Raw genomic sequence first — 144,179 nt, 5'->3', positions numbered from 1 at the left:
GGTACACAGTGGAAATTGATGTCTGGATTTCTGGCTTTTCTTCACTAACTTCTAAGAGGTTGGAACCACCTATGTCTTATTCACTACTACATTCCCACAGCGTAGCACAGTGCCTGAAACATAGGAATAGGTGCTCACTAAACATTTGTTGAATGAATGGGTTTTTCCAAAAAGTGAACACTCCAGCTTTTCTTTCATGTCCTGATAGATGCAGAAGAGATGCTCTTTTCCTTCGTCCAAAGATGGCTCCATTTTATGTGCCCTGCCATGTGGATTGTTTTCTAAATATTAATTTGAGTTAGAGTTTGGAAGGCAGTGATTCTATAATAGTAGGGGCCCTGGAAAGGGAGATGAATTTGAACACGCATGTCCTCTCACCTCCTTCTCTCTTGAACACTCCCAGCCATCCCCACAGCCTTCCAGACCTGGCCCCTGCCCAACGCCAAGATGCCTCTCTTCCCAGAGCTGCTGAAACATCTTCCTTTAAACCATAGCATTAACCACCCCTGAAGTGCATCCTCATGACAGAACATACTCTCTGAAGACACCTCTTATACTGTAATCCTCTCTCTTGTCATCTCATCCTTTATGCTGACTTCATTTCTCATGTATTCCTATTTTATCTTCCTAACCTTAGTATAAATCCCTTGAGAACAGAGATTGTGTCTCATATTTCTTTATCATTCTCTCTGTCCTGACCCCATCCCTGGCCCATGGAAAGTTCTTTATAAAGTTATTCACCTCCAAGCCACTAATTCCTGATCACTTCCTCACTTCAAAAAAAAAAAAAAAAAAACTAGCTAAAGGACTTCGGGAGGCCAAGGTGGGTGGATGACATGAGGCCAGGAGTTCAAGACCAGCCTAGCCAACATGGTGAAACCCTGCCTCTACTGCAAATACAAAAATTAGCCAGGTGTGGTGGTGCACGTCTGTAATCCCAGCTATTCAGGAGGCTGAGGCACGAGAATAGCTTGAACCTGGGAGGCAGAGGTTGCAGTGAGCAGAGATTGTGCCACTGCACTCTAGCCTGGGTAACAAAGCAAGATTCTGTCTCAAAAAAAAAGAAAAGTAGCTAAAGGAGGATGAAAAGAGACTGTTAGAGAAAGGAAAGAGAGAAGATGGGACAAGGCAAAGAATGAAAGATCATCAGAAAGAATTGAGCCGAGATAAACCACAACAATACGCTAGGTTACATTGAACTGAAATATTGAGTCGATAAAAAAAAAAAAACCAGTGATACTGAAAGGGAAAGGGCAAAAATTATGAGCCAGTTCAGCAATCCCCTCACTGCCTTCCTCACACACATTTCACCACAAAATAGTAGAATCCACTTGACACAATCTCCAGTGTACTCCAACAGCATCCCCTTGTACTGAAGGGTTTTTTTGATGGGGGAGGGCTTGGTTTTGTTTGTTTTGGGGGGTTTTCTTTAAACAGGGTTTGCTCTGTCACCCAGGCTAGAATGCAGTGGTACGATCATGGCTCACTGCAGCTTGGAACTCCTGGGCTCAAGCAATCCTCCTGCCTCAACATCCCAAGTAGCTGGGACTACAGGCACGCACCACCACACCCAGCTAACTTTTCTTATTTTATATAGAGACAGAGTCTCACCTTGTTGACTGGGCTGGTCTTGAACTCCTGGTCTCAAGCGATCCTCCTGCCTTGACCTCCCAAAGTGTGGAGATTACAGGGGTGAACCACTGTGCTTGGCCCATTTCACAACTAAATAGTAAAATCTCCTTGACACAATCACCAATGTACTCCAACAGAATCTCGTTGTACTGGAGTTTTGTTGAATTAAATAGATATTTTTTAAAATAAACAGACACCTAACTATCTGGAAAGCATCGAACCACAGGTTTTTCAAGCTGGGAGGGATATAAAAAGACCAGTCAAGGCTATAATTCTAAATCTAAGGTCCCATGTCTCCTTTCAAAATATGCATGACCCTCTGGAAATGGTATGAAAAACCAAGTAAAGGCTGTGTAAACTTTTCTGGGGAGAGGATTTATAAACTTTCTCAGAGTCTTAAAGGGGTCATGCTACCAAAAACTTACAGATCACTACTCTGGGTTAAGCCCTTGAAGTTACAGACCAGAAGGCTCTGACCCTGAAAGGTTAGGTAGTTTACTCAGGTAAAGGCAGCCAGGTGGTAAGAGAACCAGAATTACCCCCGATTCTCCTGACTTCCGGCTGCCACTTGTCCCTTGCACTGACACCTCCTCGCCTTCTTTTTTTCACTCTAAAGAGAATTTCTTTGTGACAGTATTTGCTCTTGCTGGATTTGACCTGTGGTGTGCTGGGTGCTTTGCTCTGTTACATTTTAAGTATCTTCTATTTGCCTGCTTTCCTTCACCCTAATGATGCCCACAGAGATGTAATTTTCTCGCTTTGCTTTTTCTATTATCACCTTCTCTGGCCTTTGCCCACTCTCTTTTCTGCTACACATGGCGTGCCTCTGTGTGCCCTTTGTCCTCCCATCTCGATTTTAAGAGAAGTATTTATTCCCATGTTTTCTGTATTTGCCTGGAAGTATTCTTACCGAGCTGATGGTAAGACTCTTCTGTCTCAGCAGGAAGCTGTTGCTCATGGCAATTACGCCTGCTGTCTTCCTTTTCATTTTCCTTCAGCTCTTGATGAAATTGTGTTTCCAGAAACCCTATGAATTCTTTCTCAGACTCTTACATAACTCAGTGTATTCGGCCATTTCTTTTCCATCCATATTTTTTTGTTGTTGTTTGGTCGGGTGCTTGACTCATTTTCTCTCCAAATAATTTGGTGGCGATTTGATCTTCAGTTTCTCTCACGCAGTAGATGCTCTCCTGCATCCAAATGGGTGGCTCGAGACCCAGTCAGTTTGGGTTGGCACTCGTAGCATTAGCTGCAGAATATGTGTGTGAACTTGCCAGTTGTGTTGTTCATGAGTCTGTTTTGTTGATTTTTTTTGTTTGTTTTGGGACAATTGCTTGTTTGTTTACTCTTTGGGGGGAAGCAAATGTTAATTTTAGATCCAATCTTAGGGCTAAAGTTTGAAATGTGTCCTTTTACTCTAAGTTAGGTCCTTTCTACCTTTAAAGAGCGCACCTCTTAGGCAAATTCAGCGTACGTGAGTGTGTGTGTGTGTGTGTGTGTGTGTGTGTGTGTGTGTTGTGTTCTGGGAATGATTCTAGAGAATATTTCATTAGGGCTGAAATGTGGATTTCAACATTCTCTATAAATAAATCAACACTTGAAGATAAGTTCTCAATTCCACTGCCTCCACCCCACCCAGCCCCAGCCCCTTGCCCTGTCCTACCATCCAGGTGATTCAGCCCCAAAGAAACACCAGTGAAATTAAGGCAGAAATCAGGCCCTTACATATCACACTAGCATTCAAAAGAGGCCCACAGAGTCATAGAAAGGGATTGGGGATGAGGTGGATGAGGGGGTGCAACACAGCGACTCACAAATCTGGTGGCGCTTTCTTTGGGTTGTGGTACTGACTGAGAGTCAATGTGCCTTACAAACAAATGATAGACTGATTGAATGTCTCTGAGCCCCTGGATCTTGGGACAGAGAAGGAGCAAAGTCATTCCAAGTCCCAATGAATAGGCAAGGGAGTCGAGGAGGGGTGACACTGAGTCTTTGCTGTATTTCCTTGTTGGCTCCGAAGATAGGGCAGGACAGATTCCACAAGGAGTTCATGGCGACCCCCACTGAGAGTCAATGAGGCAGGGCCTGGCATCCTTGGGCTGTCACTATGGCAACATGCTCACTCGCATCACACTCACTTTCCTCCATGTGCCATGGTACTGTGGTGAACCTTGAACCCTGCCTGGGCTGCCATCAAAGTTTGATCAATGTGTAAACTGTATTTTAGCTGTCATTGAGAACACATACTGGCAATGTTTGCCAGATACAATCTTGAGCTGAATGGGTCACAGTATGCAGCCTGAGGTCTTGTACCAGTTTCTGCCAGAAGAAGGAAACAGCTACATTGTAATGTCTAGCCATCCTGGTTCGGCTACCTCATCCATACAATGAAAAGATTCAACCTGATCACCCAGAGCAGCCTTCCTTAATACGGGCTAATGCAAGAAAAACAAACCTGTCAGGAGGTGAGTGTGTTCATTTGTTCACTCAAAATGCTAATTGCTTTCTTGATCCCCATGGCAAAAAGTGAATATTATAGCAATTACTTTGTGAATAGAAGAATATCAGTGAAAATGTAATCATTGTTTTGTTCTATTAAAATATTAATATCTGGACTTTTTTAGAAGAAGCAATAAGGACACAAGTTTCTAATCTTTTAATCCTTATACTTGTTTAATGTTGCACCTGAGAATTCACAAAATGCATTTGCCATCTTTACTTCACTTCTTTCTCCAAGACACCCTGAGAGAAAAAGCACAATTGCAATCCCTATTTTACACATGGGAAAATTAAGGCTAGAAATAACTTTCTAAGGACATGGAATGAGAAGTGGAGCTGAAGGTAGAATTCCTTCATTATATACAATGCATGTACAGATGTGATTTTTCAATATTGTATACTGAAATGTATCAACATTTAGAAGATTTGCAAAGCTTAACCGATATTTTCCAAATGACCCATGAATGACATCAGAAAATCATGCATGCATAATAGACCCACTCAAAGTACAAGATAGATCAATGCACTTTAATGTAACAGAATAGGAAAAGTTCATTGCTCTGGTTTCAGATTTCACCTTATAACCAGCCTTTAAGGAGTCCCCTGTTGCCGAGTGTTGGTGTAGTATCAAAGATGGATGTCCATGATTATCTGAAAAGGCTCCTCCTCCCTTTTCCAACTACATATCTGTGTGAAGCTAGATTTTTTTTCATGAATTTCAACCAAAACAACACATCCCAACAAATTAGATGCAGAAGCAGCTATAAGAATCCAGTCATCTTCTAATAAACCAGACATTAAAGAAGTTTACAAAAATGTAAAACAACACCACTCTTCTTACTAATTTTTTCAGAAAATAAAATGTTTTTAATTTTCAAAAATGTATTATTCATGTTAACATGTAATGGGTTTATTACTATTATTTCTAAGTGAATTAATATTTTAACGTATTTTCAGTTTTAATTTCTAATATGGTAAATATGGATACATATAACCCATATAAACAAAATTTCTTTGGAGTTCACAATAATTTTTTTTTTTTGAGACAGGGTCTCACTCTGTCACCCAGATCTCAGCTTACTGCAACCACCGCCTCCTGGGTTCAAGCGATTCTCCTGCCTCAGCATCCCGAGTACCTGGGACTGCAGACATGCATTACCACGCCCAGATAATTTTTGTAATTTTTGGTAGAGACAGGGTTTCACTGTGTTGGCCAGGCTGGTCTCAAACTCCCAGCCTCAAGTAATCCACCCGCCTCAAGTAATCCTCCCAAGGTCCTGGGATTACAGGTGTGAGCCCCCACACCAGGCCACAATAATTTTTAAGAATGTAAAAAGGACTTTTTGGTCCTGAGACCAAAATTTGAAAACTGTTATACAATCAGCCAGCTGCTATATTGACAAAACAGACTTTAAGACAAAAATCATTGTGAAGTATAGAGAAGGCCACTATATGATGATAAAAGATTCACTTCACCAGGAAGATATAACAATTCTAAGATTGTATGCACTTAAAAAAATAGCCTTAAAATACATTAAGCAAAAATATATTTGTCCCTTGGCAACCAGGAGGAACTGGCTCCGGGACCCCACCCCACCATGGATACCAAAATCCCCAGATGCTGAAGTCCCTGATAGACACTGGTGTAGTATTTGCACATAACCTGTACATATCCTCCCATATACTTTAAATCATCCCTAGATTATTTATAACACCTTCTACAAGGTAAATGTTATGTAAATAGTTGTAATATTGTGTTACTTAGGAAATGATGACAAGAAAAACAAGTCCATACATATTTAGTACATGATTTAGCACATATATTTTTGATTATTTTCAATCTGCAGTTGGTTGACTCCACAGATGTATAACCCAAGGACATGAAGGCTGCCTCTATATATAAAGCATAGAAATTGGCAAATCCACCACCATAATGGAAGATTTCATTTCGTCTCTCTCAATTATTATTGAGCAGGCACAAGTGAGTCCAGAGATTCTATCTCAGGTTCTGGCAGAAAAGAGATGTTACACTCAGATGGTGAGCAGATAGAGAATAACGAAGAAATATTCACAAGGAATGGGTGAGGTTAAGAGACACCAACCGAGGATGGCTGGAGAAGCACATCCAGAGCTAGCAACAGGAGGACCAAGGGCCCAGGCCAGGGTGTGGTCACCAGTATTAACATAGGGAGAGCAGCAGCTGAAGGAGAGGGTGCACACAAGCTTGGTGGCCTTGGACAGGGCATTGCAGTCTTTGCCAAAATAGCCTGGCAGGAGGGAGCTGGGTGAATGAATACTCTGACCTTTTACTCTATCACTTTCCAGTCTCCCATTGGGTGAGCCCACAGAAGCCAGGGAGCAAGGGTGTCCTTGCTACAGATCACACAGGCAGCCTGCTGATGCACAAGGCAGGGCGAGGAAACGTGGAGAGGGGCTCTGGAGGGCAGAGGGAGAAGTCCAGCACACAAAGAGATGATCTGAACAACACAATGCACTGGTCTCCTTTTCTGCATTAAAAAAAAAAAGAACACTGGATCCCACAACTAAGGAATGCACATTCCTCACAAGCACACAACTGGAACATATACAAAAATCGACCACAGTTCTAGGCCAACAAGCATGTATCAGCAAATGTTAAAAAGTCTGTATCAAACAGAACCTGTTCTCTGATCACAAAACATTGCAATGGTGTGGGATTAAGTCAATAACAGAAAAAAAAATGCAGTGGAACCCCACATGTTTGGAAATTCTTAATACACACTTCTAATTACTCAAAGAAAAAAATGCAAACCCAGATAGACTCAGAAATTAATGATAATGAAAACACCACATATCAAAGGTTGTAGATGTAGCAAAATAGTACATAGAGGGAAATGTATATCCTTAAATGCCCATATTAGAAAATTTTAAAACAGAATTAATAAGCTAAGCATCCAATTTAGAACATTAGGAAAAATAAAGTGATTGGGTGAGTCTGTTTTGCATTGCTATAAAGGAATACCTGAGACAGAATCATTTATAAAGAAAAGAGGTTTACTTTGGCTCATGGTTCTGCAGACTGTACAGGAAGCATGGCGCCAGCATCTGCTTCTGGTGAGGCCTTAGGAAGCTTCCAATCACGGCCGAAGGTAAAGGGGGAGCAGACATGTCACATGGAGAAAGGGGAGCAAGAGAGAGAGGGATGGGGTGCCAGGCTCTTTTAAACAACCAGATCTTGCGTGAACTCACAGAGTGAGAAGGCACTCATTATCACAAGGATGGTACCAAGCATTCATAAGGGATCCACCCCCATGACCCAAACACCTCCCACTGGGCCCACCTCCAATGCTGGAGGTCACATTTCAACATGAGATTTGGAGGGGACAAACATCCAAATTATAATAGTCATAAAAATATGAAAGGAGAAAAGAATAAAATAGAAAACAAAGATCAAATAGAGATGATCAAGCCAAATGTTGTTTCTTCAATTAGACTAATAAAATCTTTGTGAGACTAATTTGAAAAAAAGGAGGGCTGGCACAGTGTCTCACGCCTGTAATCCCTGCACTTTGGGAGGCTGAGATGGGAAGATTGCTTGAGCCCAGAGGTTTGAGAGCAGCCTGAACAACATAGTCAGACTCCATCTCTACAAAAAGTAATTTAAAAATTTAGCTGGGCACGGTGGCGGTCACATGTGGTCCCAGCAAGTCCAGGAGTTATAAACTGTAGTGAGCTCTGATCATGCCACTACACTCCAGCCTGGGCAACAGGAGTGAGACCCCATCTCAAAAGAAAAAGAAGAAAGAAAGAAGGAAGGAAGGTAGGAAGGAAGGAAGGTAGGAAGGAAGGAAGGAGAGAGAGAGAGAAAGAAAGAAAGGAAAAGAAAAGAAAAGAAAGAAAAAGAAAGAAAGAAAGAAAGAAAGAGAAAGAAGGAGAAAGAAGGAAGGAAGGAGAAAGAAAAGAAAGAAGGAAGAGAGAGGGAGGAAGAGGGAGAGAGGAAGGGAGGGAGGGAGGAAGGAAGGGAAGGAAGGAAGAAAGAAAAGAAAAAGAATACAAGGGGAGAAAGTAAGAATACACAAATTAAACATTGCATCTCTGCTTCCCTTTTCACAGCCTCAGTCCCACATTCCTAACCTCCAGCCATCCTTTTTTTTAGCTCTATGTGAGCTGAAAGAGTGTGTTTAAGATTAGAGGCTAAGTGAGCAAAGTATGCATCTGAATTGGGTGACTTTATAGAATCTGTTGAGATTCTGCATGCTCTACCGTATCTTCTGACGAGCCCCTCTGGGCTCTGTGCTCCTGGGTGTGTTTGAGGGTCCGGGCTGTGCAGAGAGCAGGCATTGCTATCTAAACAAGAATAACCGGAGCACAGGATGCTGAGCGCCTGAAGTGGAGGAAGTGCGCCGACTCTCCTGGAAAAACCAGTGCCGACCTGGGAGGCTAACAGAGCAGAAGACAGATCTGAGCCCCGCGCCATCGTTTTATCTATGGCCAGCTCTGTGCTTGCTATTCATAAGCCGTGTGAACACTGCCATTCAGGTGGGATTTGGGGTGCTGAAGGGCTCTCCATGGCTACAGAAAATCTTTTTGTTGTGCTGTTTAGGGAATTTTCTTTTGCTTTTTGTATTTTCCATTTTTCTTGTGCTGCTTTATAATACCTTTTCTACAGGGACCACAAATCCCTTCACAGTGCTCAGTCATCTTTGTAAAATGGAGGCCCATTTACACGTGCTATCTCAAGATGTGTGGACCAGAAATGAAACACTCACCCAAATCATCCAGACCCCAGGGTTTTATATTCATGGAAGACTGTGAAAGGTAAAAAGAACTGTGAACCAGGTGCAAAGAGTCATTTCCAGCTTCATAATTACTGAGAGGAAACGGTATTTCAAAACCATAGGCGTGGAACTGAGGTTGGCGGGGACAGAGGTGCTATAACACACATTAAATCATTGCAAATGGCACCATCCATTATAAATTAGTAATATCAACACTCTATCACTGAATACACTTTTGAAACGGAAATGTAGTCGTTTATTTTCTCCCATCAGAAGCTAGTCAAGTCCTTTTGACTCCTGAAATGACCAGTCATTAATCTGCTGAAATGTTCCATGTAGCTGGAGAGAAATCCCTGCATTCCAATTTATTGAAAACTCAATTCAGAATTTAATTTAAAACATCAATATTCTTCATTCAGAGCAACATTCCCCAAATAACTTTTCGCTTCCAATTTTAATTAAAAGAACAGTCTGAGAATGGCATATACTGTTGCTCTACACGCTCATTAAAAAACAAACGAACTAAAATTGATTGATATTATCCCGGCAGTACTGACTTTAAAATTCTCACTCTGGCCATTTATAATCATCATAAATAAGTAAAATATGTATCTTTACTTATTTAACCACTAAGGAAAGATAACTCATTGTCCCCCAGTCATTTCTTCAACACATTAGAGCTCTGACTTGAAAAAAAAATTTTTTCTGTTTCAATATTTGAGTATGATGAGATCTCCATGGACCATTATTAGTCTTTTCTATTTTTATCTTAAACTTGGGTTATTCTTGTGTATGCATAAAGCCACCTTCCGTGCTTTTTAATTCTATGAACTGGAAATAAGAAACAATATTTATAGATGATCTCTGAAATTACCCAGTAAATACAGCACATAATGATTTGACTGACCTCCCCAAGGTGTGTGTCATATTGGTATTTGTATTTCTACTATCTATCAAACCTAAGATACAGATAAGGCAATAAACCTCTAGTCTAAAGCTTATTACACAGGACCGTAATTCTTTTTATTTCTTTGTAAGAATTACTATAAGCAAAATCTGCATGTGTTCTTATTTCAATCTATTTTTCCTCTTTTGAAACCTGAATGTTATCCTTGTTAAAAATTGTAATGTAATTCCGTGATAATTCGTACTGCAAAGACGTTAGAAATACACACGCAGGCCTGCCTTAGGGTACAAGGGGCTTGTCTTATTTAAATTAGAGCATGGCTCCTATACAAGAACGATACTGAATTTTCAACCAAAATTGCAGAAGTCTAGCATGTAAGTGATGTGTAAATGAAGTGCTCCCTGAACAGGCATTAAATGCGCATTAAGAGGGAAGACCGTAACAGTCCATCATTTCAATGATCTCAGCCCAAAGGTGCTTGAGTCACTTTGACACAACAGAGTGTGACAGCTTCATAGGCACTGTTTCAGGCTGCTGGGTCCAAGCCCAGTGGAGAAGTGCAAATGAAAATCGGCCCAACGAGTCACCGATGGCCGTGGCCCAGGCTCTGAGCGCCAGTTGGCACAGTCCATCACTTTTCCAGACTGGACTCGCCAACTTGATCCACAGGAGGGAGGATTTTACGTGATTTTGCTATAAATAAATGATGAGCAACCGATGTGGAAATAAGCCAATCAGATAACTTTAGGTTTGAATCCAAATCCTGGGCAATGGTTTCCAGGTGCTCACCAAACAGATAGAACAGCCCCTGGAACAGCACAGAGGGGACAGTCTCTCAGGAGTTGATGTTTCAATCTTTGCCTCACATACGAAGGTATGTAGAGTGAATGCCTAAAAATTCATCTTCCCCTACAGGGATTCCGAATAAAAGCATTCTATCTTTTTCCAGTCCAGGGCTAATATCTGCGTATCTTTCACTATAAAATGAGTCCCCATGAAACAGTCCAACTTCAGTTATTACTGAAGTAATATACCCATTCATGTAGGAAAATTGATCCAATGCTATTTTGGCAGGGATGAGATTGCTACACATTCAAGACCTACTACCTAGCCTTGAACATGATAGGAACTCAAAATTGTATTACACAAGTCAACCTTGACTCATTTCTTAACTATCAAAGGTGGATTTGCACCATCTATCCATGTACTTTTATTCAAAACCCTAAGCCTGCATTTGCACCATGTTTAGCTGGAAGCAGGAATGAAATCTATACCGCAGGACACAATGTCATCATCACTTTGTGAGAAAATTACCCATAATATGGCCTCATTAGTATCATTCTCCACGGATATCATCAACCCACTGAAAATTCCACTTTTAGGTTATACTGTTGAAGAAATATATCTTAGACCTAATAATTAAATATCTAAGTGTTGGCATCAAAGAATATATTCCAGGAAATAAATATACACATATATGTACATACACACACGGCACAATCATCAGACCTCAGATATTTTCCAAATAACCTTTTCTTTTCAAGAGAAATGTAAACTTTTGCAATTTTTATAACATTTCTTTTTAAATATGTGAATACCAATAATGTAATTTAACTTTTTCTTATTATTTCGGGTTGACCTTAGAAATATAAATTAATATTATCTCCTATAACATAGTGGTGCTCTTGAGGCCTATTGATGTACACAAAACTCTCCATTTTAGTTACACTGACAGACTTCAGTTCAAGAGGAGGGGGTGTCTGGTTTTGGCCTCCCTGTCTGTGAGCCTCCCTGTCTCCTCCCTGAATAAGAAGTTATCACTCCACCCTGCTGTCATGTAAACTTTTCTTCTCATCTCAATCCCTACCATGTCATTGGGTTTTTCTGCTCTAAAATGCTATTGGAACTATTCGTTCATTCATCTATTTATTCTACAAGCATTTAATGAGCCTCTACTATATGCATGGCACTGTCCTGGGAATAGCATGAAACCAGTTCTTTTTTTTTTTTTTTTTTTCTTGAGACAGAGTCTTGCTCTATTGCCCAGGCTGGAGTGCAGTAGCGAGATCTCGGCTCACTGCAACCTCCACCTCCCAGGTTCAAGCGATTCTCCTGCTTCAGCCTCCCAAGTAGCTGGGACTACAGGCGCCCACCATCATACCCGGCTAATTTTTGTGTTTTTAGTAGAGACGGGGTTTCACAATGTTGGCCAGGCTGGAAACCAGTTCTGATGAAACCCACAGCTGATGGGTGGGCAACCATTAGCCAAAGAATCATGCAAATAAATGTAACATCAACTCGGAGAAACAAGAGGGATATGAGGCAGTAGACAACCGGGAACTGATCAGGAAGGTCAGAGGAGACTTCCTTGTGATGGTTGAGCAGATCTCCTAAGAGTTCACTGGTGAGGAAGGATGTGGAGAGAAACACACGTGCCAAAGCCCTGTGGTGGGAGAGAACACAGAATCTGCCACATAGGAAGAGGAGCCCTATGGCCAAGACTCAGGCCTTTTGGTCTCTAAGAGCAATGGAAGGCTGTCCAGGTGTATAAGTGGGCGGTTGCATTTTGAAAACACCACCTTGGCTGCAGAGTAGAGGATATTTTGGACATGGGCAAGCTTTACATCCAGAAGGAGGCTGTGGCAGTTAAGTCCAGCAAAAACGATGGTGGCTTGGCCTAGAGGCAGTATTCTCAGTCCAGGCTCCACAGAATTCTGTAAATTTAGGTGGGAAAACAAGCATGTCTTGATTTTCATCAACCTCTAATTGAAATTTAGTATTTCCTTCCATTATAAATGTAGGCAGCAAACCACAGGAGTATTAGCAGCATCTGTGACCTTGCTACCAAGAGAAATCACAGGTGTTTTCAGATCACATTACAGTTGCTGCAGATATATCAAGATATCATTTATACTCGGGCAGTCACGGTGGCTCACATCTGTAATCCTAGCACTTTGGGAGGCCAAGGCAGGCGAATCACCTGAGGTCAGAAGTTTGAGACCAGCCTGGCCAACATGGTAAAATCCTGTCTCTACTAAAAATACAAAAATTAGCCGGGCATTCTGGTGTGTGCCTGTAATCCCAGGCTGAAGCAGAAGAATCATTTGAAGCTGGGAGGCGGAGGTTGCAGTGAGCCAAGATTGATTGTGCCACTACACTCTAGCCTGGGTGACAAAGCGAGACTCCATCTCAAAAACAAACAACAACAACAACAACAACAACAACAACAAATATATATATATATATATATATGTCATTTATACTCATCACTACTTGAAAATTACTGCAGTTGTTAGGCCTGCTACTATGTCGTATTACATAATGCATTTATAAAGAAGCACATATATTATTATAACTCAAAATTATTAATACTTTGATAACTGCATTTTAACATAGTTGGTTTTCTTTGTAATCCCGTGTTTTATTTAATGCATTGTAAGGCCTTATTCTTTCTGCATTAGTTTGCTAAAAAAAATTAAAAAGTTAAAAACCTTACTTTAAAAAGGGGCACATAGGCTTCACCAGACTGCCAAAGGGTTTCGTTGCAAAAAGTAGGTCAAGACTCCCTGCTTGTGAAGAGGAGGGGACGATTTGAGAGCTGTGTAGAGGGTCAGTGTGGCGTGACCTAAAGGTGAATGGGTGCACCCGGATGAAGGGAAAGAAGGAGCCTGGGAGAGTTTCTAGGCATCTGGTTTGTGCAAGTGGATGAGCAGTGGCGCCTTCAATCAAGGAAGAAAACACTAGAAGAAGAAGACCACAAGAACATCTATGGGTAAAGCACAAGGGCTTTAGTCACTGGGCTCTGGGCATCTCATTCGGTCATTTTTTTTCCCTCACTTTCTGGTTCTCAGCCAAGTTGCAGACAGTTGAGAAATATTGGTAAGTCGGATGTCACCATGAACGGATACATACACATATAAACAGAAATCATGATCAAGAAAATTACAGGTTTCTAGTCACAACACAATTTCCAGTTACAAGGTATTTTTTAATATTTACAAATGAAACCATTATCCAAAAGCTGCCTTTTCCTCTCTATTACAAGATTGCTTCCCAAGGGACTGCATTTCTTTTCCTGGAGGACACCAGTTTTCATTAAAACCTTGAAGGAAGCAATGGATGTCATCGCCCCAAGTCTTCGTTTACTAGGTCCCGATCTCCATTCTATTTATTCAAGACTACTGCAGCTCCTTCAAAAAATCAGAAACATCAACCCAAATATCCTCATTATTTCTGTTTCTACACAAGAGCAACATATTGACTTTGCCAAAACAATTAAACTTAAGCCATGAGTCACCAGCCAAACAGTTCCCTTGGTGACTTCATCCAAGCCTTCCTCCTGCCAGCTGTCCCTCCTGCATCTGTTGAGTCCTGGGCAGGGGAAGGGCTGCAAACAAGACAGATTAAATTCTGTGATATGTCTTCATTCTTGTTACCTTAGAATTTGTGGAAACCTTCTAAACACAAATTGATTCCAAATCAAGTTTTGAATATCGGAATCAGAGAAATGAACTATTAGATTTGTCCTTGGCTCTGCAGAACTCAGTCAGAATTTTCTCATTTTCTGCTGTTTTTTTCCTTTTACCTGTGGAAGGAAGACTTCGGGCAAGAACCAATTCCAAGGCTGGTAGATGATGTTTGAGAAATAGTGGCTTTCCTCACCCCTGTCATTCTCAGGTGTCGATGCACATGTGTTGGCATTTTAACTTTTACAATGACTTTTTTCTCTTTATTTTCTTTTACCCGCTCACCAGGCCCTAACTCCCTCCTACAGAAAAATCCTAAAGATATTAAAACCATAGGAGATTTTCTTTTTAATACACCCCATCAAGAACTATGATTTACACTATGCTGAGTGATATCCATTAAAGTTGTCCTGCCTTCAAGTTTCTAGAATTTAATACAAACTTAAATATCTTATTGGATTAATGCATCCATTCAGTGTTCTGCTGTTACTTTGATCATGTACGCAGACAAAAAAATTTTCTTCAAAGGAATTACTACTATAAATAGGCTGCTTTGTGAGAGAGCCAGTTCTGCTCCATACTAGAAAACATTTCAACAAAAACATTTGTATAAAACTGGTTGGTTTTTAAAGAACTTTTCCAGATTAAAGTCAGCCTGGCAGACTGGACTGCTTAGGAGTTGGACAAATTTAGCCAGGCTGCTAGACGCATTTCTCAAACTTTTTCTAATTTCCTGTTACATAAGTAATATACAGTAAACATCAAAGTAGGAGAGAGGAAAAATAATACAGCATCCTTATAAATATCTACCTCACATACACAATGAAATCTACATTCTGGGATACAGAAGGCACGTTTGCTCAACTTGTTTAGTTAACAAAGCAAAACAAAATCTTCGTATGTTAAAACTTGATCAATGGTTAGCTGCAAAGCTTCAAAACCCAAACCAGCAAAAAAGAAAAAACAAAAATTACTAGCTGATACCTGATTACAGGAAGAGGAGAGCCTCATGCATAACTGCAACCAGGGCCTCTAACCCTGTCAAGGAGCTCTCTCCCTTTCTCTCATCCTTTCTCCTCTCTGCTTCTCTCTGCGGGCTGGCTTCATTCTTGCAGATCACCTTTATCTACCCAGGACTACAACCAGAGCCACTTCTAAGTCATATTTTCTCAGCATCAAGACAAGAAAGTAAAGAAACTCTTCTCCCCTGCTACCAACTTCTGTTTTTTAAAAATGGCAAGGAACAACTCTAGTGGGTCTAGTTTAGGATATATGCCCCTTCTCAGAGCAATCATTGTTGCCAGAGAATATGGTAGTATAATTGGCTCGCCCATGCCAACCTCACACCCAGCAACAATCACAACACCAGGGAGTCAAGGTCAAATTTTAAAGTGCAACTCCCTTTTGCATCCTGTATTAGACCAGCAGTTTCCCAAAACAGTCTCAGAAGGAAGGGAGAGAGCTTAGCAAACAAGACAATAAATGCTCACCCTAGGTATGTGGCAATCATAACTCTACAGTTTCTACCAGGTAAGATTTTGCCCTGGTTTGACATTTAAGATACCAAGAGCAACTTAAATTACTTTATATCAAAGATGTTGTTTCTCTAACATAAAATTATAATTGTGTGAATTGTTAGCAATGATTCAACATGAAAAGAAAGAATTTTATAGTGACATTAAGTAAATATATTTTCTCCGTTTCTAGTATTCTCTGATATTCAAGTACTAGGTCTTTCTGGACATAAAACATTGAAGTGTCTTTTCTTCTCTCTCTTTCTCTCTCTTCACTTACAATAGGCTACACTAATAATTTTAGAGAGCCATGAATGATCTTTCCACATAATAATAAATGTTCTAGAATTGTTCTAATTCAGCAACATCAGCAGTGTCCAAAAGCTAAGTGAAAATACCATAAATGTTATGAGTGGAGATGGCCATTTCCTTCATCACATATGCATAACTGTGCAATCCTAGGAGCCAATAGAAAGGCGGCTCTTCCACTCGGTGTTGGGTACCACAGGCAGTTGACCAGAGGAGCTGGAGGCTAGCCCTGCGCCACCCCTAACAGTGCAGCTGTCACTACTCAGGACCACTGTTTCCTTGCCTGTAAAAAGGATAGGACTGGCCGGGCCTGGCGGCTCACGCCTGTAATCCCAACACTTTGGGAGGCTGAGGTGGGCGGATCATTTGAGGCCAGGAGTTTGAGACCAACCTGGTCATTATGGTGAAACCCTGTCTCTACTAAAAATACAAAAATTAGCTGGGCATGGTGGCAGGCACCTGTAATCCCAGCTACTCGGGAGACTGAGGCACAAGAATCACTTGAACCTGGGAGGCGGAGGTTGCAGTGAGCCAAGATTGTGCCACTGCATTCCAGCCTGGGTGACAGAGTGAGACTCTGTCTCGAAAAAAAAAAAAAAAAAAAAAGAAAGACTACAGTAGATGAACTTTAAAGTTCTAAACTATTATAATTCAAATAAAGATTATTGCTAATTTTCACTTTAAAAAATTAGAATTCTAGGTTGGGCGCGGTGGCTCACGCCTGTAATCCCAGCACTTTGGGAGGCCGAGGTGGGCAGATCACAAGGTCAGGAGTTTGAGACCATCCTGGCTAACATGGTGAAACCCTGTCTGTACTAAAAATATAAAAACAAAATTAGCCGGGTGTGGTGGTAGGCACCTGTAGTCCCAGCTACTTGGGAGGCTGAGGCGGGAGAATGGCATGAACCCAGGAGGCGGAGCTCGCAGTGAGCCGAGATCGTGCCACTGCACTCCAGCCTGAGCAACAGAGCGAGACTCTATCTAAAAAATAAAAATACAAAAAAAAAAATTAGAATTCTAACAGAAAAGAACAACATAGTTGTGACATAAAAGAGCATTTGTCAAGTGCCAGTGGCTCATGCGTGTAATCTCAACATTTTGGGAGGCCGAGGCGGGTGGATCACTTAAGGCCAGGAGTTAGAGACCAGCCTGGGCAAGATCCCTTCTCAATTTTTAAAAAATAAATAAAAGAAAAAAAAAGAGCCATTTTCTTTTAATCTCTTACAGTACAGCTAGTTGTCAGTCTCTTGCTCATTAAATGCTTACATGGCCCCTTGCCACCTTCGGGGCTGGGTGTCAGGGATACAGATGAGCAAGCAAGTTGCAGTCCAAGAGCTGTGGAGGGGAGACAGCGTGTAAACAGGTCATGAAAGTGCAATGTTAAAAGCATTCTAAGAAGGTAGTAGGCAAAGAACCCAGCTGGGAGGTGGCGAACCCTCCCCCACGATGACCTAACTGAGGAGGGGACGTTCAAGATGAGCCTAGAGCATCTGTATAGTTAGCCAAGTGTGAGGGAAGAAAATCTGGGCAGGGGAGGAAGCATGTGCCAAAGGAGCTCAGCAGGTTCTGAGAAAGGAAGTCTGGTCAGAGTGGGACAGGTGTGGGGCAGAGATGAACGGTGAGGTCAAGGGACTTTCTCCTGTTGACAGAGAGAGACACTGAAGGGCCTCCCACAGGAGCTCGGCACACACAGACCTGCCTCCTAGAAAGTGCCCTGGCAGCAGTGCAGAATGTGGATCAAGGAAAGAGAGGCCAAAGGCAGAGACACTCAGCCATCACAAAGCTCCTATATTCATTGAGTGAGCTGATGAGGATCTGGGTTAAGGCAGTGGCAGGAGCAAGGGAAGAGAGGGCAGGGGCTGCTGAAGGAAGAGAAGGTTTTCTGCGGCCCATTAACTGAATTACATTTGTCACTGTGGGGAGAAAACTTTTCCTCTACCCTCCTAGGTTCAGTACCTGGAGCCTGTGAATTAAACTTTTTTTAAAAAAAAGAGAGAGAGAGATTAACGGGAGAAAAGGCACAGAAATTTTGTTAATCTTTATGTGCATGAGGGTTCACAGAAGTGAAACTTGAGCAATTATACTCAGGGGCTTATATACCATTTTAACAAAAAAAAGGGGATTTGGGGGCTTCAAGGGATGATAAATCTTAGGGAAGTAACTAGGAAATATATGGGAAAACTAATGGAAGATAAAAATGGGCCAGGCGTGGTGGCTCACGCCTGTAATCCCAGTACTTTGGGAGGCCGAGCCAGGTGGATCACTTGAGGTCAGGAGGTCGAGACCAGCCTGGCCAACACAGTGAAACCTCATCTCTACTAAAAATACAAAAATTAGCCGGGCATGGTGGCACACACCTGTGATCCCAGCTATTCAGGAGGTTGAGCCGGGAGAATCACTTGAACCTGGGAAGTTGAGGTTGCAGTGAGCCAAGATCCTGCCACTACACTCCAGCCTGGGGGACACAGTGAGACCCTGTCTCTGTCTCTCTATGGATGGATAGATAGATAGATAGATAGATAGATAGATAGATAGATAGATAGATAGATGATAGATAGATAGATAGATAGATAGATAGATAGATAGATAGATAGATTGATTGATTACAATAAGGTCTCTTTAAGCAAATTCATCTCAGGGTGGACTCCTCATCTCTGGTGATAAGAGTGGCCATTCCTTTCCTATACAGGGGTGGGAAACAGAGGGCACCTTCACAAAGGGAAATTCATGCTTTTGGGCCGATAAGGGAGGGCAGAGACTACTTCCTGCCTCTGTTGATTCTCAATTGCCTTCCCTTCAAAATAATCCTCATGCCAGTGTCAGACGTTGCAGAGGTATATTCTGATCCGCTTCAACCACATGTGTGGTTTTTAGTTTAATCTTCCTGAGCCTTACTTTTCTCACTTCTAAAATGGGATAAAATGTTGCAGGTGTGAAGTTAAAATAAAATGCAACAATCCATTTAAACTACTCAAGACAATAGTAAGTGCTCGACAAACATAAATCATCATCATTTTAAAAATCATGCACCACTATCCAATCACCCCTAGGGGATGGGGCAAGCCAAGCTGGCCAGTCCACCCCACATGCATATGAGGTCCTGCAGGCGAGGGCACCCAGATGACCAGGAGTAAAGAGAGCCAGAAAATGAGGGGGGAAGTGTCCTTTGGGTGCCAAAGGTCAAAGCTAGAAAAGCCAAAATCTGTCCTCAAGCTTAGGGGACTAACATAGAGACAGAAATAAGAAACAAGGAAGCTCAGGCAGATGCAGGAACTGAGTAGGAAGCCAAGAGCAAGGTGCTGAGAGGGAAGGTCTGGAACATGCTCCTGTGGGCGGGGCTGAAGACCCCAGGCTGGGGTGGCCCCAGTGGGTCTACTCGATTCAAAAGACAGGAAGGACCTGAGCAGACACTACTGACCATCACCCACCAGTGAGCTTGGAGACACCTGCCAACAAAAGACTGGAGAACCTTGTTATAAAGACTCTTTCTACTTTCTAGAAAAAGAGAACATTAAACCTTCTCCCAAACCCCCAGGGTAATAGGGGAAACATTCAGTACTTCTCATCGTTCCCCCCATCTGAAACTGAAGATATGAGGGAAGAGATCATTGAACAAAATAAGAGCCTTTAACCGATGGACTGTGTGCCAAGCCTTTTTCTAAATGTTTTTCCTACATTAATCCTCAAATCCCCACAACCCTATGAAGTAGACACTGTCATCGTCCCCACTCTGCAGATCAGTAACGTGAGGCTTAGTGATGGTGAGTAACCTGCCCTAAGGCATCCCGCCCGCAGACCCCAGGCTGCCTGACATCAAACCACCCCAACCCCTCTGCTTGACTGCCTGTGCTGAGGCGGAGCCCTGGAGGGATAAAAACCTGGGCAGGAGGAAGGACCCTTTCCTCTGAGGGCGGAGGGAAAGTGGGCAAGGTCAAGTCTGGCACTGGAAAAGGAAGTCAGTTGAGGTCTGGTTTCTATGAAAGGGTTGAAAGAGGAGTGATCATAGTGAACACTAAGGCTGAGGATTTCCTGGAAGGGGCTGGGAGAAGGAGCAGGGAGGGGTGCTGCCCTAATCAAGAAAGGGCTGCCCAGGATGGGTGCTGCTTATGAAGTCATGGGGCCCCGGAGGAGGGGTGGGGGGGCATTGACAAGGTCCAGTCCCAGAGCTCTGGCCTTTTTTTTAAGTTTTATTTTTAATTGACAAATAATAATTAAACACATTTACAGGGTACAAGGTGATTTTTGTTTTGTTTTGTTTTTTGTTTTTTGTTTTGTTTTGAGATGGAGTCTCGCTCTGTCTCCCAGGCTGGAGTGCAGTGGTGCAATCTCAGCTCACTGCAAGCTCCGCCTCCCGGATTCACGCCGTTCTCCTGCCTCAGCCTCTCCAGTAGCTGGGACTACAGGCGCCCGCCACCACACCCGACTAATTTTTTGTATTTTTAGTAGAGACGGAGTTTCACCGTGTTAGCCAGGATGGTCTCAATCTCTTGACCTCGTGATCCACCTGCCTCAGCCTCCCAAAGTGCTGGGATTACAGGCGTGAGCCACCGCAACGGGCCAAAGTGATGTTTCTATAGACGTATACATTGTGGAATGATCAAATCAGGCTAGTTAGCATATCCAGTACCTCAAATACTTACCATTTATTTGTGTTGAGAACATTTAAAATCCTCTTTTAGCTATTTTTAAATATACAATACATTATTATTAACTATAGTCACCATGCTGTGCAGTTGAACAATGAACTCCAGATCCTATTCGTCACATCTAACTGAAACTTTGTATCCATTGACTAACCTCTCCCCTTCCCCGCACCCTCCCCCTGCCTGCAGCACCTGGTAGCCACTGTTATCCTCTCTACTTCTGTGATTTTGACTTTTTTAGATTCCACATATGAGGGAGATCATGTGGTATTTGTCTCTCTGTGCTCCGGCCTTTTTAATTGCTCACTTTGGGGGTCTGATACAGTATTTGGGGGCTCCATTCTAATGTCTGTCTGTAGAGAAGGTGTGTGCTGGAAGCTTGCTGTTTATAATGTGGCCCCCGTTCAGCAGCATCAGCACCACCTGGGAGCTCACTGGAAGTGCAGAACCTCAGCCCCACTGGATCTTCTGAATCAGAATCTGCATTTTAACAAGGCCCCCAGGTGATCCGTGTGCACATCAGAGGGGGAGAAGCATGCACTAGAAGGCAAGGTACCCACCCCCAAAGCTGCTGCCCAGCCCTCAAAGTCTAAAAAGGCTAGAGCTCTACAGTCTCATTGCCAGGATTCTCATCAAGATGTGAATCTCTGGAGAAAGAGATAAGTGTCCAAGCCTGGCTCAAAATCCAGCTATAGTCTATATATCAAATTCCAAATGAGAGACGACATGGGACAATTCCTTAACATTCTCTGAAAGGGACAGGAAGCTGATCTGAGGGTGTAGCTTTTGCAGGAGGTGTTCCTGCTGCATATTCTGCAGGCTCTGGGTAGTGTTCCCACCAACACTCGGTCATCACTGAGCACCTACTACGCGTCAGGTGCTCTCCTAGCTGCCAGGGATACCGCAGCAAACAAATCAGGCAAAATCCCTGCCTCCAAGAAGCTTATACTCTAATGGGGAAAGAAAACAAATAAAGTAAAAATATACGGGATGTTAGTTGGTGTCAGTACTATGGAGGAATGTAAAGCAGGAAGGGATATAGACACTATCAGTGGCAGTTTGCACTTTTAATAGTGGAGCCCAGGTAGGCTTCCTTGAGAAGGTGACAATGAGTCAAGACCCAAAGGAAGTGAGGGAGCAAGCTAGACAGCGGGGAGTGTTGCAGGCAGAGTAAACAGCCAGTGCAAGGGCCCTGGGGCAGAAGTGTGCCTGGTTTGCATGAGGTTCAAGGAGCCCTGTGTGGCTGGAGAGGAATAAACAAGAGGAGTAGGAGAGGAGCTCAGAGACAGCACAGGGCCAGATCTGCTGGGCCTCATAGACCATCATAGGAATTTTTGCTTTTACTGTGAGTGAGATGCCAGGAGGAGTTGGATTCTGGACATCGTGTAGATAGAGCCAAAAGGATTTCCTGGCCAGTTGAATGTGGGATGACTCCAGGGTTCTTGGCCCGAGTAACTGAAAAGCTGGAGTTGCCACCATCTGAAATAGGGAAGACCCGGGGCAGAGCAGGCCAAACAAAATCCAGAGCAATAGAGAATGTTGCAAAGCATTCAAGGAAAAACATTTGTCATACTGTTATTTCATATGTTCTAGGAGCAACTGGGTTTTAGTTATAGTTGGAAAAGATAGTTAGGTGTTCCCTCCTCCCCTACTCAAAAGGATAAACTAACCTATCAGATTACGAAGTCCAAGCCAAATGGCAACAGTGAGCTGGCACCAAGTACATCTGAGCTCTTACGTGGCCCTGAACACTGCCCAACAGATACAATCCAGCCAACCGTGATGGAGGCTACAGGCCAGGTCTCACCATGAAGTCGGTTAGCACTCACTAGCAGTCATGTTCTCTGCACACTCCCCACGTCTTGACTCTCTGAGAATTAACTTTTTTTAAATTTTTTGAGACAGAGCCTCACCCTGTCACCCAGGCTAGAGTGCAGTGGTACAATCCCGGCTCACTGCAAGCTCCGCCTCCCAGGTTCAAACAATCCTCCCACCTAAGCCTCCCAAGTAGCTGGGATTACAGGCAAGTGCCACCACTACTAGCTAATTTTTGTATTTTTAGTAGAGACGGGGTTTCACCATGTTGGCCAGGATGATCTCAAACTCCTGACCTCAAGTGATCCACTCACCTCAGCTTCCCAAAGTGCTAGGATTACAGGCTTGAACCAACATGCCCAGCCTCTCAGAATGAACTTTTTATACCCTCCGGTGCTTGGCTTCTTCTGTCCTAGCGGAGAAGAGCCTTTCTCTGCTTATAGGGTCACCAGCATGGCCAGGGGACCTGCCCGGGGCACAACGCAGCCAGGCTCAAAGAGCTGTTGGAGACCTTGCTGGGTCAACTTCTCAGACCCCTGTAACTAACCTTTGTGAAAATCGACAAAAATATGACAGGACCACCCGAATGCAAAAGCTGGTCATCTTCTTTTTAAAAATGCATGAATGTATACTCAGTTGTCTGAAGAGTCGTTGGCTGTATCCTATACTTGCAGTGCTGGGATCCTCAAGAAGCGTCGGTTTCATGATTTTACAGGTCATGAAAAAGAGTCTATAGATTAGCTGGAGGTACACAGCTGGTTAGTGGCAGAGCCTAGACAAAGACCCTGCCCTCCGATCCCATCACAGTGGTGCCTCCAATACATGAAGTGCAGCTCTCTGTGGTGCAGAAGTGTGCCAAGAAGTGGCCATGCCGAACTGTTCTTATAAAGACAGCTCTGAAACCTCTTAAAAACAGGGAGAGTTGAAATTGTATGCGAACAGGATTTGTATGGCTCTCTCTGGAAACATCCGAAGATCCTAATTCTTTTGATCCATGAGACTTTGGGATAGCATCTTCCTCAGAACCTGATCTCAAGCAGCCACATGTCACAGCACTTCCCCCAATTGCTGCTGAAATGTTTGTGCCATGATGCAGGAAGGGTCAGGAAACTTCCCATTATTATATTTGCTATTATTTTTTGTAATAACCTTAGAATATATCAATGTTGGTGACCACTACTTTCCAGCACTTCAACCCCCTGGCAATCTTTCTTGTTTCTTGGAGAGCTTGGCAGAGTCATCTTGGAACAGAGAATGTGCACTTCAGTGCCAAAGGAAAGATGCTCTATGTGGCAGGCAAAGAGCCCAGAGGACATTCTCTGTTGGAAGAAGGAGAACATCCTCTCACTCAGCATCCACCTTACGGTGACTGGACCCCGTCAGGAGTACTCAGGTTTAGGAAGGAAGGTGGCAACTTTACCCTGTTAGACTGTGGCTGGTTTCCTTGTAGCAAGGTTTTAACGTTGTTCTGAAGCTCTGAAATATTTGTGTTGTCTCTCAAAAATCTTTCCTTCCTCACTTCTAGCTCCATTTTTTAAGTCTTCTAGATCTAAATTTTAAAATCATCTTAAGAATTAGATGTGTATGAACTTGGCATGAAGGACGTGCTCAATAAGTGTGCATTGGATGAATTACTGTAGTTAAAGTTTTAAAAGCCGTATGACACTGAATGCTACGGAGGAATTTTTTAAGTAGTAAGAACAATAGTAATGGGTTCATTCAGCAAAACAAACCAGGACATATTTGTTAAGCAGTTATCTTTTTCAAAAAATAGACTCATTGAGACTAAATTCAGCAGGTACTATCAATGTATTAACATCAGAATGACGTCATGTGATATGTAGATTATTTGCTTAATAATCCACAGGACAACCCAAAACAAATAAAATGGTAAAGTGTTCTAATCACTGCTTTATTTATTTATATTTATTTATTTATTTATTTATTTATTTATTTATTTATTTATATATTTTGAGTCGAAATCTCGCTTTGTCACCCACGCTGGAGTGCAGTGGCGCCGTCTCAGCTCACCACAACCTCCGTCTCCCGGGTTAAAGCGATTCTCCTGCCTCAGCCTCCTATGTAGCTGGGATTACAGGTGCACACAACTGCGCCCAGCTAATTTTTTGTATTTTTTAGCTGAGATGGGGTTTCACCATGTTGGCCAGGCTGGTCTTGAACTCCTAACCTCAGGTGATCCACCGGCCTCAGCCTCCCAAAATGCTGGGATTACAGGTGTGAGCCACCACGCCTGGCCCACTGCTTTATTTCTTAATCCAAGGATGATATAAATACACTGAAATGACAAAAGCATTTGGAAGACTGAAAAAGCCTTCTATCTAGAAATATGCAGCCATAAATTCGATGAGTTTAATACTTTGTGCCACTGTGCACTCTTGTGGGATTTTGATTGTATGCAGAGTACTTAATTTCTTTGGAAGAGATGCTTAAATGAAAGTTTCATCTCCACTCTTATATTTCAGCTCTCCTCTACCTGTTTTTGTGTGTGGTTGGTAGGGGGTTACAGAAAGTATTATGTCTGACTTCATATGGATACGCAATCAATATTAACCCTGAATAGCTTAAACAATATGTTCTTCATAAAAAACAGGCCTTCATTACTCTTCATACTGTGAGTAAGCAGTCACACACACACAAAAGACAAATACTCTGACACCCTACAAATTAACTCTGTCAGTTTCCAGGAGTATTCACCAAAACAATACTGTAGGAATTACGCTGGCCTGGATTCCAGCCCCTTTAACACACAACTGATTTGTCCCACCTGGCAAAGGGCCAGTTTCATGCCAGACAATGAACTTCTAGGAAGACTGTGCTGTACTTATAAGTACACACATTTCTGGTGCTTCTCTACCCCTCCATCTCTTCTGTATTGTCAGGGGTCGTGCTAAACTGTTCTTTAATAAGTTACCCCTTCAGCACTGCCCAGTGGCCAGTGCTGCATGGCCTGTGAAGCCTCACCAGTGCTTGACTGGGGCACATGGCAAACTCCCCATCTCAGCCCTCTTGCAGTTGGGCAGGGCATGGGGCTAGTCCTACCCAATGAGCTTCAAGGAAAAGGGAGTGCCACTGATGGGATAAAGCTCAGAAAAGTCCATGTGGGCTCCTCCGGGGCGATGGGGAGGCAGCACACCCCAGACAGTGCAGCTACAAGATAGTGGGGCCCCAGTTATTATGGGGGTCTCTGTCCAGGACTGTGTGGAGCACAGCCCCCTGCCAGCTTCAGTGGAACAGGCAGCAGAGCTAGGAGTGAAGGCAGCTGTAGGGCTGTTTGTTTCTACAGTATTCTGACGAACGCAATGAGTTGGCGTTGCTCCTGAGACACCTGGACCAGGTATTTCCCCTGTGAAGGTTCTGCCCACTCTCCAGCAAGCCTACTTTCCCGCCCTGGAGCAGGTCACACAAATTTAGTTGCACACATCCAGGAATCCCCAGGAGGTGCCTTCAACCTCCAGAAACTCCACCTTCCTCTAGCCCCGCCTCAGCGCTCCTCTCCTCTTTCCAAACACATTGGTGGGCATTCTTGGAAGACAATTGCTGGTAATCCCTGTGCGGCCAGGATTCACTTCCAGGACCCGCCTCCCAGGAAGCCCAGGCCCAGACACCAGCTCCCACAGGAAGTTCTCCTGCCCTCAGCTGGCCCCCTGGCTCCTTTCCAGCCCCTCACTGAATTCGGTTCACTGCCAGCTTTTCTGAAAAGCACACTAAGACTTGCCTCCCTACCTATCAGAGATGCCACCTTCTCCCTCTGTTCGTAAGACTCATGTTTCTGCATTTTTCTCTTCCCCCTCTGGTAGAAAGAATCAGCCACTTTCCACTGGGATCCAGAAGCTGAAATCTGAAATTCAGCCCTGAGGTTACAAAGGACAATCTCACAGATTGTCTCGTCTGTTCCAACTCAGGCAATTTCTGCACAGATGCTTTCAGCTAAAATGCTTCCACGCTCCACTTCTGATTTTCCAGAATTTCCTTGTCTGTTAGTTTAAGCCTACCCCCTCCTGTTATTTTTAGATTTGATTTTACTTCTTGTAAAAGGCCAGGGGTGGGGAGTTTTTGTGGGGATGGAAGAAAAGAATTGTTTTTGTCTTTTTAATTACAAGCAGCTGACAAAGACAACCCAGTCGTGGAAAATGGTTGAGTCGAACGGCCTCTAGCTCCCACTGCTGCGTCTCCTCCATCAGCCGCAACTGAGCAGAGCAGCAACAAAGCTAATCAAGTGTCCTCTGCCTTTTCCAGAAGATACACGTTATCTGAGATATCTACAGGGATTCCAACAGAATTGGAATCCTTCCCTTTCCATTCACCCTCACAGGTCAGTTGTTTTGTAAAGCCAGAAGGGAACGTCCATGACTATCTTCATATTAGCAGGGGCGGGTGCAGCACCAAGGGAGGTTAAGGGAGTGACTGAGATGGTCCAGCCTATTGAAGTCTCTAGTGCGCCCTTCCAAATACTGAGTCTGTCTTTTGAATCCACACTTTTCGGCTGACCTAATATTTAAAACAGACAAAAGTTCCTTCAAGCGAGGAACCTCTTCCTTGTATGGTCTATTTCTCAAGTCCTAAGGAACCAGACCAGCGTTGCATGTGCAGAAAAACCGAGGACCACTAGGCTTTCATTCATCCTCCCACACCATCTTGCTGTTGTTCACCTTCTTTCCAAACACTTTCTGCTTGTTTTTCTCTCTCTCAACCACGTGTAGCCCTGTGCACACTTTATGAGCTTGGACAGTTTATTTACATGCCTTTTTGTTAACTCGAAGACAGTATAATTCCAGATTTTCTTACTTCATTTAGTTTCAGTCTTCAAAGTCATATTATTAAACATACTTACAATTAGAGTGTTCCACAATTACATATAATAATTCAAAAGTCCCGTCTCTGCTCTCAGGTAATTCACACTCTGAATGGAACACAGCATTTGTTGTGGCACTAGCATGGAATACAGTTTTATATTGTCAAACTCTTGCCCTTCTTCCCTGTTCCCCCCCAAATGTAAGAAGGTCATGGGGTGGAAGTGACCAAATGAATTGATTACAAGTTATCAATGGAACTAAGCCAGGAAAGTCCTGATGATGATAAACTCAATGCACGTCATATGGCAGACAGAAAAAAACATGTGATCTGGAAACTCTGTCCTGCTCACCAGCAAAATTAGGACACTTGATTGTAAAAGACAGAAACTCAACCTAAGCTAGTTGCTTGAGCAAAAAGGGAAACTTATTAGAAGGCTCACATACCCATCTGGAAGGAGGAGGTGCCACTGGACATCAGAGACGGGATCAGAAACTCACAAGCCCCAGCACGCATCATGCTCACATGCTCACATGCACTCTCTCTCTCTCTCTCTCTGTCTGTCTCTCTGTCCCCCTCTCTCTCCCCTCTGCATTTCTCTGTGATTTAGCTTTATTTCCACCAGACTGGCTTTGCCTATGTAGTGAAACTATGAGCCAGTCTTCATTCCCCAGCTTAACCATCAGAGTAGGATTAGCCCTTTTTCTGCAATTCCAGTTGCAATTCCCCTGAGAAATGATTCGGTTGGACTGACAAGAGTCAGGTGCCTATGCCCACTCCTGGGTATTGAGGGCCTTACTCAGATGAGGGGAGATCATTGAGCCCCACAGTCACTTCAGTTTACATCCACCCCAGTATGTGGCAATGGGCAAGTTCCTTCACTCCTCTGAGCCTTGGTTTCTCCACTGTAAAATGAAAAAGTGACTGAGTGGGGACAAAAATAATACCTTCTTCAAAGAGCTGTTGATCATTTTACATAGATAACTAATGTCAAAGCCTTGGGCTGGATTGGTATATGAAGTATCAATAAATGTTCATTTTTCTTCCAAGGTGAATCTTAAAGTCAAGGAAGAAGTCAGCACGTTAAAATGGAGAGGAAAATTATTTGAAGCACAGGGAACGGAATGGGAAATGCAATACAATTCCGAGTAAGAGGCACTACAGGAGTTGTTAAATGGAGGGTAATTGAGCCTTAAGTCATTCCCACCCATAAATCATCCACAAGATCTGTGTTCTAGGAAAAGGGGCACTAGCATTAGCTATTGGGAACATGGAATGTCAAGTTGACCAATTAATCTGTAGCTTATAAGACATTCTTTGCTATCGAGGGGAAGATTATTTCAGTCAAGTAGCATTTTAGGGCCAACATAAAAAGAACTGTAAAAGATATGGATTTTGATGAACTCTGAGGAGCAAAAGCTGCATTTGCTCATATTCCCTTTATAACTTTTTGGAGTCAGTCCAATGAGCATACCCAGCTGCGCAGTCAGAAAACTTGAATTTACTACTAGTTCTACAAAAATATTCCCTATGTTGTCTTCCCTCATACATTTCACCCTTAAGTTTTATGAAAGGAAAAATAGACTTCATATTATGCATTTCTTAGGTAAGCATACTACACTGATGGAGTATTAAAATCAGTGGATTATAAAATTTCCAGTTTCCCCAAAAGTTTGCAAGTTTAGTGCATCTACGTTTTAGCCTTTCTGCATTTGAATCAATCTGACTCACACCAACATCTGTTCTTGATAAAATAACATGAAATGTAATATCTTAATGGCGGCACAGATTCAAACTCCACTCCCCTCTTGTTTCAAATCCCTTTCTTTGGTCTTCCCCACATCATCTTCTCCTCCAGTTTGTAACTGAGCGTGACATCTAACAACTCACTAGAATTCACCTGCCCCAGCCTTTCATTTCCCTGGGCACTCGTGGGCTACTGAGGGCAACGGCCAATGCTTCATCAGTGTGGGGGGTAGAGTCTTATCCAGTTGTCTCACCACTTTGTCAACTTCATTCCCCTCCTTGAGCTTTGGCTTGACCCAGACCTACTGTTTCAAACAAGTCTTCTCTTACTATTCCAGTGCACAGTCACATTCTTATCTAACACTTACTTAGAGCATCGGTACTTTGATCTTAATCAAAGGCTGCCTGGTATTGCAATTTAATTTTTGCATGCCTATGTCTGGGACCTTTCTGTGGTCAGCAGTACCCAACACAATGCCTAGCACAAGGCCAAGGCACAGCAGAGGCTCCATAAATACATGATGCATGAATGCATACATGAACAGAATGCTTTCTACATGGGCTGGCATTTCTAGTCTTTAGGAATTGAGGTGTATGTCAGACCTGAGTCTAAAGACAGCAGATTTTGGCTCAACTGTGTCGGTTCTTCCTATAACAAATTGTCTCTTGGATCTGGAGAAGCTAAGATCAGCATATGGAGATAGAAAGAAACCCCATGTAGAGACGGCACGGAGTTATGGCCAAGCATAGGGTGGGGACAGAGAAAGAAGATGAGCCAGCATCCCAAATCCTGCTCCAGGAAGCCAGTGACCTGCATTCTGTCCCTGGTCAATCACTAAAAAGCAGGTTCTGTAATACAGCAAAAGTCATCTAAATTCCCAAGCCCAAGAAAATTCATAGACATCTACCAATGTGTGTACAGATTCCCACCTCTCCATCAGCAGAACATTTCCTGCAGGGCTTAGAAAGCATCTATTTGAAGGTCTAAGAAACAGACCTATTGTCAGCCTAGCATAAGACTTTCCAACCCAGGAGAGAAATCACCTGCAGGCCTGAGGGCTGCTGGAATAATCAGAGCAGTGTGGCCAGGGCCATCAAGACCACTGGCAGGTGACCCTCAGAATTAGGGACCAGCTATCCCCTCTCCCCTTGGCACATTGGACACCTAAGCATTCCGTATTCCAGAAACCGGCTTGACTAGAAGAAGGTGGAAGAGAGAGAAACTCCCAAAGATTGAACATTGACCAATAAGTGCCTGAGCTAACTGCTTTAAACCAGAAAATATTGAGGTATACGTCCTTAGCTTTCAAATATAAATTCTTCCCCAGCCTCCAAACCATTTGTTAAATAGGATTCAAAAATAAGTTGAGATCAATTACATTCTATTTTTTAAAAGGCCTACAATACTGGCCAATATTCAGCAAGAGATTTATTGCTTTGCCTAACTCATTTCATGCCATCCACTGGAAGACCCAATAGTAATGTCTAGAGCTTGAGTTTGGGATGAAAAGACGGGAAAGTCCTATGATATGAGGAAAGAACATTTTCAGCATTGTTCTACTAATATATTCACTTTAGCCTTTTGTTTTTCTCTGCTTTGTCAATATGTTTATTGCCTTATCTGAAAAATCCTCATAGAAAATTGTTAAGTTTAGCACTCAGCAGACCTCAGAGCTCCTGAGCTCTAAGGAAGCCTGCCTGCTTTTGAGCTACCTGATCATTCTTCTGGGCAGGGGACAGTTTGGGAGACAGGTCCCACCTCTTCTTTTTAGCCTCTTTCTTGGGCTTCTCATAGAGTGAATTCTCTCCTACAGCAGCATGAGCTCCTCCACCGAGTCTGGAGTTATGCGGTTCTTTATGTATTGTGAGAACCGTTTCCTGTAAGCATCTTCATCTTCTATTAGGTGATGCCTATAATCTGCAACATTCTGGCCTGTGATGTGCTTCCAATGCACTTGTGCATTAAATTCCTTGCTTTCAGAATCATATCCAGGGAATTGTCTGGTACTTTGTGGGATAGACAAGCCTCCATCCATAGCTTCCAGGGCCCCAAAAACTTTATTGTCAGTGGTGGTTCTGGCAAGGCCTGCATCCAAATAGTAGGTGAAGGCATCAGGCTGACCATCAATGCTCTCCACATCATATTTATCTCCAGTCACCTCCTCTTGGCCTTCCTAGATGGCGTACATGCCAAACGTGTTGAGAAGCCTGCAGGACAGGACGACGTGCTGAAGCATAATTTGTCAGGCCAGGCTTCACACCATATTTTGGTACTTTGTGTGCATAAGGTGCATGGACATTCATATCCCCTTGCATATAGGCATAAGCAATCTGACAAATGATATCTCTGTTAGGAGTTACGTGAACTATCATCCTGGATTTGGACGTGTACTTATTTTTATCCTGTATCACCAAGCGTTTCCAAGCATAGTAATCAGTTTTACCCCCTCATCTACTAAATTTCACTTGGTATCGCTTAAAGTAGGCCTATTCCTGACAACTGTACCAAATGCCATCCTGAGGAACAGAGACCTATGTCTGAAGCTCGACACAGACCTGCAGGCCCAGTATCACTAGGGGTGTTGCGGGGAGCTTTTTTTCCTTTGAATTACCATCTAAGCCACTGTCAACTCTAAATACGAACATTTGTTTTTCTAACCTAGGCTTGTGTGTCTGGTTCCTCACTTGGTATTGTTTTAAGGTTTTGGTTCCAGGCCCCCTGACAATAAGAACCAAAAGATGCCTGGTGACCAAATAGTCCAGGCACCTTCCCTGGAGAAGCCAATTCAGCAGGTTAGAGCGGGACCCAGGAATCTTGGGTTATTAACAAGTGCCCAGGGAGGGTTGAGAAACACCGCTTTAAGGTGGTGGTTCTCAAAGCGTGGTCCTTGGGCCCACAGCAACAACATTTCCAGGGAAGTGGTTACAAACGCACAACCTCAAACCTGTTAAACCAGAAAATCTGGGTGTGGGACTCAGTAACCTGGGTTTACACAAGCCTTTCAGGGAATTCTCTTGTGCTTTAAAGTTTGAGAACCACTGCCTTCAGGAAATGATAAACAGGCAGTTTATCATTTATTATTTATTTACTTAAGTTAATAAATTGTAAATTTATTCATCAGTCCATTCATTCATCCGTCCACAGCCCACCCACACCAAAAGACTCAGCAAGAATCTCTCCAGTGTCCTGGTGCCCCTCTGGCGTGAGGTGGCTGTGACCATGGTTCTAGACTCAGCCACACATTTAGAATCACCTGGGGAGCTTTTAATGCTCCTGCTGCCCCGACAGCACCCCACGCCCATCAAATCAGAACCTCTGAGCGTGGGAACCAGGCATCTGCACTTGCTTAAGCTACCCAGGTGATTCCGATGTGCAGACCACTTTGGGAACCACTGTCAGAGCACCTAACAAAGCCTCTGAAATCAGACTTGCAAGAAAAGATAACAATTACAAGACACAGACAAGTAAGGGGGTAGGAGAGCATAGAGAAGGCCCAGCAGGGAGCTTCCTTCATTTATTCACTACTGTGCTTCAAAAGAAGTGTTTAGAAGCAAGGGAAGGCGTGTAGGAAGCTATCTTTTACAAGATAAAAAGACTAGAAAGGTTTCCCGGAAGTCACTGGGGAATTTGGAACACGCCTTCATTCTCCTGAACATGCCCCAAGACTCAAGAAGTGGATAGGTTGGAGCAGGAAGGATAAAAGTTCTCACCTTCCCCTCTGGACCCTTCCTGAACACACTTGAGCACTACTAGCCCTTTAATTCACTTCTCCCGCCCTAACAGAGCTTGGCAAACAGTGGCTGAGAGCACGACTGGGTCCCAGGTTGCAGGACTGGGTCCCAGGTTGCAGGATGATCGTGAAGATGATAGTGAGAAAGACAGTGGGGGAAGGGGAAGGAAGAGGAGGGAGCTCACCTTACCGGGAGGTTCCCATATGCTAAGCCCAGGACCTCAGTCATTTTCTTCTTTAACTTCACACAGCATCTCCATTTGGCAGTGGATGATCTGAGGCCAGAGGACTTGCCCCAGGTCATTTCTGTGAGTGGCAAAAGCACTCTCCAGTAGAGACAATGAAGCCCCAGAGGAATCAAGGATTTGGGGGGCAAGCAGGAAAGAGACTCTGAGAGGGGTGACACGTGAGGCCCCTGGGCCAGGCCCACAGCAAGGGAGGCCGTGCAAAAGTCAGCCTTACCATCTACTTTAATCCAGGGGTGAGGCTCTGGATCGTGGGGAAGGAATAGAGGCTTCCTGTGGCATCCAGAGCAGCTGGGGTGAGGGAGAGCGCATGGGAAGCGGGCCTTGGGCAGTGGCCACATACTGGCGCACGTGGATGGATTTCCACTTCCAGACAACCAATGCAGCTACATCAGTGAGTGTCAGCGAAAGGTGAGCCCTGGTTTCACCTGGTGCGGATATAGAGCAGAAGGTTTTTTGTGGTTTCAGAGATTCATATCTTTTAAAAGCCCTTTGGCATCTTCCTTAAGCCTCATTCTTAATGAGGTCCCAGGTGTCTCAACTGGGCCACAAGCACAAGCACGTGTAACTGCATCTGTGAAAATGGGGCCCCCTCCCCTCCACCAGAGGGCCTATCCTGGGGGCTCTTTTCGAAAGCCAGTGTATATAATTGTTGCATAGGAAGAACCTGATGGGTACCGTGGTAGGGAGAGCAGGGGAGAAATTCCTAAAACATTACACAGATGTATCTCAAATTTCCCATCTGAGCTGGAAGAAATGCCCCAAAATATAACCCACAGGAGCAGCTCTTTGCTTCAATGTTGCAAGTTTTCAGTTAGGCAGGAAAGTCTCAGCTTAGGCAACCTTAGAGAAAACCTCATTCAGTGAAGAGGCCCACAAGGTCAGAAGATTGGGACCCGGCTGGGAGTCTCAGGAGAATACAGTGAAAACAAATCACAAGGTTTCTGCTTCAACGATGTAAATCAAATTGTGGAATAAACATTCATAAAGAAAAATATGGACTGATATATATTGTCAGGCAATACTATGACAAGCATTGTGCACAGATTTAAGGAAATCAGAGCACAAGAAAGGGGAAGCACCCAAGCCAATGCCTATGCCAGGCAAAGGATGAAAAATGATCAGCCAAGCATCCAACCACCAGTTGATAGTTACAGGGTAAAGTGAAAACTAAGCTGTTTGGTTGTGGAATGGACCTAGCACTACATAGATCCCAATCACTGACACAGCATTTACAGTAATAACAGCCAACAATTACAGAACGCTCGAAAGTCCTTTGAGAAGCAGTCAAATGAAACTCACAGCATCTGCTGTGGGAAAAACGTTGAGGATATTGTCCACTGTATCACCCAGCTCCCCACAGGAAAGACCCCATTAAAAAATGTCTTCTTTTTCTTTTTATTGAAAGCTGAGACGAGCTTAACTTCCCTTGAGGAAACAGTCTGGTCTGTTTTGTCATTCCTGAGCACAAAAATTATGTCCTAACTGTTCATTTCTTTTTTTTTTTTTTTTTTTGAAACGGAGTCTCACTCTGTCACCCAGGCTGGAGTGCAGTGGTGCGATCTTGGCTCACTGCAACCTCTGCCTCCCGGGTTCAAGCGATTCTTCTGCCTCAGCCTCCCGAGTAGCAGGGACTACAGACTTGCACCACCATGCCCAGCTAATTTTTGTGTTTTTAGTAGAGATGGGGTTTCACCATATTGGCCAGGCTGGTCTCGAACTCATGACTTCATGATCCGTCCACCTCGGCCTCCTAAAGGGCTGGGATTACAGGCATGAGCCACCACGCCCTGCCTCTCTTTCTCTCTCTCATTTTTAGGTAGCTCACAAACTCAAAATTCAAATATAGTAGAGGTCTCGGTCGCCTATACCATTCATCTCAAAACCACTTTTTAATCTCACCATCCCCATAGGGAAAAATTTAAGGACAACTCCCTACTACATGTATATTTATTTATTTATGTATTTATAAATCACATACATGGCCAGGCATGGTGGCTCATGCCTGCAATGGCGGCACTTTGGGAGGCCGAAGCAGGCGGATCCCTCGCATCCAGGAGTTTGACACCAGCCTGGGTAACATAACAAGATCCCAACTCTACAAAAAAAATTAAAAATTAGCTGGGCATGTGGCACATGCCTGTAGTCTCAGCTACTTGAGAGGCTGAGGAGGGAGCATCACTTGAGCCTGAGAGGTTGAGACTGCAATGAGCTATGATTGTGCCACTGCAGAATGAGACCTTGTCCCTAAATAAATAAATTAAAAAAATACATGTATGTCTATTATTACCCGATATTTTAAAGTATAATATACACAGAGGCCAAGGCTTGTTGTTGATGACTGAGGATATAAATCCATATTTCAAAGGGTCTTCCAGGGGCCAGGCGTGGTGGCTCACACCTGTAATCCCAGCACTTTGGGAGGCCAAGGTGGGTGGATCACCTGAGGTCAGGAGTTCGAGACTAGCCTGGCCAACATGGCGAAACCCTGTCTCTACTAAAAATACAAAAATTAGCCGGGCGTGGTGGCAGATGCCTGTAGTCCCAGCTACTCAGGAGGCTGAAGCAGGAGAATCGTTTGAACCCGGGAGGCGGGGGTTGCAGTGAGCTGAGATCGTGCCATTGCACTCCAGCCTTGGCAACAAGAGTGAAACTATCTCAAAAAAAAAAAAAAAGCGTCTTCTAATAATTTCAAGTTGTTTTAATTTCTTCTTTCACACCCAGCTAGATTGGACTGTCATTACATTTACTTCTAATGAGGCTAACAAAGAACTTGTCTGAGTAGTAGGAGAAGCACCAGCTTTGCTATTATTTGCTTGAATGTAATGCTAGCATGTGAAGTGAAAGAAGCAGTTTCTGTGCAGAGGTTTCAGCCGCTATCCTCCTTCTGTGAGGATTCACATAAACCTGAGGAGTATAAGCTGCAAACCCACGGAACTGGACACAGGTGACATTAAATCAAGACCCAAAAGAAGTGACAGAGCCAGCTAGACAGTTATCTAGGGGAAAAGCACCGCAGGCAGAGTCAACACCCAGTGGAAAAGCCCTGGGGCAGGAGTGTGCCTGGCTTGTGCAAGGAACAAGGAGCCCCGAGTGGCTGGAGAGAAATGAACAAGAGGAGTCGGACAGGAGCCAGAGACTTCATGCAAGGCCAGATCCCGCTGGGCCTCACAAACCATCGCGAAGATTTTTGCTGTGGCTATGAGTGAGATGACAGGCATGAGTGTACTGCAGGATACCACAGCCTGCCGAGAGCAGCCAAACCAGGGACGTGGCCCTGCCTGCCTCCCTGTGGTGTGGAGCTCCTGCCCCGCGTTCCTCAGGGCCCTGTGGCTTCCCTTGGTGTCGTGGGCTGGTAGAGTGAAGCATATGCCAGTCTCCATGTTAAATATGACTAAATCTTCATGCTTCTCCTTTTAGGATGAAGAGTGGCTCAGGCTAAACATACCTAAACATTCTAGTATAAGCATATGTTTTTTCCCATACCACAGTTGATTCTGTGGATACACACTACTTTGGAACTCACCTATCTATCCCTCCATCCATTTTTACCTTTTCCTGGTCCTGACTCATGTTTTTTTCCTTGCCCTCACTCTTGAATTTTATTTATAGTAACCATTATTTTTGCCTGAGTTCTCATTAAACCCTTTATGGGATAGAAGTACATATTTCTACATGTTGTGAACAGAATGGATGCAAGAAACTGAATGAGGCCTCCCACTCTCAATGTCCATCTTGTTATCTTGCCTAATCACACATTTGGGAATCTGTAAATTTGGGATTCTTCCATGCACCTTTATCTGCAAACCTGTCAAGGTCATGTTCAGAAGAATAAATGAAACATGATTATCCACTGCAACATGATTATCAACTGAGGAATAAATGTAACATGATTATCAACCAGCATTGATTATCAACTGAAACTGAAATACCTAGACTTTAACAAGATGTTAAGTATGTATCAAAACAAAGATTAAGGCCAGGTGCAGTGGCTCCCACTTGTAACCCCAGCACTTTGAGAGGCCCAGGCAGGCACATAGCTTGAGCTTAGGAGTTTGAGACTAGCCTGGGCAATATAGGGAGACCTCCGTCTCTACAAAAATTACAAAAATTAGCCGGGCATGGTGGCATGCGCCTGTAGTCCCGGCTACTCAGGAGGCTGAGGTGGGAAGATGGCTTGAGCCCAGGAGATGGGGATGGCAGTGAGCCGAGATCGTGCCACTGCACTCCAGCCTGGGCAACAGAGTGAGACCCCATCTCAAAAAAAAAAAGTGCAAAAAACAAAATAAGGATTAAGACCAGGGACAAAATTAGAATTAGGATTAGATTTGGGTGACGAAAACCCTTAGAAAACAGTGACTTTAACGTACTGGGTTTTATTCGTACTTGTACAAAAATGTCCAGAGGAAGGGTCTCTAGGGTTAGTCTGGACGCTCCATGAAATTATGTGGGGTGCAGGCACCTTCCAGTTGTTCCTAGGATGTGATCCTCATCCCTGGGATTTAAGATGGCAGCTAGAGCTCCAACCACCATGACCACTTTCCAGCTGACAGGGAAGGGGAGCAGGGGATGTGATGGTGTTCTGTAAGGATGCCATCTAGGAATGCCCCACGCCACTTCCCCCTACATCTCATTGGCCAGAATACAGTTATCTAGCCATACTGGTGGGTGGGAAATGCAGGCACTAAAAATCAGGGAGAATGGTTACTGGGAGAACAACAAGCAGTCTCTGCCACGTCTGCCTTAAAACTTGAGATTTTCATTAGCAAAGAATAGGATCCCATATTAGAATTGCATCCAGTAGATTCTGACTCTAGACCATCAAGTTAAAACTGATTCCGATTTTGTATGTGTGTATCCATTCAAAGATTCATTATGTATTACCACCCAGGGGTATTTAAAATAAGAAATATCTTGGGAATACATTACACATGATAGAGGCCCTGAACATTCTCTCTCTGTGAATGTACAGTTAGTATTAGCCATGGTGTTTGGACATGACTGAAAGCACTTTTTCTGTCTAATAGAACCCTGCCATTGCTTTAGACAATCAGAAGCCTTCTCAATAAGTACATCGGGTTTTGCAAACCTGATCCTCCTTCAGTGGCATGAGGGAAGCCTACTGAGTGAAACCCACAGTGAATTTTGGAGGTAAGACTTCCATCTTATAATGTGAACAATCACACTCTAGCACATCTGGATCAGAATTGGAAATGTTCACTTATTCAATTTTCCTAAGGCAGTACAATTTCACTAGTGATTTTAGCAGACTAAAAGAAAATCTCTAAAACAAACCCAAATGCAAACCTAATAATAGCTCATGATTTCCCTTTTGAAGTCTCATCTCAGCCACTGCTATGTGTCCCCAAGAGATCTCACCGGAGAGTTGGTCACTGGGTTTTTGCAACTTTCCCGTAGACCTCACTTCAACAGCTAGAGATGTGGGCAGATGCTGAGTAACATCTTCCTTCCGTTACAGAACGTGAGTCAGGGAGGGAATTCACTGTGCAATGACACATAGTTCGCATCTTTCAGGTGCCAAATGTTCAAAGGATAAAAATACCTCCACTGGCCACTCCCCAGAATAAGATAGGCAGTGGCCCAATCGTGAGCTCACACTGCACCCATGACTTCGCACTCCAGTCGGGAGGGCTGTGCCGTTTAGAACTAATCAAAGAGGGAGCCTAAAAGAGACAGGTTCTCCTTTCCTGGGCCTCGTCCCCCCTCACCATACCTGCTCGCTCAGGTTTACAGGAATAGTTCAGGAATCGGAATTGTTCCACTGAGCTGAAGAGTAAAACATGTTGAAGATGGGGATTGAATTATCTGTGTACTTCATGAGTGATGGAATTGCCATAGCAAGAGGTGTGGTTTCCAGAAAGCTGACAGCATCTGAGCACACTTGCCCATCCCACGACCATTACCTCCAATCCACAGGGAAGGGAGGAAACCTCCCCCTCTGTTTTATATTTGTTCCCCTCTGAATTCCCCTCTGAAGGGAAAGAAGAAAATGATAAAATCAGGAGGCTGCACACTGCCTGAGACATTTACATTTAAGCTGGACCAAGCACTACCCGTGTATCACAGGCAACAATTTCGCCCTAACAGGGAAATGGACTAAGTGACTTAATAGGTATTTTCCATCTCTAATTTCCATGATTAAAAGAAAGAGGTTGAGAGGGGTACATGTGGAGCCTATTGTGAGTTTGCCAATGAATCCTAATTTAGATCAAAGAGAGTCTATGTGACACTGAACCATAAACACCCTAGTGTGCGTTACTTCAAGGAAGTTGTTAGTATGTCCCCCGATGGCTATTATGTGATATAGTTGCACTCGATAGCCTGCACCCTTTAATTACTAATATAGAAGAAAATCCCATATAAGAGGGAGGAATGTAAATGAGACCTCTGCTCTTTTGAACATTTTATGCATTTGCCAAATTAAAATTTGCTGTGGACTTTGGTTTTCCCTGATTGCTGTTGGTAGTGATCATTTGGCTCATGGGATTAAATCCAACTTCCCAAAAACTATTTCCGATCAGTGTGCAGATTTCAGATATTTATATGTGCTTTGCACTGAGACATGAATCATCAGAACCAGACTGGGGACAACTTCTTTGAAGTTTCGAAAGGTATGGAAGAAATTCTCTTTCTTCTCTATCATTCTTATCTTTCTGCCGATCATTGTTCGAGGGCAGGTTGAAAGGGCTGCAACTGAGAGAGGGGCCCCAGGAGTCCAGAGGCACGATGTCATACCACACTCATGCACTGCCTGCAGTATGTGCATGTAGCTTTCGTGTACAGAGGACACCATTTGAAGGACTCAGGTCTGGATCAGTAAGCATGACCATACTCACTTCAGTGGGGATTGCTCACATTGAGTTTTAAAACACAATTGCAAGATGAGGGCAACCACAAACATCAACTGGATCAGCACGATTTTAATGATACTTCCATCTTTAGGATTTTTCTGTCCTCAGCCCACCTGGAGAAAAAAATAATTGACTACTCGGGAGGCTGAGGCAGAGAATCGTTTGAGCCCAGGAGTTAGAAGCTGTAGTATGCTGTGATCACACCTGTGAATAGCCCCACTGTGCTCCAGCCTGGGGCAATATAGTGAGATGCTGTCCCTGGGAAAAAAAAAAAGACTTGATAACAGCTTTGCACTTAAATTAACAGCTGAGTGTAGAATCAGACCCTGTACAAAAGCAAAGATGCTTATTAGACTGAGTGACTGTGGAAGATGTTAACCATTCAGGGAGATCTGCCATGCCCAATACTGCATCTTGTTCAATAAAGCAAACTCCTTCTTTGCCATCTGTCTCATACTACAAAGAGATAATAATAATAAAATCATTGCTTAATGAGTAAACTAAGTAGATAATAATTCCCTAGTAGATCATATTGGTGTTCTTCTCCAAAGGCTGCCATATTCTCAATGAGGCAGAGAACACAGGGGAGAGCGCGTGATTGTGCTCAGACGGGGATGCCTAAAATCAAAAACCAAGGCAGCATATGTCAGTATTTAAAGCCCCATCAAAGAAACATCCAACTTTTCAGCTGTAACCCAAATATAAATTTTCCTTACCCTGTCAATTAGCAGATTACAAAACTTCTGTAGCAGGAAGACCATTCTGCCAGCAAAGCCATAGTGTTTGGAATGGGTCCAGGTCAGACAGATGGTGTGGAAAGAGGGTGCAATGAGACGTTCCCTATCAGCAAAGTCAACTGTTCTTCCATGCAGCAAATGCAACCTTTGAAAGGAGGAGCCACAAGGTGAAATGTGTCTCCCACGCAGCTGGAGAAGCGTACAGATGTCTAGAGGCACCCAAGTGACACGACAAGCACAACAGTGGGCTGCCTTGGGAGAAGCATTTAGAAAAGAAAAATATGCAAAACATCAAATAACTGGAAACCTTGTTCCTTGGTGCCTAAAAAGTGCCCCCCACCCTAAGCTGATGAGCAGAAAAAGCAGAGTCATATCTTCTCCAAGCATGATATTAGGATAACAGAGTTCTTGACTTCTTTGGAATGCTGACTATGCTACGTACAGTCAAATGATATAACCATGGGAAGAACACAAAGGGTATTTGCTATACTATTATTAAATGTCACCTGTGCATGTCACAGTCTATTTGCAAAACTCGTTCACTTATAAATAGCACCTACTCGGTTGCCCAGAAAAGCTTGATTCAGGAGTGAATGATTCATAAAGTTAGTATGCATAGGAACAATAACAGTCCACTGAATCTTAAGTTTTAAAATGAAAATATTGGTGACTATTTTAACAATTTTTAACTTAAATTTCCTTTCATTATGATCAAAGAAGCAAAGCTACTTCATTAACGTAAATATTTTTAGGCCAATAAAAATGTCTTTGGGCTGGGCTTGGTGCTCACGCCTGTAATCCCAGCACTTTGGGAGGTGGAGGCGGGTGGATTGCTTGAGCCCAGGAATTTGAGACCAGCCTGGGCAACATGACGAAACCCCATCTCTACTAAAAATACAAAAATTTGCTAGGCGTGGTAACACATGCCTGTAATCCCAGCTACTTGGGAGACTGGGGCGCGAGAATCACTTGAACCCAGGAGGCAGAGGTTGCAGTGAGCTGAGATTGTGCCACTGCACTCCTGCCTGGGTGACAGAGCAAGACTCTATCTCAAAGAAAAAAAGAGTCTTTGTTGCTATCTCTCTAAATTAATCATGACCAGCCACTTGTAAACACCAACAACGCCCGAGGCACTTTACCTGTGTCAGCTGACTTAATCCTCTGAACAATACTGCAAGATGGATTTATTGTCATCATTTTAGAGGCAAGAAATTAAAGACCCAAGAAAGGAGCCTGGCCATGCTCTGACAGTAACTCACAGCACCACTATTCTAATTCCAGGGATCTAGTTCAAAAGCCTATTTTTTCTCCATTCCATCACCATGCCCCCCAAAGTGGGAGGTGGCTATTTGCTGCAAGTTCCAAGTCAAACTGTCTTCAGATGGAGAAGTACCACCTGATGATGCAGATTGATTGGCTTAACGCAAAAGGGCTGGTTGTAGTTCAGTCATAATTCCTATTTCAGCTAGCTCCAGGTGTTGGCTTGTGGTGCATGATTTTGCACCTTGAAGTGTTGTGTGCCCAAGCACAAGCTGGAGTCCTACCTTGAGGTAGTTCCTCCTGAAGGTGTTCCTGCATGACCAGGAACCTGGGTCCACCTGGCCACCTGTCTTCTACCAAGTGTGAGAGATAGAAACACAGAAGGTGGTTGTGGCAATTTTGACTTTCACAGTGCCCTCCTCCACCAAGTCCTGAGTCTTTTTCTGCTGCACGTTTTGCTCACTCACCCACAGAGGCTTGGGGTGCAGGGTCTCTCAGCTGAAATCGTGTAGACAGGAGACATTGAGGCCGTTATCCTGACAATACTGGATTAAATTCTTTTCAGCTGCTCTAGCAAAAGTGGACTCTGCCTTCACACAGAGGCTGTGTTTTCTTTGACATGATCTTGATCGAACAGAATAGGAGAGAATTCACATGTCATGCTCTGTCTACAGCAGGCCCTGATTAAAGGGAATAGAGACCTGGCATTACATTTGATGCTACAGAGATTTCAAAACCAAGGCCAGGTTGACCTGCCAAGCCTGGAGTGGAATTTTATGACTAGTACCACTATTTTCACTTCAGAATAACCTATAAGGAAGAGGATCCAGTGATTAAAACAACAAGTAACTTGGTCATCAGTTTAAACTTTTCAACCCAGGCCCCTGCCCTATATCCACACCCTGCAGAGGGGGAGGAAAAAAAAAGCACAAAAGCCTCATAGAAGTAACAGTTGCTTATTTTAATGTTGGCAACTTATAACTGACAATTATGTTGTTAATTGATAGTTATTTCAATGAGTTGTCATCCATGTAGATTGTTCAGATTAGCAGTGTTGTTTTTGCATTGTGATTAAACCACTGGGTAGCTGCATAAAAACTGTTGTCATCTATTACAGATACATTCTAACATCTCAGAAGAAAAAAAGGGCCAAGCCCCTTTAAAGATACAGACGATTTTTAAAAGAGGCTGGGAGTCACAAAGTCTTGTTAAAATATAACTTTCAGCAGAATTCTAGATTAATGAAATGTAACATTTAATTAGAGAAATTCCTTTCTATGTAAATGAAGCATTAATTACACAAATGGCAGTAAAAGAGGGAGCAATCGTCAGCAGCGAGGTTACCAGGCACACCAAGGAAAACATTCCTGCTGCCTAGAATGAGGCTGACAGAGACCCCAGGCTTGTCCTTGGAACCGACTCTCTCAAATTCAGGACAGGTGGCCAACTAGAGGATACGGCTGGTTTCTTTTTAGGACTAGAGACCAGAGCAAGTAAAATCCCACAAGTTTAGCCTGAAGGAAAGGTTTAGAATAAGTTCGCAGTCCAAGACTAAATAGCATTTATTAACTCTACATATAAAAACAAAACAAAACCCTCCACTATATCTTACTTAAAAGTTTTCTATGGCTTTCAAATCTTGAAAAAAACAGATTGGATTTCTAAGTTGTTCCACTGTACAGAAGCTTTAAGCTGTAGTCATTTTATTAGCAATAGAAAAGTGATCTTGGACATCTGCTGGCAACAAAGCCAGAAGCCCAAGCTGGCCCCTCCTAATCCACAGGGCAGTCCTGGCCACAAGGTGGCAGTTGCCCAAATCTTAGGCAAAGTGACCTGTTGGAACTAAACAGTCTAGAAGACATGTCATGCGGTTTTAACACAAATTTGGATGAAAAACATTCCAGTTATCAAGTTATTCAAGCAGCTATTTCCTCTTAACAACCCTGGCAGTAATTCTTGTTAAATTGGAGCAAGATTCCTTTTCATATCAACTGAACATATTTTTTTTTTCTTTTTGAGGTGGAGTCTCACTCTGTCACCCAGGCTGGAGTGCAGTGGCGTGATTTCTGCTCACTGTAACCTCCACCTCCTGGGTTCAAGCGATTCTTCTGCCTCAGCCTCCCAAGTAGCTGGGACTACAGGTGCGTGCCACCATGTCTGGCTAATTTTCGTATTTTTTTTTTTTTAGTAGAGATGGGGTTTTACCATATTGGCCAGGCTGGTCTTGAACTCCTGACCTCATGATCTGCTCGCCTCAGCCTCCCAAAGTGCTGGGATTACAGGCATGAGCCACCGCGCCTGGCCCATACATCTTTTTAAACCGCTGTTTTGTGGGAGTTGCATCTATGCGGTATTACCTACACTTCTCCGACTCTCTGCTCCTGATGCCCCCACAATATTGCTACCCCCTCAATTGGCATTGCTGTGCTACTGTCCCGTTTGAGGATGCAGTGGATCTGTGTGGGTTTACACTGCACAGAATTTTTTCCTTTCTTCTGATAAAAGGATTCTTATTTTCTTTAGATAACCACTCCTCACCTACACTCTTCTCTATGGGTTGGGTGGGCCAATCACCACCTCTGAGGCTCAGAGCTGGGCATGTATCTCAGGTCCAACCAGTCAGGTTATTCCATTCCTCAGGCCACCATCAATATATTAGAGATAAGCATAGAACCCAGTCAGTCCAATAAGAACCCACCTTACAGCTTTTTCTGAAATTCCTGGGAAAGAGAAAGGAAGCACTCTTTCTTTAAGGTGGGGAGAATGTAAGCTTGGAGATGCTAGGCCAGCACATGGGTAAAACCTGATGAGAGACAGGCTTTCACAGGACAAAGCAGAGTCAAGGTAGAGGAGTTCCTCATAGGTGCATAGATTAACAATTGGAAAAGTGCTTTATATATTTGTACTAGGGTTGAGGAAATAGGTAAACATATTGTAGATAAAGAAAGCCAGGTTTCTCACTGTCAAAGAAAGAAATTAAAATCAGGAAAGAGGAAAAGTCTAGAATGAATCTTGAGATTTTGGGATTAGAATTGGATGTACTACTGTGAACTCATGGTTTTTTCCTCAATATATATCCAGATAGATAATACAGAAATAAATACAGATATATGTATGTGTGCATGTATGCATGGGAAAATACATATATTTGCTAGCCATATCTGCTAAGCAGGCATAGATGCAATGATATCCCAGTAATGATGAGCACACCTACCACCCAGATCTTGGGTTCTAAATACCATTCTGCAATAAAAGGAACTGGGACTCCTTGGAGAAGTGAATGCATCCATGGCTGGGGTAGAGAAAATACAAAATGAGCCTGTAATATCTGTTGGTGCTGGAAAGTAGGCAAGAGCTCAAAAAAATGATGAAGGCATATCAGAGAGCATAAAAGAGTTCCCCAAAGCAAAACCTGGAACCATTTGAGCAACAAAATAAGTATTGGATTATAATACTTGAATAAAATAAATATTTATGATATCAATACATTTTTTTCAACAAATAAGTGAACAAATCAACAGAAAAGATACAGAAAAAATCCAACTAATAAATGTAGAAGAAATGAGGGAAATAGAAAATTACTATTAGAAAAATATAGTAAGAAATTTTGCAGGCAAGGTCCACCAATGGTCTCTAAAATTAGTGGGGAAAATTTTGAGGAGAAATAAGATAGTTGCATAGTCTCACAGTATCTCATTCAAGGTATTTAGTAATGACAAAGGGTATAATAACTTTCCATTGGAGGAACCCAGCAGACATCACTTAAAGTTAACTTTCTCCATAATATGATATGTTGACATCGTGTACAACTAATTTGATGGCCTCAGACGCCTGTAATAATTCCTAAGATATTCTTACCACAAATACATAACCTCAGGCTCATCATAAGAGTAGACAAACCCAACTTGAAGGACATCCTACAAAATAACTGGCCACTGCTCTTTAGAAATGTCAAGGTCATGAAAGGTGGCAAGGATTGAGGAAATGTCATAAAATGGAGGCCACTAAGGAGGCATGACCACTAGCGGTGACATGAGACCCTCAACTAAATGCTGGAACAAACTTTAATGGAAAAACTGGTGAAATTTAGTCTCTGGTTTTATTGTATTGTATCAGTGTTAAGTTCTTGGTTTTGGTCACTGTTTTATTGTCATGCATGACGTTAGTGTGAGAGGAGACTGGGTGCAGGGTAAGCAGAAACTTTCTTTACTATTTTGCAGCTTCACTATAAGTTTTAAATTACTCCAAAAGAGTTTTTTTTTTTAAATATAGCAGGTGAAAGTAGAGGGTCACTGAATATTAAAGGGCAAGGAAAAGGAGGAAAGGGACCTGAGGACCTGATGACATCATATGAGCTTCTGAGTCACACTATGATGGAAGCTAATTTACTCCAGGGCTTTCTGGTAGTTCCTGGACAAGCGTGCAAATAAATTCACTACACTTAACACAATACTAAATTTAGGTAAGTATAGTAAATTCACAGGCCATTGAAAAGAAAGAAAGGGAAAAGTGTTCAGCCAGGAAAGCAAATAAGAGCTGCAATTTACAAAATGTTAGAATAGTGCCATTAGTATTTTTTAAAATGAAAGTTTGAAATGTTTGTCAATATGCCCTTCAATTTGCCCAATACTTTTGAATGCCACTTTGGGTTATCAACTGAATTCACTTTTTTTTCCATAAGTAGACCACCTATCTAAATAGTGTTCCTGAGAAATGTAAGAAAACTCAGCCCTAAAACATCATTCTATTGGCCATGCCACAGAACATGAAATTCACCTTATTCATTTAATTTTGGGTTAAGGCCTCAAAGGTCTCTCTTAAAATGTAAATGCTATGGCCCAATCTATAAATATTCATCTCAGTGCTCTCTGAAGGAGTAATATACTATTAATATATTATTAATCATTAGCAACTTAGCCCCAATTTATTAATCAGATTAATTTATGTCCCATGGTAGGGTCTTGGAGGAATGGAACATAGAGTGAGTAATTTTTAATGAATGACTAGAAGAAAGGAAGGATTTGAAGTCTGAGAGACATGTGCTGACTCTGGGGATCCCATTTAAAGGTACTAGGGGAGAAAAGAAAGAGGAGCAGAGAGAAAAGGAAGAGAGAAAAAACAGCACAGTGTCAACAGCAACCCTGCCAACAATTCCTGTCCATAGCCACCATTTTTGGGAATAATATAAACATTCTTTAAGGGACACACAGATCAGGGCCATCACTCAGTTATTCAGGTTGTTACTGGACAACCTGTTTCAAGTAATGGCCAAATCCAGCCCAAGCTCCCTTTGCCAAGCTGCAAGTCCTGCAGGGGCCCACAGCTGGCCAGAGCAATGCCTTTCTCTAATTCATGCAAAAGTTCTGCAAGGACAGCCCTGCACAAAAATCATTTTTAAGGCTTTTTCACCCAAGGAGGAAAAGGACATGTTGACATTTTCTGGTTGCACAATCCTCTTCCACTTTGGAGACTGTGACAAGAAACCTCATTGCCTTCCTCCTTGATATGGTTTGGCTGTGTCCCCACCCAAATCTGAGCTTGAATTATAGCTATAATCCCCATGTGTCATGGGAGGAACCCCATGGAAGGTAACCGAATCATGTTGAGGGGTTTTTCCCATGCTGTTCTTATGAGATCTGATGGTTTTATAAAGGGCAGTTCTCCTGCACATGCTCTCTTGCCTGCCACTATGTAAGACATGCCTTGGCTCCTCTTTGCCTTTTGCCATGATTGTGAGGCCTCCCCAGCCATGTGGGACTGAGTCCATTAAACGTCTTTTTCTTTATAAATTACCCAGTCTTGGATATGTCTTCATTAACAGCATGAGAGCAGACTAATACAGTAAATTGGTACCAGGTAGTGGGGCACTGCTAGAAAGATACCCAAAAATGTGGAAACAACTTTGGAACTGGGTAACAGCCAGAGATTGGAACAGACTGAGGGGCTCAGAAGAAGACAGGAAAATTTAGGAAAGTTTAGAACTTCCTAGAGACTTGGAGAGCTCAGAAGATAGAAAGATGTGGGAAAGTCTGAAGCTTCCTAGAGACTTGTTGAATGGTTTTGACCAAAATGCTGATAGTGATATGGACAATAAAGTCCAGGCTGAAGTGGTCTCAGATGGAGTTGAGGAACTTATTGGGAACTGGAGCAAGGTGATTCTTGCTATCCTAATTTAGCAAAGAGACTGGCAGCATTTTGCCCCTGCCCTAGAGATCCATTAAACTTTGAACTTGAGGGAGATGATTTAGGGTATCTGGCAGAAGAAATTTCTAAGCAGCAAAGCATTCAAGAGGTGACTTGGGTGCTCTTAAAAGCAATCAGTTTTATTCATTCACAAAGATATGGTTTGGAATTGGAACTTATTTTTAAAAGGGAAACAGAGCATAAAAGTTTGGAAAATGTGCAGCCTGATGATGCAATAGCAAAGAAAAGCCCATTTTCTGAGGAGAAATTTAAGCCTGATGCAGAAGTGTTCATAAGTAATGAGGGGCCAACTGTTAATCAACAGGACAATGGGGAAAATGTCTCTAGGGCATGTCAGCAGCCCCTCCCATCACAAACCCAGAGGCCTAGGAGGAAAAAATGGTTTTGAGGGTCAGGCGAAGGGCCTTGCTGCTTTGTGCAGTTTCAGGACTTGGTTTTGTATCCTAGCTGTGGATAAAAGGGGCCAACGTACAGCTTGGGATATTGCTTCAGAGGGTGCAAGCCCCAAGCTTTGCAGTTTCCACATGGTGTTCAGCCTGCAGGTTCACAGAAGTCAAGAATTGAGGTTTGAGAACCTCCACCTGGATTTTAGAGGGTGTATGGAAATGCCTGGATGTCCAGGCAGAGGTGTTGTTCTGCAGGGGTGAAGCCCTCTTGGAGAACTTCTGCTAGGGCAGTGCTGAAGGGAAATGTGGGGTGGGAGCCCCCACACAGAGTCCCCCTGGGGCACTGCCTAGTGGAGCTATGAGAAGAGGGCCACCATCTTCCAGACCCCAGAATGGTAGATCTACCAACAGCTTGCTCCATGTGCCTGGAAAAGCCAGAGACACTCAATGGCCAGCCCATGAAAGCAGCTAGGTGTGGGGCTGTACCCTGCAAAGCCACAGTGGCAGAGCTGTCCAAGACCACAGGAACCCACCTCTTACATCTGTGTGACCTGGATATGAGACATGCAGTCAAAGGAGATCATTTCAGAGCTTTAAGATTTGACTGCCCCACTGGGTTTAGGACTGGCATGGGGTCTATAGCCCCTTTATTTTGGCCAATTTCTCCCATTTGGAATGGGAATATTTACCCAATGCCTGTACCCTCATTGTATGTAGGAAATAACTAATTTGCTTTTGATTTTACAGGCTTATAGGTGGAAGGGGTTTGCCTAGTCTCAGATGAGACTTTGGACTATGGACCTTTGAGTTAATGCTGAAATGAGTTAGGATTTTGGGGGACTTTGGGGAAGGCTTAATTGGTTTTGAAATGTGAGAACATGAGATTTGGGAGGTGCCAGGGGTGGAATGATATGGTTTGGCTGTGTCCCCACCCAAATCTCAGCTTGAATTGCAGCTGCCATAATCCCCACATGTCATGGGAGGGATTCAGTGGGAGGTAATTGAATCATGGTGGTGGGTTTTTCTCCTTCTGTTCTCATGATAGTGAAGAAGTCTCATGAGAGACTATAAAGGGTAGTTCTCCTGCACATGCTGTCTTGCCTGCCACCATGTAAGAAGTGCCTTTACTCCTCCTTCACCTTCCACAAAGATTTTGTGAGGCCTCCCCAGCCATGTGGAACTGTGAGTCCATTAAACATCTTTTTCTTTATAAATTACCCAGTCTCGGGTATTTCTTCATAGCAGTATGAAAATGGACTAATACACACCTTAACTGTATATCCAGGCTACCATCACCCCATCACCCTCTTGGTACTCAGGACTGTTTTGAAGGTGGCAGAATGCAGAGGACAGGAGGCTCTCTAGCTCAGGAAAGACCTTTAAAGCAGTCATCAAATTATCTCCAATGATGGAGCTACTGGTGCAAACTCTGCTGATAATTTTTGTGCATATTGATACATTGTTTAGGGTGGTTAAAAGTAAAGGACAATGGAAGAAAGAATCTGGCTGGAATACTACTCAATAAAAAAATCAAAACTAAAATATCGTTGTCACCTCCCTTTTCTGCTAAGTTACTTATTGCAAGAAAGGCTAGAGTCAAAGCTAGGGAAATTAAAATAAGGTATTTCTTCCTACTGCTTTCAGGACAGTGTTAACTGCTTCTGGCATATTTTGACCAGGAGAAAGTAGTAAATTAGCACATTTTTCTCTTTAGAGCAGCGTGGATATATTAGTTCCTCCTATCATTTCACTAACACAGAGGCTCAAAGAAAATCCCACCGGGTCTTAGAGAACATTACCTGGGGATGATAACCAGCAAATGCTTGTTTTGGTTTTTCCCAACCTCTTTTCTGCAGCTTTTCTCTGGCTAATAGTAGAAGCTGAGCCTTAGTTTAGGTCAGTGGTTATCTGGTGTCCTTCCAAGATTACTGCCACCCCCAAAGAGCACCATGCACTTGTAGTGAGCCCAGATGAGAGCCCAATTTCCTCTCAGCTAAGCTTCAGAGGAAGATTAGCAACCTTAACAAGCACTTACCTCCTTGGTTTTTTCTTCCAGTTTTCCCAAAGACATAACACAGGTGTTAAATATAGATAAGGCAGCCACAGAGGGGACTTTAACTTGAGGCACCATCTGCTCTTAGCTCTGCCTCGCAAAGTCTGCTGCTGCCCAAAATGTTTGATTTGGATGAAGGTATCACATCTCCAGAGGGTCTGATGCAAGCATGTTACTTTAGAGGAACAGCACACCGTTAGCCCTTCCCTCAATCATGCAACAAATACTTATGGACTACCCACTCTACCGAAACAGGTTCTCTCTGCCCAGCCTGAGGAATTAGTGCTAGGCAAAATAGAGACATGGAGTTTCCTGTCTAGTCTGCCATTCTTGCCTAACCAACTCTTCATCTTTGGCTTTTATCACCCCCCTGGGAAGTCTTCCATGAGCCCTACCTCTGGCTTGAGGAACTCCTCTTCTATTCTCCTGTAACATTCGGTACATAAGCCATGGCATTTAGCACTCAAAAGGAACTCCGAGTTCCCAGGATTTCAAAGGAGGACAAAGATTAGTTTACCCATCTCAAAATCTCCTGTCATTTTCATTTCAGTTGTAAAAGATCACATAAAATAACTCTCAAAACATCATTCTTAAGCACAGATCAAAGGAGAGAAAAATTGATATGCAGTGCACAAAATCTGGAAAAATAAAGTCTATACTGCTCATAATGGTAAATGCGGTTGTGGGTCATGAATCTGATCTAAATCACCAAAATCCATAAAGACAGTGATAACTTGCTCATAAAACACCTCTTGCGAGACTTTCCATAGGAAACCTTAGAAGGTAATGAAATGGCAGCTAATTAACTCTGGTAAAGCCTTGATAGGTTCTGCTTTATTATCTTAATTAGGAATATCATGAACACTGTTCTCACAGCACAGACACAGTTGTCTTCTTCACCCAGCTTTCCGCTCCTGACGGGCAAAGAACTAGAGCTCTTCTTGCCACCAGACTTAGCCCAGATTTTGTCTTTGAGTTTTACAATGTACCTTCTTACAACTTCCTGCCTGTTCCTGGGCCACCAATAGAATGATTTTGGTAAGCAGGTCCTATCATTGAGAATTAAGACTGTGAAGGGGCCAAGTCCCATGTTCAAAATTTTAAATTAAAACCAGACCTAAAAATCATAGTGAAAAATGTAAAACCAAAGTGAAACTAAAGTAGAGGTGGGAAAAATTATCAAACAGACTAAGAAAACCTTTTCAGGTTTAGTTTCTCTCATAAAATATAGAGTTTTAGGCCAGGCTCAGTGGCTCACGCCTGTAATCCCAACACTTTGGGAGGCCAAGGCAGGCGGATCATGAGGTCAGGAGATCGAGACTATCCTGGCTAACATGGTGAAACCCTGTCTCTACTAAAAATACGAAAAAATTAGCCAGGCGTGGTGGCGGGCACTTGTAGTCCCAGCTACTTGGGAGGCTGAGGCAGGATAATGGCATGAACCCAGGAGGCGGAGCTTGCAGTGAGCTGAGATTGTGCCACTGCACTCCAGCCTGGGTGACAGAGCGAGACTGTCTCAAAAAAAAAAAAAAAAATATATATATATATATATATATAGAGAGAGAGAGAGAGAGAGAGAGAGAGAGAGTTTTGGGGAAAATCACAGTATCTTGGGTTCAGAAAGCCCCCACCTTTTTTTTTTTTTTGAGTCACGGTCTTGCTGTATCACCCAGGCTGGAATGCAGTCGTGTGATCTTGGCTCACTGCAACCTCCACCTTCTGGGCTCAAGCCACATCCTCCCACCTTAGCCTGCCAAGTAGCTGGGACTACAGGCATGCAACACCATGCCTGGCTAATTTGTTTTGTTTTGTTTTGTTTTGTTTTGACAGTCTCGCTCCGTTGGCCAGGCTGGAGTGCAGTGGCATGATCTTGGCTCACTGCAACCTCCGACTCCCAGACTCAAGCAATTCTCCTGCCTCAGCCTCCCAAGTAGCTGGGATTACAGGCATATGCCACCACACCCAGCTAATTTTTGAATTTTTAGTAGAGATGGGGTTGCACCATGTTGGCCAAGCTGGTCTCGAACTCCTGACCTCAGGTAATCCACCCGCCTCAGCCTCCCAAAGTGCTGGGATTTCAGGAGTCAGCCATCGCACCCGGCCATGCCCAGCTAATTTTTAAAAATTTTTTTGTAGAGATAGGGCTTCTCCATGTTGCCCAGGCTGGTCTCGAACTCCTGAGCTCAAGTGATCCTCCTGCCTTGGCCTCCCAAAATGCTGGGATTACAGGCCTGAGCTACCATGCCTGGCCCAGAAAGCCTTTTATACTGTTTCTGTTCTTCGCATTAAAAAAAAAAAAAACCAAAACCAAAAACCTGATGGACTTGGCCCATGTTCCCAGGTTTCCCAGACCCATTAGCCATTCTGTATTATCTTGGCATTTATTATCATCTTGAGCTCATGACAAAAGTAGAGAGGCAAATATTCAACATGGCAAAACACCTGCTAAGTAATGACAAATACCATTTGCACATCTCCAAATGGAGCTAATTTTGACAAGATAAAATAACTGAGTATGTAGGCTTCATAATGACCCACTTGATTTCACAAAATATTTCAAAGGAAGGTAGATAAATTCACCAATTACTAACAAAAACATATTATACTCAACTCATGGAGAGAATTTTTTAAAAAAAGATTAAAGAAACAAACAAACAAAAACATATTAAGAGGCATTATAGCCAGTGTAAAGTTAGCAGGTGAATCTATGGAAACTTTGCTTTCTCTGGATTTTCCCCGGTCTTCTTTTCAATAATTATTCTGTTGACAGTATCTTTTAATGCCTAAGAACTGCTTTAATAATCTTGAAACAGGAAAAATAACTAGCATATACTTGTAACAAAAGGTGTGTAGACATTGATGCTATAATTATACATCATAATAAAGAATATAATTCAATGTCCTAGAAGACAGCTTGCCTAAAAACATGTAGGAGGTGATTTGGGACATCTTCAGGGACATAGCAATTTGGTAGTTGGAAAATAATTTAGGCAGCAAGCAATGTGGTCTGCTTACCCAAACCACAGAGCAAATGTAATTAAAAGGGGGAATGGAAAATATTGTGGGTTTGACTAAAAAAATTTGGTTAGGAACTAGGAACCTTTTCTGACTATAATCTTCTCTTGTCACAAATGTAAGCATAGGGAAGCATTGATGCAAAGAACACGATCCGTCCAAACCCTTTCTTTTAACCACCTGGTATGCAGACAAATAAGAAAGACAGAGGTTAAGTCTAGAACATAAGGCTGGTACATTTAGGTTCCTTTTTAATAAAACCTCACATACTAGATTCTGTGATTTAACATGCAAGAAAAAGAAGAAAAGATTTTTGAGGTCAACATTAAAAAAGAAAGAATAGTGTCAAACAAAACAAAATACTCCTCTTCCTTTTCTGCTACCATTGGGTTGCTGGAAAAATACCAGAGGAGATATATGGTAGAGTGCTAGAGAAAGCCTCATACCCTCTAGTTTAGTTTTTTTTTTCTTCTTTGAGACAAGGTCTCACTCCTGTTGCCCTGGCTTGAGTGCAGTGGCCCAGGCTGGAGTGCAGTGGTGTGATCATGGCTCACTGCAGCCTCCACCTCCTGTGCTCAGGTGATCCTCCCACCTCATCCTCCAAAGAGAGTGGGACTACAGGCACTCGCCACCATGCCCAGCTAATTTCTTGGGGTTTTTTTTTTTTTTTTTTTTTTAGTAGAGATGTTGTTTCACTATATTGCCCAAGCTGGTCTTGAACTTCTGGGCTCAAGCAATCCTCCCACCTCGGCCTCCCAAAATGTTAGGATTATGGGCATGAGCCACTGCACCCAGCCCCTGTACTACAATTTGTTCTACTTGGAATTTCTTTCCTCCTAAAGTTCAAAATTTACCTGACACTTACTAGTTAAGACAAGAATATAATCCCAAGGTCTTGAAAAAAATAATAATTAGGTCAGCATAACAAGTAATACTTGTTTGTATTTTACTGTCTACCACCAGCAGTGCTGTACTCAAAACTGGGGGAATCAGTTATCTTTCTTTTTTTAAGGTCAGGCTTCCCAAGAGGAGGTAAGTGAGGTGGAAAGTATATAAGAACCAAGGGGGCCCTGGCTACCCAGGTGCAGTGGTGTGCACCTACAGTCCCAGCTTGAGCTCAGGAGTTCGAGGCTGCAGTGAGCTTCGATCACACTCCAGCCTGGCCAACAGAGCGAAGGCCCATCTCAAAAAGGCCCTGGTTGCCTACATCAAGTCAGGAGCAAGAGGGATACTGAGCTGATTGTGCATATGTGCAGAACGGTTCTTTGCTTTGAGCTCAGGTTGACTATTGCAACCAATTCATGTTTCTCTCATGTTTCTGCTGGGATGGGAACTGAGAATAGATCCACTGTCTATCCTCCTGGGGGCCCTTTCTGCTCTACGAGGCATAGTTTGTCTTCCCAATGGACATTTTGCTAGGTAGGTGCACCAAAGGTGCACTAGAAGCAGTTGAGGCAGAAGGAATAGGATGAAGCGTCAACGTAGCCATCAGGCATAGTAGGTGCAGTGCCTAGGCTCACAACACATTTAGGGGTCCATGAACATGTTTTTAATTTCTTTTAAGACCAGAAGAGTAATGAATCCAGCAATCCCATTCCTAGGTATATACCCGAAAGAATTGAAAACAGGCATTCAAACAAGTATTTGTATACAAATGTTCACAGCAGTACTATATTAGTCCGTTCTCATGCTGCTGATAAAGACATACCCGAGACTGGGTAATTTATAAAGGACAGAGGTTTAATTGACTCACAGTTCCACGTGGCTGGGGAGGCCTCACGATCAAAGTGGAAGATGAAGGAAAAACAAAGGGACGTCTTACATGGTGGTTGGCCAAAAAAAAAAAGAGAGAGCTTTTTCAGGGGAGCTTGTGAGATGTATTCACTACCGTGAGAATAGCACAGGAAAGACCCACCCCCATGATTCAGTTTCCTCCCACAGAGTCCCACCCACAACATGTGGGAATTATGGGAGTTACAATTCAAGATGAGATTTGGGTGGGGACATAGCCAAACCATATCAGCACTATTCATAATAGCAAAAAGGTGGGAAAAAAAACACAAATGTCCATCATTGATGAGTGGATAAACAAAGTGTGGTAAATACATACAATGGAATATTATTCAACCATAAGAAGGAATGAATTACTAGTACATGTTACAACGTGGATGAACCTTGAAAACATTACACTAAGATTCCAGACACAAAAGGCTACATATTGTATGATTCCATTTATATGAAACATCTAGAACAAGTAAATCCATAGAGACAGAAGACAGATTAATGATTCTGAGGGGCTGGGAGGAGGGGCTTATGGGGATATGTCTGCTAAATGGGCACAGGGTTTTCTTTGAGGTAATGTTTTGGAAGTAGGTAGGGATAGTGATTGCACAATATTGTCAGTGTATGAAATGCCACTCAACTGTACGCTTTAAGATGGTTAGTGTACAGCATGGTGACTATGGTTAATAACAATGTATTCTACACTTGAAAATTTCTAAGAGAGTAGATTTTAAGTGTTCTTGACACATAATAAATAAGCATGTGAAGTAATGCATATGTTCATTGTCATGATTTAGCCATTACACAATGTATAAGTATATATTTCAAAATATGCTGTATATCATAGGTATGTAAAATTTTTGTCAATTAAAGTTTTTTAATGCTAGTGGTTCATTTATTTATGTAAATTTATCTCAATAAAAAATGAATCCAACCTAGATTATATTCATCTTTGTACCAATATAGTCATAATTTAAAAAATATATTTTTGAAGGGGTCTATAAGGCAAAAGTGCCTAGGACCTATGAAAGTCATAATGCAGCCCTAACCAAGTGCACAGGATGCAAAGACAAGCGGAAGGAACTCGAGCCATCTGAGTGAGAAAGGGTAGTTGGTCAGAGCACAGCAAGTAAGGGACAGGATCACGTGTGCGGAGGCTGGGGAAGCCGGCAGAGGCCCAGCCAGGCATGGCAAAGCCTCGGGATGCTAGGTGAAGTGCCAATTAAGAGTTTTAAGGAGACTGACATTTTCAAAGATCACTCTGGGCTGCTGATTGGAGCGTGGAGTAGTCGGAGTCAGGAAGAGTGGTTACGAGGAGCCCAGATTCCAGGATACTGCTGTAATCCAAGCAAAAAATGATGGCTCTTGCTCGGATGCTGGTAGAGGAGATGTAGAGAGATGCATGGCTTTGAGACACTTGGACAATCAACAAGATCAATATGGGGAATGGGAAGGAGAGGGCATCAACGTTAACCTTCCCCTTTCTGGCATGAGCATCGAGAAGCATATGATGTTATTCATTGAGATAAATACTGAAGGTCCAGGTTTAGGGGTAGACATTCAGAAACTGAATCCTGAACACATAAAGTTTGAGGTACCTGTGAAAGTTCCAAAACAGGGGCCAAATAGGTAATTCAATATTTTACCTGCAACTCAATTGAGGAGTGGAGTGAAGATGGAGAACTTGGGAGTTGCCCACATCTGGAGTAAAAGGAAATCCCCAGAACAAATGAGATTATCCAGTAAAAGGATGCAGATTGAGAAATCAGCTCAGGATCAAGCCTGGGAAAAATTCGACATTTAAGTGCCAGGTACAAGAAGAAAAGCTAGCAAAGGAGAGAGAGAAGTGGAAAAAGGAAGAAGGAAACAGCTGGGCCATAGGTAGATATCAGGAAAGAATCCACTTCAAGAAATGGAGAACAGCCAACTGATGTGAACACTGAGGTCAGGCAGTATGTGAATGTTTCAATGTTACATGCGTTAGTGACAGGGAGGTCACTGTTGACCTTTTCAAGACCATCTTTAGTGAAGTGAAGGAACAGAAACCAGATGGGAGTTATTTGAGAAGAGAGTAGGGGAAAAGGAAGTGAAAAGGGTGTGGGCAACTCTTTCAAGAACCTGATTGTGAGTGAGGAGTAGGTGACAATGAGACAAGCCGAACCCCGACTTCACTCACCTAGCTGCCTGCCCATGGCACAATAGGGAAACTAAGGCAGAAGTAACTGCCAAAAGCAAAGGAGTTAGCAACCTGGTGCTGCTAATTCTTAGAGGTCAATGACGAGCAAGGCCTAGGTCCTTCTGCAGCTGGTTGCCTGACAGTCTAGAAGTTGATAGAACCCATGCCGTGACCCTGTTAATTTTATGACTGTTTGCAAAGGGACATTTTCTCTGCCCTTGTAGAGCAAAACCAGGGAGGAATTTAAGTTTGCAGCTTGCTCCCCACCAGATCTCACAGTTGTGGTGGGATAAAGTCCTCAAGAACAAAGAAGGTGCGATCACACTGGGTCAGAGTCCAAAAAGCCAGCTTCAAATAATGTTAAGACTGTATACCACCTTCAGTGGTTCTTTAAGTACAGGGTGTTAAAAGAGGTCGCTCAGCACTGGCGCTGCGGGCTGAGTCCGGCCCCGTGATGCTCCCGCACATTCTAGGACACCTTCTTTCTCCACAGCCATAGCTGTTAATGGCTCACTTCTTTCCTCCAAGCCTTTGCCCTCTGTGTCCTAAGTTTAAATTCTAGGACATGAGAAATATCTCAAAAAACTGTCCCTTTATCCTTTGCCAACTGAAAAAGAAACCAGCCCAGCAGAGAGGAGACTAGGTAACACAAGACCTTGGTTCTGGGTGGTGTTCACACCTACTGTCACTTTTGCTGTGCGTCATCAGTCAAATAATGATTTATAGAGCAGAATATTGCTTTAAAAAGTTGGTTTTGGCCAGGCACGTTGGCTCACGCCTGTAATCCCAGCACTTTGGGAGGCCGAGGTGGGTGGATCATGAGGTCAGGAGATCGAAACACGGTGAAATCCCGTCTCTACTAAAAATACAAAAAATTACCTGGGTGTGGTCCCAGCTACTGGGGAGGCTGAGGCAAAAGAATTGCTTGAATCCGGGAGGTGGAGGTTGCAGTGAGTCGAGATTGCACCACTGCGCTTCAGCCTGGGTGACAGAATGAGACTCCATCTCAAAAAAAAAAAAAAAAAAAGTTGGTTTTGTGCATATGTTGCTGCCTTATATTTTCTAGTCTCCATTTCAGGGTTGACTCACTGTCTCCAATGTTGGAGTAGATTTGAGGAACACTTTGGTTAGAAAGATACATTCCCATCATCAACTTTTCTTAGTTTTTTTCTGCCCTGAATTTGGCTTATCAAGTGAGCCTCAAGCTTAACACTACAGCCTGAGCAAGTAAGGCCCTATGTTCTTTCTTTGAAAGTCATAAAAGGTTTATTAGGTCCCCTCATGAATCTAACCATGCCAAGTAGACAAGGCCTACACGCAGGCTCTCCCAGGCTTGGGGCACAGTGCTCCAGATGTCACATCTGTGGATATTTAGCAGAGTTATACTGTAGCTCTTAGAGGATCATGTTTAAGAAAAAACAAAAAACAAAAAAGTAGCCCTTCCCTAACATTGAAATAAAGGGAATATGTTGTTATAATGAAAAAAGCACAGGAAACTAGAGAAACCAGATAGATTTTTTTTTTTTAAGTCAGGAAGGTGATTATAGTAGAATGTTATCAGCTTCTCTTACTATAACCTTCAGGGTAGAAATTATGAAATGATGATTTCATCCTGAATATCGGGTATATAACATGCACTCAAATGATTGTTGAAGAAATAAATGCCATCAATCCTGTTTTAGGTTATATGAAGACAGCTGTGATACTTGAGATAATCACACAGGATTTGAAGTCAGAAAATCTGGAGTCCATATTCTGACATCTACTAGCTGTGTGTTTTTGAGTGATACTCTGGCCCACTAAGCCTTAAGTAGAAATGGAGATAATGCCTATTCCACCTATCTTACCATGTTGTAAGAACTGAATAATGTTATAGTTACATGTGAGAAAGAAAAGTAAACAGTAGTCAGAATCAGGACAGAGATGTCTTGCACCACCACTTCTGTTTAACATTAAGCTGTTGATTAAAAGTAGAGGCACAAGACTTGGAAATGAAGAGACAAACATTTCCTTCTTTGAGGACAATATGACTGTCTCCATAGAAAATCGTATAGGATCTACAGGCAAACTATTAGAATAGCAAAAGAATTATGTAAGATTATCAGACAAAATCATTTTACAAATATCAATAGCATTTATATACTCCAGCATTGATCAATTTAAACATCTAATTTTAAGAAGCCTATTCTCCAAAGCAACAACAAAAACATAAACTACATAGGAATCAGTGCAATAAAGGATGTGTAAGGATTTTCAGAGACAATAATTTATTTTTAAAAACCGTTAAAGAATTGAATTAATGGAGAGATACAGAATGATCATGGATAGATAACATTCTTTCCCCAAATTAATCTATAGATTCAATGTAATTCTAATAAAAAATCTTAACCTGATTGTTAAATTCTACGTAATCATTTAATCCTAAAGTTCACAGAAAGAGCAAGGGGTCAAGAACAGTCAAAACCATTTTGAAATACAGAGAAGGGTGGGCAGAGGAGACTTCCTTACCGGATATCAAGAATTTAGAATAAATGACAGAGAGGGCATTACAATCAGCAGGGGAACATTGGACCATTCAATCAACTGCTAAGACAACTGATTATCCATATGGAAAATAATGGACACCATAAACAAAAGTAATTTCAAAGTTAATTAACAAGATAAATGGAAAGGCAAAATCATAAAATGTTTAGAGAAAAATTTTTATGACAGTAGGTAAAGAATTTCTTCAGAAAGACAGAAAAGCCACAATTCAGATTCAATAAAACTTCTGCAAAACAACACACACAAAACACCATAAACAAAATTAAAAGATAAGCCTTAGACTGAGAAAAGATACTATCAGCCTATATATCTCTAAAATATATATTAAATATATATAAAATAGTATGTACCTGGGATTTATTAAGAATGTTTGAAGATCAATGCAAAAATTGCAAATAACCCCAAAAAGCAAGTGGGCAAAGGATTCAAACAGGTGACTCCCATCAGAGGAAAATGGATTATGAACTTGTAAAAATATGCTCAACCTCACCAGAATATAGAAAAATTAGAATTAAAGTCATGAGTTATCATTTCACATCCATCAACCCATCATGTGCAGTAGCCTATATCCGCAGCTCTTGGATAAAATGAACAGCAGGGAAACAGTTAGTTGGACTTAAGCCTTCTTTTCTTTCCTTTTTTTTTTTTTTTTCTGAGATGAAATCTTGCTCTGTTGCCCAGGCTGGAGTGCAGTGGTGCAATCTCGGCTCACTGCAACCTATGCCTCCTGTGTTCAAGCGATTCTCGTGCCTCAGCCTCCCAAGTAGCTGGGATTACAGGCATGTGCCGCAACCCCCAGCTAATTTTGTACTTTTCATACAGACGGGGTTTCACCATGTTAGTCAGGCTGGTCTCGAACTGCTGACCTCAAGCAATCCACCCGACTCAGCTTCCCAAAGTGCTGGGACCACAGGCATGAGCCACTGCCCCTGGCCAAGCCTTCTTTTCAATATTCAACTCAAGAGAGCGGTCTACTATGTGAGAAGACCCCTACAGTGAGAGACTATGAGGAGTACCACACCTGGGCAGGGCTTGACTGAGAGATAGACGGTGGAACCAGTGAGAAAAACATGCATTTTTTCTGCTACAGCTAACAAATATTTCGTTATGCCTACTGGTACCAATTTTTAAATATATGCATTGCTTAGTTTTTCAGGTCCCTTTTAAATTTCTTACTTATACTTGCTTGTTTTTCTTCCAGATGAATCTAGAATCATTCTGTCAAATCCCAAAACAAAATTTCATTGTTATTCATTGGAAAAAACATATCAGCCAAGGCAGGATTGGGAGGGTATGGAAAAAATGTGAACTCCTATAAACTGCTGGTAGGAGTATAATTTGGTATGCATGTTATGGAGATCAATTTGGAAGTATCTGGTGAAACTGAAGATTAAGAATATCCTGTTGGCCACTGATTCAAGTTCTAGATACATATCTCAAGAAAGGCTCACATATACACAAGGAAATATGTCAAGTATTTCATTGCAGAATTGTTTATAAGTCAAAAATTGGAAATAACTGAGATGCTCAATCCTAAGCCAAAAGAACAAAGCTGGAGGCATCACGCTACCTGACTTCAAACTATACTACAAGGCTACAGTAACCAAAATAGCATGGTACTGGTACCACAACAGAGACATAGATCAATGGAACAGAACAGAGCCCTCAGAAATGATGCCGCATATCTACAACTATCTGATCTTTGACAAACCTGACAAAAACAAGAAATGGGGAAAGGATTCCCTAGTTAATAAATGGTGCTGGGAAAACTGGCTAGCCATATGTAGAAAGCTGAAACTGGATCCCTTCCTTACACCTTATACAAAAATTAATTCAAGATGGATTAAAAACTTATATGTTAGACCTAAAACCATTAAAATCCTACAAGAAAACCTAGGCAATACCATTCAGGACATAGGCGTGGGCAAGGACTTCATGTCTAAAACACCAAAAGCAATGGCAACAAAAGCCAAAATTGACAAATGGGATCTAATTAAACTAAAGAGCTTCTGCACAGCAAAAGAAACTACCATCAGAGTGAACAGGCAACCTACAGAATGGGAGAAAATTTTTGCAACCTACTCATCTGACAAAGGGCTAATATCCAGAATCTACAATGAACTCAAACAAATTTACAAGAAAAAAACAAACAACCCCATCAAAAAGTGGGCAAAGGACATGAACAGACACTTCTCAAAAGAAGACATTTATGCAGCCAAAAAACACATGAGGAAATGCTCATCATCACTGGCCATCAGAGAAATGCAAATCAAAACCACAGTGAGATACCATCTCACACCAGTTAGAATGGCCATCATTCAAAAGTCAGGAAACAACAGGTGCTGGAGAGGATGTGGAGAAATAGGAACACTTTTACACTGTTGGTGGGACTGTAAACTAGTTCAACCATTGTGGAAGTCAGTGTGGTGATTCCTCAGGGATCTAGAACTAGAAATACCATTTGACCCAGCCATCCCATTACTGGGTATATACCCAAAGGACTATAAATCTTGCTGCTATAAAGACACATGCACACGTATGTTTATTGCGGCACTATTCACAATAGCAAAGAGTTGGAACCGACCCAAATGTCCAACAACGATAGACTGGATTAAGAAAATGTGGCACATACACACCATGGAATACTATGCAGCCATAAAAAATGATGAGTTCATGTCCTTTGTAGGGACATGGATGAAACTGGAAACCATCATTCTCAGTAAACTATCGCAAGGACAAAAAACCAAACACCGCATGTTCTCACTCATAGGCGGGAATTGAACAATGAGAACTCATGGACACAGGAAGGGGAACATCACACTCCGGGGACTGTTGTGGGGTTGGGGGAGCGGGGAGGGACAGCATTAGGAGATATACCTAATGATAAATGACGAGTTAATGGGTGCAGGAAATCAACATGGCACATGGATACATATGTAACAAACCTGCACATTGTGCACATGTACCCTAAAACCTAAAGTATAATAATAATAAAAAAAGAAGAAAATGGATACACTGTGATAAACTTATTCAATGAACTACAGCATTTAAATGAATGATTTAGAGAAACATGTTAGTGTGGATACATCTCAAAAACATGAGTGGTAAAACAAGTCCCAGAAGGTTTTGTACAGCATGATACCATGTATATAAAATTTCAAAATCAGAAAAACAATCCTAGGTATGCATACATATAATAAGGATATAAAACCATTCATGGTATCATTCTGATAAACATCAAATTCAGAGCTGCAATTACTTATGTGGGTAAAGGGAGATAAACGAAATGAGACAGGGCTATACAGATTTCAAGTACAACTATAATCATTCCTTTTTAAAAGAAAAAAATATATAGGTAAAAATACGATTATAAAAGTTGGGTGATAGATACTTAGGTATTTGTTACATTGTTTTCTGCATTTTTCTGTATTCTTGAAATGTTTCATAATAAAAAAGGCACAATACAAATACTAGCAGTTTTGTTAATAAATGTTGGCTGACAACTAGGTGGATCAAGGTGACAAGGTGAATTAACTCATTAATACAAAAATAGTTGAAGACAACTATTTTCAAGTGTAGGAAGAATACTAGTTCTTTCAGTGCATTTACTAATACATAATATAATATGTGCCAGGCATTATGGAAAGTGGTTTACATGCATTAACTTATTTATCTCCATAATCACTCTATGAAGATGATGCTAGCTAGCATCATTCTCATTTTACACTTAGAGAACAGGCTAAGAGTGGAAAGGTAAAGAGTGAAAGGTCACATAGGTGTTAAGCAGCAGAACTGGGAGACAAGCAAGCCCATGTGTGTCTAAGTCCCAAACCTATGCACGTAATCACTATATTATGCTATGAAAGGTTTCAACTTTACTAAATGAATAAAGATGAAAAAACCACACAGAGTTACTAGGAGTAGAATTGAGAAAAATGCAATTAACGCAACTTAAGAATTTTTAAAGGATCAGGGTGTGAGGAGGACTAAGTAATTGGGTATACATAATTAAAAGTAAGGCCCAAACCTAGTCTGAGTCCAAATACACAATGAAAATATACGTGATGTGATGCAAGATAGAAACATAGGCTAATGCTGGCAAAGAGTCAATATTCCACAAGACCAACCACAGACAAAGATACAGCCATCTGTTAAGAGGGTGTCCTGAAACTGTAGAGGGACTTCTAAGCCTTTTAATCAGTTTTCTTGGACACGTTCTACCAGTCTTTCAAGGCCCACCCTTTCTGATTCATCCAAGCTATATACTAAGTTCTACCCTGTCTAAACCTGACTCACTTGGCAGGCAATAAACGTGACTTTTTGCTGGTATTTCCTAGGACGGCGGTCCCCAACCTTTTTGGCACCAGGGACTAGTTTTGAGGAAGACAATTTTTTTCATGGATGGGCGACAGGGGGGTGGGGATAGTTGTAGGATGAAACTGCTCTACCTCAAATCATCAGACATTAGATTCTCTTGAGGGCACTACCTAGATCCCTCGCATGCGGGGTTCACAACGGGGTTCGCGCTCCTACGAGAATCTGATGTTGCGGCTGATCTGACAGGAGGCAGAGCTCAGGCAGGAATGCTCGCTTACCTCCTGCTGTATGGCCTGGTTCCTCACAGACCAGGGACCAGTACCGTCTGTGGCCCAGAGGTTGGGGACCTTTTTCTATAGGATCAAGTCATCAACTCTATGGTGTTTTATGAGAATATACTGTATCTCAGTTGTCTTAGTTGGCATTATTTGGTAGCAAGTAACAGCCTTCTGACTTAAGAAAAAACTAAGTTGGGAAGTCTCTCTATACGGTTTTAAGGCTGTCTTGTGGAACCCCAGGAGGATGAAATGCAGACAGTGAAATGCAAGACACTGCAACAAACACTGCCAAGTTATCAGGAATCAAGAAAGCCATTTTCTTTTTCTTCTGGGGTTGAATGTCATCTTTGCTTTCTCTGCCTCCCATATATGTTCCAGATGTGACCTCTCAAGACATCAGTTTTCCAATTCCAAATTCTCAGGAGAAATCATCTAATTGGCTCAACTTTGACCAGATGTCCACTCCTTGTCTGATTTCTGAACAGCTCCTCACAGAAGGTGGCAGAAAGTATTGTTCAGAAAAGGGATGTAAGTTGGGCAGGTATCCTAGAAGGTCACTAAGTCAATACTTACTGTATTTCCCTGTTGTCTATTAATCGGAGGCTTAGACTTTTTTTTGTGGGAGGATGGAGGGGAGAAATAACTGCATTTCTCTGATGGCCTTTCTCAACCTTAAAAACCACTTCAATGCTAGATTTTATCTTTCAGTCGAAATGAACCTGAAGATTCTTCAGCTAGTTTTTAGAAATGTTCAAATTGGATAGAATCTTACATAGGGGTGTAAGTTCCTCAAGAAAATACATTTACGTGCTTCAGTCTTCTTATTCCATCCTTTTCTAATATGGCAGTCACTTCAGACACTTCATCCACTATCAATTTAGGTTCCAACTGTTCTTTTCACATTTTTGCATTAGAAACAAGACTTCCTCTCATTTTGGAGAAATCAATGTATGAACCATAGTCAAACAATGAAAATTCTAAAACATTTCACTACAGAAAAATGGAATCTCTAGAGTTAAGGGGGGAGGAAGGCATTGGAAGGAGGTTACCATTTGAATCTCTACAAGTCAGGCACTATGCTAAATGCTTATATTTTAATACAACAATCCTATGAAGAGGGAGTACTATTGTTAGCCTCTTCATGGATGATGAAAATGAGGTTTTAAGAAGGTAAGAAAACTATCAATATCACACATGTAGTATGTAGCTTAGCATAGATTTAGAAGCAAGAGTTAAAAGGTGAAAAATGGTGAGAAGGGCTGAAGGAGATAGGCCTTCTCAGGATTATCATTCTTAACATCAAAAACTATTATCTTAAACGTATTTAACACAATGAAGTGGCATGAATCATGTTACATGACAATACACATGACAGCTTTCACAGAAGTTTTTAAAAACATATTCATATCATGAAGACTTTATAACATCAAATAAAAGCAACAGGGGAAAAAAAAAAAAAAAAAAAAAAAACCTTGTATACCCTTTAGACTCCGGATTTGGCCGGGCGTGGTGGCTCATGCCTGTAATCCCAACACTTTGGGAGGCAGAGGTGGAAGGATCACTTGAGCCCAGGAATTCAAGACCAGCCTAGGCAATATAGTGGGACCCTATCTCTACAAAATTAAAATTAACTGAGCATGGTGGTGTGCACCTGTGGTCCAAGCTACTTAAGAGGCCCAAGTGGGGAGGATTGCTTGAGACCAGCAAGTGGAGTCTGCAGTAAGCCACGACTGCACCACTGCACTCCCGCCTGCGTGATACAGACCCTGTCAAATACAGGAAAAAAACAAACAGTAAACCCTGGACTAGAATGAATTTTTCTGGGGAGAAGGTGTAGGATCCCAAAAAGACTAGGAATCACTGACAAAAAAATTCTTCTGTTTTGCAATTTGGCAGCCCCTTAAAAATTTTTCCACTCTGTCCCTCACAAAGCCCCCATCACCCAACATACCACACTGTACCTTTGCAAACGCCATTTCTGCTGCTGAGTTTCCCAGACTTCATGCAGAATTCTCTTCTAGGTTTCTACAGTACTTTGTTTCTGCCACTAATACATATATTTACATTATATGCAAATCTGTCTGAACAAGGCAAGGGGTCAATGTTGTTTCTTCAACACTAAATAAAATTATGAGGTGACTTCACAAAAATATCAAATTTTGTACCGAAGATATTAATTTGTTTTGTGCTTATTGTCAGACAACAAAAGACTTAGTACTCATTCATGACAGTAAGTTTTAAACATACTGTTTAGTGAAAATTAATTCTTTTACAACGAAAACGATTGTTACCAGCTTCATATAATTAAAACTGAAAACCAAATTGTGTAACAGGTAGCATAACATGTCAGTTTATATATTTTAAAACCAAATGTTATTCCATAATCACTTATGCAACTCCAAATTTCAAACAATATTGAACACAATATAAATTTTTCATAAAACAAAACTTTTGGATCTCGAGTAGGCAGTACTGGAATTTAAACTACAATTAAGAGCCTAAGGGGATGCTTGCTCTATTTGAGGTGATTGTTAACGCAGGAGTGTTTAAAAGAACCGCTTGAGCAGCTGTTTCAAAACACATACACACTCCATCCTCAGACATGTTGATTTAGTAAGCTGAGGCGGCTACCAGGCCTATGGAATCTCTAAAATGCTCCCCAGCAATTTCTGATGAACAATACTGTTTAAGAACTATTTTCTATGAAATACGCTTGACATGCTTTCAGCTTATATGTACGTGTATTTTTAAGTATCTTAAGCATTGCCACTATTTTGAAAGACCAAAGTTATTTACAGGGCATCTTTCCGCGGTAGGTGTAGCTCCTTTAAAAGGTTATGTGCTTATTGGTTGAGTCACTTTTCAGTAATTAAGCCTCAATCTATAGAAAATGAGATGCTCTTTAAGTGATATTTTCTTAAATTAAAATTTGAGGTATACAGATAATCGAGTCCACTAAATGTTACAACAGGAATTATTTGTACATAAATATATTCAATATGCACTAACTCTAGCCTTTACAAAAATAAAGCAATTGACAAAACACCTATTAGAGTATACCTACCCTGAGAAATATTATGATCATACACAACACTAATAGATTTTATAACCAGAAAAAGTTGACATCAAAGCAAATCTTCAAATGTTGTTTCCAGAGTATATTCAACATTTTAAAATATAAAAATAGAAATATTTAAAATTATCTACACTGAGGTTACATAACTTTGGTAAAAGTTCCAAAGTTCACTCATATATCCCTAGGGGGCACTAAAAAAATCTAAAACTTTATTTAAATAATTTTCAAGACTACTTATTTTCTTCATTGCATTCATTCTCTATGAATTCATAAAATATGCATGGACACCTATCAATTCAAAGTACACCATAAACTTATTGTAAAAATTCAGTATTACTTAAAACATCTCTACTATCACTCAAATGGTTTAATCTGACTTAATGGGCAGTTTGCTCAAGTGAACCAACCACCTGCTGCTCACTTAATTCTCTTCACATTAATCTTAATTTAAAAATTCTAAAAATTACCTAAAGGAGTTTAAAGATTCAAAATCTAATCCCTGTAATTTCAAAATAATTGTAAATTCTAGTGGTTCATTTATATTATTCCAAATAGAACTTCCTATTTTACATCACAAGCTTAAGTCTCACATTTAGAAAAACTGTCCATGTTTATGCATGTCTAGACTTCTCCAATGCAATCAGGTATTACAGACAGAGTTAGACTGGGCCTGGAAAACAGAAAATGGACATCTTTACCCCCACTGTATACATGTGTTAACAAATTTGATTTTTACTTTAAAATATCTATAATACACAATCACATTAATACTCTTTCTTCCTACTCTGCCTTTATGATGATGGAACACATGCAAATTCAAAAGGCAACTTTTTCAATTAACTCCTGCCATGGTTACCAACGCTTGTCTTATTTTCAGGAGCCTTAATGTAAATTCAGGTTTTTGATAAATCAAAATATTCTGCATTGCTTTAAAACGGAAAACAAAAATTTTATCAGCAAAATGGTACTGATAAAACTGATATGAATCAATGTGGGCTAAGGGCTAAGACTTTTTTTCAAAAATTGTATTTATTAAGCTCATTCTTATTTACTCTAGGTAAAAAATTAGTAAATGACCAGTGACTCCATGTATCTCTTCTTCAAATAAATATGCCTGTTTACAATTCAGTGTCTAAAATCAAGAATCTAAAAATAAAAAGCCAAGTTGAAGAAAAATAAACCACCAATTCTTACCCCATACCACTGCAATATTTTTAAAGCATAGGAATACAACAAACTCAAAAGAAAAAAAAAAATAGTGTTTTATTAACTACCACACTGTTATAATACACTTGAAACGTACAATAAGGTAGCCTTTAAATTTGAGGTGGTCTTAAGAATAACAAATGAACAGAATTCCAAATTTTTGAAATAGGTGAACTGCTGCAGTTACAGGTATACATTTAGGAAAACTGTATAGCTCTTACAAGACCAGCAATGTAACTTTATTTTGTACATTTTTAAATTGAAAATATAAACAATAATTAAAAAATAAAAAGAAAATACAGCATAATAAAAAACATACGTTTCTCAATTAAATGTACTGGATACATATAAATTTTAAGGGAAGAAGCAAAAAAGGAAAATGATTGATATTTAAGTGCAGACTGACTACCTAGACAAAAAAAAAAAGACTTAAAAAAATATCATAAAACCTCTAGTTCTTCTATGACTAATATCCATATGGTTGGAGTATCGTCACTATGGAAGTGATTTTGTTATGTTTGCATATGTTATACTTTACTGGTAATTTACATGATGGCTTTTAAGGCCCTGGGAGACATGGTTTTTGGAAACAAGATTGGATAAAAATCACTGCTAAGACGCAATACACCTTATTTTTTTGGTCCTCCAATAGTCAAGAAAAGGGATAATTCACTATAACATCCTCTTACCACCCAAATGCCTCAACTTATACATTTTAAACTCTTTTAAACATTGGTTATATTGCCCAACTTTGTTATTGAAAGAATATTAACAAGACATTATTTTGGCAAATTAAATCTTAAACATGGCTTTTCAACAGGATTTAAAAGGTGACTATCCCTAGAGTTCCATGTTAAAATGTAGTTTTCAAAATCTTACAAGAGTAATGCTTAAAATATTGTACATAGTTAACCTAATTAAAATAATTAGCTTCAAAATGACAAATTGATAAGCTAAGTAAAGCCTACACTATGTAACATTTGCTTGGAAACTTGATTTGTCAGTTATGCATAATAAAAATTCCAGTCATCAAGAAAATTACAAAATTTTTTATCATAACATGATTTCTTTCACCCACCAGCTTTTTTATCTTACAATAGATAAATACCAACATGTTCTCATTTTTACACTAAACCACACAGGATTGATGCATTTGGTTAGACTACCATTCGCATTGTTAAATTCAATTTTCTCTTTATATAACTTGGTAAAATTTCATTTCTTCTAGATTCCAAAAGTACCTACAAAACCCATGCAATTTTACCATTTTTAATATACTATGGAATATCATACAAAGTAAGGCATTTCAGTGTCATGTATAACCAAGTTACTGTCAATCCAAAAATTTTTGCACATCAATAAAAAGATATCTAAGAACTTAGGAACAATATTCTTCTCACTACTGTATAAAAATAACCACAATGAATAAGTATTTGTGTAATATTTACTCCATTGTCTCATTTCCAGAAACTGTGACAAGCTGTAAAGGTATTTCAGTGTTGGTAAGGATATCTTGATTGCTGGTGGCGGAAGTATTAACAGTTCCTATCCCTGAAACAGAACCTTGTTGAATATTTGCAAGGATAAGCGTTGTTCCTCCTGCAGTAATCAAAGTATCATCTCGCGCAGCTTCCACAGATGCCAGCACTGTACTGCTAGAGTGAATACCTTTTTTATTCTGGTGTGTTTTAATATGTTTGGCAAGGTGGTCACTTCTCATAAAGCGTTTTGAACATTCTGGACAAACAAATTTCTTCTCACCTGTTAAGAAAAAAAATTAAGTTACTTGGTTTTAAAAATTCAACTTTAATAGCTCAATCATCTCCCCCAAAACAGAAAGTCAACGCTGACAGATGAGGATGGGAGCAGGGGTCTATTAAAATTGTATTCATTTTACGAGCTACCCCTGCCAGATTTCTCTTACAGAATATTTCTCCTTAAAATAAATCTTTCATCTTTACTTTCTGATGAACAGCAATCTTCAAACATGTATTATATAAGAGATGGATATTCAAATAAGACTTTAATATCTCAACTACGCTAAGAGTTTGTTTGAAATACCTGTGTTAAGATGCCAGCTAAAAAATTAGCATCTATAACACATTTTAAAGTCTAAATAAAAGTATATTCTTTCACACTATAATTAAAATACTAACATGCCGTGTTCATGATACTAAACCTTCAACTCTTAAATATGAATTAAAGCAACAGAGTACTTCTAGATTAAAGAAATGACACCACAAGCTTGAGATCCAAAAAGAATGAGCAATCCTTAGAAAAATGAATCTGGCTAGCTGACTTGATTTCAGCTATAACAATCAAGAACAAGCCTAATATGTCAAGATGTTAAAGTTGTTAAAACCCTGATGCCTAAATTTATTTCCCAGCATGAATAAAGTAAGTTTAAATACAAAAGACAGACTGAACTTCTATTATGTTGAAGACCGACTCTGCAAGAGGATTACCAAAAGACAAAAAGCCAATCTAAAAGGAATTCAGAGAGAAATCAATAAAAATCAATCAATAAATCTAGTAAATATTTTCTTAATTCCTTTCTTCAAAAATGTCTTAGCCTGTCTGTATCCTTTGTTCTAGCACCTCTACTCTACATAGGTCTTTATCAGACCTCACGCTTGAACTATACTGCAGTCACATCCTAGTCTCTCTCCAGACATATCTTCCTTAAAGACCAAATTTCTTTACATCAGAAAACTTCAAGATTATATTAAGTGATATGGAAATGCAAGGGTAACTTGCAGATGATGTAACAGTTTAGATGCTCCACTGCCTAATTTACAAGGACCTTTAAAATGTGCCTCAATCCTACTTAACAGAAATATTATGTAAAATCTCATCCTCATTCACCGCTACAAAAAAAAAAAAGGTCTCTCACTTCTTCTATTAACATACCACCATTTTTCTACTAAAGTATTTCCCAGTTTCTCTTGTAACATTAGTCCTGAGAGGTACTCCATGGCAAACAGCACAATGATCAACAAGGTTAGGAAATGCTACACACATTACATCACTAACTTATAGATGCAAGCTGTCCATCTAGCATTTAAAGGTCCTACGAGGTACTGCCTTGAAGGTACTTGTACCCTCTTTAGCCCACTATTTCCTACACTTACTTGATCTTGACCTTTCTCTCCCTTTTACATTATTCCTTTTTACAACCTGCTGATAAAATCGTACTGAGGAAAATTCTCTTACAGGGCCATCGTAAGGTATATTATCCCATACTTTACTATCCCAAGCAATAATTATCTGTTTCTGAGCCTTTTCAACGGCAGACTGCAACGCAAAATCTTTTATCTACCTTTTTTTTTTTTTTGAGACAGGATCTCACTTTGTCACCCAGGCTGCAGTACAGTGGCATGACCTTGGCTCACTGCAACTGCCAGCCGCCCCCTGGGCTCAAGCAATCCTCCCACCTCAGCCTCCTGAGCAGCTGGGACTACAGGCACACACCATCACGCCCGGCTATTTTTTGTCTTTTTAGGAGAGTCACGGTTTCACCATGTTGCCCAGGCTGGTCTCAAACTCCTGAGGCTCAAGCAATCTGCCTTCCTTGGCCTCCCGAACTGCCGGGATTACAGGCATGGGCCAGCATGACCAGCAGCCTTATCTACTTTCTTAATTGTCTGTTGCAGTTTCATGTAGGTTAATCTCATCTGTCTACCTACCCAATGAGAGACAGGAACTAAAACAATTAGAGCATCTGTGTACTACTACAGACCTCGTAGGTAATTTTATACAATACTGAAGGCCAAAGTAGGAGATGTGAAGCAATGTCAGAGATAGTTTATTCGCTTAACCTAATAGGGAACTTGGACTGGAATCCAGATGACTTCAAAATCCATGTTGTTCTCCATTTCACCATGCTTCTTCCAGGCTCTCTAGGGACTGTAAATACGTATTTTTCAATTCTCCAGTGTTGAGCATAGACTGATGAACACTTTAATCATTTACATGGTAGTAGGAAAAAACTATCTCTAAGTTAATACTGTTAGGTTTCAGTGTAGATCAGTCACAGGTCCATTTCATTTAACAACCACACAACACTATGTAAAAATAATATAATGAGAGAAAGTCTTCACATCAACATTGCCTTGGTTATTCCTCAGTGAAATACCTTTCCCTTACCTCAGAGATACTAAAAACAAAAGAAAAGGTGAAATGGCCAAATATGTCAGAAGAAACAGGAGTATTTTTTGTTACAGTGTTAAGGGGAAAGAAAAAAAATAGGATAGATCAAGAGTAAAAGCTGACAACTAATTAAAAATGTTAACAGAATAAAAATAGCATAAATGTGGTTTAAAGCATTCGATAATGTCAATAAAAGCTACCCAAAGTCTACTTAAATATAACTTTATTTTAGAAGATAAACCATACTGACTTGTTCTTTGGAATTTGTGTTATTAAGATGGTGTTACTAAAGGTAAAAATTGGATGTAATTCATTGTATTTTAAAGATACAGTTCAGTAAGGAATGCTAATAAAAAAGAAGTCAAGGCAGTTACGTAGCCCTATAATTCATTTTTGTCTGTTAAAAGTAAATATTAGTAACCTGTATGTGTTCTTCTGTGCCTCTGTAATTCATCACTTCGAGTAAATCTTTTACCACAGTACATCCAGTTACAAACAAAAGGGCGTTCTCCAGAATGCCAACGCAGATGAGCTCTCAGATGTGAGGTCTTCCCATAGACTTTACCACATCCTGGTATATGACAAATGTGTTGCTTCTTTTTCCCAAGATTGGTACCTCTAAAAAACACACACAGAATAATATATACTTACATGAAAATATTCAAATGGACATTACCATTTATATCATATATCCCCATGTTGAATTTTAAATAGAAGACATTATCATTACAAAGTCAATCAGAAACCAAAACCATTTAAAATCAGTTTAAATGAAAATTTCAAGCATATACATTTTATATATTAACCTTAATCCAGAATTAATGTGATTGTTGTCCAAATGTAAATATGCTCAAGAATTGTGTAATTAAAAGGACATTTCATATGTAAAGAATGTACAATAAAGCTATTCTTCTATCAGAACCATTCACAAATTCTACGAATAAGCCTGATCCAATTAATTATATAGGAAACTAAATGTGGTCTGTATTCAAAAGTCATGGTGTCAGATAATCAAAAATATATTTAAACCAAAGAATGAATGTGTAACTGATCACAGGCACAATTAAAAGATATAGGCAGCTTTAGCAGACTTTAATATGATTTAAGAATATTTATTCATATTTGTGTGGCCACACTCTGAATATACACTGACTTGCAGAAAGCTTTTTTTTTTAAATCTAAAGCAATGGTCTGAACTCCCTTAGCATTAGATGAGATAAATACAAATCAAAATTATTTTTACATTTAAAATTCCCTTCATATTAACCATGTAAAAGATATCCAAAATTAGACACAAGAGATATAATAAAATACAGTTTTCTCCACATCACAAAATTTGACATTTATTACATTTCAGTATTTGATAACCAAGAGCAGGGTTTAGAAGATATGAGATTAGATGAGTGAACACAGGTATCTTAGCCTAAGCAAGAAGAAAACTTTTTTGATCCCAGAATTGATCATTTGAATAGTATTAAACACTACAGAAAATGTTATTTCTCAACCTTTTAAAATAAAAAAAAAATTAGGCTAGTTACTGAATAAAAATAAATTAGTTTTTAAAAAACATGACACTTTGGACAAAACAATTTGTATAAACTTTACAATGTTTCTGAGTTTTTTTAAAAAAGTACATTTAGCCCCCTCCCCAACTCCCCTCCTCCCCCAATCTCACAGTTTAGGCATATCCTGTAAAACTTTCTATAGCCTGTAAATCCTCCTGTATACAATACACCTATCGTTTTTCAAATTTACTGGAAAAATGCATATTTCCCCACATTTATATTTTAATGTACTCACACTCAGTAGCATGTGAAATTGCCATAGGACAAACAGTGCTAAACGGTGCAGTGCTGGCTGTTAGATGCCATAGGTGTTCTGAACAGGGAGACATCAATGTGGGCTCCAGTAGTTAGAGAAGGCTTCGTGGAGGAGGTGGGTAGGATTTAGATAGAAAGGAGGGAAGGCATTCCAGGCAGAGGAATAGCATAAGTAAAGACAAGGAGGAGTCATGCTGTTGTCTCAAGGGCAAGGATGTCATAATCTAACACAATTCTAGTTTCTGCTCCAGTCCACCCCCAATTTCTACAACTCTCTTCAAAGAGCTGAGTTGAGTGAAACAGGTTTTTCTGGCTCCCTTGCAATGCCAAAGTCTTATTAACCAAAGCCAATATTGATTCCATTTAATTTAGATTTTAAAATTTATTTTATTATTTAAAAATCCCTAAGAAAAACAGCAATGTTTGTGGCTATTGGTGTACAAACCAATTTTACATATCGTGTTCACCATAGCAATTTCACAGAGAACCCAATTCAGTTCACTCGTGTACTCATTATTTCATGCCTCTCCTCTAAGCCTACCACTCAGGTCAATCAACGCGCTTTTACAAACTCAAGAGTGCATTTCACAAACTTAGCAAAATTTAGCATGGGAACACTAACAAAGCACAAGACTAACAAATTAACAGCAACAAATCTGGGTTCTCAAAGAAGCAAGAAGCTAGGGAAGGTATTTTTAACTGAATTATTAGGAAATAAGAAATATTATTTGAAAATGGGATAGGCATCTAAGAAAGAAAAAACACAGGGGTGGGGTTGCACACATATTTAAGGAAAAAGCTCAACATCCAGGCCCCAAATTCTATTTAAAAAGAAAATTTCATTCAAGGTAAGATATAGATATGGTAGATGTGGATTTACAGCATGTCATATGAAGGCTTGAAGGGAGAGAACTGAAGTGAATTTCTCAACAAAGTTCAGGTAAGAAAAGATTTAAAGTTTTCTTCTTGATTAATATCCACACCACTAATGCCTATAATATAGGAAAAAATAATTTTACATTTTTATTCTTGAGTGTCTAAACTTGTTCCCAGTAATTTAATAATGCTAAGATAGAGTGGAAGCTAAACTGTGGGTAGAGGGGTTAAGAAAACTTAAGTAAATACTCTCTTCTGCTCAGGGTGGGAAAAACAGGACATAAACTGAAATGCTGACAAAGAAAACAGATTGTGCACAATTTTAAAAATATGGACTGATGTTTAATCCATACAAAACCTATATAACAATCACGCCTCTAGAATGTATTTTACTTACAATTATTTGTCTCTCACTAGGTTCTCTCTCACTAGTTTAAACAGTCTCTGAAAGCTGGTTCTGCTCAATCAATATTTGCTACATAATTACAATTTTTAAATATTTTATATTTTACACCTTACTTTAAAAGGTAAACAAATAAAATTTACTTCTCTAAAGATGAATAAAATTAGTTCTCTAAAAATGCCATCTTGCCCATATTCTTTAAAAAAATAATGGTTGCAAAAAAAGACAAATATTCTAAAAAAATTTTTTTAACTACTATCTGTATCACCTTGCAGAATACTTTAGAATAGTTTGGATTTACTACCGATGTTATGCTTCTACCAATTAAGTACAATTGTCATCTACACAAGTGTGTCTATCACACATATACTGCTTAAATGTTCAAACAAGCTCTAAGAAACAATATAGTTTCTTTTCTTAGGAATCTCAATTTTTATTGCTTAGAATAAGTGAGCTATTGAAGAATGAAGTCACAAAAGTTCTAGAAAAAATGTAAATGAACATTTTTATAATTCTCAGAATATGGAAAACTTGTAATAGCATGGTAACAAGGCATCTAATAAAGGAAAGGCTGATCAACTTTAAATTTTTCTACTTAAAATGTTTGCAAGCTGTAAGTGATGGAACTGTTTCTTTACTTGTGTAATAACAATGCCTTCTGTAAACCACTGACAAAGGCAATGTAAAACTGGGAAAAAACATTTGCACATGACACAGTTACATAAATTAACAGATTTACAAAAAAAAAAAGAAACAATTCAAAAAATAAATTTTAAAATGGCAAAATAACATCCCCCAAAATGCTCAACCTCACCAAGTAATTTAAAAATATACTAAATAAGACAATATTAAGGTATTTTTCATCTGTCAGACTTTCAAAGGTTAAAAATAATTGTAAAATTCATTGTTGGCAAGGGTGTGGGAAACGAGATACTCTCACACACTGGTGGTTAGAGTATAAACTAGCCTTTCTAGCAGACAATTTCCTTTAACCCAGCAATTTCACTTCTGCCAACTTATACAAATAAAATTATCAGACAAATGTGCAAAGACATACGTGTAAGATTATGACAATAAATTTCCAACGAAAGATGTTAAATCACTCTACATCCATACAATAGAATACAACAGAATACTATACAGCCATAAAAATGATTCAGACTATATAGACTTGAAAATATGGTCACAAAAACTCTCAAAACAAGAAAAGACATATAAAACAGTGAGAATAAGATGATTCTACTTTAAAATACATGTAACATCTTGAAGGACATACACAAACATGTTACTAGCTTATCCTGAAGTGGGGTGGGATTTTGGTATTTTTAAATGTCCTATATTTCTACATTTTTATGAGCATGTCTTAGTTTAATAAACATAAATTAATTAAAACATTTTCATTTTAAAATAAAGAATAAGTGAAACAAAGGCCAGGCCTCCATTAGATTTGACTTTTGTGAATAATTTATCTTAAAAGCCTCTCTAAAATGAGTTTCAGAAAAGTTACTGCCTAGCTAGAATTCACAATTTTAATTGACCAAAATATGTCAAAAAACCAAATTTTAAACTAATTACAATGAACATGAATACCTAAGGATCAGATGTAGAAGGAGAGTTACTTGGGAGGCAGTACAGTTTAACGGTTAAGGCTCTGGAGTAAAACTAGGTCCAAATCCCTGTTGTGTGTGCTCTTAGGAGTCATTCAACCTCTCTATGTCTCACTTCTAACACCACTGGGAATACGATAAGCTCTCAATGTTACCAGTTGTTAGTGATTATTATTACTGGAAAGGGCTGGCCAATGTGCAACTCAAAGGCAGATAGAAAAGCTCTATTAGATCAAGTTTGTTAACTGTATTAAAAGTACATTTTATCTACTTAAACAGTGCATTTCTAAGAAAGGTATGTTAACTTTCACCATGACAAGGGATTTGGTTAAGTATGCCTTTAGAGTTCTATCCGTTTTTGCTCTATATATTTCAAAGCTGTACAAAAAAGGGACCGTGACTATTAAATCTTCTTCGTTGAAATTTAATATTATTAACAAGAAATACATCTCAGTCTTATTTGGGGCTTTCACCTCAATCCCATCTCGTGTGATATATTAACACTGCTATCCAAGTTTTCTTTTTGTTAATACTTGCCTGATAAATCTTTTTCCATCCCTCATCTTCAATATTCCTGTGCCAATTATTTGAGGTGCTCTTTATAATCAACATCAGTCTGGATCGTGTTTTTTTTTTTTTTTTTAAATATGATCTGAGTCTCAATCTCTTCATTATTAAGCTTAGTACATCCACATTTAACATAATTTCTGATCATTTTGAGTTTACTCCAGTCATGTTATTCTGTCTTAAAATTTACCTTTAAAAAGACTGAACTGAAATACAATCCCATTTTTAAAAAATTCAATCTATTAAGGCTTATTTTTCACTTCTATTGAAAATGGAAATACTTATGCTTATCAGCCATTCTGAACTTAATTTTTACGTAACTGCTATTCTCAACCTAAAAAATCAACTTTTTATCTATATTTAGGCAAATTCCATTGCTGGTTTGCAAACAGGCTAATTTCTGATCAGTGTGGGCCTGTTAAATGGCATCTGCTACACCATTTTTTATAGTAATTTTAGTTTAAAAAACACTGAGAACTGAAAATCCAATTCTATATATTTTGTTCTCTAACTTCTGCCACACGCATACACACACACCGAAAATGATCATGTAATAATTTCTCATAATTAAATGACATAGCATGCAGTATTTCAAAAATCAGAATGATATTAGCACTCTTAAAAATATATACGTGTTTCATGTATGCATACCTTCCACCACCTTCTTTACAGTTGGGACAGGTGCAAGCTACCCTCCGAAGTCTTTTTCCTTCTTGATGTTGTTGGTCCCCTTCTTCATCTACCACCTGTACTCTTAAGTGTGTTAGGTCATTGGTATTCAAGGTAGAATCACCACTGAGCTGCCACTCTTCAGGATCAGGTTCTTCTTCCTTGATCCTAATATCTAAAGGCAAAAAAAAAAAAAAAAAAAATACAGATGAGAAGCAATCAAATGGCCCAAAAAGACAGCATGAAATTACATGTCCTCTCCCAATGTTACAACCTTGCATGCACTACTTCTCTTGCCTAGACTGTTTTCTAGTTATTTTGTTCCTCATCTAACTAACCTCTATCTATCCTTCAAGACTAGTTGGAGAGTAATCTCCTGTATAAATGCTTATAGTAGAATTAATTACATTAATTAGTTCATATGTCCCTTTAGATAATAAATGCTTCACTCAAAGCTCTCAGAAAATACAATCTCCCTAAATGAACAAGTCTTCCGTAAGAAATAACTTCTAGTATAGGTAATAATCTACCTGGAAGAACTTTCTCCTCTACTTTTCTATGCCTTTTATGTGCAAGTAATACATAAAGAGATGTTACAAGATTAAGTCAGTTCACACAGATGAGACCACAAAGTGCTCACTAAAGACAATAAATTAATTGCCCAAAAAGTGTTATACTCAATTTCTAATCACTGCACTCATTCACACACATCTGGGTATACTTTCAAATTCTCACCATAAAATCAATTAATGTAGTTAAGCCCTAAATAATTCTCCTTTGCATACCAACTTAATACAGATACCTTAAAAATAAGTCTCCAGTACCAGGCACTTAAGTTTACATCTTCTTTGGTATCTCAGTATAGATGACAGGAAAACACTTTGTTTTACTGTGCTGTATTAGTGTCCTACATGGTGGCTAATTATTCTTAGAAATCCACTATTTATAAGGCTCAGGAGAAACGAAAGTAATAATCCATCAAAATGACCCATAAAAGAAAAGGTATTCAACATTGTTAAGTATCAGGGAAATAAAAAGTTAATTCACAATGAGGTATCATTACACACCCACGGAAATGACTAGAAATTTTAAAACAGACCGTACAGACTGTTGGCAAAGAAGTGGAACAACTGAAACTCCCACAGTGATGGTAGATGTGTAGATCAGTACAACCACTTTGGAAACTCTTTCATCTGTATCTTCTAAAAGTGAACATATGTATACCCTATAGCTCAATTTCCCCTAGGTACACACCCTACAGAAATGCATACACTTAACACCAAAATACATGTACAAAATTTACAGCAATGTTATTTGTAATCACCCTAAACTAGAAAAACTCACATATCCTCTAGTATTGGAATGGAAAAATAAATCGTATTTGTTCATACAATGGAACATGTTAAAACAATGAACATTAACAACAGCCTACATGCAACAGAAATGAATCTCTCAAAACATTTCGAACAAAAGAAGCCCCCCTGCACCCCCTATGTATTCCCTTTATATACAGGGAATGGGATCATGTATGATATTTGTATAAAGAAATTTTCATTTATATAAGATTCATAACAATTGGCAATGATTCCAACCATATGACACGTTGCAAAAGGCAAAACTATGGAGACAGTAAAAAAGATCAGTGGTTGCCAGGAATTAAAGGGGAGGGAGGGATGAATAGGCACAGCACAGAGGTATTTTCATTTTAGAGTACTGAAAATACTATGTATGATGCAATATAGGTGGATGCATGGCATGCATTTGTTCAAACTTACAGAATGTATAAACACGAAGAGGGAACCCTAATGTAGAGTATGGACTTTGGGTGATAATACATCAAGCAAATTCATCAACTGTAACAAATTCATCAACTGTAACTGAACCACTCTGAATGATGGGGGATGTTGACATAGGGAAGGGTATGCATGTGCAGGGGCAGGGGATAAGGTGTATCTCTATACCTTCCTTTCAATTTTACTAAGCATCTCAACTGCTCTTTAAAAAATTATTTATTATTTTTTTTTGAGGCGGAGTCTTGCTCTGTGGTGGCGTGACCTCAGCTCACTGCAACCTCTGCCTCCTGGATTCAAGTGATTCTCCTGACTCAGCCTCCCGAGTAGCTGGGATTACAGGTGCCCGCCACCATGCCCGGCTAATTTTTGTATTTTTAGTAGAGACAGGGTTTCACCATGTTGGCCAGGCTGGTCTCAAACTCCTGACCTCAAGTGATCCACCCACCTCAACCTCCCAAAGTGCTGGGATTACAGGCATGAGCCACTGAGCCCAGTCTAAAAATAATTATTTACATGTGAAGGGAGTGGGTGCTCCATGAGGATAGAAAAGTGGTGACTGCCTACTTTTGAGGGACATATATGACTGAGTACAGGGAGATTTCTGGGTTGCTGGTAATATCCTATTTCTTGATCTGGGTGGTAGTTTTCCTACGTGTTCATTTTGTAAAATTTCATCAAGTTATATACATATGATCTGTACATTTTCTGAATGCATATTATACTTCAATACAAAGATTATTCTAAATTAAATATTTTGACGTAATTTATAGGTGATTACTTAGGAATTGTTGAAGACAATTTTTTTGCTTTACCTCTAGTTCCCACATAGTTGACTAAACCTTCCCCCATTTTTACACAAATAATAAACTTAAAATGAGTGTGTCCCACAAATTAAATTCATAATATGAAATTTAGAATATAATTTTATTCACTCAACAACTATGTGTATGGCTACAATGTGCCAGTCACTGTTCTAGGTTCTAAGGATAAGGCAGTTAGCAAGTTAAAAATTCATGCTGACTGGGCATGGTGGCTCATGCCTGTAATACCAGCACTTTGGGAGACCTAAGCAGTAGAAACGATTGAACCTAGGAGTTCAAGACCAGCCTGGGCCAACAGAGAGAGGTCCCGTCACTATCCCAAAACAAACAAACAAAGAAATAAACAGGCCAGGCAGGCATGGTGGCACATGCCTTGTGGTCCCAGCTACTCAGGAGACTGAAGTGGGAGAATCACTTGAGCCCAGGAGGTTCAGGCTGCAGTCAGCCATGATCACATCACTGCCCTCCAGCCTGGGCAACAAAGCAAGACCCTGACACAGTTTAGATATTTGTCCCCATCCAAATCTTATGTTGAAATGTAATCCCCAATAGTGGAGGTGGAGCCTGGTAGGAGGTGATTGGATCATGGGGGCAGATTTCTCATAAATGGTTTAGCACCACTGTCTTGGCACTGTCCTTGCAATAGTTAAGAGATCTGGTTTAAGTGTGTGGCACCTTCCCTCCTACTCTCTCTTTCTCTGTCTCTCACCTCCCTCTACTTCTACCATGTGACATGCCCATTCCCCCTTTGCCTTCTGCCATGAGTAAAAGCTTCTTGAGGCCTTCCCAGACCCAGATGCCAACACTATGCTTCCTGTACAGCCTGCAGAACTGAGTCAATTAAACCTCTTATAAATTACCCAGTCCCAGATATTTCTATATAGTAATACAGGAATGGCCTGACACAGTCTTAAAAAGAGATGATGGTGGCCTGAAGCTAAGGTATTGATGAGGAAGGGTAGAATTGGTCAGTCAGAAAATATGTTTAAAGTAGAGTCAAAGACATCTGCTAACAGACTGATAACAGGTTATCATGTGAGGAGCAAGAACAGAAAGAAGTTAAAAACACTCCCAAGGTTTTTGTTTGTTTGTTTTGTTTTGTTTTTTAATCCTGAGCAACTAGAAAGATGGAGTTGCCATTAACTGAGATACGGTAAACTGAAGGTAGAAAAGATTGCAGGAGAGGGGTGCCAGTCAGGGGCCTATTTTGAAATATGAAAGTTCTGAATGCCTACTGAATATCCAAATGAAGGTGTTGATCAGGCAGTCAACGGGTTTGGAGTTCAGGTAGAAATCTGGCCTGCCAATAACAGCATATACGTTAGGTATTGACAGTCATCTGGAATATAATGTAGACAGGAGGAAACCTTGCGGCATTCCAAAATTAACAAGCAGAGATTAAAAAGAACCAGCAAAGGGGACTGAGAGTGGCCAGTGAAATATGAGGAAACTGGTGTCCAGAAGTCAAACTGAAGAAATCATTTCGGGAAGAACTTAACTGTGTCAAATACTTAAAAAGTCAAGTAAAATAAAGACTAAAAAATGATCCTTGGATATAACATTGTGGTAATCACTGGTGATCTTGACAAGAACTGTGAGCACAAAACCCTGCCTAGTATAGACTCCAGAGAGTGGAAGGAGATGAACTATAAACAAGTACAGGTTAACTCTTTCCAAGGGTTTTGCTGTAAAAGCAAGCATTATAAAATTGGCAACAGAGTTCCTAGGTTAGCCCACAAAGGTAGATTTGACACATAAGAGTACCTGAAATATTTGTAAATCAGCCTTTATATTCTGTAGCAATAGTGCACGCTAGCAGTGTAAAGAAATGAATGTGATTTAAATTTGATTAATATTTGAGAAGTATGCAAAAAATTTAAGCAATTAAAACAGAAATTCAAGGAAATGTGCATGACACATTTAAAAACTTTATAAACAGCACTGTTTTTTTTATTATGTCTATTCTCCACCTCAAAATGTTTAAGTTTCCTTTTCATTTGGCGAGGTATTGCACTGACAGTATCTCTGTCCTGTGATTATGGCTGTTTTCAAGGCCTACCAATAAAACAAGCTTGCGAAAGGCGTATGTACAAAAGAAAAAAAAAATTCTGCATACCTGGGCAAGAATTGAAGAGAACAGAAAATTTAAATAATGAAATATACACATACACCCACACACACAATATGGTTACAAAGATAAGGCTAATTTTCAATATTAGTTAAGTATCAATAACTCAGGGCATGCCTAGATTTCTATTAAAAATATTACCAGAAGAAAATCCTAAATACCTCTTCCTAAAATTAACTGCTAATTATTTATCAATAGAGCTAATAGAACATTTAAGATAAATTCTTAACCAACTTATCAAGTCTGGAACACGCATACTTAATTTAAATAGCTAACATTAGATAAATATGAATTACAGTATGGTTGATAAAATGAGACATTATCTTTTATCAATAGTGTGCCATTAAGATTTTGTTGTTCTTATCAAAGTCTTTCATATTCTCTGCCTTCAACTTTTTTAAGCACTGAAGTAATCTGATTTAGAATTTGATTTAGAATCAAATTACTTCATTTGATTCTAAACGTTTATTTTATTTACATTTTCCCTTTAATCAGCTTCACCTGCCATAAAAATCAGCTAATAGAACCACCGGATAATCCTACAATATCTCATGTATTATAAAGTTTCATTATTCCTCAGATTCCTATGGATATTTCAGAGGTACCAAGTTTTTTTTCAACTTCTCTTCTAAGGGAATAGTTCTAAATTATAGATATGAGTTCCTAAAAATATAACTTCACTAATGCTAAAAGAAGTTAACACTTTAGGGGTAGGTTTTTAAAACTAAATGTTATCCCCTTACCAAATATAATAATAATTTTAAAAATATAGGTGGATGGTTAATCACCATCTCTGCTTTAACATCAAGCAATCTCTTTCCCCAAATGCCACCTCCTTAGATTTGGATCATTACTCTTCTATAAACTGCTCCTTTCCTCCCATTTGAAATTAATCTTTTATTAACCTTTCATTTTTACAGCAGTTTTCCAAATTATCTTATATACACATACATATGAACATAACCAGAAATGACTGATTTTCTAATATGTATTACAGAAGATATTTTATAGTCTTACCACAAATATGTGAGAAAAAGATGATGTGACCTGTAATTAGTACACTGACTATGAGATATTCACTTCACCCTATTAAATCTGAATAGTTAAGCCCCTGTTAAGGGGACAGTGTCCTACTCTCTCCAATGATGAATATGATGGCTAAACACATAAGATAAGGATTTACTACTTGTTGAGCACTATTCTAAGTGCTTACATATATTAACTCATGTCATGCTCCCAACTACACTGAGGTTAATATTATTTTCCCCCCCTCCTTTCTAGATGAGAAAACAAAGAGGTTATGTAGTTTGCCTGAAGTCATACAGTTGAAAATGGATGGAGCCTGGATGTAAGATGGAAAACTGTGCAAAACCATATTGCAGATATTGCAAAAGATCAACTCCCTACCAGGGCCAGTTCATTCATAGGAACAGCAGCTTTAAGTTAGCTTCCCTGTATATAAATATATGCAATTTTAATTAGTTTTAGTTTAATTAAATCAAATCAAAGTGAGTTTAAAAATCTAGGAAGGATAAACTTTAGTATATACATAGACTATGTTTTCTTTTTGTTTGAGACAGAGTCTTGTGTCGCCCAGGCTGGAGTGCAGTGGCGTGATCTCAGCTCACTGCAACCTCCACCTCCCAGGTTCAAACTATTCTCCTGCCTCAGCCACCTGAGTAGCTGGGATTACAGGCATGCAACACCACACCCGGCTAATTACTGTATTTTTAGTAGAGACCTAGCTTCGCCATGTTGGTCAGGCTGGTCTCGAACTCCTGACCTCAGGTGATCCGCCCACCTTGGCGTGATCCACCCACCCAAAGTGTTGGGATTACAGGCGTGAGCCACCATGCCCAGCCACATACGCTATTATATGTGAAATATTCTATTGTATGTATATAGTATGTGTATGTATCGTGAAATCCTGTCATACACTACAACACTGATGAACCTCAAGGACATTAAGTGAAATAAACGAGTCACAAAAGGACAGCTATGATTCCACGAATATGAAGTACCTAAAGTAGTCAAAATCATAGAAACAGCAACAAAAAAGGTAGTTGCCAAACGGGGGAGAGAGGAAAAGAGAAGTTGGTATTTAAAAGGTAAAGAGTTTCAATTTTGCAAGATGAAAAATTCTAGAGATGTGTTACACAACAATGTGAATACACTTAACGTTACTGAACTGTACACTTAAAAATTGTTAAGATGGTAAATTTAATGTTATGTGTTTTTTACAATTTTTTTAATCTGGCAAATCTTCCCTGTTGTCCCATTCCCATAGAGGACTTATTTTAGGAACCTAATGGATAAAATCCTCAACGTCACAGGTAAGAAGGTCAGAGAAACTATGAAGGATATACAGTAATATTACAAGTTATTATAACACACAATAGTCTTTCCTAAGGCTCTGCCTTGTCCCCATAAACTTTAGGGACTAGTTTTCCTCTCCCCTTCAGATTAAAAAAAAGACTAAATTTACTATAAAGGTTTTTTTTTTAAAGCCGTTCTACCAGGTTAAAATAGTACACACACAAAAAGACAAAGTTCTCAGTAATTCCTAACTGCTATCCAAGAAACAGCAGGAAAGTGATCTGCTATAAGCAGCTGTAACTCACAACTCTCAAACTAAATGTACTAAAATGTACTAAATGTTCATCTTAAAGGTAGACTGAATTTTTAGGGACAACTAAAGATCTGAAGCTGCCTATTATGAATAAGGTTAAGTATTCAAACTGCTCTTGATTCAAAACAAACTATGACTACAACAGAAATTGGATCTTAATGTAGTTTACCTCCTTTCCCACCTCCCAATCACCTATTCTAAACATTGTATCACAATGTCTAGTCTAACTTAGTCTAACTACTTGAGGACAAAATACACTGTTTTTCAAGCCTCCTTCTTTAGTAAGACCAATGAAGGAAACATACAAAATAGCAATAATACATATTATTTTTTAACCTCATCTCTTGGTATTTAATAGATATACCTATTATAATCTTATTCTCGGTTTTCATGCCTTCTACCAAATAGATATATATTTTCTTCCAGGTTCTATATATGTATTTATGCTACTCACCAAGAATGCAAAAATGAGGCAGGTGGTCCCCAGAAAAGCCCTGTCTTCCAACAGGACAAGTGCCAAGCATCCTATAGAACGCACCAGAGGCCGGGCATGGTGGCTCATGCCTGTAATCTCAGCACTTTGGGAGGCCACGGAGGGAGGGTCACTTGAGTTCAGGTGTTTGAGACCAGCCTGGGCAACACAGCAAGACCTGTCTCTACCGAAAATAAATTGGGCCACAATGCCCAGATAATTTTAAAATTATTTTTAAGTAATTTAAAAAAATGTTTTTAAGAATGTAAAAATGGCTTCCACATTAATTCTATTAACTAAGTCATTCTAACTGCATATTGCAATAAAACTTTTAAATTGAATGGCTTGAAGTCATTTCTTAAAATATTCTTAAAAAAATAGCCACGACAGAACAGAGTTGGTTATGCTTTTTAGATACTATTGTATTAGTCCGTTCTCCCACTGCTGTGAAGAGACACCTGAGACTAGGTAATTTATTTTTAAAAAACGTTTAATTGGCTCAAGGTTCTGCAGGCTGTAGAGGAAGCATGATTCTGGCATCTGCTCTGCTTCTGGGGAGGCCTCAGGAAACTTAAATCATGGCAGAAGGCAAAGGGAGAGCTGGCAAGTCACATGACCAGGGCAGCAAGAGGGTGGCAAGAGGTGCCACAAACTCTTAACTAGATCTCACAAGAACTCACTATCACCAAGACAACACCAAGGAGGATGGTGGTAAGCCATGGGAAACCACCCCCATGATCAAATCACCTCCCACCAAGTCCTTCCTCCCACATTGGGGATTACAATTGAACATGAGATTTGGGTGGGGACTCCAAACCATATCAACTATGTATCTTTTTTTTTTTTAAAGACAGGGTTTCACTCTGTCGCCCAGGGTGGGGTACAGTGGCGTGATCTCCGCTCACTGCAACTTCCACTCCCCAGGGTTCAAGCAATTCTCCTATCTCAGCCTCCTGAGTAGCTGGGACTACAGGCGTCTGCCACCACGCCTGGCTAATTTTTGTATTTTTTAGTAGAGACTGGGTTTCACCACGTTGGCCAGGCTGGTCTCGAACTCCTGACCTCCGGTGATCCGCCCACCTCGGTCTCCCAAAGTGCTGGGATTACAGGAATGAGCCACCCCGCCCAGCCTACATCATTCTTATAACTTGTTGAAATGCAGTGGTAATGGCATATATCACAATACAAATTCATTTTCTCAAATTTAAGTAACTTAAGATCCTTTTAAGCTTTAATTATAAAATATTTTAATTAAACTTTGGAAAACAGTATTATTTACTATTTCAACTTTTAATTATTTGTGTATCGCTTTAAAAATACATCAAAAACTTCTAAAATTCAAAACCTTCAGAGCATAAGATAGTTATGATATCTTGAACAAAAATTTCTCCAGAATCAATTACACATTTACCTACTTTCCTTGGCAGGAAGCTCAGAATGTTATTTAATCTTTGTCTAATTATTCCAATTCATTATTAAAAGTAATTTATGGTATCAAATAGGCCCTAGGACACTGAACTAAAAACATTCATAATTAGTTTTTGATTTCTTCTGCTTGTTTTTCCTGCCTTCTTCCCAACTCAGGTGATAGCAACTCTCCATCCTCCACCTGCCAGGTTACCGTACTCATCATCCCTCCTACTGTACATCTTCTAAGCCAGTTTTAAATTTGGAAATCAGTCGGAATTGTTAAAAATGTATATAAATATTAAATAAATTAGGACTAAAGAAAGGATCTAAGGCTACTCTTACACAAACCCTTCAAAATGAAGATGGCCACGGCAGGTGTATCTGCTTCAGTATAGGGAATTTCAAACTGTTAAGTGTCAGCAGAGAAGAGGGCCCCAGGCCCTCATGTAAGTCAGAGCAGCCCCATTAATACTAGTTTTATACGCTGGAGTTCTGCCTAAGATGTCATTTGAGGAAAAGGCTCTGCTCTAGCACTGAACTAAAACTGATGTTTCTGCCACTGCTGCAATGGCTAGGGGGAAAACAACCAACCAACAACAACAAAAACACATGGTTTGGGGTTTTCTTCCTTCGTTAAAAAAAACAAAAAACAAAAAAAACTGCCTTTAAACAAAATGATTCCGTTCCAACACTTTCTGCAGACTGTAAACAATCCTGAGTTGGTATCAATACAAATAGAAGAAACGATGCTTTAAATGATCCACTAAACAACACCTATGTATTGCTTTGAACTCCTAGTTATTTACAAGCTTCACTGTTTTCTATTTTCCCGTGTCTGCTACCTAAATCATCTCTGCCGTATCACCTATATAATTAAAGGACCCTTAGGCACCATGTGGGTTGGCTATCACAAAGAATAAAAGCCAAAGACCTGGATCTTGGCAGTTTTAGAATTTGTACATTTTTCTTTTGCTCTCAAATTTTTACATATTTGATTCAAACATTTATTGAACAACTATATCAGGCAAACATTTGTTGACCAAAATTATAATCTAACACATTAATCAGAAATCAGTGAAGCTGTGCTACAGTATCATCAATCACAAAAGCTCAATGGCTTTGATACAACAAAAGTTTATTTTTCACTAATTTCAAATGTCCAATTCAGGTTGGTAAGGGAGATCTGATCACGATAGTGCCTCAGGAGTCCAGGCTCCACTTGATACATGCTTCCAGGCTCCACTTGATACATGCTTCCAAAGTTGCCTTGCCAAAGGTGAAAGAAAACGTGGCAAATCACATTCTGCTGTTTAACTTCCACTCACATTTTACTGGTTACAAAAAGGCACATGGCCATGCCCGACATTAAGAATTAAAGAAAAGGGCAATTCTATGATTATTTTATGAAGAATCATGACTCCCTAGTCCCCTGCTGTCAAATATTGATTCTTCCCACATGAAAAAATACACATGTCCCTCCATTCAGAAGGTAACCCAAATATCCCATCCAGTCTCAGCATCAAGCTCAAAGGACAGGATCTGCATTGATGGGGAAATCACCTCTATATCAAGTCCAGATGTAGCCCCTCTTCACAGACACCTACTCATTAAAACAAGTTATCTACTTCCCTTCACACACACAATACACACTGACAGAATATAAAAAATGCTCCAGTTCAAAAGAAGAAAAGAAGACAACAGTCAGTCGTTCATAGCAATTCATAAGCCAGGCTGAACAGATTGTGCAAGGGCTCTCTGTCCTGGAAGGTGGGGAATGCTCTGACTGACCCTTGGGAGGAGTTTCTAAGTCTGCTGTTCTCTGTGCCTCTAGGTTCTGCCTTCTGGAAGGTTTTTCCTGGTCCATTATCTTCTACTGCTACAAGTGAAGTGAGCATCAGAGAGTGACTCCTTAGCAGAGGAGAATTCTCAGCAGGCAGATAGGTTAGGGAGGCATGGGGCAGAGAGCAAGATCATTATGTATCAAGCAGTTATACTTTATTCAGACTTTTGTCTATGCCTCTCCCTGAAAAAATTAGAAGGCTTATCTATTTGATTCTATCCAATTCCAAGCACCAATGTCCAAAACCAAATCTTTTTTCTAAGATATGCCTCTTAGATTTACTACTTTTCTTCACTTTCTTGCCCCATGAGACAGTGTGTCTATTTCTCTCTACCTAACTATGGGTACCTTGCGTTTACCTGGCTTTAGCAGGGAATCCATACCTTTAGTCTCCTTTCCCTAACTCAATTGAAAAGCAATTCCCTCTCAAGTTGGCCTTTACTCTGAATTACCTTAATCCTTTCAGACATTTTAACAATGGAAGGCCGGGCGCGGTGGCTCACGCTTGTAATCCCAGCACTTTGGGAGGCCGAGGCGGGCGGATCACGAGGTCAGGAGATCGAGACCACGGTGAAACCCCGTCTCTACTAAAAGTACAAAAAAATTAGTCGGGCGTGGTGGCGGGCGCCTGTAGTCCCAGCTACTCGGAGAGGCTGAGGCAGGAGAATGGTGTGAACCCGGGAGGCGGAGCTTGCAGCGAGCCGAGATCACGCCACTGCACTCCAGCCTGGGTGAGACAGCGAGACTCCGTTTCAAAAAAAAAAAAAAAAAAAAAAACAATGGAAGCGATGGTCATAACCCTGACTGGATCCTGCCAAAAGGATGAATTTTAATTATCTACTCAAAAGCCTTTTCAGTTGTGTCTCCTACTGATTGGAGGTAAGAAGCAATTACTGGTCAGGCACAGTCACTCATCCCAGCACTTTGGGAGGCCAAGGTGGGAGGATTGCTTGAGCCCAGGAATTTGAGACTAGCCTGGGTAACACAGGGAGACTGTGTTCTAATTTAATTAAAAAGAAAAAAAAGGAGCAGCAGTAATTGCTTCTTCTAATCCCACAAATTCCCAATTTCTGGACTCTGTATTGCTTTTCATTCATACTTGCAAACTAACCAATTATTTTCTAGCGCATCTCTTTCTTATAACACCTTGCCGAATGAAACCAGTACCAGTTAAAATACAATTTGTTTTCCAACCTTGTCCCAAAAGCTACAAATGCATTAAGTATATTACTTGCCTTCCAAGTTATTACACGTAAGTTTTATATAATAATACTGTTCTCTGCATCGTCATGTTCCTAGCATCTAATATCAGTTTCCTTGCTGCCTGATCCTCAGGCCAATGCCACAGTTGAAGTTTTTTGTTAGAGCATACTATTCCTTGTATAAATTTTGACTTAAGTGATGATAGGCTGTAATAATAGAGGTGCCGTCCAATAGAAATACAATGCAAGTCACATACGTAACTTCAAATTTTCTAACAGCCACATTAAAAAAGTAAAACTCAAAGGTAAAATTAACTTTAATATATTTCATTTAACCTAATATAGACATACCTCAGAAACACTACAGATTTGATTCCAGACAAGTACAATAAAGCTAATATTGCAATTAACCAAGCCACATATTTTTTTGGTTTCCCAGTATATATAATGTTTATACTATACTGCAGTCTATTAAGTGTGCAACAGCATTATGTCTAAAAAAAAACAGAAAGTACGTTAATTTAAAAAAACTTTACTGCTTAAAAATGCTAACAATCACCTGAGCCTTCAATAAATCATAATCTTTTTGCTGGTGGAGGGTCTTGCCTCAAAGTCGATTGCTGCTGACTGATCAAGATGGTGGTTGCTGGCTGGGCGCGGTGGTTCACATCTGTAATCCCAGCACTTTGGGATGCCAAGGCGAGCGGATCACTTGAGGTCAGGAGTTTGAGACCAGCCTGGTGTTTTTTTTGTTTGTTTTTTTGAGATGGAGTCTCTCTCTGTTTCCCAGGCTGGAGTGCAGTGGTGCAATCTCGGCTCACTGCAACCTCCGCCTCTCTGGTTCAAGCGATTCTTCTGCCTCAGCCTCCGGAGTAGCTGGGACTACAGGTGTGCCACCATGCCCGGCTAATTTTTGTATTTTTAGTAGAGATGGGTTTTCACCATATTGGCCAGGCTGGTCTCCAACTCCTGACCTCGTGATCCTCCCGCCTCGGCCTCCCAAAGTGTTGGTGTTACAGGCGTGAGCCACCACGCCCAGCCTGAAAATTTGTTGTTTAGTATGGCCATTTTCATCAATGATCTTAGCTTCCAGGTAACTTCTTGCAGCTTCTACATCAGCACTTGCAGCCTTGTCTTTATGTTATGGAAACAGTTTCTTTCCTTAAACCTCATGGACCAGTATTCTGCTAGCTTCCAACTCTTTCTGCAGCTTCCTCACCTCTATCAGCATTCACAGAATTGAAGAGAGGGGCCTTGCTCTGGATTAGGCTTTGGTTTTAAAGGAATGTTGTGACTGGTATGATCTGGCCAGACCACTAAAATTTTCTCCATATCAGCAATGAGACTGTTTTGCTTTCTTATCACGTGTTCACTGGAATAGGACTCAACTTCCTTCAAGAACTTTTCCTTTGCATTCACAACTTGGCTGTTTGGCACAAAAGGCCCAGCTTCTGGTCTGTCTGGGCTTTCAATATGCTTTCCTCACTAAACTTAATTATTTCTAGCTTTTGACTTAAAGTGAGATATGTGCAATTCTTCCTTTCACTTGAACCCTTAGAGGCTACTGTAGAGTTATTATCAATTTGCCTAGTTTTTTCTTTTTCTTGAGACAGAATTTTGCTCTTTTGCCCAGGCTGGAGTGCAATGGCATGATCTCAGCTCACTGCAACGTCTGCCTCCTGGGTTCAAGCAATTCTTCTGCCTCAGCCTCCCAAGTGGCTGGGATTACAGGCGCCTGCCACCACGCCCGGCTAATTTTTGTATTTTCAGTAGAGACGGGTTTCACCGTGTTGGCCAGGCTGCACTTGAACTCCTGACCTCAAGTGATCCGCCAATCTCGGCCTCCCAAAGTGCTGGGATTACAGGATTGAGCCACCCTGACCGGCATTGGCCTAGTTTCAACACTGTTGTGTCTCAGGGAGGAGGGAGGCCCGAGGAGAGATGAGGAAATGGCTGGTTGTTGGAACAGTCAGAACATACAACCTTTACATCAAATAAGCTCACCTTCTATGGGTGCATGGTCTGTTGTGCCCCAAGACAATTACAACAGTAACATCAAACACCACTGATTACGGATCCCTGTTAAGAAGTATAATAATAATGAAGGCTGGGCGCAGTGGCTCACGCCTCTAATCCCAACACTTTGGGAGGCCAAGGCAGGCGGATCACGAGGTCAGGAGATTAAGACCAACCTGGCTGACACGGTGAAACCCTGTCTCTACTAAAAATACAAAAAATTAGCCAGGCGTGGTGGTGGGGTCCTGTAGTCCCAGCTACTCGGGAGGCTGGGGCAGGAGAATGGCCTGAATCCCGGAGGCAGAGCTTGCAGTGAGCCAAGAAGCACCACTGCACTCCAGGCCTGGGTGACAGTGCGAGACTCTGTCTCAAAAACAAAAATAAAAAATAAAAAAACAATAATGAAAAGGTTTGAAATATTCCAAGAATTTCCAAAATGTGACACACGGACACAAAGTGATCACATGCTGATGGAAAAATGGGGTCAACAGACTTGCTCAAATGTGAGGTTGCCACATCCTTCATTTTTTTTTTAAGTAGTATCTGTGAAGCACAGTAAGATAAAGCATGCCTATATATCCAAAGAATTAAATTTCAATCTTTTATCAATAATAAAAATCATTCATGAAATGTTTTACATTCTATTTTTTATACTAAAACTTCAAAATTCAATTTGTATTTTATTACACTTACAGCACATCTCAATTCAGTCTAGCCACATTTCGGGTGCTTAAGAGCATCACAGGGCTAGTGGCTCCCCTATATAACAGGGCAGGGCAAAATTAAGTCACAGTTACAACCCCCCAAATCACAGTGGCTTAAAACAAAGGTCTATTTTTTATTCACATCCATCATAAGTCAGCTGATGCTGCTTTCCTGACTTATGGATCAATGTTAATGGATCAATCACCATGACATATTTCACTGGCCAAAGCAAGCTCCATGGCTACACTCAACTTCGGTGTGCCCATGAAGAGAACCAGAAATATTAGGAAGACAGTACAAATGACTAACATTTATAAAACTTTATATATATATAACATATATATAACATATATATAACATTTATAAAGTAACATTTATAAAATCACAATTTAAAACTTTCAAACTTTTCAATAAATTCTACCTTTATTTTCCTTTTGCTCTGATGTAAGCCTGCTTCAAAAAGCAAATGAAATGATAAAGTGTAGAGCCATACTACTTGAATAAACTACTTCTATTAACTAGATAAAACAGTAACTCTAAGACAAACAAAATTTCTTTACCATGGAACATCATTTGCCCTTCAACGAAATTCCTGAAGATTTAATAAAAGCAAATGAAAAATGGAAATAAGAGTTGGATGTGGTGGTGTACATCTGTAGTCCCAGCTACTTGGGAGGCAGAGGTGGGCACCTATAGTCCCACCTACTCAGGTGGCTAATGCAGTAGGATCACTTGAGCCCAGCAGTTTGCGGCTGCAGTGAGCTATAATCGTACCCCTGTACTCCAGTCTGGGTGAGAGAGAACTTGTCTCTAAAAAAAAAAAAAGAGCAAAAACTTAATTGATTAGAATGGGAAAAAAAGCAAAAATGGGAACAGACATCAAATACCATTTTTTTAAATTCATTTTGGCCATCAAGTACTTCAAATCCTCTTTAAAACTTTCTTACCAAGTCTTTTTGAGTGGTTACTGCTGTTGAAACAAGTATAGGCTGAAAGAAAATTAAATAGGAGTGAAAAAACAATTTATTTATAAAAAGTAGGGAGAAAGCAGGAAATAAATGACATAATGTTAATCAAAACTAAAGATATTTTCACCAATTTTCAAAAAGATTCCTTACACCCTTTAAAGTTAACTTTCTGCCATTTATTAACACTGTTAACAAAAAAGTCAACTGCCAGGCCTGTAATCCCGGCACTTCAGGAGGCAGACAGGATTACTCAAGGCCAGGGGTTCAAGACCAGCTTGAGCAACAGAGCAAGACCCCATCACTATAAAAATGAAAAGTTAAAAAAAAAAAAAAAAAATTAAATCAGCTCTCTACTTATTTATCAACAAATATAAGGTATTACCTTCAAGGTAAAAAGCTTTGCTTTTACAGTTCTAAGGCTGAAACTCCTTTCTTCTAAAAATAAATACATTCTATTCCATTTTCACTTAAACATTCAAGAAAGAATTTTGGCATATAAGAGGATCCAAGGTAATGAATGGCTGAATTACATGAAATAATGGGAATTAAATACTTTAAGTGGTAGAAAATAAAAAAGCATCACAAAGAAGGGCTTATGTAAATATAGCAGCAAATTTTGCTTAGGGAATAAGTGTACTGATACGTCGACTGCTATCAGATACCAGCAATTAATTCTTTCTTCCAAAACCTGCTTTAAAGTCGATGTTCTAGGCCAGGTGCAGTGACTCATGCCTGTAATTGGAGGCCGAGGCGGGAGAATTGATTGAGCCCAGGAGTTCGGGGCTGCAGTAAGCTATGATCATGCCACTGTACTCCAGCCTGGGTGACAGAGTGAGACCCTGTTTCCAAAAAACATAAAGCTGGGTGTTCTAACTTATTAATCATCAGTCCAGGTTAAAAGAAGCTAACTTTTAAATAAAGCAGAGGTGATAATATCTAGAATTGACAGACAATCCATGTAGATGCTTTCCTGATGGAAAATAGTAAGACAAAACCAAAACCCAACCAACAAAACAATCAAAACCAAACTATCTGAGTGCAAACTAAACTTTCCAATGTCAAATGTCAGGGGAAAGAGAAATCCTGTTTTCCTGTTATCCAAAGAAATATATTACCCACTAAAACTTTATTATCCTAAAAGAGTATCTCAGAAATGGTAGAAAATGTACACACTTCCTGCATGTTTTACTGATGCTAACTAATGTAACAGTTTTATGGTCCCCACTCCACCATCCCCAAAATTTCCCAAAACATCTTCCTTTTTATAATTCCCCTGCTCAGTTTTATCAATTCTCCTGACTTCAATTGTGTCTATCACCCCTCTCCTACAGAATTCCATTCCTTTGTCCTAGGCTCAGCCCTCCATCTCTACTAGCAACAATTATTTCAACCACAAATTCAATCCATTCAAACTAGTGTCATCTTGGAGTCCTCAGATCAGTTTTCCCCTCACAAATGTGCCAATGATATAACTTTAAAACAATGGATTCATCTCTTATATTCCTGATAGCTAATCACCAATCCTATAAATTCATATTTTGAAATGTCTGGCATTCTTCCTTCCTTCCTTACTTTCTCCCTAACTAAAGTAGCCCCCCCCCCTTTTGTTTTTTGGTTTTGAGATGGAGTCCCGCTCTGTCACCCAGGCTGGAGAGCAGTGGCGCAATGTCAGCTCACTGCAACCTCTGCCTCCCGGGTTCAAGCAATTCTGTCTCAGCCTGAGTTGCTGGGACTACAAGCACACACCACCTCACCTGGCTAATTTTTTTCTATTTTTAGTAGAGACAGGGTTTCACCATATTGGTCAGGCTGTTCTTGACCTCAGGTGAGCCACCTGCCTTGGCCTCCTAAAGTGCTGGGATTACAGGTGTGAACCACCACGCCTGGCCCCACTCCTACCTTTAGTGCTAGTTTCTTCCCATTCCACTCTGTTCTGGAGGTATGTCTTCCAAGCATTGATTTACTCACGTTATTCTTCTGTTCAAAAACTTTCAAGGGCTCCTTAAGTAAGGTTAAAAATAGTGCAACCCTCACCAATAGTATTCAGTGCTTTTCATTCTCTCACCATACTTATTCAAATGTGTCCTATCAGCCACTAGTAACCAAACTGCCCAGATTTCTATTCATGCTATTAACAGCATTTCCCAAAGCAGTTCCTCACAAGTAACCCAATGAAATACTAATCAATACAGATGTATAATGTAAAAAAGAAATAAATGCTGCCTCCTTTCCTTAAATAGGTTTATTTCCCACAGGATTTCTCAGAAACTTTAACATGCTAATGAGCATTTTTATAATATTTAATAATACCTATTAATATCTTACGAACCATTTTTGGAGAAATGTTTTGCCTTGCCTCTATTCTTACCTTTTTTTTTTTAAACCTTGTTAGTAAACATCTTCCTCTCATCTCTCTACCTATACAAATCTAGATTCCCCATTAAACTTCTCTCTTCTCTATTAGGTCTCCTGGAGCCTTCTTTAATTTTCTATTCCTCTGAACTTCTACACAGTTATATGTATCATGCAATTTAGTGACTTATATTGATTTATATTGCAGATCACACACTGATTTACATTGTTGATTACTACTCCACGTATCTATCTTAAATACTCCAATAAATCTGTAAGCTTCTTGAGAAAATAACAGGTACATACTTTTACAGACAATACAAAAAAAGTACACAGTTGACTAAATACATTTTCACTGTAAGAAACTTGTTCACCCACTCTCTCAAGTTCTTGAGCCTTTATTATCCCTGTGCCCAAACAAGGCTGCCAAATGAAAGCAGCAAAGACATTTATTAAAAATGTATCTGACTTTCCCCTTCATATGCAAGAAAAACCAAGAACACTTCCACTGCAGTTTAGTGTGACTGGTTATCCCCTGAAATTTATCAACTACCTTCTTAATTAACACAAGAGATAATGCAGGGAAATAGCCTAAACAGTCAAAACTTCATCTTCAAGGCTTTCACAACAGAACCATAAAATCCTCTTCCACTTGTGACTCAAGTAAGTATTCAAACCCTGCCCAAGCTGTTACTATGAACAAAGCTTACTAACTCAAACATCACAGGAGATTTTGGAACCAAAATTAAAGTCCAATCTTACTTTATGTTAAATGTCTTGAAAAAAAAAATTCTAAATAATTCTGATGCTCACTAAAGTCTGAGAAAAAAATGTTTAAAACGAAGTTTTAAAATATTTTTTAATCCAAATTTTATACTCATTAAAAACATGAGGCTAAAACTCACATTCTCAAAAGCTTTTTATTCTAGAAAATCTCCAATATATACCAAAGTAGGAAAGTATAACAAACTCCCATGTACCCATCACCCAAATTCCACAAACTCTGGGACAATTCTATTTCATGTATAACCCAAACTGCCTCATTTTGAAACAAATCCTAGATACAACATTTCATCTGCAAATATTTCATTATGTACTGCTCAAAGATAAAGAACTTACATTTTAAAAATCTCTCATCATGTTATTCTTAGAATAAAAATACACTAATCTACAGTGTTAAAAAATGACTTTGGGGCAAGTCATTTAATTCTCCTAAATTCTCTCATATGCAGGTAAGACTAAACCTAACGCTCCTCTTGCTTCTCTTAGTTTCTTCCCCCACCGCTTTATATGTTGGCTTCTGAAACATAATTCTGAACGTCAAGAGTTTTTAAAAAGCTACAAATTTAACACAATTACAGAACTGGTAGAGGTATGAAACAAATAGAATGCAATTATCACATCTGAACAAAGTTATAATCCCAGCACTCTGGGAGGCCAAGGAGAGCAGATCACCTGAGGTCAGAAGTTCAAGACCAGCCTGGTCAACATGGTGAAACCTGTCTCTACTAAATATACAAAAATTAGCCAGGTGTGGTGGTGGGTGCCTGTCATCCCAGCTACTCGGGAGAGGCCAAGGCAGGAGAATCGCTTGAATCCAAGGGGCAGAGGTTGCAGTGAGCCAAAATAGTGCCACTGTGCTTCCGTCTGGACAACAAGAGCGAAACTTTGTCTCAAAAACAAAAACCAAAAAAAAGCAACCAAATAGGTAAAACTTACATTACACATTTCCACACAAATCTATGTTTATTCTGTATCTATTATTGGCATCTCTTCATTTTATCCATCAAAAAAAAAAAAAAATGCAGAAAAAGATGAGTAAGCAATGACTGCCCAATCCCAAAACAAGAAATACATGTTAGCTATAATACAAGACAAAGGCCAAGTGCTATTAAACAAGCAGTAATTCAAAGGTGGCAAGAAGAAGGGAAGGCTGCGGGATAAGGTAGTATCTGGGCTAAGTCTTGAAAGATGTCAACCTGAAGGTTACTCCACTATTCCTGTTTCTAAAGTGCTGTGGGGTTCAATGTTCATATACCATTTATCACATTATACTAGAATCATGTGCATGTCTGTCTAACCCAATGATTCTTAAGGAGGAGATGAAGAACTGTCCTCCAGGGGACATCTGGCAATGTGTGAAGCCATTTTTTTAACTGTCACAACTGCAGGGGTACAGAGTGCTACCAGCGTCTAGTGGGTAAGTCAGGAATGCTCCTCAACATCCTACAATGCAGAGGACAGGCCCACAACAAAGAATCATCAGGCCCAAAATATCAACAGTGCAGAGGTTGAGAAATCATAGTCTAACTTGTTAGATTATGAGCACCTTTAGTCCAAGAATTATCATATTCATCTTTGTAACTCCAGTATCTGGCATGCACAGCAAGAGTGCTATAAGTTATCTGTAGACTCGACAGACCTCAATTTAAAGGTAATGGAAGAGCCAGTAAAGACTTTATAGAAGGCAACATGATCTGTGTTTAGGGAAAATGACCGACACAAAAATGATGTATTGGAACAGTTTCTAGTATCTTACAAAATTTAAAACGCACATATTCTCCAACCTTGGGATTTTGCTTTCAGATGTACATGCTTCAGATACGCACACTTTAACAAAAGAAATGAACATCTGTATAAGGATATCCACTGCAGCATTTTTGAAATAAGATTAAAAATTTTTGTGACATCTGGCCAGGCACGGTGGCTTATGCCTGTAATCCCAGCACTTTGGGAGGCCGAGGCAGGTAGATCACCTGAGGTCAGGGAGTTTGAGACCAGCCTGGCCAACATGGTGAAACACTGTCTCTACTAAAAATACAAAAAATTAGCCAGGTGTGGTGGCATGGGCCTGTAGTCCCAGCTACTCAGGAGGCTGACGCAGGAGGATCACTTGACTCAGAGAGGTGGAAGTTGTAGTGAGCCAAGATCGCACCACTGCACTCCAGCCTGGGTGACAGAGCAAGATACGGTCACAAAAATAATAATACATTGAATAAATAACGCAGTAAAAATAAAACTTTAAATGGTAGAAATAAAGGAAACAAGAATAGCAGGGTGTTCATAATTGCTAAAGCTGGGAAAGGGGTACATGGAAGGTTCATTATATATTGTTTTTGTGTACTTTTGAAATGTTTTATATTTCTAAGTTACCAATATTACTGGTTTTTTTTTTTTAAGAGATGGGGGTCTATCTTGCCCAAGCTGGTCTTAAACTCCTGGCCTCAAGCAATTCTCCCACCTCAGCCTCCTGAGTAGCTGGAACTAAAGGCATGTACCACCACAATAGGATTCAAATCATCAATTTTTTAAATCCACTTCTGTAATTACTGTTATTTCCTCATTTCCAACTCACTTCCTCAGGATCCATTTTTCCTACTTAATTCTACAGGAGTCAGTTCAATAAAGGTCTTTGAATAATAGTATTTTAAATATCTTCACTGAACTCTGAATCTTGAATAGTAGTTTAATTGCCCACTGAATTCTGGGCTGCTGGTTATTTTCTCTCAGCACTCTGAATATTACTCCACGATCTTCTGACATCTGTGTGGCTAAAAAGAAAGATCTGCCTTTTTTTTTTTTTTTTTTTTAAAGACAGGGCCTCGCTCTGTCACCAGTGTGGGGTGCAGTGGCACAATCACAGCTTACTGCAGCTTCAACCTGTCAGGCTCAAGCAATCCCCCCAACTTAGCCTCCCCAGTAGCTGCGACTACAGGTGCGTACCACCACGCCTGGCTTTTGTTTTTTTTTTTTTTTAAAGGTAGACGGAGGGTCTTACTATGTTACCCTGGCTGGTCTCAAACTAACTCCTGGGTTCAAATGATCCTCCTGCACTGGCTTCCTAAGGTGGTGGGATTATAGGCACGAGCCACCATGCCTGGCTGGGCTATCATTCGTTTTAAGTAATCCGTCTTCTCTCTGTTAACATTTAAGATGTTAATGTAACATCTCTGTAATGTCTGTGATTTTAGTTTAAGTCAGAGATGAACTTATGTCTACTTATCTACATACCTGAAATAAAACTTGATCTGTAGATTGTATTTCTTCAACACAAGAAAATTCTTAGCCATTATTTCATCAAACATTGCTTCTCTTGCCATTCACTTTATTCTTTTTTTCTGAAATTCCTATACTGGTGGCTCTCAATCTATCCCCCATGTCTTAACTGCTCGTTCATTACCTCTGTGTGGTATTCTGGGTAAATTCCTAAGCATATTACTATTTGCTCAATCCATTCTAAAGGTTGTCTTTTTTCTCCCCAAAAAACTTTTATGTTTCATCTAAGAGAAAGCACTACCAGCTTAAAAAAAGAGAGAGAGAAAAACACTGACATGCCTTGAATTGCAAGATGCACCCTGATTTCAAAAATTTGTCTTAGAATCAATGAAATGTGTTTCTCATGTACAGGATTTGATTGTTTTTCCATATTTATTGTTTTTGTTTCACTTCTTTTCTACAGATGCTATTGTTTCTTTTATCTCACTGACAACTGCAAGCATACTGATTTTTAAAGTCTTTAACAGAATGTTTTATTTTCTTTAATCTGACATGAATTCATCTCCTAATTGTTGATTTTATAAGCTATCTTTAATAGATTTTGCCTTCATGTATTTTGGAATTTAGGTTTTCAGGATCATCTTGAATACAATTTTTTTCTTTCTTTCTCAGTATTACAATTTTGGGTCTGGCATTTCTGCAAGCCCCAGAACTCATATATAACTCTTGTAAGTAGTAATACTGGCTGTATCACAAATCCAAACACTCAGCTAACGGTTCAATGGTTCAGATTGGTTCAGATGTGGTGGTCGTAAGACTGTGCTGATGTCCTCCTATTTTCCTGCATCATCGTCTCATCTCTCTAAATCTTCATTTAAGTCATACCTCAGGATAACAAACAGCAACAACTTTTTGTAGCTCCCCTTTAAAAAAGAGCCCTACTCCAGGCTCTTGTTTTCAGCAATGAATCTAACTCTGGGCTTTTCTGCATGTGGGGTACTTTTATCTATATTAATAGCTAATTAAATAGGATGTAATTCTTGACCTAAATACTTAGCAAGTATATACCCTTATCCAAGGTTTTGCCTTCCACAATGGTTTGTTACCCATAGTCAATCACAGTCTGAAAACATGAAATTAAAAATTCCAGAAATAAAGACTTCATAAGTTTTAAATTACATGCTATTCTTTGCACTAAGAAATCTCATGCTGTCTCATTCCATCCCACATGGGACGTGAATCATTCCTTTGTCCAGCCTATCCACTGTACATGCTACCCACTCATTACTATATAGTAAAAATCATAGTAGTGTATATAGGGTTTGGTACTCCCTGGAGTTTCAGGCATCCAATGGGGGTCTTTGAACCATCCCTCACTGATAAGGGGGGGACTATTCTATTTTCATCCTCCTAAAACTAAAAATTAAGCAATATTGTAACAAGTGTATATGCAGTATAATTATGACAATATTTTAAAATATGACACTGTCTTATTCCTAAGAGATTAGAGAAAATTTCACTTTCTACATTAAATATTTCCAAGTTTTTGTTTTCCATATCAAGCATGTATTACTTTTGTAAGCAGATCAACTTTAAGTACAGAAAATACATAATTAAAAGACTCAAAATTAATAAACCAAAAAAATTGTTGGAAAATCAGAATATGAATAGGTTTTCCCCAAGCATTAAAAATCTTAATTTCTAAAATTTAAAGACCATAGCATGCAATACATATGTGATTCACAAATGAAGAGGAACTCAGACATAACCAAGCTAAGTGGTATGATACCTAAATAAACCATCCTCAGGTTATTTTTGATAAGACAACTTTAAAGTCTACAGAAAGCAACAGTGTAAAAGTCTTACACAACAACCTTTTATGTTGTGTAAGGGGGCAAAAGGAGGTCTACCAATTACTTAAAATCAGCACAGATCATAGTCATCACATTTTGTCTATTCTTTCTGTAACTAAAAAGACCACATTTCCATCATACACTCCACTTTTCAAGCAATAGGGTTGGCCTTTTAGCAGTATTTGTGCATTTCTATAATCAACCAGTTCTGACAGTGATCCCTTAGGTAAAATCAGTAAGGATTTATCTTTTACCTTGTTAGAATCACAAATAAAAATGTTTCAGAAGACATTTCCTCCACTTACCATGTAGAAAATACTTTATTCAAGGCTAGTATCTTTACCCCCAAAAAGGAAAAAAAAAAAATCTGAAATAAAAATAACCAGAAAAAGGGAAGAAAAATACAATACTGATATAAATTAAAGAGCACACTGCCAAGACACTATAGGATAGTGAAAAGAACAAAACCTAGTTGTGAAGCCTTGGCCAGTTACTTTCCTATCCAACCGTGAGAATAGTAAATAGATTAATGTGAGAAAGAATTATATGAGATAATACACCTAAAAACACCTAAAGAGTACCCGATACAGTAGGAGCCCATAAAAGATCAATCCCTCTCTTTTGCCTGTCAATCTTTAAATACTTAAATATTAAGTTAAAAAATCCTGCCTTTTGTAAGGCTTCTATTTTCTCTAATAAAAAAAGATAGCTACCAGTTAACTTGCAACTATCCAGTTTTTCATGAATAATGGGGAATTCTAAACATTAAGTTGTTTGCTTTTAAGAAGAAATGACTTCTATAAACTCTTCTTCCAACTTCAAACACCTGACTCCACTTTAAATGTGCCCAGTCTTGAAAGATTAACCTTATTTTAGTTAAAACAAAATCTGATACAGGACTAAAGTTTGAGAGACTGAATTAAGTCTTGGCTTAAATTTGGGGGAAATTTTGACATTGGAAAGATACATAAATTCATACTTTGCCTCCTCTTACCCAGTTTCAAATACACAGCAACAATAAAGTAAAAATGAGACAACAATGAAGTTTCCTAAAACAGCATGCATTTCTCAGTGGGCCACAAATGGACAGAAATATGTAAGATTAGTAAGGTTTCAGCTTGGTGCCTGACATTTCCAGGAAGATGGAGATTTGGCTTCTAAAGGATAAGGAGTAGGAAAAGTACCCCAAAAAAGAAGGGAACAAAGTCAGACTTACTGCTTAAAACAGGCTGGAGTAGAGGTTACTTTTGTTAAAAGGGTCCTTTAAACTTAACAGAAACAAACAAAAAGGCAAGTTTCAGAGCCCTGGTTAAAAAAAAAAAAAAAAAAAAGTACTTTCTCCTTTATTTTGGGAAATTGTTACATTAATGTCATGCTTATCAAAAGTAAAGTGCAGGCTAGGCACAGTGGCTCATGCCTATAATTCCAACACTTTGGGAGGCCAAGGCAAGAGGACTGCTTGTGCCTAGCAGTTCAAAACCAACCTGGGCAACATAGCGAGATGCCATCTCTACAAAAAAATTTAAAACTTAGCTGGGCATGGTGGCGCTAGCCTGTAGTTCTCTACACATTCAGGAGGCTCAGGCCAGGAGTTTGAGATCACAGTAAGTTATAATCATGCCACTGCACTCCAGCCTAGAAGACAGAGACCCTGTCTCTTAAAAAAAAAAAAAAAAAAAAAGAAAAGAAAAGACAAGACAAACCAAGGATGTCAAAGTTTTCAGCATTTTCATCTGGGCATACTACATGTAACACTGAAACAAATGTTTTGCTCTGATTTTCTGGAGAGAAAAAGCATCTTAACATTATATATCTCCCTTCTTGCCAATTAGATAGTATACCAAGAGAAAGTTTATATCCTCAAAATGAATTTATTACTAAATATGCTATGTCTTATCCAGCATTTTTATTCTCACTTGCTTTAACTTTTACTTTCTCAAATAATTTCCCCGTTCCTGTAAAATCAGGACAAAATTCAAATTTAATGGCTTTCTGGAGTATTTATTTTACCCTTCCTGGGCACCATTCAATAAACTAAAATTCCATTTTGTATTCAATATACACGTTTCTATTCTGATAACATTTGAAAAGAAATTACGTTACTGAAGAACTTAGTGCTTTCTACCAAGTTCATTTCATGACCAACAGAAATCCACAAAAATCAAAGTTTCTAGATTATTTTCTAACACCTATAGAACTCTGTAACATTAATTTTGTACACACATTAAAAACTGGTTTCTAAAAACTATCTTTTATGTCTTTAGTAGTCTGTCATCTAACTCTCAAACCTTTTAGTCTCAGAACTCCTTTCCAAACTTACGTATTATTGACGTTCACAAAAAACTTCTGTTCATGTAGTACATGTGTATATTGATATTTACTGTATCATAAAAAGAAATTTAAATTTAGTTCATTTAAAAATAAATCCATTACACGTTAACATAAATTAACATTTTATGAGAAACATTTTTCAAAACAAAAAAGTTTAATGAGAAAACCATGTTTTACATTTTCACAAATCTCTGTAATGTCTAGAGTGAATAAAAGAAGACATTTAAAGTCTCATATCTGCTCCTGCACTCAATCTCTTGCAATACATGGTTCGGGCTGAAGCATATGAAGAGTATCTACTCACAGATAATGTACCTGAAAACGGCAAGAATAACTTAATATCCTTTCAGCCAATTGTGGGTTTTCTTTGAATACTACACCAAACTTAACAGGTGGCAGTTTCTTAAAGTTCAGTCCAAATGTGGAATCTGACACTACCTGTAAACTTTCTACACTGTTACTGGTCTATCTCGCACTTTGAATGGATCTTTTACTCATGCATAATTTTATAATATAATGAGTTGAGTCATTTGAAAACTGCCGGTTCACTGAACTATCATACAGATCTTCCAAGTGTTAGTACATTTCATTAAAATACAGTATCAAAAAAGCTTTGTTAGTATCACTACCCATCTCATCGGAAAAATATTAAGTATTAAGAAAGTATCAAGCTCATAATAGATTTGAATTTTCTAAAATTCTAATTTTCACTGGAAAGCACAAATTTTGTCAGCAGCAGCAGCAAATGCTTTCCAGTTTTTTTCCTTCACGTGACAGGCTCACTTCATTTTTATTTTTTTGAGGAAATATCTGTCACTTAACTACATTAATCTCAACACCACAGTTTATCCGTCATTCTTTCAAGTAAAAACAGCATTTGATGAAAATAGCATCTAGTAGGGCTTGCAACTCACAGAACTGCATAACTGAGGAAAAAAAGTGGTTTTTTAAAGACAATTCTCATTTTGATATGTAGCAAAAATGCTTTATTAAAGCATACTTCCCATTTCATCACAAAGAATACTACAAAGATATGCAGTAGGAACTACAAACCAAAACCATAAAAAGATACCACTTCATACCCACTAGGATGGCTGTAATCAGAAAGATGGGCAATAATAAGGTTGGTGGTGCTACAGAGAAATTGGGACCCTCAACACATTGCTGATGAGAATGTAAAACGGTATGGTCTCTTTGGAAAACCGGTTAAACCCAATTGCCATATAACCCAGCAATCCAGTCCCAGGTACATACCCAAAAGAAAACATTTCCACACAAAATACTACCTATACAAATGTTCACAGCAGCATTATTCATAATAGCCAAAAAGTGGAAACAACCTAAATGTCCATCAGCAGATAAATAAAATGTGGTATATCCATACAGTGGAACAGTATTCAGCTGTATATAAAAAAATGAGGTACTGACACATACTATGACACAGATGAACCTTGAAAACATCATGCTAAATGCAAGAAACCAAACACCAAAGGCCACATATTGTACAATTACACTGATACAAAATAACTGGCAAATCCGAAGGGACAGAAACTAGCATAGTGGTTGTCAGGGTCTGAGGGGAAGGGAATGAAGAGTGACTGCTAAAGAGTACGAGTTTCCTTTTGAGGTAATAAAAATGCTCTGAAATTACATAGTGATGATGGCTGTACAACTCTATGACCACAGTTAAAACCAGTGAATTGTATAAAGAGTGAGTTTTATGGTATGTGAGTTATATCCCAATAAAGCTATTATTTTTTAAAATACACGCAGCCCTCAAGGGTCAAGATTCAGTAAGTATCTTTTCTTACTGGTTCATCAAGGTCATTCTTGAGTGAAACTCGGATTTTTAACTGCAAGTGCATGGTCACGAAGAATACAGCAATAACTATTAGAGTTTGCTGTCACTGCCTTGATTTATGCTAAGACACAAGTAGTTTTATCCACCACCACTGAAAGTGTCAACACAGAGAACAAGGCAAACAACTTCTTAGTGTGGCTTGATGTGAAGGCCCTCTGAGAGCATCTCAGGGATATCCAATGGTCCACAGATCACATTTTAAGAACTACTGCTCTAGGCCAGGAGCAGAATGGTGGCTCACGCCTGTAATCCCAGCACTTTGGGAGGCCCACGCCTGTAATCCCAGCACTTTGGGAGGCCGAGGCTGGCGGATCACTTGAGGTCGGGAGTTTGCGACCAGCCTGGCCAACATGGTGAAACCTCACCTCTATTAAAAATACAAAAATTAGCCGGATGTGGTGGCGTGCACCTGTAATCCCAGTTATTCAGGAGCTAATCCCAGTTACTCGAGGGGCTGAGGCACGAGAATTGCTTGAACCCAGAAGGCAGAGGTTGCGGTGAGCCAAGATCACACCACTGCACTCCAGCCTGTGTGACAGAGTGAGACTCCATCTCAAAAAAAAAAAAAAAAAAAAAAAAAAACTACCGCTCTAAACCAGTTACAGAAATCCTAATCCCAACCCCTAAAAAAAAAAAAAATCACAGCTTCAGAAGGCTCAAATGCAATTAAAGGATTTCCAAATACAGATCTGAGGTTCTAAGACCATTCCAATTTTCTAAGCATGTATCACAAATTTATCAAAAGAAAAAAGGTAATCTTTAAATGGTGATGGGAGTTATGTCAATCAGTTCAGTTAAAGTGTCCCAATTTAAGAGTTTAGAATCACTGACCTGGTGAATGAATGTTAGTAATACAATCTCCACAGAAATCCAAATACAAAACAGAATTAAAGTAATAAAGTTCAGGATTTACTGCACAACAAAACATTCAACCAAATGTTATCTAGACAGACAACATTAATAGGATAAAAATGACACTATCTCTTTTTAAACTTTATTATTTAATTCTTATACAACATTCAAAGAGTAGACTTCTGAAATGTCTACTCATACCATTGACAACTATTTCTAGCACAGCTAAGTTTAATGCCCACTATCACAGAATCAAAGAATTCTTGGTCTGGAAGGTCACCTAGACAGTTACTTAGTGCAACACCTCCATTTTACACAACAAGGAAACTGACTTTGCAAAAGAAAAATAACTTGGTCAAAATCACACACCTAGCAAGTGGCTGAGGCATATTTACTCCCTGTACCATGTTTTCACTATACCAACCTGACTCCTCAACCAAATATAATGCATAAAAATTTTAATTCACATCACGCTAAGGCCAACCAAGACACCCTACCTGCCAAATAAAAATTTTATAATGCCTGACAATACCAATCAGATGTCAAAACAAATATAAAGAAAAAACTATAAATGCAATTGGCATAATAGAAAAATGAATCACTAACTTCAAAACCTACAAATTTTCAAAGAATAATTTGGAAGATACTTTGATGTCTACTTTCATACAAACATATTTTCATACAAACATTGATCGTTACTTCTAATGTGAGCCTGATGCTGATAAATACCTAAAGCAAAAAATTTCCCTCTATGTATTATCACTGAACTTACTGATGGCATGACATAACTTAAGACTCACCTGCAGGACTGTCAGCATTCTCTCCTGGATGTAGCTGTATACCAGTAGAATCTATAGAGTTTACTGTAACTGTTTGTAGATTTGGCAACTGACCAGTGCTTAGACTAACTGGAGTTGAAGTGAAGGCTCCACCTGCCGCAACTTGACCAAGTGTGAGGGTTTGAACAGGCGTCAAAGTTATTTGCTGGGCAGCAGTATTCTGTATTTGCAAATTCTGCAAGTTCTGGACCCCTTGTACTTGAAACGTTTGCCAAGTTACCTGTCCAGAAGGGGTCACTGTCTGTGCCTGAATTAAAAAGGTTCCAGGATTCAGCTGCAACTGAAGATTTTGCAAAGCCTGTGGTGATATATTTTGACCACTGGCTTGCACACCATGGATTGTCTGTGGTGTAATACCTTGCACAATTTGGGCTTGACTGGTTGGCTGCTGAGACTCTTGAAGTTGTAGATGCTGTACAACAGGCTGTGCTGTAGAAACCTGAATATTCTGTGCCTGTGTCTCTTCAGAAACAGGCGACTGGATATAATTTCCCTGAAGATCTGAAGAATGAACTTGCCCACTAGATGTAGTCAAGCTATTTGTGTTTTGCTGTAATATACCTGTACTATCTATCGTAACAGGCAACTGTGATGAAGAGGATGTTGGCACAAATAAATCTGTATCAGTATTAGTTTCATTAATATCAGGAGAAACCCGCTCACCAGTCCTTTCTGAATTGTCTGAACTATCCATAGCTTGTCCTGTGTTTATCAAATGTCCATCGGCATTAATGCCTGCAGTCATTGTCTGAGAACTGCCCGAGAGTCCCAAAGAATCTAGATCGACACTATTGATTGGTACAAACGTAATATTTCCTGGCAGACCAAGAGGCACATTAGCAACTACTTGGGTTTGACCAGGAAAAGATGAACCACCAATTGCAACTCCCTGAACCTGGACTTGACCAGTCTGTGGTAGGAGATTCTGGATGTTAGCAGGAGGTGTTCCAGAGGCAAGTAAGGTTTGATTAGAGCCAGGAATGATCTGAATTTGACTGCTTTCTTGATTTATACCCCCATTATCTGAAGAGCCTGCGAAACCAATTTGAACCTGCTGACCATCTGTTGACTGGATCTGTGGTATCACTTGATATTGAACATTGGACACTGTACCATTTGATGAATCTGATCCTGGTGCAACGGAAAATATTTGTTGATTCTGCAAATTCTGAAGGGGAAGAACATACTGCCCACTTGAAGTAGCAGCACTTGGAATCTGTACTAGATTACCAGCTTCATCTTTTATAGTTGTAGGTGTGGCTGACAAAACCTCCCATCGGTTTGGTGCTCCTCCTAATTGTGCAGAAGCCAAATCACCTGTCTGGATGAAGAATACAAAAAGGTGATATATTTGTGGTATATTTAAACCAACCCTCAAAAAATTCTAAAAACTGGTATAAATCCTACTACCTGAAAATTCAACTTATCTTAAAATACAATAGAGTTCAAATACAGTAGCAGTACTACATGAACTACAATAATTATCACTTCCTGTTTTGTTACTGCAAAGACAATTCATCCTATTTGAATGGGATAAAAAAAATTCTCAGAATGTTCATCACAACCACAGACCAATCTTCTAGTCCTGCATCTATGATCTCTAACACTATAGAGTTAAAATACAAAACAGTGGAGATGGCTATGACTAAATCAGGTGCATTATATTTGTGTGTAAAAAGGAAACAGCATAGTGTATGAAGTCATCCGAGTTAGAAAAGATTTATTATTGCTATAAACCTAAAATCAAATAATGAAATCTACTCTTTTGTGGCATCTATTAACATACTCTAAAGTAAACTCATGGCTAGGGCTATTCCATTAAGCTATCAAACTCTTTACTTTTTCCATGAACTAACGAAAAATAAAGACCTTAAAAAAACAATGAGAAAAAGTCATTGCCCTGTGACCACATGACAACATAGCCCCATTTGAAAGGTTTTTCTAGGATCAGAAGCTGGAGCATACACACTGTGACTTTACTTACTATTCTAAGTTTTCAGGAGAATGCCTGGCATATACCTTTTGTATTCTGGTGTATGGCATTCTTCTGCAAACTTAGAATAGTAAGTAAGGCCACAGTCTGTATACTTCTGGACCTGCTAGAAGCTCAGTTATCATCCCCATAGTTTATGGATTAGGCAAGATTGGAAAAAACCCAATGTAGAAAAGCAGAAAGCAATAAAACCCTACATGTCAACGTCCAAGAGTAGATTTTTTTAAGGGAATAATAGCAATAATGTCTAACATTTAAGGTTTTCTTTTATATGCCAAGTACTATCAGAAGGGTTTTCAGGATTATGTAATTTACTCCTTAAAATAATCCTATGAGATAGGTATTATCCCTATTTCACAGCTGAGAAAATTGAGGGACAAAATCACATAGCTATCAAACAGACAAGACAGGATTTAAAACTAGGCTAAGCTTAACTCCAAAACACAGGCCCTTAAACACTGGATCATGTTTGTGTCATTCCTACCCCCAAGACCGATGGCAAAGACACAGGGAATAAGACCTATGTAATTTATCATCAAAATAAAGCCATCCTTCTCCTACTTCCTTCTAGATCTACCTGTGAGTTCAGTAACTCCATGTATCATTAGACAATGGGAACATAAGCCTATCTAGCCCAGAACTGTCAACCTAAGATCCATGATTAGGCTTCAAGGAAGCCCTTTAAAACAGCATGCCAACTTTCTGACAAAGTATTAATACAATTTGAGGGAGAGAAAGATAATCTAGGGTTTCATTATATTCTCAATGGGAATTTCAATGGGACCATAAAAATCAGTTGAGACATACACAGTTCTCTCAACATAAACCATTCCATAAAACTTAATGCAAATATGATAAACAAAAAAACCTTAAGTTTCTTAAAGAAACTCACTACCTAATTTTCATGAAGACATAGTTGAGAAATATATACAGTTATTTCGGTGGATGAACCACAGTTAAATGACTCAATTCAAACATTTGAACGTAATTTACCAAGATGAAATACACACGAGTAAACCCATGACATACAAATCCCAATCGTCAAACGGTTCACTGCCAATCCAAGCAGACATACACACATCCATGCTAATACAATGTGAAAAGTAGCATAGACTAGTCATATGATCAAAACTCTCTGTGGAAGATACAAGAGTAAAAAAAAGATTTCATATAGAGATATTTCAAAGTAATATTAGAATATAAGATTTTCCTGTAGTCAGTTAAAAAAGAGGCACTAATAAAAGCACAGAAACAATAAAATCACAGACAAAAAGAAACCCTAAATAATAATATGCAGTTTGGAGTTGAAGAAAAGATCCCAAAAAAGGCTCATATTCATAGAGGAAAGTAATGGGGACTAGATATTTTTATCAAGGCTTGTAAATGGCTTCACAGATCACTAAATGTTTGGACTTTATCCTACAGATAGTGAGTGAAAGCTATAAAAGGTTTATAAGCAAGTGAGTGGTGCAATCACATCTGTTTTATAAAGATAAACTGAGGCTCAATGAAGGAGACCAAAAGAAAGAGAGAAGAGACTAAAGGCTGAGAAATTGTGGAACCCAATACAAATCTCTAGGCCTGAACTAAAATAGTGATCTGTCTTAAATACACTTAAATTATATTTACTAAATAATTTTAAAATGAAGGATCAGACATTAAAGTCACGTGTCACTCTGCAACTTCAATCAGGTATGGAAATTACAATGTTAAGTCACCTTTCCTCACATTACAGTGACAAATGTTTCATTTCGGTCTCCTGGCATTTTAAGTAAACTACAAATATTTAAATCTATATACTAAAATCTACACTAAAGTGTGTCTAAAATCCAATCTTTATCTTCTTAAGATTATTGCTCACCGGGAGGATCCACCGAAATTTTTTCTGACCAGCATAAAATTTACAAGTATTGAACTTTTATCAAAGAATATAGTAACTCAGACACAAATTAATATTATAATACTGGCATTTTGTCCCTTTTCCTTTCTTTAAAAAAAAAGTCAAATTTATAGCATCTGAAGTTTTTTTTTTTTTTTTACAAAATAGTAATAAAGGCAGATATTCAACCATCATTGAACAGCTTTCTAGTCAAGAAATTCCTTAAAAATAAATACAGCTAACTCAAATGACAAATCTGAGTAAATATTGCCCAAGTCATCCCCTCTCCAGAAGCTAGATAAAAATAAACTGTAGTGCCATTTTTCCCAGCAATTCAGGCCATTAATTGAAGGAAAATCTCTAAACCTAGAGCAAAGTGATGTATTCCAAACTTTTCTGAATAAGCCTGAAATGAAAAGCATTATTAAAATAGCTGTGAAGCACAACGATGGGAAAAAAGAAGAAAAGGGACTTTTTTAATTTAATAAATTTGCAGTTTTAAAAAAATTTGCTAAATACCCTATTTTCTAAATGGAATGGAAAAAACACATTGAATCAGAAAACTAGATGATTTATGTTAAAACTACACTCACACATTGAATCAGAAAACTAGATGATTTATGCTAAAACTACACTCGACAAAGAATATATTACACAAGAAAAAAAAGCTCAGAACTGAGTTCTAGTTCTGGCTACACTGTGGAATTGTGTGAGTTAGAGCAACTCAATTTCCTCATGTCAACAACTGGAAAAACAATACCTTGCAGGGTCATAAGAACCAGAAGAAAAATATTAGATTTTATCAACTATTGAGCACTGTGTAATCCCAAGATCATTGTGATTGCTAAGATTATGAGAATAGATTTGAAAAAGATCCATTAAAATTAGCCTAGCACAATTCCCGGCACTCAGTAGATCAATATATATTTACTGAATGAATAGTTATTTTACTTTAAAATCACTGCAAACACAATGACAGAACGGATCAAAACAAATTTTGAGGTATTAAGAGCCTTCTATGAAAAAGTCTAAACCAATTTTAAGCCTATTTATTTCCACAATTCCACAATGAATCAGCTCCAAATTATTTCAAAACTACAAAGCCTTGTAAAGCGCAATCATTTGTAAAACAAATTTCATCAGCAATATACCACTAAAAGAGATAAAGTACACTAAATATCAAATGGGAGAGGAATAAATCAGAAAATCATCTGGGACCAAAAAAAAAAAAAAAAAAGTTTGAAAAATGTTTGATGTTAGACTACTGGAAACACTACAGAAACAAAAGAATAAAAGGAGATTTAAAAACATACAACCATGGCAGGGCCGGTGGCTCACGCCTGTAATCCCAGCACTGTGGGAGGCTGAGGCGGGCAGATCACTTGAGGTCAGGAGTTCGAGACCAGCCTGACCAACATGATGAAACACCGCCTCTCCTAAAAAGACAAAAATTAGCCAGGCATGGTGTATATCTGTAGTCCCAGCTACTCGGGGGCTGAGGCAGAAGAATGGCTTGGGCCTGGAAGGCGGAGACTGCAGTGAGCCGAGATTCCGCAACCGCACTCCAGCCTGGGTGACAGGGCGAGACTCAGTATCAAAAAAATAAAAATTAAAAAAATTAAAACAGGTAATCTAGATGAGAACTAGAATTTGGTTTAGAAGCAAGATAATCCTCTACATAACTTACGTCTACATAAGTTTACAAACCAAATTAAAAATCCACCAGTGTTTCTCTCAGTACCTAATATTCTTACCGGACAATTAACAAACAAAACCTAGACGGGTGGATCCTTTGAGTCTAAGAGTTCAAGACCAGCCTAGGCAACATGGCGAAACCCCATCTCTACAAAAAATACAAAAATTAGCCAGGCATGGTGGCATATGCCTGTAGTCTCAGCTACTAGGGAGGCTGAGGTGGGAGGATCAATTGAGCCCCAGTGGTTGAGGTTGCAGTGAGTTGTAATCACACACCTGCACTCCAGCCTGGGAGACAAAGCAAGCCTTTCTCAAAAAACAAACAAAAACACCATCTAACATGAATGTTGGCGTTAGTACGGTAAAAAGTTGTAACTAAGGCACTCTAAGTCTCTCTACATACAAATATACCTGTGGAAACGGAAAAAGAAAAAATTCACACCACCTATTACATAGCATTTGGAAATGATTATTAACTTAGTTCCCACGAATGCCTTTACGAAAGCCAGAAATAGGAAAGGAAGGAGTGTAACTGGAAACAAGAACAAGTTTTTGGGAAGCTGAGGTGGAAACAAACTAAGAACTTAGGCAAATATTCAAGTTTCTTAAAATCTTCAAAGAGCACTAGAAGAACTGAAACAGACTTCAAATAGAATTACCCTACCCAATGAATTAGTTACAATGACAGCACAGGTCTTATTTTAAATAATGGCAAAATAACTTTTTTGAAGTAAGCTATTACTTATTTTTTAGCTCAACGTTTATGTGCCAAATTAAGGAACACTAAATTTACAACCTAAACCAAAGATCAGGCAATCACTTTCACAATAGTCACTTATTTTAGGCCAGGCGCAGTGGCTTACGCCTGTAATCCCAGCACGTTGGGAGGCCAAGGTGGGCGGATCACGAGGTCAGGAGATCGAGACCATCCTGGCTAACACAGTGAAACCCCGTCTCTACTAAAAATACAAAAAAAAAATTAGCTGGGCATGGTGGCACACGCCTGTAGTCCCAGTTATTCGGGAGGCTGAGGCAGGAGAATGGCGTGAACCCGGGAAGCAGAGCTTGCAGTGAGCCGAGATCGTGCCACTGCACTCCAGCCTGGGCAACAGAATGACACTCTGCCTCAAAAAAAAATAAAAATAAAAATAAATAGTCACTTATTTTATTCCACTGAAGTAAAAATGAAGTAAATTAATAATCCACAAGTTCACATAAACGCAAACTGGTCAAAGTTAATACTTGCACAAAGGTCTACTTTTTTCTATTTCCTGGTTTACTACTAAAATTAGCCACAACTTAAGAAATTAGCCACAACTTAAGTACAAAGGAGCGTTGCTATAAAACCATCTTTCAGAGTCCATGTTGTAGGACATTATATACGAGACTGCTTTGTGACTAGACTTCTTCAGCAATGTACTGTGGGCAACCAAACACCCTTGGCTAGGATCCTCTTTTATGACAAATTCCAAATTCAAAATCCAAATATTAAAAACAATCTTCAGCACAGTTGATTGGCTTTTCAAGGCCCTTTTAATCTCAAAATACCAAGCTAAACTGGCATAAAGTTAATCTGTATGTGTATATTTCCATTTGTTTAAACACAACAATATATATGCAATGTGGAATCCTGGACTGGATCCCAGAAGAGAAAATGGACATTAGTGGAAAAGCTGGTGAAATGCAAACAAAGCCTAGTTAGTAATGTCATACCAGTGTTCATTGGACAAATGTATCATCATTATCCTAACATTAGGGGAAGCTGGATGAAGGGTATGAGATGACTCAGTTCTGTATTTCCAACTTTTCTATAAATTTAAAATTATTCCAAAATACAATTATTTAAAAACACAGCTATAACCTCTCATAATTCCCAGTCATTTGAGTAATAAAACATTATCTAAGCCCATGAACTCAAGTGAATTTCCTTCCTTTTCTAAGATGTGCTGAAAAAATGTCTTAAGTTCACATTTGCACTGGAAAAATAAATTTTTAGCAAATTTTCTATTTGCTAAGGCAAATACACACAAGTCAGTCTTACCAATTTTACTCAAAGTGAAAAATCTTGGGTGCAGGTATCAGACATCATAAAGAAATATATGGTTTGGGTTTTTTTTTTTTTAGGCAAAACTATTTTCATTTTACAATGATTGGCAAATCATGATGTATTTGATTGATAAATCTCAGATTTATCAGATTGATTCTAGTTCGTGTTCATCTGGCAGAATATGTGTTGTCAGGAGTGATTTGGTAATTCAGAGAAGCAGCTGAAGAAGCCTGGAAACTTCCCTACAAGTATATGGCCACAGCTGGCTAAGGCTGGAGACAGTATTCTATCCTTGGGCCTCAGACTCACATATATATGTACATACACATATTTTTCACCCATACTTCCTTACTTCTCCCCTCCCCCATCTGTAAACTGGTATCTAAACTTTACACATTACAGTTACAAGAAAAGTTCTGTTCCATTTGAAATACAAAAAAGATCAGTAGAAGCAATCTGCTTTTTAATTTTACTTATGCAGTAGTTTTTTAAGATACAGTCAATTTGTTTTGGCACTTCGGAACTAGAGGGATACAGTTCATAAAAAAATCTACCAACCCTCAGTGAAGCTGAAATGAGGTGAAAAAAAGGCGTACCAATACATAAATGTATTTAAAAATAACAATGCCTAACATGATTTTACATTTTTACATCTTAATCTGCTTATGAAAAAACAAGACATTAAAACTATTCACATCCCCTATAACGAAGCACTAAAATTACAAATCTATTTACCAATAATAGCCTAATACTGGTTTAACTTAAAAAAAAAAAAAATACCTGGACATACTAAGCATTTGCTGTAAACTATACCAAATACCAAACTTCTGTCTTCAGTGACTATTCAAAGTATCACTCCACAAATCAATTCCTATGACCCACCACACACACACACACACACACACACACACACACACACACACACACACGAGAGGGTTTCCATTATTTTAATAGATGAACAAATCTACACAACAGTGATGATCCAAATGTAAAATTCACAATTAACAGTCTAAAACTGTTCCTATCCTATTTGTATTAACCTCTCATATAACACAGGCGAGCTCCTCCCCTTGCCCCAGACACTGAAAACACTACAGAAAGAACCCCACCACATCTTACCTGACTAGCAGTCGTAATAAAATGAAAACATACTTTTGCCAACCAAATTCAACTGTAAGTACTGTACTACTAGTATGCATGTAAATACAATTCCTTACATATACTTTTCTAACACTGATAGTCATACTCAGTTTCAAAAGCTAAAGTACTATCTAAGCAAGTTGCTAATTTCAAAGGCTGCTAAATGTTTCACTCGCCCCCCCTTACAAAAAAGAAAGTCACTGCAAATTTAAGTAGTAGTCTGCAAAAACTAAAATTCAACCATTTTGAATGGTCACTAAAAAAGCAGAGTGTTCACTCCTGCATACAAAAGGGTAATTCAAAGAATAAACCCTCAATTTTTTTTAATAATGTATGATTTAAAGCAGTAAGATCCTGTAACTTCCAAAAGAAAATGCTCCAGGTTCAAAAATACTAAAAACTAAAGACACTGCCTCTAGTTGATACTATCTATGGCCGCCGATAGGCTGTGCTTGAAAATTTTGTAGTGTTCAGCGAAGGAGTTTTCAGCACTGATATGAATTGCTCAAACATCCATTTTGGAGTCCTCTACCCCCGCCCTCTCAGACTTCATTTTGTGAAGATTTTGCGCGAGGTGCCGCAGTGACAATTTCGAGAAAGCCTGGGCTGGCTTCAGATCCAAACAGGGATGCGAAAGAGCAGGAAAGGGCGCCCTGGAGCCCAGCGGCCCGTGCGGGTCGGGGGAAGCGCGGGCGCCGGGGAGGCCTTTTGGGCGGGCGCGCCACGGGTCCGGGATGGCGGGCGCCCGGCCTCGGCGGGGGCGGGCCGCGCGCGGGACTTACCGCTCCGGCGGCGGCGGGGGCCCCGGCTGCGGCGGCCGCCTCCTCCTCGTCGTCGCCCGGCGATGGCGGCCCTATCTTGCTGCAGGTAGCGGCCAGCAGAGCGAGCGGTGACGGCTGAGTGTCCTACCCCCAATGGGCGGGTTCAGAGAGGGAGACAGGGGGAGGGGGTGGCTGTTAGGGCCGGGCCGCCGCTCGCACAGGAAGTACGACTCGGTCCCCGCCGACTGCGCCCGGGCGAGCGCCAGCCCGCACTCTCCTCCTCCTCCTCCTGGTCCCGCCGCCGGCCCCCGCCTGGAGTCCCCCGCTCCACGCACCCCGGCTCCCCGGTCCGCGGGCAGGCGGGCGGCGGGCTGCGCGCCGGGCCTCCGCCTTCCGCCCGGAACCCACCCCCAGGAGGGCACGCTGGGGCCCACACTCACACGCGCACAAAAAGGCGGCAGGCGGGCGAGGCGGGGCGGCGCGGGCGGGGTCGGAGCGTTGGCGCCTCGGGCGGGCAGCTCCCGGGGCGGGGGGAGGGGAGTGGAAGGGAGGGGAGAGGCGAGGAGGGAGGGGTGAGGCGAGGAGGGAGGGGAGAGGCGAGGGGAGGAGAAAGCGGCGCGAGGGGGGAGCCGGGCCGGGGTTCAGCCGCTCCTCACCTGGGCCGCCGCCGCCGCCGCCACCGCGCCGTTTCCGTGCTGTTGCTGCTGCTGCAAATACTCGCCGTGGCCGCCGCCGCCGCCACCGCCGCCGCCGCTATCCACGTCCAAGGCAGCCATTTCCTCTTGTTTCACGGGCTTTTCGGGAGCTGCAGGCACAGCGCGGGGGGGGTGGGGGTGGGGAGGAAGGCGGGTGGCGGAGAGGGAGGGGGCCCGCGGGCCGAGGCGAAATTACTCCCAAAGCCCGGACCCAGGCCCCTTCCCCTCCCCCACCCGCCCCCCGGCGGCGGCGGCGGCGGCGGCTCCCTCCTCCCCTCCTGCTGCTGCCCCCGCCCGCCGCTGCCTGTAACCCTCCTCCTCCTCCTCTTTCCCTCCTCCTCCTCCTCCCCGCGCTGCCCCTGCCCCCTCTCCTCTCCTCCCCTTTCCCTTCGCGCCGCTCGCTCTCACTCGCGCTCGCTCCTCTCGCACCGTCAGTCACTCACACACGCCCGCCCGCGCCCGCACACAGGGGGATGCGCTCCCGGCGGACCGGGCCGCCCGCCCCGGGGCCTGGCGGGGAGACGGCGTTGCTGGGGCTTCGGGGGTGGACGGTGGCTGGCAGGGAGGGGAGGGAGGCGCAGGGGAGTGCAGCTTTCTGCCTCTCACAGACACTCGGTCGCACACACGGGGCCAGGACCGGCGGCAGCGGCCCCGGGCTGGCTGTGGTCGGCGGCAGCGGCGGCGGCGGCAGCAGCAAGGGTTGCTCTCTCTCGGCTTTACGTACCGGTCATAGTGTGTTTAGGGCACCTCAGGCGGGGCTCCCCGCCGCCTTACACATGGTGAGGAGCGAAGGCGGCGGCGGCGGGAGAGGATGCGGGAAGCGGCGGCGGACACGGCCGGAGCGGTCCGGGGATTTTTTTTTCCTATTTTGATTGACTGTGCGGGAAACACAAAAGGTGGAGCCTCCAGCCCAAAAGGGGGGAAGAGGGTGACAGCCCGCCCGGAACTCCCGCCCCTCTTCTTGGCCCTCATTCGCCGCCGTGCTGTTCGTCGGCTGTGCTCATTGGTCCAGGTCCCCGTCCGTCGGTCTGCCAGGCGGCGCGCTTCCTGTTTGCCCCCGGGTGGAAGGGGAGAGACAATGAGCGGCCGTGGCAGCGTAGGTTTCCGAGAGCGGCTACGGCTCGCCGGTTACCCCGCTGTGCCCGCCTCTCTCGCCGGCTGCCGCTGCCAGGCCCGAGGCGCAGGCCTCCTCCACCTCGCAGGCGCTCGGAGCAGGCCTAGCCAAGCTGTAGGGGAGCTGAGCTGGGGAGGAAATTCGTCCCCGGTGACTTCTGCTCCACTGGACGCTTCCTCCATCCCGGCAGCAGCCTTGGCCGGATCTCCCCAGGGCCTCGCGCTCTTGGAACTGCCGCTTCCCTGCGCTGCCAGGAGGCCACCGCCGCTCAGCCCCGGGGCTGCTGCTGCGGCCGCTGCCGCTACTGAGCAAACCAGACCCGCCCCACAAGCCCGGGGGGAGGGAGCTGGTATTAGGGGAGACACCCCCTCCGAGGCTGGAGGAGGATTTTTCTCTCACACATCCAGCTTTCTGATTCACAGTCACAGCCATCTCGCTCCCAGCCCCCTTAGCCCAGCTTTCCAACCGGTCTCCGACTTTCACGTACCCTGAAGGCAGGCATTTAAAGCAAAAAAGAAATCTCAAGTCACCTCACATACGGAAGGAGAGTTTTAATTTTGGCCAGTGGCACCAAAACGGGCACTTAAAAGTATATTTTATTTTACTTGTGGTATGTATATGTATTCAATGGGGCAGAATTCTGTGTTTTAAAAAATCGGTCACATAATCATTTTGCTGCACAAACGTATTATTCCCGGCCTCTTTATCGTCTTGGTACCAAGTCAGGTATCTCCTGAAACAAGCCCATCAACCACTGCCAACGTTTTTTAAAGTCGTGAACCGGTGAAGTACCTTTTTTCCCCATTGGAACATTTTTGTTGTATTTTAAAATCTTGTTTCACTTACTGGATTAGGTTAACACTCCTTCCTTTTTTGGCATCCTTGATATCTTGCTGTCATCCTGGGGGAAAATGCTCAGGTTTTCTGTCTCTGTTTTGCCAACTAAGAGACATCTCTCCCTGTTACCTTCAAGTATAGTTACCAAGAAAGAAGTTAAATTCAAGAGGTGGAAACACTGTCCACAACACCTCTTTTTTAGAAATCTGGCTCAAGATTCAGTTTTCCCATTACTGTGATTATTATATTTTGTGTGATACGTGATGTGCTGGTGGATGAGGTTGTGAAGTCCAAGCACTTTAACCAGATTTTGTGTGTCCTAACTTAATAGGTAATCCATTTGTGAGATAGTGAGTTTGCATCCCAGTTCCAAAGCACTTAACCGCCTATGCTCACGGGATCAGAAACATTGTATGGTTACTTTGCTCTTAATTGTACAAAGATCGAATTTCCAGGGAATTAACCTAAAAACCACAAACATGCGGAAACGAGACTCAAAATTCTGCGTCCAAGAATAGGGTTCATCTCCACTAATAGTAAGTCCTTGTAGTCTCATATTTAAGTGGAAAAATCACTTTCAAAGTTGAATGGTATAACCTATGTACTATTTTACAACAAAAACTTTTAAGGAAATAAAAGACAAAATAACCTGATTTGGGGTGGGGGAAATGGAGAAAGAGATGGGTGCCTTGAAGAGCAGGACAGGTGAAAATAAGTGGACTGGGAAAGAGGAAGGGAAGTCACTATTATCACTGTTCCTACCTGGACCTCTTGGGTGGAAGGTAGCTCTTTCCCTAGAAAGGATATTTCAGGCATTTTCAGTCGTTTTTTTGTTTTTTTTCAGGAGTGGGGATGTGTTCTACACTATCACCATACCCTTTTTGCAAAGTGTTAGTCCAGCCACCTAGAGAGCAAAGTACTTGGCCACAGGAATTAAATTCATTTCTTCATTGATACCAATTGGCAAATGATATGAGACATGAATTGTCTTTTTTCTTTTTTGGGGGCGGGGGTGGGGACGGCACGTCCACAGACCATTTTGACAAACAAAAAAACACTTCTGAAAAAGAAAAAAATAGCCTAGCTGAGCGCAGTGGCTCACACCTGTAATCCCAGCACTTTGGGAAGCCGAGGCAGGCAGATCACTTGAGGTCAGAAGTTCGAGACCAGCCTCACTGCCATAGTGAAACCCCGTCTCTACTTGAAATACAAAAATTAGCCAGGCATGGTGGCGCACACGTGTAATCCCAGCTACTCAGGAGACTGAGACAGGAGAATCACTTGGACCTGGGAGATGGAGGTTGCAGTGAGCCGAGATGGCATCACCACACTCCAGCAAGACTGAGACTGTCTAAAAAAAAAAAAAACCTACCTGAACTAACTATACTGCTTTTGATGCGATGCTTTTAAGAGATACATATGGAGGTAGGGTGACAAAGAGAGGCTGGTTAATTGGTACAAACATACAGTTAGAAGGAATAAGTTCTAGTGTTCAATAGCACAGTAGGGTGACTATAGTAAATAGCAATATATTTTATATTTCAAAATAACTGGAAGGGAAGATTTGAAATGTTCCCAACATAAGAAATTACAAATGTTCAAGGTGACAGGGGAGAGGGGGCAGAAAAAAAATGTCCAAAGTGATAGATACCCTAAACACTCTGATTTGATCATTACAACACTGTATGCATGTATCAAAATACCACTGTACCCCGTAAATATGTACAAATATGTATGCGTTTTTTAAATTTTTTAACAAAAGATGCATCTACCAAAAGCATCCCTCACTACTCTAGTCAGATTCAGAGAACCCTCTTAGACCACACTTGAGTTATTGTCATGGAATATCTTTTAAAAATGGCTGGAAATGAAGATAGTCTCTTGAAAGAACACCTTTTCCTACCTATTTCAGTATTATAGTCAAATCTTGAAATACAATTTTTTTTTTTTTTTTGACGAAGTCTCACTCTGTCATCCAGGCTGGAGTACAATGGCATGGTCTTGGCTCACTGCAACCTCCGCCTCCCGGCTTCAAGCGATTCTGCTGCCTCAGCCTCCCCAGTTGCTGGGATCACGTAGCGCCTGCCAGCACGCCTGGCTAATTTTTGTAATTTTAGTAAAGACGAGGTTTCACCATGTTGACCAGGCTGGTCTCAAACTGCTGACCTTGTGATCCACCCGCCTCTGCCTCCTAAAGTGCTGGGATTACAGGCATGAGCCCGGCCAAAATACAACTTAATTAAAATACTTATTTTCTTATTAGAAGGCTGCCTCTCAATGGCACCTACTGCTACATTTACATAGTAACCCACAACTGCAATTGCTTAGCAGGGAGAGAATCACAGTGCTGGATATTATTTATACTTTTTCTTCCAAAACGATTTGAGGAAATTCTGTGCTGGCCATTGTTTACATCATATTAGGAGATCTAGATGTCACTTTATTTTCCCATATCCTCGATTTCCTCACTTTTTAAAATGTCATATGTTTTTCTAAGTTTTCTTAAATCCTTTGGAAATGTGATGACGGTGAAAAATCCTTGAAGGCTTCTATACACCTGCTGGCATGGAATATTTTGCAACCCCTTTCTTCCCTACAAAGAGAAGAGACAACTAAATACTGTTTGATCTACATCTGCAAGAGCCTAGCCATTCAGTAGTAAAAAGTGATGGCCCTGGTTAACGGCACCACACCTGGAGACCTATGCCCTTTCCTTCACACTCCCTACTTCTGCATTTCTTCCCTCCTGAACATCTGTCAAGTGGACCATATGAAATTGCCAGTATTCGACTGCTTTTTATCTTAAAAGGTGACAATTCTATATCATTCAACCTAAATTAATGTCTCAAGAACATAACCTTTGTTTCTATTATTGTGACCTTACTTTTAACCATCCTAGAGCTCTTTAACCTGTTCACACTGGATTTCAAGGATCTTAAGTCGTTCTACTACATAATCACTATCATACTTCAGAAACATTTTAGTTTACATTAAATACACTTAATCCCCCTTATATTTCATCTCGTCCTTTCTCAAAAATAGTAATAAATAACCTCAAGCCATTAAAGCATGATGTCCTTAAATGAGGAGCAACAACCTTCAGCATGGAGTGTATTCATACTTTATGATTCAGTTAGATAATAGAATTTATTTTCTTTGGTCATATAAACCAGATATAAACAACAACTAATCTCAAAAGAGTCAATGATACCCAAAGCCTAGTTAGAGAAGGTAAGAGAAAGGGGAAAAAATAATGATGTGGTTAGGAGAAGATTGGATAGAATTGTAGAAAATATTGAAGGCAGCTTTTACCTGCTTTAAGGAACAGAATTTTTCCAGTTCCCCCTAAAATGGCTGAGTGCTGCACCGTGTCATCACGCCATTCCAACCAAACAGCTGGAATAAAAAATGCAATTATACACACATATATATGTATAATCTATACACACATAAGTATATATGTATAATATATGCATTAATATATAAACAGAACAATCCATAATTAATTAAAAGAGATGACCATCATGGATAAATCTCAATATTGTGTGAAAAAAAGCTGGTTATAGAAGAATAAATGCTATGCTACCACTGTATTTATATAAAGTTTTTAAATGTACCAAATTATATTCTATACTATATATGGATATATACATATGTAGTAACACTGTAATTGCAAAGGAATGGTGTGCTAAATTTAAAATGGTGATTACCCTTGGTATGAAGAGGAGAATGGCATTTGAATGAGTTTCCCATGGGCTTTGTTTACATTTGCAAGTTTCACTTAAGCTAGGCTGAGTATATTATTATTGTAGTCTCTATATTGTTCTCTTTGCCTGAAATACTATGAGCATTATTTTAAACTAGAAAAAAAAAAAAAAAGTACCTGTTAGGAAAAGTACTGCAGTAAGTAAGTATGCCCAGGTAACTGATCAAAGGGCTGGAGGCAAAAGAGAATGATTCAAATATGACTAAGTTTCCCAGCTTTTGGTAACTGGAAAGATGAACTGAAATAAAGGATCTTAAAAGGGCATGAGTGAGTGGTGGGCCATTATGAGTTTGGTCTTAGATGTGCTGAGTTGGAGGTGCTAGCAGGACTTGCATGAGATGGATAGCCAACAGACTGTCGTCAAATTGAGTCTAGAGCCACAGAGAAGCAAGGGCAGTCTTGGATTTGGGGACTCTTACCATCTTCACAGGGCTTTGTCCATTTGTCTTCAAACATAGCTATGTTTGAAGGATAAACATTCCTTCCTATCTTTAAAAATCCTCCATGTGACTGTGGTTGTCCCTAGCTACTATCTTTTTTCTTTCCTCCCTTTCCTTGTCCAAAGTCTCAGTAACTTGCTGTCTTCCTGCTGCCTTCCTAATATAATTCTACACCCAATTTCAGCATTTGACACTGTAAACATTTCCTCCTTAACACTGTCCCCTCCCTTGAACATTATCAGCTTTCTGGTTTTCTCTCAAATACATATTTCTCTGTATCTTTACAGTGCAGTCCCATAAAAAGCTACCTGTGGTGATGGAAATATTCTATGTGTGCACTGCCTATTACCATAGCCACTGACCACATGTGACCATTAGGAACTTGGAAATGTGGCTAGTGTGACTGAAGAACTGAAGGTTGTTTTTATTTTAATTAAAGTTAAATGTGAATGGCCACATGTGGCTAGTAGCTATCAGACAGTGCCGCTTTAGGGTTTCTTTTCAGTTTCTGGTTCCCCGAGCTGTTCTTCAGAAGCTGGAAACACAGCATTCTGCAATGTCAGCCCTCATCTCCAAACTCACTCCCAAATCTCTAGTTATCTCCTGTCACCTGAGTTCTTGTTCTATATCCTTTTTTTTTTTTTTTAAGACAAAATTTCACTCTTGTCACCCAGGCTGGAGTGCACTGGCATGATCTCAGCTCACTGCAACCTCCACCTCCTGGGTTCAAGCGATTCTCCTGCCTCAGCCTCCGGAGTAGCTGGGACCACAGGCGCATGCCACCATGCCCAGCTAATTTTTTTTGCATTTTTAGTAGAGACGGGGTTTCATTATGTTGCCCAGGCTGGTCTCAAACTCCTGACCGCAAATGATCCACCCGCCTCGGCCTCCCAAAGTGCTGGGATTACAGGTGTGAGCCGCCGCACCCGGCCTTGTTCTGTATCTTTAAGCACTGTGAATTCGTCTTCGATGTCTCACTTTCACCTTAAACTCAGAATGTTCAAAGCTAAACTCATAACTTTCTCTACACAACCAGCTCCTCCTCCCCTCTGATGCTTCTGTCTGTGACAGTGAGGCCATCATTCTCTCAGAAGCCCATATGGGAAATTACCTTTGAAACATCTCCTCCCTTCCCTCTCCCATAGGCAGCCACTTACCAGGTGCTGGCTGCCAAGTTTTCCTGCAGACACTCTCAGCTACCTGTTCATTGAAATCACATTTATTGAATCCTGCTCTGCAAGATGCTGCATGGTCCCTGTCCTCAAGGAGTCGATATCCAGTTAAGAAACAAAATATAGGGCTGGGCGCGGTGGCTCACACCTGTAATTCCAGCACTTTGGGAGGCCGAGGCGGGTGGATTGGGAGGCCGAGGCAGGTGGATCACGAGGTCAGGAGATGGAGACCGTATTGGCTAACACGGTGAAACCACGTCTCTACTAAAAATACAAAAAAAATTAGCCGGGCGTGGTGGCAGGTGCCTGTAGTCCCAGCTACTCAGGAGGCTGAGGCAGGAGAATGGCACGAACCTGGGAGCTGGAGCTTACAGTGAGCCGAGATCGTGTCACTGCATTCCAGCCTGGGCGACAGAGCAAGACTCCGTCTCAAAAAAAAAAGAAAGAAAATATAGGCCAGGCACAGTGATGCATGCCTCCCAGCACTTTGGGAGGCCAAGGCAGGAGGTACACTTGAGTCCAGGAGTTCAAGGCTAGCCTAGGCAACATACTGAGACCTCAACTCTGCAAAAAAAATTTTTTTAATTAGCCAGGCATGGGGGTGCATGCCTGCAGTCCTAGCTACTTGGGAGGCTGCGATGGGAGGATTCCTTGAGCTCAGGAGGTCAAGGCTGCAGTGAGCCATGATTGCACCACTGCCCTCCATCCTGGGCCACAGAGCAAGAAGCAAAATATAAACATACACAAATTCAAATAATAGAGAAGAGAAATAACAGAGCCTACAATACATCAGATGCTTTGCCAAAGAACTGCCTTCTTAATTCAGAAATCACTGGGGGGTCAGTCAACTCCTTCTGGAAGGGATCAAAGCATGCTTTGCCCTGGCCCACTTCTGCTGCCTTAGGCCTCCAGACTTTCCTGCTCCTTTCTGTTCTATATCTACCATCAAATTAATCTTCCTTAACCTGGCTCAAAAAACCTGAGTGATTCAAATGATCTAATGCATATCAGGTCATCTCTCCCAACTCCTTACTGTCCTGTAGTCACTCTAACCACAGAGTTTCCTGGCCCTCTGCCACCAGGATTTTCCTTCTCCCCTCCCCATGCTTCAGTTCAAGTCTTAACCTCTTTCCATAAAGCCACTGCTGGCCAGGTGTGGTGGCTCACACCTATAATCTCAACACTTTGGAATTCAAGACCAGCGTTAGCATCGTGGCAAAACCCCATCTCTACAAAAAATACAAAAATTAGCTGGGCATAGTGGTGTGCACCTGTAGTCCCAGCTACTCTGCAGGTTAAGGCAGGAGGATCAACTGAGCCCAGGGAGGTCAAGGCTGCAGTGAGCTGTGATTGTGCCACTGCACCCCAGCCTTGGTGACAGAGACCGTGTCTCAAAAATAAAAATTTAAAAAGCCACTGCTTCCAGCTATTGGTCATTCCCTCATCTCTAACTTTCCATTAACCTTAGAGTATACCCCTTAATATTACTCTTAATTCATGATTTAGTATTGTCACCACGATTTAAATGATAAGCACTTTGTGCACAAGCATTATCTTACTCTTTTTCTATGGTTCTTAAGGAGTGATTTCCAAGGAAGGAGAGGTATCATTTGAAAATAAAACAGCTCTTTGTCCCATAGGGATGTTTTTAAAAGCTATGACACTTAACTTATTGGAATTTCAAATATTAAAGGAAAATGTGAGACTTTTATTCTTTATCAAAAGAGGCACGTTGTGTAATGAAAGAGTAAGGAGACAATTTTTCAGTGTTGAGCAAATAGAAGATAATTAATAGATATCTGTTGAACAATACATTGATTTCAACAAGCCATGAATTTGGATTTTTTTAGGATTAAACGTTCAGACTTCTTATTTTAATGGAGAAACTGTTAGTAATATGTCCTGCTGATTGTAAAGGGGCCACAAAACTGGTACTCACCAGCTGAACCAACTATCAAAAACATAAGGATATGTTTGAATGTTTTTGTTATGAACCGTTTGATATATAAAATGTGCACAATGTATACATAAATTATAAAACAATAATAGATGGTGAAGTCACCTAATTTAAGATTTCTGGAACTGATTAACATCTATAATTTTTTTATTTTTTTTATTTTTTTTGAGACGGAGTTTCACTCTTGTTGCCCAGGCTAGAGTGCAATGGTGCAATCTTGGCTCACCACAACCTCCGCCTCCCAGGTTCAAGCGATTCTCCTGCCTCAGCCTCCTGAGTAGGTGGGATTACAGGCATGCACCACCACACCCGACTAATTTTGTATTTTTAGTAGAGACGGGGTTTCTCCATTTTGGTTAGGCTGGTTTCAAACTCCCGACCTCAGGTGATCTGCCCACCTCAGCCTCCAAAGTGCTGGGATTACAGGTGTGAGCCACCACGCCTGGCCAACACCCATAATTTAAAGGTTCTGTTATCTTTAACAGCAAATGACTTTATTTTTGCTCTAATTACATATATTTCACTGAGTTATTTTCTTAGTCTAGTATATTAAAACTGTGGCATTTCTTGGCCAGGCGCGGTGGCTCACGCCTGTAATCTCAGCACTTTGGAAGGCTGAGGTGGGTGAATCACCTGATGTCAGGGGTTCAAGACCAGCCTTACCAACGTGGTGAAACCCTGTCTCTACTGAAAATACAAAACTGAGCCAGGTGTGGTGGTGTGCGCCTGTAATCTCAGCTACTCAGGAGGCTGAGGCAGGAGAATCGCTTGAACCCGGGAGGTGGAGGGTGCAGTGAGCCAAGATCACCCCATTGCACTCCAGCCTGGGCAACAAGAGTGAAACTCCGTCTCAAAAAAAAAAAAAAAGCATTTCTTTAAATTCTATAGTTAATATTCCTGTCTTACTCATTGCATTGGAATTATTATGTTTCTAGCATGCTTGCTAACTCATGAGTTTGTACTTTTTTACTCTATTTTGAACATTCTGATTTCACATTACTGAGATAATCTTTCTTTCTTTTTTTTTTTTTTGAGACAAGGTCTCACTTTGTCGCCCAGGCTAGAGTGCAGTGGTGCCATCTTGGCTCACTGCAACCTCCACCTCCTAAGCTCAAGCGATCCTCCTTCTTCAGCCCCCCAAGTAGCTGGGACTACAAGCATGAGCCACCACATCCGGCTAATTTTTGTATTTTTTGTAGAGATGGGGTTTCACCACATTGTTGCTCAGGCTGGTCTCGAACTCCTGAGCTCAAGCAATCCACCTGCCTCAGCCTCCCAAAGTGTTAGGATTACAGACATAAGCCACCGAGCCCAGCCTACCATGAGATAATCTTTGTACTTCATATTTCCTCCACACTGAATTGAATAAGCCGCTTATCTGCTTATGTCCCTAGTCTACTCAAGTCATTTCATTCCTTCTTTGTATTGACTGACCCTCCCTCTAGTTTTGTATAACAAGCTTACTGCATGTTACTTCTTGCAAATCACTGACATATAAAAATGAACAAAGTTGGTCCTAATATTGATCCCTGGAGCTTTGTAACCCATCCATTCCAAACTATTCCACACTTTGATATCAAAGTCATGTTTAATCTACTTAAGTAGTTCATCCCTCTACCATACTTATCTAACTTCTAGATTAGTTGTTTGTCTGGTATTCTTTTCATGGTATTTGATCCTAAAATACAAGTAATTGGTTCATGGCTTCCCTCAGCTGATACTTGTTATTAGACCCAGAACTTATTTCATATCACTGAGGCAGATAAGATGTGAATCCATGCTGACTCTTTTTAAATTAAATCATAACTTTCTGATATTTCCATTTGCTGATTTCCTACAAAATTTACCAATGTCATCTTCTCTTTTTTTTTTTTTTTTTTGAGACAGAGTTTCGCTTTTGTTTCCCAGGCTGGAGTGCAATGGCTCGATTTCGGCTCACCGCAACCTCCGCCTCCTGGGTTCAAGCAAGTCTCCTGCCTCGGCCTCCCGAGTAGCTGGGATTACAGGCATTAGCCACCACACCCGGCTAATTTTTTTGTATTTTTAGTAGAGACGGGGTTTCTCCATGTTGGTCAGGCTGGTCTCGAACTCCTGACCTCAGGTGATCCACCCGCCTTGGCCTCCCAAAGTGCTGGGATTACAGGCGTGAGCCACCACGCCCAGCACCAATGTCATCTTCTCTACAGAATTTAATACTTCTGAATCTCATGCTCAAGAGGAAAAGGGATATTTAGGGAATGAACAATAATTTAATGAGGGTTTTACTTATTAAAACTGACATAGACCTAGTCAAAGATAAAGTATTTCAAGTCACTTTTCTCCTTATTGATGAATTTAAACACCTATTAAGAATCAAGAAGCAGGCTAAGCATGGTGGCTCACGTTTATAATCTCAGCACTTTGAGAGGCTGAAATGGGTGGATCATTTGAGTCTAGGAATTCGGGAACAGCCTGGACAACATAGGGAGATGCTGTCTCTACAAAAAATAAAATATTAGCTGGGTGTGGTTGCACCCGTGGTGGCGTGCACCTGTGATCCTAGCTACTCTCAAGGCTGAGGTAGGAGGATTGCTTGAGTCCAGGAGGTTAAGACTGCAGTGAGCCATGATCGAACCACTGCACTCCAGCCTGGTCAACAGAGTAAGACCTTGTCTCAAAAAACAAACCAAAAAAAAAAAAAAAATCAAGAAGAAACTATTCATATTACAATAGCAAAAATGTATCAGAGTAGTCAAAATTCATAGAACTGTATACCTAAATAGGGTGATTTTTACTATATGTAAATTATACCTTACTTTATAAATAGGAGAAAAAAGTAAATAGAATCTTCATTTTATGTTTGTTTTGTTTTGTTTTGTTTTGTTTTGTTTTGTTTGAGACAGCCTCTCACTTTGTCACCCAGGCTGGAGTGAAGTGGCGCCATCTTGGCTCACTGCAACCTCTGCCTCCAGGGTTCAAGTGTTTCTCCTGCCTCAGCCTCCAGAGTAGCTGGGATTACAGGCACCCGCCACCACACCCGGCTAATTTTTGTATTTTTAGTAGAGATGGGGTTTTGCCACGTTGGCCAGGCTGGTCTGGAACTCCTGACCTCAGGTAATCCAGCCACGTTGGCCTCCCAAAGTGCTGAGATTACAGGCATGAGCCACCACACCTAGCCAGAAGCTTCATTAAAAAAAAAAAAAAAAAAAAAACTAGTAGAATACGGAAAGTGAGACTGTGTGAGAATAGCATAGGGGATGGTCCAAGCTCCTGTACCTGGCGGGTTTAATATAATTGTGGAAACTTTTTTGAAAAGGAGATGGAAGTATATGAATAAAGGCTTAGAAATGAATATTTTGAAAGAAAGAAATCCATGGATAAACAGTGGAATGGCAAGAAATGCACATGTTAGGCCGGGCACAGTGGCTCACACCTGTAATCCCAGCACTTTGGGAGGCCAAAGTGGGTGGATCACCTGAGGTCAGGAGTTCCAGACCAGCCTGGCCAACATGATGAAACCCTGTCTCTACTAAAAATACAAAAATTAGTCAGGTGTGGTGGTGCATGCCTGTAATTCCAGCTACTTGGGAGGCTGAGGCAGGAGAATCACTTAAACCCAGGAGGCGGAGGTTGCAGTGAGCCAAGATGGCACCACTGCACTCCAGCCTGGACAACAGAGAGACACTCTGTCTCAAAAAAAAAAAAAAAAAAAAGAGAAAGAAGGAAAGAAAAGAAATGCACACTTTTAAAAGTCTGTTTAATGTATGCTAAAAGTAAATGCATAAAAAGGCCAAATGAATAAACCCACAGAGTTCCTCACAAACACATATATTTCTGCAAATATAACAGCAAGATTATAGAAAGAAAAATGGTATATATAAACACACACACACACACATATATATATATATATCTGTTTTGTACACTTGAAAGCAGGAACCATCAAAAAACTTTGCACCTAGTAGGACTTTAATAAATTATTTGACTAAAGTGATATTTAACTTCTTTAGGCCTGTTAGCTCATTATTAGTCAGCTATTCCTAACTTGTTTTTGTCTTATTGTTTTTAATAAACTTTTTATTTTGGAATGCTTTTAGATTTACAAAAAAAGTTACAAAGATAATATAGAATTCCCATATACCTCTAATCCAATTGTTAGATTAGAGCCAATAATTCCAGTTTGCACAGACTGTCCTGGTTTTAGCACTGAGAGTCCCACATCCCAAGAAACCCCTCTTCCACACAAACTGGAATGATTAGTCACCCTACAGTGTTAGTATCTTACCTTACCATGGTACATTTGTCAAAACTAAGAAACCAAAAGGGTGCATTATTACTAAACTCCAGACTTTATTTGGATTTCATTAGTTTTTCCAGTAACATCCTTTTTCTATTATAGGTTCTAATTCAGGATACCACATTCATGTGTTTAGTCGTCATGTCTTAGTGTTCTCTAGCCTGTGACGCTTTCTCAGTCTTTCCTTGTTTCTCATGACTTTAACTCTTTTAAGGAGTACAGTAGCCCACCCTTACCTGTGAGGGCCATTCCAAGACCCCTAGTAGATGCCTGAAACCTCAGCTAGTACCGAACCCAATTGCCATCAATCGGAACACGTTTTTGTTCATGTCTTCCACCCACAAACTTAATGCCTTTTGCATCTTAACTAGCATTTGTCACGCACAGTGTCCATAACTTTCGCAATCTGAGGTGTGATGGCAAAACTAGCAGGAATTTCTTTTTCCTTCATCATAAGTTCACAGATAGAAGGTTTGTTCTTGTCTTAGATGTCAGCAACCCCAGCATATGATTTTTTTTCTTTTTCTATTGAGTTGAGAAGTTACACCTTTTCATTTAAAGAAGGCACTTTATGGCTTCTCCTTGGCATATCTGAATTGCCAGCATCACTACTCTTGGCGCTTTGGGACCATTATGAGGTCAAATAAGAGTGACTTGAAGGCCCGGCGCAGTGGCTCATGCCTGTAATCCCAGCACTTTGGGAGGCCAAGGTGGGTGGATCACGAGGTCAGGAGATCGAGACCATCCTGGCCAACATGGTGAAACCCCATCACTACTAAAAATACAAAAAAAAAAAAAAAAAAATTAGCTGGGCGTGGAGGCCCGTGCCTGTAATTCCAGCTACTCGGGAGGCTGAGGCAGGAGAATTGCTTGAACCAGGCAATCAGAGGTTGCAGTGAGCAGAGATCTCGCCACTGCACTCCAGCCTGGCAACAGAGCAAGACTCCATCTAAAAAAAAAAAAAAAAAAAAAGAGTGACTTGAACACAAGCACTGCGGTACCGTGACAGAATCCATGAGAGGGCTACTGAGTGACTAACAGGTGGGTAGCATTGACAGTGTGGATCTGCTGGACAAAAGGATGATTCACATCTGGGTGAGATGGTGTGGGATGGCCTGAGATTTCATCAAGCTACTGAGAACAGCACACAATTTAAAATGTGTAATTTTTTTATTTCTGGAATTTTCCATTTAATATTTTTTGCCACAATTTGCTGAAGGTAACTAAAACCACAGAAAGTAAAACTGTTGGTAAGGAGGTGCTATTGTACTGGTAACGTATTTTGTGGAATGTCCCTCAATTTGTGTTTGATGTCTTTCTGACATGTAGACTGGTCTTATGGGGCTTGAGGTCCTAATTTTATTTATTTATGTACTTACTCATTCATTCATTCACTTTTAGAACCGAGGTCTTACTATGTTGCTCAGGCTGGAGTGCAGTGGCTATTCACAGGTCAAACATAGCAGCTTCAAAACTTCTGACTTCAAGCCATCCTCCCATTTCAGGCTCCTGCATAGCTGGGACTGCAGGTGCGCACCACCTCAACAGACTCTTATTTATTTATTTATTTATTTTTATTTTGCTTATTTTTTTTTGAGATGGGGTCTTGCTCTGTTGCCCAGGCTGGAGTGCAGTTGTGTAATCATGGCTCACTGCAGCCTCAACCTCCCAGGCTCAATTGATCCCCCCACATCACCCCCCAAAGTAGCTGGGACTACAGGCACATGCCATCACACCTGGCTAATTTTTGTATTTATTGTAGAGATGAGGTCTTGCCATGTTGCCCAGGCTGTCTGACCTTATTTTTAATACCTGCATAATATTTCATAGTATGTAACTTGGAATATATGACATCCTTGTAACTAAATATTTGCACAGATCCATGATAATTTTTAAGGTTGAATTCCTCTAAGTGAACTTGCTGTGCTGAAGTGTATTCACAATTTTAAGGCTTCTGATATGCACTGCCAAATTGCCCTTCAAAGTGCGTAAATTTACCAGCTTATACACTCACAAACAATTTATAAAAGTACTCATTTCTCCACACACTTAGTTTTCATTTTTATTTTTAATCTTTGCCAATTGGATCATTAAAAATATGGTGCTTTTTTAAGTTTCATTTCTTTGATTACCGGTGAGAGTGAGCATTTTTACACGGTTAGTGCCATTGGTATTATTCTATGAGTTTCTTGTTTATACCCTTTATCCAATTTTCTATTGAGACATTCATCATTTTCTTCTGATTAGAAAGTGCACATTAATGATGTTAAACATTTTCTCTCAATAGGTTTCCAATTTTTTTCCAGATTTTCATTTGTGCTTTAACAATGTCTTGATATTCAGAGGTGTGAACCACTCTGATTTGTTTTCTGCCTTTGGAGGTTGTTTTTGTTTTTCGATTTGGTGTTGGTTTGATTTTAATATGGAGCTCAGTTCTGAATCCTGCTTGTTCCCAGGCAGCTCACATGAGTCTTCAGGTCCTGCAGCACAGCAATCTCATCACAGATTGACAGTGCTCTCCTTCCTAGTGAGGCAATACCCCTGAGTCCTCACAGTCCCAAGCTTTAGGAGATAAAAAAGAAACAAAAACAAATTCAAAAGCACACTGCCCTGAAAGCTGCCAAATTCAGGCTGCCATTGACCTCCAAGGAAAAAAATTCCAAAGATAGTAATAACCACGGTAAAAAAATAAAAATAAAAATAAAAATCTTTTAACACAATTGAGCTCCAAAACCCCAAAACAGTCTGTTTTAAAGGCTTTGGTTCAGTAGAGAATAGGGATTCCCACCATCCTCTGTGAGTATCCCTGCCATCGAGTCTTTCCCTGTGGCTTCGGCTCTCTCTGAACAGGAAACAGGAGCCTGGACTCAAGTCCTGCTCAGGGAGGCCAGGATTTCTTTCCTATTTCCCATTCTCTTTGCCTCCATTTTAGAACTTTTAAGGTCCTGACAATTTCAGAACAGATGTCAGGACTGAAAGTTATTAGAAAGAACCAGAAAGGGTGGGAGGAGGGAGAGCATCAGGAAGAATAGCTAATGGATGCTGGGCTTAATACCTGGGTGATGGGATGATCTGTGCAGCAAACCACCGTGACATACGTTTACCTATGTAACAAACCTACACATGGACCCCTGAACTTAAAAGTTAGAAATAAAAAAAAAAAAATTACTCCTAAGTATTTTATTATAGTGAGACTTGATACCTTGTGGAGAAGGTCCTCCCTCCTTATCTGTTTTTTAAATTTATTTTCAGACAGAGTCTTTTTCTGTTGTCCAAGCTGGAGTGCAGTGACATGATCACAGCTCGCTGCAGCCTTGACTTCCTAGGCTCAAGTGATCCTCCCACTTCTGCCTCCCAAAGTGCTAGGATTACAGGCATAAGCCACTGTACCCAGCTCTTATTCTTTTTATTGAAGACTGTCTTGGGTGGTTGTTGTTGTTGTTGTTGTTTTGAAATTCGCTCTTACATGTACATTTTAGAGCCAGTTGTCAGGCTCCATGAAAAATGTAGAATTTTCTTTAGCATTGTTATTAGATCTATAGATCAATTTTGAAAGAATTCACATCTTTATTATATTGTGTATTTCTAGCCATGAAGATAGGGTATGTCTTATTTAGATTTTCATAATGTCTTGCAAAAAAGTTTCATAATTTTCTGCAAAAAAAAAAAAAGAGAAGGAACTGGCGGCTCACGCCTATAATCCCAACACTTTGGGAGGCCGAGGCGGGTGGATCATGAGGTCAGGAGTTCGAGACCAGCCAGGCCAAGATGGCGAAATCCTATCTCTACTAAAAATACAAAAATTAGCCAGGCACAGTGGCAGGCACCTGTAATCCCAGCTACTTGGGAGGCTGAGGCAGGAGAATCGCTTGAACCCGGGAGGCGGAGGTTGCATGAGCCAAGATCACGCCACTGCATTGTAGCCTGGGTGACAGAGCAAGACTCCGTCTCAAAATAAAAAGAGAGAGAAAGAACCAGAAACATTAAAAGATTTAAAAAGCCTTATGCCTTCTCTTTCCCCCAACTCCTCTTAATAAAAACATTTAAGACAGCAAAAGCTTTCCATTAAATTTAGGCAAGGAAAAATAAATAAATTTTAAAAACTTGAGGCAAAAAGCGGGCCTAGTTCACAGATGATATGGTTTTTTTTAATAATTGACAAAAATTGTATGCATTTATGGTGTACAAAACACAATGTTTTGAAATCTGTATACATTATGGAATGGCTAAATCCAGCTAATTAACATATGCATTACCACACACACTTATTTTGATGTACGTGTGTGTATAATAAGAACACTTAACATCTACTCTCTTGGCAATTTTAAGTATAGAATACGTTGTTATTAACTAGTCACCATGTTGCACAACAGATCTCTTGAACTTATTCCTCTTGTTCAACTGAAATTTTGTATTCTTTAACCAACATCTTCCCAATCAACCCCCACCCCCACCCCACTACCAAGTTTCTGGTAACCACCATTCTATTCTGTTTCTAGACTTTTTAAGATTGCACATATAAGTGAAATCGTGCAGCATTTGTTCTTCTGTACTTAGCTTATTTTATTTAACATAATATCCTCCAGGTTTATCCATGTTTTCACAAATGACTTTTCTTCTTTTTTAAGGCAGAATAGTATTCCAGTATGTGTGTATATTTATATACACACATAACAAAATGTGACATATATATCTCTCACACACACATTTTCTTTATCCATTCATCCACTGATGGACACTTAGGTTGAACTTAGGTTGATTCCAGTCTTGGCTGTTGTTAATAATGTTGCAATGAACATGGAAGTGCAGCTATCTCTTTGACACATTGATTTCATTTCCACTGGATAGATACCCAGAAGTGGAATTGCTGGATCACATGGTAGTTCTATTTTTAATTTTTTGTAGAACCTCCATACTGTTTTCCACTATGACTGTACTAATTTATATTCCCACCAATAGTATACAAGGGTTCCCTTTTCTCCACATCCTTGCCAACACTTGTTGTCTTTCATCTTTTTGAATAAGAGTCATTCTGACAGGTGTGAACATAGTTTGCTTTTGTATTATGAATCAAGGGATCTTAGGAAGGTCGCCTTCTCACATTTTCCCCAGAATATCTCCTTTCCACAAACTCACCATAAATGTTTTGTTTCTGAAGTGTCTGACCCAATATCTAGTAGAGTGGGTATGTGTGAGTAACTGCAATAATTCTTGGAAAGAACTGAGATGTATGAACTAGATTTCTGTCCTCAAATCTTCAGAGACACAGAGTATCCTCTGGAAACAAACGGTACCCACAGTTTTGTCTGGATTGTGCTTTCCAGTTGAGAAAGGGGGTCTTGATAGAGAAGAGAGCCCATATGGCCTTGATTAAGGTGGGAGCAGATGATGATGGGAGGAGGTGCTGCTGATGCCTTAAACACATGCTTACTCTCTCTATTGGATAATCCAGCTTTGGTCCTGAGGGAGCTACCACACTGATATTCAATGGTATAAAAAATAAACAGGAACATGGTTTTCACCCCCACCTCCTCACTATTCCCAAAAGTTGGTCTAATTCTAAAACTACAAATCAGAACAACTCAACATTCAGTTAGCAACCCCAGGTCACATCCTTAATTCCAAAAGGCTGCAGCCTAGCCCTGTTCAATGCAGCTGTGTTGTGGAAATATTTTCTTTAACACTTGTAAACTGCCTTTTTTCTAGAGTTTCCTTGTTGATGACCTTATTTTGCCATCCAGTTTCAGTGTAAATGCAGCACGGAAGGGGAGTGGGAGGGATGTCCTAGCCTGAGCCAAAGCCAGGCTCCAAGCCAGGATACAGATTCGTCTGGGCATGTCTGATGGGCTTGCCAGGAGTATCTCAGCATGAGGGATGTAGGAGGCCCATAGAAAGTAACATCCTAAGTCAGTAGGTGTGGAGAGGTGCATCACAGGTATCAGAATCACCAGGAAAACATTAAAAAATGTGTGTACCCCGCAAACTACACTCCTCATTCTGGTCGTATGTGTACATGTGGGAACACTCCAGTGAGGAACCCTGCTTTAGCACCAAAATTGGCCCTAAGAGTTATGCAGATCAGTCTGCACTAGAGGCACTGAGAGCTCAGAGAAAACAGTGTGGCTTCTGTGCATAGCAAGCGTTCCCAAGCCACTGGCAGTGTGACCTTGCTACATTGCTGTGAACACCAATAGCTTCAGTGCTTCAGGTACAGTCTGCACCAGGATGCTTACACTAGAAACCATGGACCACTGGGAGTTCAAGAATAGGCTGCAGGGGTCCATGAACTCCGGAAAATTACATCAACTTACTGGGTATATGTTTGTATTTCTGGGAAGAGATTCTATAGGTTTTGTCAGATTCTCAAAAGAGAATGTAATCCTCAAAAGGTTGAGAACTACTGCCCTGGCAACTGCCAAAAACATACTGGGGAGAGCAGATTTTGTAAGATTCTGAGAATGCTATGATTGTGAATCTTGGCCAAAGCCAGAAAAATGTTGCTTTTTCATCTACTGTGACTTATTTTTACCTCGAGGCATCAGTGACCTGGCAAAACATTCGTTATGTGAAATCGCACCCATCTTACCCACGCTTTAAGCCCACTTTAAATGCTTCCACCTCCTCCCCAACCCAAATCATTGCTTCCTTGCCTTAACCTTGTGTATCTCCTTTGTAATAACACTTTTTACCTAGTATGAGTACATATATCATATCTCTTCTACAAACTATAACTTTTTTTTTTTTTTTTTGAGACAGGGTTTTACTCTGTCACTCAGCTGGAGTACAATGGCATGACTGTGACTCACTGCAGCCTCGAACTCCTGGGCTCCAGCAATCCTCCTGCCTCAGTGTCCTAAGTAGCTGGGACTACAGGCATGTGCCACCATGCCTAGCTAATTTTATTTTATTTGTAGAAACAGCGTTTCACTATGTTGCCCAGGCTGGTGTCAAACTTCTGAACTCAGGCAGTTTTCCCATCTCAGCCTCCCAAAGTACTGGGATTACAGATAGGAGCCACCACGCCTGGCCAAAGTATCACCTTTAAGAGTAGGAATTATGTTTTATCTATCTTCTTTCTATCTTACAGTGTCTAGCGTAGCACATTTACTTAGTTATCATTGGATGAGGAATGAACAAGTCATAAATCCATCCATCTGCCAGACCTTTTTACTCTCTCTACTAAAAACAACTAATCTTATTTATTTATTTTTATTTTTTTATTTTATTATTATTATTTTTAGACAGGGTCTCACTCTGTCGCTCAGATCTCAGCTCACTGCAACTTCCGCCTCCCAGTTCAAGCAATTCTCCTGCCTCAGCCTCCTGAGTAGCTGGGACTACAGGTGTGCGCCACCATGCCTAGCTAATTTTTTTATTTTTTTTTGTATTTTTAGTAGAGAGGGTTTTGCAATGTTGCCCAGGCTCGTCTCGAACCTCTGAGCTCAGACAATCCACCCACCTCAGTCTCCCAAAGTGCTAGGATTATAGGCATGAGCTACTGCGCCTGGCATAAAAACAACAAATCTTATTTCCTTGTAAATTATGTATTTTAAATATATTCCTTATAACCTCCATTGTCCTAGTCCATTTATTTACTTATTTGCACATCATCCAATGTTTGCCTGCCTTATCTGTTTACTCAGTGGCACACTGCTTGGAGGAACAGGATCCCATATAACCCAAACTATGGAAACCTACATGCCTCTTGGGAAGAATGCACAGGGTTAACCAACATGTCCGATATCCTGCAGTATGTGCCTCACAGTACAGACACACCACGAGGAAATGTTTCATAAAACACAGACAGAACAGAGGCTGGTAGGAACGAAAAAAAAAAAAAAAAAACTACTAATGTAGGAATTAAGCAAAAGAGGCAAATCATCAGGTTATGGAATTGGTTTGCAGATAAGCCAAATGAAGAGAAGCCTGAACCTGTCTGAAGGAGAGGGCCGATAAGGCAGCCCAGCCTCGGGGGGTAGAGCTCAGCAATAGTTCAGAGCTTTGGAATTGGCCCCGTGCAGGTTTTGCAGGAGCTGCCAGGTTTTTTCTAACCCTATTACCATATTTGGTTTGTTCCATATTTGTGTCAGGCTTTTACTGTGTTCAAAAAGACCTGACTGCAGCTATTACACGTAAAATGTTAAGAAAGTCATTTTATGTACTCTGTTTTCAAAGTAGAACACAGAGTATTTTTAAACTGATCCGAGCACATTCCTGATTATCAAAGCAGCAGAGGCACAAAGATAGGGTGGCTTTCTTCTCTTTTTCTCCTTTTCTTCACAGTTTACTATTAACTATATCCACTCACATGTCAACACACCCTTAGTTCTGTACAATCAGTGTCTCCAAAGGTCAATATGATCTTGGCGACCATTTCAGCTTACTGACTGAATTGTATTACAGCATGATTATACACAAGATGTCGATTAACTGATAATGGGCAGAGTCATAAATGTCAGGCCAACCATTCCACAGGCAAGGGTCAATGCACGTGGTACAAGGCTACACCATTTAGTGGCTACATGGATAGTAGCTTAGCTAGTGATTCTAAATACACCACAACTACACAGAGATCAGCCCTAGGACTCAGGATGATTTTAGAGTGAATGCAGTTAGATAAGTCAGATAATCTCACATTGCTCATTTAGCTAATCACAAGTTTATTTATTTGTCATTCAACAAGCATGTATGGAGTGCCTATGTGTGGGAACCATCATTAAATGGAACGAAAGTCCTACCTATTAGAATGAAGTTTACATTCCAACAGAGAAGAGTCCCACGTGGGCATCATCTGTCAATCTTGTGGTAGTTTTGCATTTTCTCTAAGTCTCAATTCTTGGAGGTTATTACCTTGCTTGTCCCTGGTATTTGTATCTCTGGGCCCCAAATGAGTTTGTTTTCAGCACCTTGGGTATTTGGAGAAGTAGGGTCCCTGCATTTCTGGGCCCCAGGTCCAACCCAATCCTCTCTTATGTGTTAAAGAGGCCCCTTTCCTTACTACCTCAGGGGCTTCTTAAGCTCTTAGGCCTCGGCCATTAGGGGCTTGTTAGGCTCTGGCCCTCAGGGATCTCTGACTTCTCCCAGAGACTTCTAGGACAGAGGCTGAGAAAATATGAGTGGGTCCAGCTTAACCCACTTACTTCCTAGATGAGGAAACTGAGACCAGAAAAGCAAAGTGACTTGCAAGTGTCACACAGAGAGACGTAGATGTGTCCCCTGCTTCCTTCCTCTCAGCTTAGTGCTTTTCTGTCACATTAGATGACATGCCCTGTGAGGTCTAACAGAAGTGCCAAAGGTGGCTGAAGAACAGAAGTGACTACAGCAGGATGCATGGTCAGACAGAGCTCATGCTTAAGAGTAACAATAGAGAGGACTGATTTCTTGTTAGATGGGAAATCTTGAGTACTTCGGTATCACATCTTCTCCATCACCCCAAACAGGATGAAATCAAGGCAAAGAAGCTGGTGTTGGGTGTCCTGAAAGCTACTGCAGATATAGGCCAGGCAATAGTTAAGTTAGAATTTAAAAATCTTTGTTCCATCAACTCATCCATTTATATGTTTTCGTAATTGTTTACCCAGTTTACTAGGATGAGCCAATTTTGAAAGGGTCCAATGTTGTCACAGCTGGGCTGGACTATGCTAAGAGGAAAGAATTTTTCTAGATCTCCTTCAATATTGGGACCAGGAACAACAGCTGCCTGAGCCAACAGTTCTGATGAATATGGGACAGAGAGAACTGAAACCATGGGAAGCTTGAGCTTGCTTACCATCTGAGAAAACCCTAACAAAATTTAAAACTTTAATAAGAAACCGTATGATCCAAGATACTGACAGTCATTAGCTTTTAACCATCCTTACCAACGAATCCATTAGCAACTAAACAAGACCATGGGTTTTGTGTTAGATTTAATTTCTTCAGTGTACCAGTTTTACGGCTTGGGGCAAGTTCCTTAACTTTCCTGAGGCTTTTCTACCCATGAAGTGGAGATAATAAAACTTCTGTGATCTTCCTCTCTAGGTTGTGAAAATTAAATGAGCAAACATATGAACGCTTTTTATAAACTGTACAGCACTGTAAAATTTTAATTATCATTATCAATTAGCATTTAACTATAAAACTTTCTTAATTAAGCTCAATTTTAAATTTAGTAACAATATGAACTTGAAACTATGCTTTGGGGGGCTTACATGTTACCAGTGTCAATTTTTTTTTTTTTTTTTGGGATGGAGTCTTGCTCAGTTGCCCAGGCTGGGGTGCAGTGGCACAATCCCGGCTCACTGCAACCTCCGCCTCCTGGGTTCAAGCAATTCTTCTGCCTCAGCCTCCCAAGTAGCTGGGATTACAGGGGCCCACCACCATGCCCAGATAATTTTTGTATTTTTAGTAGAGATAGGGTTTCACTATGTTAGCCAGGCTGATCTCAAACTCCTGACCTCAGCCTCCCAAAGTGCTGGGATTACAGGTGTGAACCACCATGCCCAGCCCCAATGTCAATATTTTAAAATTCAAAGAAACAAAACAAATTCCTTCAGGTATAATCATGTGAATGAAAATAGTCTTTCATTCATTCATTCATTTTAAATAAATGTACAATTTCTTTTCCTTATCACAGAGAAAGTTAAGAAGAGAGCCACTAGAGTGAGTTTGTTTTACACACTTTATGGAGCAGATAACGTATTGTTTACTCAATTGCTGAGTTCTGGAGAAGAACTCCAGTCTGAATCTACTCAGTATTAGCTACCTATCCTTCAAGGCCTCACACTTGGATGACTGAGAAAATCTTGTTCCTTCAAACCCTGTACTTTTATTTTTTACCACGGAAATGTTTATTCCTCTGTCCCAAATTGCATGAAAACCTTCTTTGCTGAGATAAGCAAAGCTTTGCCACTTTTGGTAGCTTTAATCAAAAACTGATTCTACAGATTTGGCTGCCCAGACAAGTTGACTGATGGAAAGATATTTATTAACATGCACAGGACTGAGGGATACCTGTACAATGCAATGATTCTTAAATCCACATCTGCCAACCTTTAGGGCATAATTAACATTATTTTATTTTTATTTTTTATTTTCAAAACTGTACCCTGTGCAACACTGCCCTTGGGTGTTAGTGGAGAAAATGAACACATTGTAACAAATAAAATATTACAGAACAATAATAGTTTTCACTAATAAAAATGAGAACCCATAAAACAGTCTTATTGCCAAATTGCTGGGGAGAAGCAAAGTCCTTTAACCACTAAGACTGGGACACAGTAGAAAC

General features: G+C 40.4%; 1 protein-coding gene and 1 pseudogene across 1 annotated transcript; both read right to left on the bottom strand.

The window, feature by feature from the left end:
- Positions 1–30,768: 30,768 nt before the first annotated feature.
- Positions 30,769–31,581, bottom strand: LOC116810076 (large ribosomal subunit protein uL18-like; annotated as a pseudogene).
- A 37,436-nt stretch (positions 31,582–69,017) lies between these two features.
- On the bottom strand, positions 69,018–120,718 carry SP3 (Sp3 transcription factor). Its single transcript, XM_032755342.2, has 7 exons — positions 120,076–120,718; positions 119,313–119,461; positions 118,678–118,800; positions 109,103–110,462; positions 79,056–79,248; positions 73,553–73,749; positions 69,018–70,743 (listed from the first exon to the last, which is right to left on the bottom strand). Exons 1-7 carry the CDS (start codon positions 120,080–120,082, stop codon positions 70,427–70,429), a joined length of 2,346 nt encoding a protein of 781 aa, XP_032611233.1. The 5' UTR covers positions 120,083–120,718; the 3' UTR covers positions 69,018–70,426.
- Positions 120,719–144,179: the final 23,461 nt, after the last annotated feature.

Source organism: Hylobates moloch, unplaced genomic scaffold, assembly GCF_009828535.3.
Source record: "Hylobates moloch isolate HMO894 unplaced genomic scaffold, HMol_V3 SCAFFOLD_1, whole genome shotgun sequence".
In the NCBI taxonomy this organism is placed as follows: domain Eukaryota; kingdom Metazoa; phylum Chordata; class Mammalia; order Primates; family Hylobatidae; genus Hylobates; species Hylobates moloch.
The sequence above is the reverse complement of the archived record's forward strand: the minus strand, read 5'-3'. Positions and strand labels throughout refer to the sequence as shown.

What these genes read in the sequence shown, in the direction of transcription:
- SP3 (XM_032755342.2), bottom strand. An exon ending in TGTAAAGAAGGTGGTGGAAG is followed by an intron (nt 73,750 to 79,055) that starts GTATGCATACAT and finishes TGTGTTTTTTAG; the next exon opens with AGGTACCAATCTTGGGAAAA. An exon ending in GCACAGAAGAACACATACAG is followed by an intron (nt 70,744 to 73,552) that starts GTTACTAATATT and finishes TTTTCTTAACAG; the next exon opens with GTGAGAAGAAATTTGTTTGT.